The 144179-nt window shown below is 32.7% G+C and overlaps 9 protein-coding genes and 1 long non-coding RNA gene across 16 annotated transcripts; 5 read left to right on the top strand and 5 right to left on the bottom strand.

Annotated features, from left to right (window-relative positions):
* Positions 1-49681: 49681 nt before the first annotated feature.
* Positions 49682-65000, bottom strand: LOC135122830 (peroxisomal ATPase PEX1). Its single transcript, XM_064047277.1, has 14 exons — positions 64725-65000; positions 64454-64675; positions 64290-64404; positions 63332-64237; positions 63020-63284; positions 62809-62971; positions 62609-62759; positions 62139-62320; positions 61886-62085; positions 61769-61828; positions 56285-56471; positions 56064-56231; positions 49853-49962; positions 49682-49802 (listed from the first exon to the last, which is right to left on the bottom strand). The coding sequence occupies exons 1-14, from the start codon at positions 64812-64814 to the stop codon at positions 49736-49738; spliced, it is 2886 nt and encodes a 961-aa protein (XP_063903347.1). The 5' UTR covers positions 64815-65000; the 3' UTR covers positions 49682-49735.
* A 263-nt stretch (positions 65001-65263) lies between these two features.
* On the top strand, positions 65264-71209 carry LOC135119867 (G2/mitotic-specific cyclin-B3). 5 transcript variants are annotated; one of them, XM_064044259.1, is made up of 7 exons: positions 65264-65381; positions 65826-65894; positions 65944-66464; positions 66528-66759; positions 66812-67198; positions 67248-67422; positions 70714-71209. In XM_064044259.1, the coding sequence occupies exons 2-7, from the start codon at positions 65877-65879 to the stop codon at positions 70872-70874; spliced, it is 1494 nt and encodes a 497-aa protein (XP_063900329.1). In that variant the 5' UTR covers positions 65264-65381; positions 65826-65876; the 3' UTR covers positions 70875-71209. The 5 variants fall into 5 exon arrangements, with proteins under 5 accessions (XP_063900329.1, XP_063900321.1, XP_063900337.1 ...); XM_064044251.1 differs by having other exon boundaries at positions 66513-66759; XM_064044267.1 differs by lacking the exon at positions 65826-65894 and having other exon boundaries at positions 65265-65381; positions 65954-66464; positions 66513-66759.
* Positions 71210-76265: 5056 nt separating this feature from the next.
* Positions 76266-79745, bottom strand: LOC135122828 (translocation protein SEC63 homolog). Its single transcript, XM_064047276.1, has 6 exons — positions 79537-79745; positions 78886-79388; positions 78397-78829; positions 78050-78343; positions 76714-77378; positions 76266-76660 (listed from the first exon to the last, which is right to left on the bottom strand). The coding sequence occupies exons 1-6, from the start codon at positions 79655-79657 to the stop codon at positions 76427-76429; spliced, it is 2250 nt and encodes a 749-aa protein (XP_063903346.1). The 5' UTR covers positions 79658-79745; the 3' UTR covers positions 76266-76426.
* Positions 79746-90727: 10982 nt separating this feature from the next.
* Positions 90728-93724, top strand: LOC135122827 (large ribosomal subunit protein uL4). Its single transcript, XM_064047275.1, has 6 exons — positions 90728-90812; positions 91158-91338; positions 91585-91955; positions 92368-92738; positions 92918-93060; positions 93562-93724. Exons 1-6 carry the CDS (start codon positions 90810-90812, stop codon positions 93633-93635), a joined length of 1143 nt encoding a protein of 380 aa, XP_063903345.1. The 5' UTR covers positions 90728-90809; the 3' UTR covers positions 93636-93724.
* Positions 93725-96149: 2425 nt separating this feature from the next.
* Positions 96150-108855, bottom strand: LOC135122826 (dynein regulatory complex subunit 5-like). The gene is made up of 10 exons (XM_064047274.1): positions 108807-108855; positions 108543-108753; positions 108216-108493; positions 99590-99803; positions 99158-99534; positions 98956-99108; positions 98374-98477; positions 98131-98315; positions 97817-98073; positions 96150-96596 (listed from the first exon to the last, which is right to left on the bottom strand). Exons 4-10 carry the CDS (start codon positions 99759-99761, stop codon positions 96315-96317), a joined length of 1530 nt encoding a protein of 509 aa, XP_063903344.1. The 5' UTR covers positions 99762-99803; positions 108216-108493; positions 108543-108753; positions 108807-108855; the 3' UTR covers positions 96150-96314.
* On the top strand, positions 108842-114366 carry LOC135122825 (uncharacterized transmembrane protein DDB_G0289901-like). Of its 3 annotated transcripts, none has more exons than XM_064047272.1 (9): positions 108842-108961; positions 109020-109064; positions 109301-109330; positions 109383-109724; positions 109778-109921; positions 109971-110072; positions 110132-111586; positions 111641-114148; positions 114205-114366. In XM_064047272.1, the coding sequence occupies exons 1-9, from the start codon at positions 108907-108909 to the stop codon at positions 114246-114248; spliced, it is 4725 nt and encodes a 1574-aa protein (XP_063903342.1). In that variant the 5' UTR covers positions 108842-108906; the 3' UTR covers positions 114249-114366. The 3 variants fall into 3 exon arrangements, with proteins under 3 accessions (XP_063903342.1, XP_063903343.1, XP_063903341.1); XM_064047273.1 differs by having other exon boundaries at positions 110132-111877; positions 112016-114148; XM_064047271.1 differs by having other exon boundaries at positions 110132-114148.
* Positions 114367-118907: 4541 nt separating this feature from the next.
* LOC135119859 (uncharacterized) lies at positions 118908-119228 on the top strand. The gene is made up of 2 exons (XR_010278392.1): positions 118908-119017; positions 119077-119228. It is a non-coding gene; the product is annotated as an uncharacterized LOC135119859 (long non-coding RNA).
* Positions 119229-123401: 4173 nt separating this feature from the next.
* Positions 123402-125200, bottom strand: LOC135119850 (uncharacterized). The gene is made up of 4 exons (XM_064044235.1): positions 125152-125200; positions 125015-125063; positions 123612-124055; positions 123402-123556 (listed from the first exon to the last, which is right to left on the bottom strand). The coding sequence occupies exons 1-4, from the start codon at positions 125155-125157 to the stop codon at positions 123540-123542; spliced, it is 516 nt and encodes a 171-aa protein (XP_063900305.1). The 5' UTR covers positions 125158-125200; the 3' UTR covers positions 123402-123539.
* A 6411-nt stretch (positions 125201-131611) lies between these two features.
* On the top strand, positions 131612-132016 carry LOC135145725 (uncharacterized). Its single transcript, XM_064077867.1, has one exon. The coding sequence runs from the start codon at positions 131612-131614 to the stop codon at positions 132014-132016; it is 405 nt and encodes a 134-aa protein (XP_063933937.1).
* A 9867-nt stretch (positions 132017-141883) lies between these two features.
* Positions 141884-143549, bottom strand: LOC135119838 (neuropeptide-like protein 31). The gene is made up of 4 exons (XM_064044225.1): positions 142600-143549; positions 142449-142497; positions 142100-142390; positions 141884-142039 (listed from the first exon to the last, which is right to left on the bottom strand). The coding sequence occupies exons 1-4, from the start codon at positions 142603-142605 to the stop codon at positions 142029-142031; spliced, it is 357 nt and encodes a 118-aa protein (XP_063900295.1). The 5' UTR covers positions 142606-143549; the 3' UTR covers positions 141884-142028.
* Between the last annotated feature and the right edge of the window lie 630 nt (positions 143550-144179).

The raw sequence follows: 144179 nt of genomic DNA, 5'->3' as shown, positions 1-144179 counted from the left end.
AAAACATTAACAGTCTAGTACAATCGAAGAAGTACAAAATTAAATTTTTAAAAATTATTATTTTCAAATGGCATAAAGAAGAAGATAAATAAAAAATGGAAGTGGTTGTTTTGGTAGCTTTTATACCTCATTTTTGAATAATTCTCATAATAAAAAAATAGTAGTTTAGCGAAAATATTCAATAGTTCCAGTTTTAACGAATAACAAATTTATTTACGTACTTAAAAGTAAAAGACTAGAATATATTGAAATAAATCCAGTGACGAAATCTACAGGAAACTAAAGCGTTCGATCTAAATTAATAGATTTCTTTGGGTCATTTTGTTGGATAGGGTCTCGAAATAAATGGCGAGGGGTAAGTAAATAAAAGGAAGCAAGTGGTCAGCTATGACACTACGTCATGTGATAGTCATCTTGTATTTCCTGAAGTTGACCAAAAGACGCTCATATATTCGTGACCGCCAAATGTTTATCTAAATAGAAAGCCTCCCGAAATGTGTGGAAATATGTGTTCACCGATACCCACAAAGATATTTCAGAATAAATATTTTCGTCCTATTTTAAATATTATGGGTATACTTTGAATACGCTCGGGAGTGCTTTCCGATCGCAATTTTATTCTGTTCCCTTCGTATTGATTTTACGATTACAAAAATTCCTCAATTAAACTAAAAATATGAATGAATACAACGTTATCAATGTCGGGTCGAAATTATTAATGTATAGCTTCTGTCACTCCTTATCAATTCGGCCTTAACAATAAAACGATAAGTAGTAAATAAACTCAATAAATACAACGAATTACACTTTATCAACAAACAGATTTTTTCGAAGGGTGTCCATATGGTTTTATTGCACGGTTAAATAACCTCTATTTATTATTTGCGATGAAATAATCGCAACCGGTTATTTCGAAGACGCCGTTATCGCGTCGTGATGCCTGACGTCCACTTCCAGTCAGCGTTATTATCATCCATCTGTGGAGAAAACAAAATGAAGAATGTAATTTGAAATGAGTCGAAACTCTATTATATTTTCCCTTCAAAATGACTTTATCTCTAACAATGGAATATGGAAGCGAAGCTGTACACCGATTGTAAAGGGTTACAAGAAAAGCGGAAATCAGTGTAGAGACAGAAAAAATGCGACAAAGGAAAAGGCACTAGAGGAATGGAATAACGCAATAGCTGAGTGGTCTTTAGGGTGCATTCACTGGAGCTGCTAGCCAATTCGGGCACAATTCAACGAATCATGGCTGTTGTGTGAGGCTGTTGTCACGCTTTTATTCCAGGTTTCTCTCACGGACGGAATAACATGGTATAAATGGTGAAAAATAATGGATAAGAAACTGAACAGAGAAACCGCAAACAAAGTAATTAAACAAAAATGTACTCAGATTAACTAAAACCGAAATATGTAATATACTAATTTATTTTCTCTTGAATATCAGTTACATGGTTAAGTGTTTTCTAAATTATTTTTTAAATAAAATTACCTACTAAAGCTCATTTTAGAAACATCATAAACTGGATCATACCGCTTCTGATACTACTATCTAAATACGCTAACGATTTAAGCAGAGAAATAATATCTCAAATATTGAGCCAATTACTTGGATCTGTTTATATGTACTTAGTTTAATGTTCGTAATATAAAGTGTTTCTAAAGATATTTGGAAACTGAGTTAAATATTTTTAAATTCTTTTGACTTCTAGAAGTTGTTTTTTGTTATAGTAATCTTCGTAATAAGTATAAATCATTTTCTTCAAGAAGAATAATTTGTTTTGTCTCTGGAGGAAGAAAAAATCGTTTGGAGCAAGCCCCACGTTGCTAATTTCGAAATTCAGTTCATGATTATTCATTGCCCCACATTCAAAATCCACTGCTGCCTCGTCTTCGAAATTCATTTCTTCATTTTAAACATTCACGGCTCCTATTTCTTCAATACTTACTTCATTCCACGGTCTCCACATGTTTATTTATTTTCACCACCTTTGACAGATCACAGCGAAAGACTCCTATCAACTGAAAGCTACCGGGGTAGTAGCGATTCCCTTATTTGCAAATTTAGGGTGATTAGTAAGGTTTATCAATAAGTACATAATCTTTCTAACTAAATATATAAATACGGTTCTGGAAACCAACCCCGAAAAAGCAGGTTACTCTGGTACTTTTATGGAGAATAAGCTCAATAACAGGCAGTTGACGGTTGACACAAAGTGATTGACTCTGTTTCCAAATATCTTTAGAAATACTTTACATGAGAGTCATGCTCACATTAATCCCGTACAGACCACAATCTGAATTTGTATCCATGCTACTAATTTTATATTGATTTTGGCACACTGTCATGCATCCGCATGCAATCCGAGATAAAATTCCGCGGCCTTATATCAAAATTTTGTCTGGCACATCCTGTATATAAACTTCTCTTACAATGTGTGCTACAGAACTAAATTAAGTGTTATAATACAAATTTGCGCAACTATTTAACAAACTGTTTAAAATTTTGATAAGATACCATACTGATTTAGTGATTAGACAACATTAATTTAAACGTTTTCATTCATTCTTTCCAGAAACTTGGAAACGTTATTGCAAAATGTTAACAAATATTTATTTAAAAATACGTCCTGAAATGCGCTAATAATTTTGCTTTAAAAAAATGTTTCATTTTTACTTCCCGAGCGTAAGCAAAGGAAGTATTGTAATCGAGTCCGTCGGCCGACTCTCTACTTTTACGTTTTCTCGATCTTTCATGACCCCTAGAAGACGAAGAAATAGGTCTCCCATTTCCGTCTGTCTGTCCGTCTGTCCGTCTGTCCGTCCGTCTGTCCGTTCGTCTGTCCGTCCGTCTGTCCGACTGTCCGTCTGCCCCCGGATTTTTATTAGACAGATAATCTCCGAAAGTAGTCGACCGATTGTTGTGAAATTTTGTACTTATATTAAGAATATCATGTAGATGGTAAAACGCTAACCAAAATTTGTCTAATCATCCCCACCACTAATGCGATGACGTCACTTCAAAATTGTACATAGTAAATGGGTTTTCAATTGTATAAAATAACATAGTCCTACACATGTAGTTTACAACTCTGAATCGACTTTTCACCCGAAACGTCCAGATTTTTGGAAAAAAAATCAAAATTATAAAACAACATTTTGAAATTTAATTTTTAATCTGCTAACCAGAATGCTTTGAAATGTTGCAGATGTTTTAAGGCTATAAAGAGCATCATAAATCTTTAGTCAAAAAATATTTGCTTATCCCCTCCAAAAACTTGATGACGTCAGCTCAAAAGTTTGTGGAATAAATCATATCTAAAATGTACAAAATATGATGATGATGAGTCTGTACTTGTGATCTATCACTCCATTCATATTTTTTGGATTTGCATATACAGGGTGACTCAAAAAAATTAATGAATGCGTAAATATATTTTATTGATTTAATCAGGAACTACAAAACCGAATGCTCTGAAATCTTGCAGATGTTTTAAGGTCATAAAGAGCATAATAAATGTTTAGTCAAAATATATTTGGTTATCTTCTACAAAAAACTGATGACGTCAGCTCAAAAGTTTGCCGAATAAATCGTATCTAAAATGTACAAAATATGATGAGTCTGTACTTGTGATTTATCACTCCATTCATATTTTTTGGATTTGCATATACAGAGTGACTCAAAAAAATTAATGAATGCGTAAATATATTTTATTGATTTAATCAGGAACTACAAAACGGAATGCTCTGACATCTTGCAGATGTTTTAAGGTTATAAAGAGCATAATAAATGTTTAGTCAAAATATATTTGCTTATCCCCTCCAAAAACTTGATGACGTCAGCTCGAAAATTTGCCGAATAAATCATATCTAAAATGTACAAAATATGATCAGTCTGTACTTGTGATCTATCACTCCATTCATATTTTTTGGATTTGCATATACAGGGTGATTCAAGAAAATAAATGAAAGCGTAAATTTATTTTACTGATTTACTCAGGAACTACAAAACCGAATGCTTCGAAATCTTGAAAATATTTTAAAATTATCATAAGCATGGTAAATTTTTGATCAAAACATATTTGGTCGTCCCCCTAAAAAATTTATGACGTCACCACAAAATTTTGCTGAATAAATCCTATCTAAAATGTACAAAATATGGTGAGTGATTTATCATTCCATTCAAATTTTTTCGATTTGCATATACAGGGTGACTCAAAAAAATTTATGAATGCGTAAATTTATTTTATTGATTTAATCAGGAACTACAAAACCGAATGCTTTGAAATCTTGCAGATGTTTTAAGGTTATAAAGAGCATAATAAATTTTTAGTCAAAATATATTTGGTTATCTTCTACAAAAAACTGATGACGTCAGCTCAAAAGTTTGCCGAATAAATCGTATCTAAAATGTACAAAATATGATGAGTCTGTACTTGTGATTTATCATTCCATTCATATTTTTGAATTTGCATATGCAGGGTGACTCAAAAAAATTAAAGAAGGCGTGAATTTATTTTATCGATTTAATCAGGAATTACAAAACCGAATGCTTTGAAATCTTGGGAATATTTTAAAGTTATTATAAGCATGGTAAACTTTTATTCAAAATGTATTTGTTCATCCCTCCTAAAAAAATTGATGACGTCACCCTTAAATTTTGCTGAATAAATCCTATCTAAAATGCAAAAAATATGACGAGTTTGTACTTGTGATTTATCATTCCATTCATATTTTTTAGATTTTCTTAAGAGGTGGTTCAAAAAAATTAATGAAGTCAATTTATTTTATTGATTAAATTAAAGGCAACACTTATTATTAGTATTACACCCCAACCAACCCAATTTGGTAGACACAAAATTTGTTAAAGGAAAAACTCGGTTGAAACATAAGGGTAGCACGCTTATTTACATCGACTTTAACATTACAGACCTGCATTTGTTTTATGCGCTCACTTGGTTCCGCGAATGTGAAATAGACATGTTTATAATCAACCAATTGTGAATTTTACCGTCAAGAATTAAAATAAAACCCAATGTTTTATATAATAAGCGGAAGTCGAAGCAATAAAACCGATGGTCGTTTTGTTTACAGTGTCTCTGTTTGACTCTCACGTATGCTGTTACGCCTGTCATCTTAAATTAAGAATGTTTATACATACACGATTTTCAGTTGCCTCTGATACGTATACGTGAGTAAATTGTTTCGTTATTTTATTGATTATTACAAATCAATATTCAAAACGACCCAATTCATTTTCCCGAAAATTTGAGAATATAATAATTTTATTCTTAGTATTACACTACATCTATCCCAACTGATATACGTGTCCTTGCAAAAATGTTGATGACGTCATCGCAATTTTTTTTTAAATTCCCACTACAAAAATGTAATGAGAAAAAAACACAATAGGCATGCAGTCGTCAAGTTTCCGACAGCGAAGGAAGTACTGTCTAAACTCTTTAGACCAATTTTTTATGATTGATGGCAGAGGCTACATAAAAATGAATGTATATATTCGGTTAAGTGCTCGTAATATCTAATAGTGGTTAAAGCTTTGTTATAATTATTTTAGTTGTACTCACGTCTTCTCTGTTTGTCGTTAAGAATTTTTTTTTTTGTTAGAGTCCCGTAATTGGGTTCGATCCTGTTGGTGAATGTATACCTATTAGTTAAAAAACTGATTTATCTAAAGATTCTCAGATTATTTATTTTTTAAATCTATTGCGTAAAAGATTTTAGTTTCTCCATGTAAGTTCTATAAATACATAAATAAAATGTAAAATATGAAACAAAATTAGCGAAAATCTTCACAAAACAGCTATATAGCTTATGTTTCAGTGAAAATTATTGTTAAAAGTGATAGTTTCAACTGAAATTTTCCAGTGAATCAAAAACTAACAGATAAGAGAACGGAAAACTACAAAACTGACACATTTGACGAATAGTTGATAAGTTTTGTAAAATAAACAATAAATTTTACGACACTTATGCTAATATTATATATACCTACTGATAAATGTTTTGGCAAATCGAAGGAAAAACGCTATTATTGAAAACGCACCCTTTAAAAAGGGAATTAAAAATAGAGTCAAATATGACAAATAAAGGATAAATATAATAGGAGTAAGTATACATAGGTTCTCATATGTATTATTAAAATTATAGCAGCATCGTATTCGTATTCATGTTGAATCAATTTCAAATCCCGTAAACAAGATCATCAGTAAACCTCTTCCTCGTGCAGTTCCCTGCTTTAAAGTGATGGACAATGGAATATCTGTCACCGATCCCCAGTCTGTGTCAACATGAATTAAAGCCAACAAATACCGCAATAAAATGGATCTGAATTTAATCACATTTTTCCACCAACAATTACCGGTTGTAATCATGCAGAAGTAATTTCAAGTTTTAATTTAACCACACCATTGTCGAGAAATGAGGTTTTTAATTTGTTTGTTGTTAAGTAAATGGTTAAATATTTGGTCTATTTTAATCTATTTATTCCCAAGCCGTAAACTGAAAATTAAACCGTATCATCCACAATGGAGCGTGATGGATTTTTTTAACCAATGAAAGAGATGGAAGGTGATGTCATTAAGCATTCACGCCGTGTTCGTACACTTGGCATTGTATATAACCCAATTATCAAATAGATCTTCAATCTTCAAACAATGAATGTATGAATGCTAAACACCGAATATTCATGCTGAATACATTCGATTCGTGCGACATCTCGTGTTGTATTTGCCTCAGCCACTCTAGATCACGTGCAAATGCGAGCTTTTGTGCACTGATTGGACCAACACGTGACCTGAATGAGAGCTTTATGGTACGACGCGCCAATTCGCATCTTCATCCATATATTTTCCTCTATACATGATAGCTTGGGTTGCTGCAGTCTCCGCCAAAAGAATAAAAAAAAGTAAATTCAAATACACTAATTTCGAGCAATTGCAAACAAACATTTCCGAAGCTTTAGTAAATAATAATTGCTCGAAACGACGTCACTGTCCTAGTGGTGGTTACCAAATTTTAACCAGCATTATTCTTTAATACTAATTAAATTTAAAAAATGTTTATAAAGTTGTAGTTGGTGCCTCTTTATATCATTCAAAAGATGCATTTCTTTTGAAGCGCTATAATCTAAATTGAAACAGAAATGTGTAGGGGGTATATTTGATAAGAAATCTACTTCAGTTTAAAAAATAAATACTCAGTTGCAATGGACAAATATTACTAGAGGTGCGTCTCTGTTGATTCAGTTAGGCTTCAAACAATTACTTTTTATTATATGGCCCTCCGTCACAACGTCCCTTGCGAACTTAGTATGAAATCTTTGTCACTCCCTCCTCATCAGTTTATATACAAATGCAAGTCTACCCCTCATCGTTGGCTGTGACAACCCTCTGCTAGATGAAATTGATTTTTATGTGTGGGTACTTTCAATTAGAACCTACAACTGTAAAAAAGGAGTTTGTTTGCGTGCTGATTAAACAGACATTTATAAGGATTTGTTCAGTCCAATAAATGCAATATGGAAATAGGCATATCTATGAGATAGACAGACACTAAAGATAACTAAGCACTCCACTAAATCAAATAAAATCCACCAGGAACTATGTTGTAAATAAATAGAGTTTTATTTTAGAAACAATTTCTCTCATGTAATTAATTTTCAGTGTAGCATAGAAGCAGAATTATGATAAATGATTGATACATTTTTCACATGAATATGATTCCCGTTCAGTATAAATCTTAAACATCACATACCAGTAGTACAATTAGCAGTAATAATTACTAATTATTTACTTTGTAATCATAACCTTAAATTTTAACAAGAGTTAGAACACTCCTATATAGAACTTGTTCATTTTTTCTTAAGGGTGTTGTTACAATCAATATGATTTTAAGATATCAAACAACAAATAAATATTATAGATTTTGTTATGTATAAGTTTTGCATTCCCTTTTATTTATTCAGTAAAATACAAAGCAGTAAAATATTGATTATCAGAATTTCGTCGTTTTGGAATGTTGGTTAAAAACTGATAAATTTGTCAGTAATTTCTACCTTTTAAGTTTATAATCGTCAGCCTTCCTTTAAAAAATCTGTAGGAATATTTTTTCAAAACTTACTAAACAAAATTTTGAGATACATTTTTTTTGTGACATTAAAAACAACATGATTCTAAAATATGCTGCATCAAGTTGTGTTTGGAAAACCTGTCACATTTAATAAGTGAAAATCTATCATGCGGCCTAGATTATTGTTTACCCCCCTATCAGGCAGCAAATACACTGAAAAAGATCAAGAGAGTTATAATATGGATTATGATTGTTATTTGTGGCAGGCGGCTACTATAATCACCAATCATGACAATGAAGCGGCAAAATTCACGAAGTTCAAAGCCAACTTGATGTAGAATTTTTATATCTGCTTGAAGACAACTGATGCAACCATTTATTAGATAATCTATAAAATATCAATTGACATACATATTAATAACATCTTGTTTCCTAACTAATATCACTTCCCAAGTGTGTTATTATTAAAGATGTGTTTGATAATTTCTGCAGCAACGTCATCAACTTAACGTAGATAGTTTAAAATCATTTGTAGCATTACCGTGTTTCTTAAATTTGGGACAATTAAGAAATTATCGATAAAAGATTTTAGTTCTACAAACATTAATTTTTGAAACATATATTTTACTATACAATAACGCAATTTTATTGAGTAGGTACTTTTAAACAAATATTTATTATCTTTCTTTAATCACCTTATAAATTATATGTTGGGAAGAAACAAATAAAACAAATAAATTTTAGTTAATATTTTATACTTCCTGAATCAGTGTACATGTTTAATACAGAAGTCATTTTCGGTTTCATTTCGTCGAAAAATCCTACCAGTTTTCCAAAATTGCCAGTGAAATTGTGGTAAATTTTAGAATTTTTAAAAATTTTAAATTCAAACTGAATATTTGGAAAATTTTGATCAGGGTCATGTAAACACACTAGAACACGTCGCGATCTATATTCCAGAATTTTTTATGGATTTCAATATCTACGGGAAATTTCTGATAATTAGCTAGACATTTTTTTTTCAAGAATTCAACACCTAGGAATTATTTGAGGCTTTATTTGTTCGAAAATGCCTACCATTTTTGCGGCACCCCCATTGAAATATGTTGATTTTTAAGACTGTTAAAAAAGAATATTTCGAAAATCTGTTCTGTAACAATAAAAATCTTTTTCTACCGCCCACGTTTTTTGGTTTTCTAATAGAGCTATTAACGCACGCAAATGACGTCACAGCAGTTCGTTAATAGCGGAAAGGCGTTCTTTAATAGATCTGGTGTAATTTAGATCGGTAAGATTGGTAGCAATGACGAGAAATGTCAGGTGAATGTCAGTGGCAAATCTAAACTTAAAATTTCCCACTTTTCCGGACGCGTAACTTCTTCGCAAGACATTTTAACCAATTTTAAATTACGAAAACTCGAATTGATTCGAATTACAATTGTTGTTGTGAAAATTCGAACCTCAAATATTTCGTGGTTAGTGTCAGACCAATCCATCACCAACCACGACAAAAGTCCCCAGATTAAAAAAAGTGCAAATTTTAATTAAATTTTGTGAAAAAACGTGTGCGGTAGAAAAAATAGTATAAATAACTCGTTCATAAGGCCATTGAGGCACTCATCCTTTATATAACTCGCGGCTTCGCCGCTCGTTCTATAAACTTGGATTCGTGCCTCAATATTTGGCTTATGAAACTCGTTCTTTAATATACTATTTTCTACCGCCCACGTTTTTTGGTTTTCTAATAGAGCTATTAACGCACGCAAATGACGTCACAGCAGTTCGTTAATAGCGGAAAAGCGTTCTTTAATAGATCTGGTGTAATTTAGATCGGTAAGATTGGTAGCCATGACGAGAAATGTCAGGTGAATGTCAGTGGCAAATGTAAACTTAAAATTTCCCATGTTTCCGGACGCGTAACTTCTTCGCAAGACATTTTAACCAATTTTAAATTACAAAAACTCGAATTGATTCGAATTACAGTTGTTGTGAAAATTCGAACCTCAAATATTTCGTGGTTAGTGTCAGACCAACCCATCACCAACCACGACAAAAGTCCCCAGATTAAAAAAAATGGAAATTTCAATTAAATTTTGGGAAAAAACGTGTGCGGTAGAAAAAATAGTATAAATAACTCGTTCACAAGGCCATTGAGGCACTCATCCTTTACATAACTCGCGGCTTCGCCGCTCGTTCTATAAACTTGGATTCGTGCCTCAATATTTGCCTTATGAAACTCGTTCTTTAATATACTATTATATTTTTCGAATTAGCACGTCGAGATCTACATCTCAGGATTTTGTAGATTTTTTGTCAATTTTTCGATTTGAAATTTTTAATCATTTTTCAAGTACATACCTTCTAAAATTAGCCAAAGAGATTTTCACTAGATCTGGATTCCTATAAGTCATTTTCGGCTTCATTTCGTCGAAAAATCTTACTATTTTTCCAGAATTGCCAACTGAAATGTGGAAAATTTTAGAATTTTTAAAAAATCTTAAATTCAAACCGAATATTCGATTAGAAATCATAAACACTAGAGCACGTCGAAATCTATATTCCAGATTTTTTATAGATTTTTAGGCTATTTCAGAAGCTGAAATTTTAGTACCTACTGGGAAATTTTTGATCTTTTTTCAACTACCTTCAGAAATTAGCTAAAGACATTTTTTGAAGAATTCAACCCCTAGGAGTGCTTTTAGGCTTCATTTATTCGAAAATTCATACCATTTTTGAGCCAACTGAAAATTGATGATTTTTACGATTGTTAAAAAATTTGGTTTTCAAACCGAATATTCCGAAAATCTTTTTCTATAACAATAAAATCTTTATGTTTTTCGAATTAGCAGGTTGAGCTACATCTCAGGATTTTTTGTAGATTTTTTCTCAACTTTCCAAAAATGTGCGATGTTAACACCGTAGTAAACTGTAGTCTGAAAATACAAACTACTGTTTTGTAGATAGCTAGTGCGCGAAAATCTAAAAGGACAGATGGATTTGAAATCACGTCTAAGCCGGTTTTTTGGAGAAAACTAAGGGACATCTTTTTTTCCTCTAAACGATCACAAGTAAGGGGTGAAATTTTGGGATGGTGGTAGGTTATGGAAATATTTTTCGTTTCTTTAATTAAATAAACCCGTAGGCTTCAAAATTCAAACTGTCAGATTAAATTTCTAATAAGGTTATGTTTGTTTTTCGACCATAGTCTGTTTCCGACTTCTGCATGATCGGTTACCTAGAGTAAAGGGGCAAAAACTGAGAAGGATGATTCCATGACGACAAAAAGTTCATTTTCAATTTCCATTGTGATTTTAACATTTTCGATTTGTTGATATTGACATTTTATAAGGTTTACCGGTTTAATCAAAGAAACGAAAGATATTTCCACAGCCTACCCTAACCTGAAAACTTTTTGATCATCCGTAATAACTAAAGTTTCAAAATAATTAGCCATTAATAACTTTTGGTTTAAAATTCTGTCCTCAAGAGATAAAAGTTTCAGCATTTTAGTTTCACAAAAAAAATTAATAAATTAGACAAATAAAATGAAGTAGTTAGTACAATTTTTGTACATTTCAGTGCTTTTTTCAGAGTAGTTTTTGAATTTCCAGAGAAGTAAAAATTTTTCGATAAATCTTCTACACCACAAACATAATAAATTAAAACCACCTTAAAAATTTCGAAATATATATTTAGTTGAAGTTTTTGCGAAAGCTGTTTTGCAATGAGTTCTTACAAACACTTTATTTGGATATGCATAATGTACCTACATGTAAATTTCTCGATGTTATTGAGTTGATATAATGTAAAATGTCTTGAGAAAAATAATAAACAAATTTGATATGGCACGAGATCAAGTTCGAAAAACGAGCCGTAGCTATTGGGGTGTTTAACTTCTCTTTATTTCCAAGAAAAAAATTATGAAAAAAATATTGTTTTTGCTTAGATACCTGGCGTAAGCTAAAGAAGCATTGTAATAAGGTCCATCCGACGAATGGCTTGTTTCATGTTTTCTTGACGTTTTCTGACCCCTAGAGTGTGAAAAAATAGGTCTCCGGTTTACCTCTTTCTGTCTGTCTGTGTCGATTTTTATTAGACAGACAATCTCAGAAACTACTGGACCGATTTTTGTCTGTTGTATTTCTGTCGTCTGTCGGTCTGTCGTCTGTCTTATAACACAGTGCTACAAAAACATTGTTTTGGGATGAAAACGCGGCTGTAATACAGAGTTATTGTATCTAAATATGTTTTAATTTATTACATCGTAGTGGGTTATGGAATTTGCTATCTACAGTTTACTATTTTGTGAATTTGAATCGATGGTTATTTAGTTCTATTAAACAACAGGCACAACTAATGTTTATTCGTTGGCATAAAACAAAAGTTATTTAAATAATTTAAAAATTTGTCGTAGTCGGCGAACCCTTGGGCACGAACTACACAGGTCGAAGAAGTAATTAAATAATACTGTATTACGAAACAAATTTAATTAAGAAAAAATTATAAGCACAAAAATAAATTCAAACATTGTCAAATAAAAGATTCAAAGTGTTCCGTATTGTGCTCCATTTTTCTTTTCATATTTTCAAAAATATTCTGCAATATCCTTTGACTGATGTTATGGTTTAGTGATAGTTCTGCTTGTTAAAAACGTTTACGGATTTTATACACGCATTCTTTGAATTTGTCGTACTATTTTATCATAAATCGTCAATTCTTTTTTACTTCCTGAGCATGAGCTAAGGAAGTATTGTAATCGAGTCCATCGGTCGACTCTCTACTTTTATTTTTTCTCGATCTTTCATGATCGCTAGACTATGAAGAAATAGGTCTCTCATTTCCGTCTGTCTGTCTGTCGTCTGTATGGAATCTCCGAAACTACTTGACCAATTGTCGTCAAGTTTTGTACGTGTATTAGGAATATCATGTAGATGGTCAAACGGTAACCAAAATTTGGCAAATCATCCTCATCAACAATTTTATGACGTCATCTCCAAAATCTACAATAGTAAATTTGTTTTCATTTTTGTAAAAAAAGATATTCCTGCACTTGTGGTATATGAATCAGTCTTGAATCTTTACTCTAGATATCCAGATTTTTGGAAAAAAATCGGAACTTTATAACACACTTTTGCAATTTAGCTTTGAAACCGCTAAAGCGGATGCTCTGAAATCCTACAAACGTTTAAGGTCATGGCAAATCATAAATCATAAATCAAAATATATTCATTTATCCCCTCCCAAAAAACTGAGAACGTCATCTTAAAATTTTGCTGAATAAATTGTCCCTGAAATAAGCAAAATATTATGACTCTACACTTGTGGTTTATCAATGCATCCATAGTTTTTAGATTTACTTATACAGGGTGACTCAAAAAAATTAACGAATGAGGAAATTCATTGCAAGAACGACTCACTCCATTTTCCCGAGAATTCGGGTATACAATACTATTTATTTTTAGTATTACAGTGCATCTATCAAAATTGATATATGTGTCTTTGCAAAAATATTGATGGAATATCATAAAAAAATAAAATTCGCAAAATCAAATCTTCTAATTTTTCGAAATATGTGGTTTAATTGTTCTGTACTTCAGGACCGAGAGAAGTTCTTTCGAAATAACATTCGACCTTTTTCTTTTTATTTCAATACCATAAGGTGTTACAAAATAAATAAAAAGGCATTTACATTCAGTTTTTGATTCTCTACAATGTTTGTATTTAATATATTTAATGTTTGTATTTAATGTTTTGCTCTAAAATAATTAGATGAGCTTCAAATTTCTGTTTTTATATTTAAAATTCGTGGGTTCAAAAAACGATTCAGCACCAGGAATATCTATTACTTTATTTGTTAACTCTGTAGAAATTAAACAGGAATGGTGTTCACGATAAAAGAAAGACGAAAAATGCTGTATTTGCCTTTATCATGTCCAACTCTTTTGTGATCAAAGAACAACATAAATGCGGTTAATGATGTTAATTATGAAGTATTATATTTTATTATTATCATGTGGAAGTTCAAGTAGTGGTGGTAGTATTTAAATACCTTGTACTACATTCAATTGTTAAAAAAAATAACGGTTGAACCAGAAATGTGTGACGTAAGACAGTGTGAAAAATCTTTTTTTTTTCATAATTTTCTAATACATATCATAATTTCACTCGGTAATGTAGATAAATAAATTAATAAGAGATGTCAATTCGCATCCGTAGGATTCAAATCAATTAATAGCATATACAACAATCACAAATCAAGAAAGTACGAGTGCATGCTCAGCACAATTATCCCATAATAAAGAAGTCCGATATATCATCATTATGTATTATTTTTCTGTTCTAAACAGTGTCCCAAACTTAAGGTACACATAAAATTTAAATAATAGTGTTTATTCTCAATAAATTCGATGTCATAGGTACATAGGAAAAATATACAACAAAAGTAAAGTGTCTCTTAATTCCTCGCGTGATCCTTACCTTCCACTTCGCCTTGGGACCTAGTTCAGTCCACCGGTGTACTAATAGTCCTCGTATCATACCCTTCCATTGCTATTAAGGTGAAAAACGCCTTACGCTACACAATACAGCAGAACATCAGATAAATGTCGTCGATAAATCGGCATAATAAGCGCGAAAAGTTTAATAAGGCCGTTTACGAGCGCGGTCCTCAATTGAAAAGAACAAGTCGTCGGCAATAAATCGAAAATATAAAGTGAGTGTTGGAGTGACATTAGGATGTTTATGCGTTGGCGGTGGTGACGGCGGTGGCGGCGGCGTCGTCGTGCCCCCTTTGTGGGGCGCTAATTTCGGCAGTGTCTGCGCGCTATCTCCGGGAGCGGCGAAGAGCCGGCAATTTATAGCGGGCCGCGCACGTGCGAGAGATAGTGATAAAGTATACGGGTTGCCTCCCGTGATAACGCCCACTGTATAATAGGATTTACTATACGTAACATAATGGTCCATTCTGCGCCGTTTTCTTATTCTTTCTTGAGATAAAATGTTGGAATACTGGCGATATCTAGTTATCAGTGTTGCCGCAGCGAGCTCCCGGAAATGAACGAACCTGTGCGATATCAGCGCCACGACGCCACTCCACAATGCGAATATAATGTTATCTGGCGGGTTTTTATGCCTTTTGTGTTTAGACCGCGCTTCTTTCCAAGCCCTTTGTTTAACACAATCGACGCTGATTGTTAATTGAGTTTCGAGGATGTCGCTAAATGAATTTATGGAAGTTTTCTCTTCCAAACACTCTAACGATGGCGGCTTTTGAGGCATTTCAATCGCTGCCAACACCCAATTAGGGATTAGCCAAATGCCAATTCGTACTCAACTACAGGACTTCCCCGGAGATAAAGGAACGCATGGGCGCTCGTTTTCCCGAGAGAAATCAAACCGCTTTTCTTCTCTATAGACGTATACACAAAAAGAATGGCACGCCTTCTGATCGTTGGTACATGCTATATGCCTTCCCATTTTTAACTTAAGTCATTTAATTAATGTTACTTTTAAATGCCAAATTCTAATTTAGCTTGATATGTACAGTAAAAAGATTTTTCCAATTATTATCTCGAAACGGGTAATGTTATGAAGATTTCAAATTTAAAAGCAAATATATATTTATCCTACTCATAAGTGTTATCATAGTTTTCGCACAACTATACATACTCATATAATTCGTTTATTTTCGGAAGTCATTACTGCCTCAAAATATAAAAAATATGATAACGTAAACCCTACAATCGTGATCGCTTGGCTTCATAACCTTTCAACATCTTTAATCAAGATGTAACTTTGGTTTCTAAGAAAATTTAATTACCTCTTCGTGGTATAAAATCGGACTTTATCGGACTGAGGCCTATAATAAATAAAGCAACTCTTGGAAAATTTTAATAAAACACAACAGAAAATAATGATAAACCCTATAAAAATAACATAAACAATTATTACAATTTAACAAACGAATTTTAGTACATATTAATTAATTTGCACATTATTTTATAAGTTAAATAGGTTTTTCTTGCTCTTAGTGTTGTTGCTCGTGTAATACTATTGTACTTCCAACATTCACGTCGAACATCTGCCCGGAAGTCTACTAAGAATCATGTTAAATTTCAACAAAGGGGTGACAATTTTTGGAATATTTTCAAATATAATTTTAATAATAAGCCTAAGCTTTTGATAATTTACATATCAAACAAGATCATTTAGTTGTAAATGAGTTATTAAATGACACTATTTGACAATTCTGCAACTGTTCCTTCTCTTTTTGTATGGAGTTATTCTTCCTTCAAAACCACAAGACGTACTGGTACTACAAAAGTTCCGAATGAGATACTAGACATGTAGCAGAGGGCAAATTTATTTAATAATTTTGAAAAAGTTGTTGGCCTTGTGCTTCATCATTATATTTCGGATATGATTACAAATAACGAAAGTGGTTTCATGAAGAGTAGAGCAAATGTGATAATTTAGTGATAAAAGGCAATATTTATTTAACATTTTAAAGAAACAAGATTAAATGGATTGTATTTATACCTACTTTTCAATTGTCTTCTTTTCTTTCTACCTTTGACACTAAAAGATTTTGGTTTCTCATAGTTTTTGGTAACTTTAATACAATCTTATGTTTTGGGTAGAAATCAGACGTCTTTTTGAATGAAATGTGAAAAACATTTAGGCGTACCTCAAGGCTGGGTGCTTGAGCCTCCATTGTTCCATATCTTTGTTAATGATATAACTCTACACTAAAGTATGGGTCGATAATTTAAAAATCTTGTTGTAATTTTGAAACCATAGGTGACTCTGTCTATTTTGATTATTCTATTGTTGGTTGTATTTTGGAAAGATTTTAGTATACTAAACTTTAGGTGTTTTTTTTTTGACTTAAAGTCGAATTTCATGTCATATAGATAAACCTCGTGTTCTATTACTCATAAATCAAATGTTATAGGAGTGGTAGATTCATTGAAAACGTTATATTTTAGTAATGTCATATCTTTGCTTCAATATAGCTGTGTAGTTTGTAACCACATTTATTATATTCACATTAGAAATACAGAAAAAAAACAACTTTTTTTATTAAATTTATTTTATTTATTTTTACTTCCCGAGCATAAGCTAAGGAAGTATAGTAATAGATGGTAACAGAGTCCATCGGACGAATGGCCACTTTTATGTTTTCTCGACGTTTCATGACCCCTACAGTACGAAAAATCTTGTCTCCCGTTTCCATATGTCTGTCTGTTTGTCTGCCTGTCTGTCTGGTGTCTGCATCCATTTTTATTAGACCTGTAATCTCCGAAACTGCTGGACCGATTGTTATCAAATTTTGCATGTATAGTAGAAATATGATGTAGTTAGTTAAAGGCTAACCAAAATTTGGCTAATCATGCACACCAACAATTTGATGACGTCATTTCAATGAATTGTATTTTAAAATGATTTGAATGTCAAACAAAAATATACTCCTATACTTGTAGTATACGAATCCGCTTTCAATTTTTTCCCTAAACGTTCGCAAAACCTGCGTCGTGGGTTCGATGCCGAACTTGGTCTTTTTTTGCATTGGTAATACGCTGTGATTACTTTTGTGTTGTGGTATGACTAGTATTATCCATGTTGATGACGCATTCACAAATTTTTTATTGGTCAATTTAAGAACGAGTCCCCCCCATTTTCGCGAAAATGTGAAAAATACGCAAGTCTTTATATTAAAATAATAATAATATAAGAATTATAATATTCAGACAAACTCATTCAAATCAAACTAATTTCTACGTGACTTTCTTTCGATGTAATATTTGAGCTTCGAATTGCTATTATTACCTAGTGCTGAAGGACATTTTAATCATTTTATCAGGTTAGTTATGTGCTTTAAATATATTCTACATTATCGTACGACACAGGGTCTGTGGGGGTGTTATTTATACCGTTAATTTGTACTTTACAGCGATTATTAGAAAACGAAAATCGTAAAATCAAATTTTATAATGCTTTTTAAAGAGCTGGATTTGTCGGATTATACTTATAGCCTTCGACCAATTTTTTATTGGACAAATATCATTTTCTATCATTATCTTTATTTCATTATGATCAAATAAAAATAATAATCATATTTAAAACGTTTTGTTTCATTATGGTTTACAATTAATAATTTTTGTCTTCTATTTTGAGGAGACAACTCATTCTCTCATTTCTTCGTGACATTCTTTCGATGTATAAACATAAACAATCGAAGTTAAGCATGTACATTGATAATAATACACTCTTTTTCATTGGTTATTTGCTTAGAACATATATCATATTGTCCGTATGTCTGCGGTGTCATTTACACCACTTGTTTTTAATACATAAAAGTTATTAGAAAAGAAAAATGTTAGATAATTTTTCAAAGAAGCGGAATTTGTTAGAATGTACTTCAAGAGCGAGGGAAGTTCTGTCGAAGTAACCGTGGACCATTTTTTTATATTCGTGAAACTCAATAACTGGATTTTCATCTTACTTCCTGAATTACGTATTCTAATGATAATAATAATAAGTACTTCTTAAAAAGAGGGGGGCGTGGCTTAAGGATCGTGACACAAAAAATAGAGAACAAACGATTTCTTTCAATACAAAACATTCATAAGGTAAAATACTGTTTTAATTTCTTTTGCGAAAATCTGAACGCCTGAGGTAAAAACTCCAAGCGGATTCATACACCACAAGTACAAGAGTATGTTATTTTATAAAATTTAAATGGTGTTTACTAAGCACAACGTTGACGTCATCAAAATGTTGGTGAGGATGGTTAGATAAATTTTGGTGAAAAGTTTTACCACCTGCACAATAGTGATTACATTGATCCTGTAATTTCCGAGATTATCTGCCAATAAAAATCGAGACAGACAATAGATAGACAGACAGATGAAAACGGGAGACCTATCTTTCGTACTCTTGGCGTCATGAAATCTAAACATGAAAGTTCAGCTTACGCTTTTGAAAATTCTGGCACAGTGGAAAAAATTAGCATATTTTCAAAAAGTACACACGACAAACGTATGAGAGCAAAAGAAAAAAAATTGGTCTAAAGAGTTTAGACAGTACTTCCCTCGCTGTCGGAAACTTGACGACTGCATGCCTATTGTGTTTTTTCTCGTTACATTTTTGTAATGGGAATTTAAAAAAAAATTGCGATGACGTCATCAACATTTTTGCAAGGACACGTATATCAGTTTGGGATAGATGTAGTGTAATACTAAGAATAAAATTATTATATTCTCAAATTTTCGGGAAAATGAATTGGGTCGTTTTGAATATTGATTTGTAATAATCAATAAAATAACGAAACAATTTACTCACGTATACGTATCCCAGGCAGCTGAAAATCGTGTATGTATAAACATTCTTAATTTAAGATGACAGGCGTAACAGCATACTTGAGAGTCAAACAGAGAAACTGTAAACAAAACGACCATCAGTTTTATTGCTTCGACTTCCGCTTATTATATAAAACATTGGGTTTTATTTTAATTCTTGACGGTGAAATTCACAATTGGTTGATTATAAACATGTCTATTTCACATTCGCGGAACCAAGTGAACGCATAAAACAAATGCAGGTCTGTAATGTTAAAGTCGATGTAAGTAAGCATGCTACCCTTATGTTTCAACCGAGTTTTTCCTTTAACAAATTTTTTGTCTACCAAATTGGGTTGGTTGGGGTGTAATACTAATAATAAGTGTTGCCTTTAATTTAATCAATAAAATAAATTGACTTCATTAATTTTTTTGAACCACCTCTTAAGAAAATCTAAAAAATATGAATGGAATGATAAATCACAAGTACAAACTCATCATATTTTTTGCATTTTAGATAGGATTTATTCAGCAAAATTTAAGGGTGACGTCATCAATTTTTTTAGGAGGGATGAACAAATACATTTTGAACAAAAGTTTACCATGCTTATAATAACTTTAAAATATTCCCAAGATTTCAAAGCATTCGGTTTTGTAATTCCTGATTAAATCGATAAAATAAATTCACGCCTTCATTAATTTTTTTGAGTCACCCTGCATATGCAAATCCAAAAATATGAATGGAATGATAAATCACAAGTACAGACTCATCATATTTTGTACATTTTAGATACGATTTATTCGGCAAACTTTTGAGCTGACGTCATCAGTTTTTTGTAGAAGATAACCAAATATATTTTGACTAAAAATTTATTATGCTCTTTATAACCTTAAAACATCTGCAAGATTTCAAAGCATTCGGTGTTGTAGTTCCTGATTAAATCAATAAAATAAATTTACGCATTCATTAATTTTTTTGAGTCACCCTGTATAAGCAAGTTAAAAAATTTGAATGCAATGATTAGTTACAAATGTAGTCAGATCATATACTTTATTCAGTAAAATTGTGAGAAGACGTAATGAATTTTTTTTGGGGTTGATAAAGAGATACATTTTGATTAAACAGTTACCATGCTTACAATAACTTCAAAACGTCAAGATTTCTAAGTATTCAGTTTTGCAAAATCAATTCACTCCGTCATTAATTTTTTTCAGACACCCTGTATAAGCAAATATAAAAAATTTTACAAGTATAGTCAGATCATATACTTTATTCAGCAAAATTCTGAGAAGACGTAATGAATTTTTTTTGGGGTTGATGAAGAGATACATTTTGATTAAACAGTTACCATGCTTACAATAACTTCAAAACGTCAAGATTTCTAAGTATTCAGTTTTGCAAAATCAATTCACTCCGTCATTAATTTTTTTCAGACACCCTGTATAAGCAAATATTAAAAATTTTAAAAGTATAGTCAGATCATATACTTTATTCAGCAAAATTGTGAGAAGACGTAATGAATTTTTTTTGGGGTTGATAAAGAGATACATTTTGATTAAACAGTTACCACGCTTACAATAACTTCAAAACGTCAAGATTTCTAAGTATTCAGTTTTGCAAAATCAATTCACTCCGTCATTAATTTTTTTCAGACACCCTGTATAAGCAAATATTAAAAATTTTAATGCAGTGATAAATCACAAGTATGGACTCATCATACTTTACACATTGAAGATGGCATTTTTTCAGCAAAATTTTGGGGTGACGTCATAAATTTTTTAGGGGGGACGACCAAATACATTTTGATCAAAAATTTACCATGCTTATGATAATTTTAAAATATCTTCAAGATTTCGAAGCATTCGGTTTTGTAGTTCCTGAGTAAATCAGTAAAATAAATTTACGCTTTCATTTATTTTCTTGAATCACCCTGTATATGCAAATCCAAAAAATATGAATGGAGTGATAGATCACAAGTACAGACTGATCATATTTTGTGCATTTTAGATATGATTTATTCGGAAAATTTTCGAGCTGACGTCATCAAGTTTTTGGAGGGGATAAGCAAATATATTTTGACTAAACATTTATTATGCTCTTTATAACCTTAAAACATCTGCAAGATGTCAGAGCATTCCGTTTTGTAGTTCCTGATTAAATCAATAAAATATATTTACGCATTCATTAATTTTTTTGAGTCACTCTGTATATGCAAATTCAAAAAATATGAATGGAGTGATAAATGACAAGTACAGGCTCATCATATTTTGTACATTTTAGATATGATTTATTCGGCAAACTTTCGAGCTGACGTCATCAAGTTTTTGGAGGGGATAAGCAAATATATTTTGACTAAACATTTATTATGCTCTTTATAACCTTAAAACATCTGCAAGATGTCAGAGCATTCCGTTTTGTAGTTCCTGATTAAATCAATAAAATATATTTGCGCATTCATTAATTTTTTTGAGTCACTCTGTATATGCAAATCCAAAAAATATGAATGGAGTGATAAATGACAAGTACAGGCTCATCATATTTTGTACATTTTAGATATGATTTATTCGGCAAACTTTCGAGCTGACGTCATCAAGTTTTTAGAGGGGATAAGCAAATATATTTTGACTAAACATTTATTATGCTCTTTATGACCTTAAAACATCTGCAAGATTTCAGAGCATTCGGTTTTGTAGTTCCTGATTAAATCAATAAAATATATTTACGCATTCATTAATTTTTTTGAGTCACTCTGTATATGCAAATCCAAAAAATATGAATGGAGTGATAGATCACAAGTACAGACTCATCATATTTTGTACATTTTAGATATGATTTATTCCACAAACTTTTGAGCTGACGTCATCAAGTTTTTGGAGGGGATAAGCAAATATTTTTTGACTAAAGATTTATGATGCTCTTTATAGCCTTAAAACATCTGCAACATTTCAAAGCATTCCGGTTAGCAGATTAAAAATTAAATTTCAAAATGTTGTTTTATAATTTTGATTTTTTTTCCAAAAATCTGGACGTTTCGGGTGAAAAGTCGATTCAGAGTTGTAAACTACATGTGTAGGACTATGTTATTTTATACAATTGAAAACCCATTTACTATGTACAATTTTGAAGTGACGTCATCGCTTTAGTGGTGGGGATGATTAGACAAATTTTGGTTAGCGTTTTACCATCTACATGATATTCTTAATATAAGTACAAAATTTCACAACAATCGGTCGAGTACTTTCGGAGATTATCTGTCTAATAAAAATCCGGGACAACAGACGGACAGACGGACAGACGGACGGACAGACGGACAGACGGACAGACGGACAGACAGACGGAAATGGGAGACCTATTTCTTCGTCTTCTAGGGGTCATGAAAGATCGAGAAAACGTAAAAGTAGAGAGTCGGCCGACGGACTCGATTACAATACTTCCTTTGCTTACGCTCGGGAAGTAAAAAAAGCTTTTGTTGATAAGTGAATTCAAAACATTTCATAACAGATACAATACAACCACAGAATATTAAATATTTTATGTATATTGAATTTGACTTGCAATGTCACTTTTAATTATGTCATACTTGGTAAATATTGAAAACGCGTAACCAAAAATACTGTTTGAGTTGACAAATAATTCTGAGAAATTTTTCTTGCGTTGCTATTGCCGAACCTGATCCAAATTCTTGACGCTCTCATTTTTAAGCACTCAATAAAGTTAGGTTACGACATTTTAATAACTACAATCAATACCAAATTTGAATTAAATGTCACTGTCAACCATGTCACTTTTGACAGCAAAAAAGGTAGGATTGGCAGTTCTACCATTTTCAAGCTAAATTTGTTGATACTAGCTAAAACTGTAATCGTCGATCATGCTGTGTTTTACGTCTTTTGACTAAATTAATGTCCTTCACGCCACTTGTCTGATCCAATTTTTCCCCAAAAGAGTGGATAGTAAAACCAAAATACATGCAATGCTGGTACTGCTTGTTTTTCATATGTAAATAAGTAATTCTTTACAAAACAATAACTACCGATTTTCATTGCAAAAGTTAATTAACTTTACGAATACAAAATAAAATTGTTAACTTCTAATTTGTTTTTACGATATACTATTAATATTTATATTTGTGCAAGTAATTCCAGTTAACTGGCATTAGGTTCTTTTAACACAAATTACTATAATATCTGATTTAGACCAAAAATTCTTTTTAATATAAATAAAACTAAACTAAATAAAAACGGCAACGTCGCATCAGAATTTCAAAAATAAACTAAGTTTTGTGTTACTCCCAAAGTTGGGCAATTTACAGTAAACAACCTGTTGTCATGTAAACAACATATAAAAAGTAATAAACAACATAGGAAACGTAAACAAAACGATCTAATAATATTAATATTTTGGGGTTACTTTAAAAAACTTAACGATAGAATTCTATGAAGGCTTCTGTGGCCCATGGGGATATCTTATGAAATTTTAAATATAACCTATCTACCACACCTTTTGCTAACGCAAGCGCAGTTTTTTTCAAATAGTTTATCGTCATCTTCTTTTTAGCATTTTGGTGAAATTTTTCGTCATGTATATTTAAAAATCAAAATCTCTATTATTTATGGAATGAAATTTCGTAATGCAGTTTTCACTACTGTTTTCAACTTAGAGAACTCTATACGTTACCTGGAAAACATTGTCGATTTTTTTTTGCCAGATACCCTAAAAAGAAGCCTGTGTCGAAAAACCTGCTTCTGCTGTATTTCATTTTCAACAAAAGAAATTGACAATGTTTTCCACGTAGCGTATAGAACTTTGTAAACTGAGAGCAGAGGTGAAAACCGCGTTCCGAAAATTCCATAATAAATATCTGAGATATTGAATTTTAAAATACATAATGAAAAATTTCACTAAAACTTTAAAAAGAATGCTGACGTTAAACTATTTCAAAAAACTGCCGTTGTGTCATATAGAGTAACTTGTGGCAATTTATATTTAAAACTTTGTAGCAATAAGCCTGTTAATAATAGAGATTACATTCTGAAAATGTAATGAACATCCCGCAAGTAAACCTAAGTCACTGCAATATCTCCAAAGATGAGCTTTGATAATCTCCAAATCGAATTTTTTTAGTTTCATCCTCAGTTATCTCACTTTCCAAATGTTTTATAGGCTGGAGGAGTGCTCAGCACTATAGGTAATTACTAATTAAAATGTAATTATCCAATCAGCGCTCATAATATATTTGATTTCAGCGAAAATTGTTGGTCGGATTTGACATCCACGGTAGGAGTCCATTCTAAAACCTGGAAGGGCAGATATGAGGTTAATAAAAGTTGGAAATATCGATTTTGAACAGTCTCTTGAATCAAAGATGTTATATTTTGTTGTAACAATAATAATTTTTTAGAAATCGAAATTCTAAGAAAAAAATTATTTCCAAATCGGACACTTAATTTTGATCTTTGATTTTCTTTCTATCTCTAATAATTAACGAGAACGCTTGCATATGAATAATATATAATATAATAATCTGCATCGAACAAATTGCATCGTCAATATCCAATTCAAATAAAGAAATTATTATTGTCGCAATGCCCACAGATGGAAAGTCAGTTAAGTTTATGGAAGAATAGACAACTGTGGAAAAATTGAGAAGTAGATTTAATCCAAAAATAGACATACCTTACGTGAACTATTTATCTATTTCCTCTTTTATTTTAAAATTTTGAAAACATTATTTAACGGTTCATATTTAAATTATGGAAAACAAAAATTATATGCTGCAACCCGGCGCATCCACCAAACATACACATATCATTAATTTTCTAAAACTCACAATAAAATCGCTACTCCATTTCAAAAATAAAATTTGGCTCTTGCAACCTTCAATCCGACCGATATTGACTCATAAACAGTATCACACCTTAAAAGTTATTTTCGAACACAGGTTTATTTAATATATTTGAGATGTATAGGAAGATTTTGTCAAATGTTTACAATAATTTTTAAATACATCTAACACAAAAACGGTATATGTAGGCAAACAGAAGTAAGAAATATAGTTTTTTGTATTCTATAAACTGTGAAACAAAAAGAAGTTATGAAATTAGAGATTTTTGTCAAAATAAAAATTACATAAAATAATTTGATGTGTAAAATCGTCCTTTCATTCAAGTAATGAGTGTCTATACCTAATTATCCTATCAAAATAGACGCTAACTTTTGTAGCCTTGTCAGAGTATTAATTAAATCATCTAATCAATTCGTCAAACTAATGTTACGTGTCATTTTATGAATAACGGTCAATGCTGAAATTGATATGACTCTATACAATAAAATATTTTATTTTACCTTATGTACTCGTATATATAAGTGAGATCTAATTTAACTCAATCAAAGGTCGTTTCAGAGTTTCGAAAACAATATATTTAGATTCATGTTGTTGGTAAACAAACATGCAACTTCGTGAAATTATCATCCCAATTTACTGCAGTATGCATCGCCTGAATCAAGCTGCCTTAAACGACCAAATGGAATCATGTAATTAAATTTATGAATATTCATGACGTTAGTTATGCTGCATTCATCTAACTTTTTAAAGAAGTTTTAAAAAACTTAGCTTATAAAAGATTTTTCCCTTAAACTTTAATAAAGCGACGCGCGAGATTTGCAGACATTGAATTAGATGGTATTGAAGCAGCGCCCAATTGCCGCTTATATTTTTTCAGCCAACAATTTTTAAACTAATTGTGTTACAAGTGAATCTAAAACGGCGGCAACCCAATCCGGTATTCCAACAACACGAACCTCGAGAATTTCAAGCTCTCTGCGTAGATTTTATGCTTTAGTTTTACTACTTTGTGAATGAGAGTATTTACAAAGCGTTAATTTAACGCAGCAGTGCGAATTATCGGTCCTTACTTTGAAATACGTACGTCCGAACTTTTGGTAGTCGCTGCGTTGTAGCTTTATGAAGCTGCGTTAAAAATGTGTTTGCGAGAACATAAAACTTTTATAAATTCACTTTTAATTTTCTTATAACTGAGTTTGGGTATAATCGAGTTTGGCTTTTGAAGAAGTTTACAAGGAACGCTCATTCTTATTTGTGTTCATTTGTAACTGTGCATTTTTAAAAACGTATTCGTTAGCACCATTGTTCGCCTGAAAAAACATCTTGAAACGTTAACACAATATTACAGGACGACATCTGTATTAAAACAAAAACTGCTGACCTATAAAATGATTTTAATACTGCAAATATCGCCCGCGGCGCTGTTGAAGCATTGGCACCTAACATAAATTTCCATCAACGACAATTTTCAGGATAACAATGTTAAGTTACAGATGGCCGAGTTCTAATCGCCTGCATGAAACAATTTAAGGAGAGGCGAAACAATTTCCTACCTCCCACGTTGTTTCACGGATGGTGTTCATCGAAATACGATCATCCAAAGCGACAAAGCGTTAACCCCTAGGGATAAAAACAAAGATGTTGTGTCGTGTCTTCTAACATGTGTAGGTAGGTTCAATTTTTTGTAAAAAAACGTTAAATCGCTATAACTATCAAATATGTAAATTAAATAAATGCGTAAAGTTATTACTTTTTCTAGAAAGTTATACAGCAAAAATAAATTTCATTAAAAATGTACAATTATTTTACTTGACAAAATATATGCCTAAATCAGATATACAACTTACGAAAAACGCAAGTGGAAAATAAATTTCATTATCATCTTTAATTTTTTTTTAAAACTACAAGTTAATATAGATGAAAGTAGAGGAAAGTGAGCAGACGTTTAGTTTCCGCTACGCTCTTAACAATCAACTGGTGAGCATAGGAAAAATAGTAAAAAATTCCTTCTTACATTTTAGTAGGGTTATAATGATTTTAAAATTGGTTCTTCTGCTACGTTTAACAACTAAACAACATATTTATTGTCACAATAACTAAATATAAAACTTTTAGTTAATATTTCTCTTGCCGATGACCATGTTTAATTATCATTTCACTTAGAATGTACAAAGATATGGTTGTGTTGTTTTTGTAATAATTTGATAAAACTCCATTTGACAACAATTTTTACCAGATATAAAGCGAAGGTACAAATCAGAAAAAATCGAGTAAGGAGTTAAAAATGTTTGACGCATCACAAATTGTTTTCAAAAGTTTTCAAAACCCTATGTTTAAAATATTCGCAGTTAATTTTAGGTGCCCTGGTGTTTTATTGTCGGACAAATTTAAAGTAATCTAGTTGCTGGTTGAACTTGAAAAACTTTTGAGCTTGTAGTGTTTTATTTTTATGAATTTGAAAAAGTTTTGAGTATCGTAGTGTTTGGTGTATTATTTTGGGAGCCCATGCAGATTTTTTTGTAAATTATTTAAAAGGATTTTGGGTAACTTTCGTGTTCTATTTTTGGAGACACCACCCACCCGCCCTCTCTTTTCTTTGAGGGTGTGTTATTTGCCAAAAGCAGCCTTATCTTACCAAGTACTAGCCCCGCCCACCCACCCTCTCTTTCCTTAGAGGGTATGTCATTTGCCAAAAACAGTTTTACCTTAGCAGATAGTAGCCCTGCCCACTCGCCCTCTCTTTTCTTAGAAAGTATATCATGTGCTAAAATCAGTCTTATCTTAGCAGCTACTAGTAATGCCCACCCACCCTCTCTTTTCTTAGAGGGTATGTCATTTGCCAAAATCAGTTTTATCTTAGCAGGTACTGATGACTAACTTTTACAAAAAATCGCTCGTGCAGCACACACGTTCAAACAAGTGCAGTTTCTTTATTATAAAATTTGATTTCCGGAATTTAACTTTTGTTACCTGTACCTGGAAAAAATTGATCGAAGCTAATTATTTTAACAACACTTTTACCTTGATGCTAAAGAACAGCTTCTTTGAAAAATTATAAAATTTGATTTTCCACAATTTTATTTATGACAATTTCTCTACACAAAATGTAAAAAATGTAGATTACGTTTTGGAAGTAAAAAGTTGATTTCTATTTTTTTAGAAATTTTTTGAGAGGCAACCTCTGTAGACAATTCTAACAAATAGGAACGTATGGAGTAAATACATTCATTAATAAACTCATGTTATTTTATTAAGACCCACCACTGATCCGGAAATGACCGGCATTCAGGCAAGACTTCTATCATTACGGGTACTAAGACCAAGTAATGATATGCATTGATTAGATTAACAAAACAACTTTCGAGATTCTAGAATTACAGCATACAAATTAGTCTGCTATTATTCTCTAATCTCACCCCATCCCCAAAAGTCTAGCGTAACTACCGATCATTTATACGCGCATCATTTGGAAAGTGACCTACACTACTCTGACCTACTGGTGCTAATCTAATCTGACTGACATGATCAGACTGTTCGAGAAACTTACGAACAATATGACATGTTCCTAACAAAACAGATTTTTGAATTTTGACAATTATTGAATCATTCAAATGCAAAGTCTTTAAATTCTCAACTAAGCTATTTGGGACTACACCTACATTAGAGATAACTAAGGGTAGAATTGAATTTTTTTTAAGATTCAACATGGATTTCATTTCTATCGATAATTGTAGATATTTTGAAATCTTGGTGTGGTATGTTTGAATAATGTTGTTTGTGTTAGGAATAACAATGTAAATGAGAATGGCTTCGTTCGTGTGTTTTTTTATAAGTATGATGTCTGGTCTGTTAGCTGTAATGTTTAAGTCTGTAAGTATTGTGCGATCCCAGTATAATTTGTATTTGTTATTTTCAAGGAACGGAGATGGAATGTAAGTGTAATAGGGTGTCGTATCTTCGATTAAGTTCATAAGTGTTGCTAATTCTTTGTGAATGATTTTGGCTGCGTTGTCGTGTCTAGCTTTGTAGTCAGTTTGTGCCAGGATGCTGCAGGAGGAGATTATGTGCTGAATCGTTTCAGGTTTTGCTTTGCAGAGGCGACAGCAGTCGTCTCTTATATTCGGATCTTTGATGATGTATTTTCTGTAATTCTTGGTATTGATTACTTGGTCTTGAATAGCAAACACAAATCCTTCTGTTTCGGCATACAAACTTGATTTTTTTAACCAAATCAATGACATTTTCTTGTTGACATGAGTTTCTTCTAAGTTTTTGTAGAATTTTCCATGTTGTTGTTTTTGTTTTAGCCCACTTATTATTTTGTCTATTGTGTCGGGGGTGTGGATTTCTTCGATGTTCGACATATTTAAGGGTGTGTGGTTCAAATCTGCTCTTGTGATGGTGCAAAACATTTCATTTCTTTCTACTCGTTTTAAGAAATACTTCTTCAGATCTGATATTTGTCTCTGATATAAGTTTTCTAGGTTCTGGAAACCCCTTCCCCCATTCTGTCTTAGTAATGAGAATCTTTCAATGGACGATTTTGGATAATGCCTTCTATACTGTGTGAAGATTTTCCTTGTTGCGATGTTCAAATTTTCAAGATCAGTTTTGGACCATTTAATGACTCCAAAAGAATATGTTAGCAGTAGAACGCAGAATGTATTTACTGCTTTCATTAAATTTTTTCCATTTAACTGTGTCTTCAATATTAATTTTAATCTCGCTAGGTATTGATCTTTCAACTGTGTTTTCGTTTTGGTATGATTGATGTGGGAGGATTGACAGAAACCCAGATATTTGTATGTATCATTTCGTTCTTGGGCTTCGATTATTTCGTTATTCTGGGTTATATGTGGTACTTGGTGTTGGACGCCTTTTCTGATTGCTTGGGTCTTATATTTCTCAATACCAAAACACATACCAATATCACCGGAAAACTGTTCAGTCAGATTTAATAGGTTTGTTAACTGATTTTGTATACTTGCACATATTTTTATGTCATCCATATATAGCAAGTGACTTATTCTGTTTTCTCTTTATTTGTTAATTCTTACATTGAACCCATAATTGCAGCTGTTGAGGATATCGGAGAGGGGATTTATTGCTAAGCAGAACCATAACGGGCTAAGAGAATCGCCTTGAAAAATTCCTCTTCGGATCATTATTGGATCTGACTGAATTGTTTGTTCATTTAAGGTTATTTGGAGGGTGGTCTTCCAAAATTCCATGAAACATTTGAGAAAAGTGCAGATTTTAGTATCAATTTTGTATAATTCCAGAATTTTGCATAGCCAGGAATGAGGGACAGAATCGTAAGCTTTCTTATAATCAATAAAAGCAGTACATATGTTTCGGTTTTCTTTTCTAGCTTGTTCACAGATGATGGAATCTATGATTAATTGCTCTTTGCAACCAAAGGATCCTTTGATACATCCTTTCTGTTCTTCATTAATTATGTCAGAGTTAAAACAGTGTTGATAGATTTTTTGTGTAATGCATGAGGTTAATATTTTATAGATTGTCGGTAAACATGTGATAGGTCTGTATTTTGATGGATTTTTTGTGGCGTTATCTTTAGGTTTTAGGTATGTTACACCATGACATAAGAATGTTGGAAACGAGGATGAGTCAAGAAGGAACTGATTTAAGTGATGTAGTAAATGAATATGTACACAATTTAATTTTTTTATCCAAAAATTATGGATTTTGTCTGGTCCTGGTGATTTCCAGTTGTGTGTCTTATTGATGGTATTTATTAATTCGGCAAGTGTTATCTGATGATCATTCATTGGTGTAACTGTGGATAGTTTATGGGATATATGAGAAATCCATTTGGCAGATTGGTTAAATTCAAATTCTTGAGACTTATTATTATTATTATTATTATTATTATTAATATTATTATTATCTGACGTTGACCAACAGGCTAGCCCATTTACAGGTCAACGATACCGAATATACTAAAATAAAACAAGAAAGTCTTAGTTTATATTTATTTTGCACACTTGTCATAAGGTTTACTTAAAAATTTTGGAATGATGCCATTAAATACATATTTGAAAACAGACAAATTGTGAATAGTGACTTTCCATGTTCACAATAACCTTAAAGTGTGTGCAAAATTTTCGAGCCCTCGGCTTTGTAATTTCTAAAATACAAAATAGTGTAATTTAGAATTTTTACTTCCCAAGCATAAACCAAATGTTTTAGTAGGGTGCATCCGGCGAATGACTGCTTTCATGTTTTCTCGACGTTTCGTAGCCCCTAGAATGCGCAAAAATGAGTCTCCCGTTTCCGTCTGTCTAACGTTTATGTAAACAGATAACCTCGGAAATTACTGGATCACGATTGTTGTCAAATTTTGTATGGATTTTAGGAGTATCGTGAATATGGTAAAACGCTAACCAAAATTTATCTAATCATTCCAACCAACAATTTGATGCCATTGATTGATTATAATTGATATGAAATTAGATCCTAAGTACCCCAGAAACCAATATCACCAATTTGATGCCATTTAAACTTTGTAAAATAATTTGTGGTTTATGAATTTGCCTTGATCTTGTTTAATATTATTATATTTGTTAATTCTTTAATTTGACTTGTTCTTTACACATACTATACGAATATCCATAACCACAGTAGTAGTGTAGCGCAGCTGAGAGGTCCGCGGATGAATGCCGGGTTCGCAAAATTTGGAATCAAAGTCGTATTTTTGTAATGAGAATGAACAGAAAAATTTTGATTTGCGTTTTATCATTTGTGTAATAACATCGCCAACTGACGGAGAACGGCAGACAAACAGAAGTGAGCGACCTACATTTTCATATTCTAGAAGTTATGAAACGTCGACAAAACATTAAATTAGCGATTTCTAAAATAGACTCGTTTAGAATTAGCTTTGATTGCCTAGTAAAATTCATATTTGTAAGGTTCTTGGCACTTAAAATTATTTGTCAGTAAAAACAACCAATAACGTGTAGGCATTTTTAATTATTTTCTCTTGACATCGTTTAAAAAAATATAAATTAAATATTAAAAAGGTTTTCATTTTTTAGCGAAACTTACACAGGATGTGAAAACAAGATTTTGTGAACAGATTTGTTTTAATGACTACTTCAAAACAGTGATGTAGTTTTTCCGAAATTTCAGGAACAGAATAACTTTATAACATCCTAAAATCCAAATCAATTATGTACATATCTACAAAGAAGTTCATGACGCCCTTCTAGAAAATTATTGAACAAATCTTTGTTGAAATACCCACTCTAGTATCCAAGTTGTGTTCTCTGTGTTTTAAAGGCTAGGGAAATTTTATATAAAAAAAAAATATAAAAATAATTGTAAAAGGAGACTGCCTTATTATTTATTTGCAGCCCATTAGTTGCAGGACTCTATGAAACATTTTTTTTTTACCAAACAGTATCAACAAAGCAACGCAGTTATGCGCATTTCCAGTCTATATATCCATTTTTGGAAATTTTATGGTGTTATTTTTCGTACAAACATTATTTAATTACTACTTTATAATTATATTTAAATACTTACCTTCACAATGCACTAATTATGCTTACAATCTAAAGGATTATGTATACATACATAGGTAATTTTTTTTCAACAAGGTGGCAAAAATAAATAGTCAGTTTTACAATCTGGAAAAAGGAAGGAAAAAACAACTACGTATAGGATTTATTTAAATATATTTATTTGAGGCTTTTATTTGCGGAAAGTTAATTACAAAGTTCCCAAGTTAAATCGATACAATAAATTACACTCTAAATGTAGAGTATAAGAAGTCATTTATAGGTTTAATTGTATCGCATATTTTTTACGAACACATGAAATATGTTCTACTATATGTACTAAATTTTAATAATAATAATCAATAAAAGATAGTTCAGTACCAGACAGAATCCTAAATGTATATTCGTTGTATACTGGAGAAAGAAGTATACGAAAGTGAAGTTTTACAGAAAAACAATCATTCCAGCGCACTAAAACTATTGCAAGACATAATCTTCTTTATTATTTTATACTTCATAATTTCCTCTGATTGTGATTTGTAAATAAATATTGTTAATATTTTTGTTATTATGTGACAAGAAAGCAGAAAAAATAACTTTGGAATTTAAATTCTGTTATGACTCACTCACGCACCAATCTTAGACCCTACCGTGGTAGGTAAGTGGTTGATTAAACACACTGGCGTTCTATCGACTCAACATAGTGTTATCGCCGAAATTAGCAATTGTGATGAGAGCATTGGGAAACAGTCTAATTTCTGGTGGTAATGAACGATCACGCCAATTTAGTGGCAGATACCTCGTTTCAGTTTCAGCTGATACCTTTTTAGCCACCGCAAACGAGGTAAAACGAATTTTCTCGTCTCCGGGGTGCACCAGTTATGACGAATATTGCAAATGATGAGAGAGAGGATGGTCTGTATTTTCTGCCAATTTTCACTAATTTTGATGGCGTTGTGATGAGGAGTTTTTCTATTTTTCGTGTGATGATTGTAATTTGAAACGGTTGAGAGCGTTCGACGCGTCAACTCTGTATTACGTTATTACGTTATTACTTCCGCATGACATTTTTACTCCGCTTAACAAGAGGTATAAATCGTATCACTAAAATTTAGTGCATTATTATGTAAGTAAATAACAACAATTTTCACAATTCAGCTGGCAGAAAGACTAATATTAATTTATTAATAAATGCATCGCTCATTAGTCATTACATTAACATAACAACTTGCTAAAACATCTTTAAACAAATAATATTAATTCATGTTTCTCTTAATTCACTCATCGATTTCCTCTTGATGCTTTTTAACGATTACATACATACTTACCTATATACATTTAAAAAACGCGATTAAACAATTCAAAAAATAGTTTATATGCCAGAGTAATACCCAACTGAAAATTAATTATGCTAAAATTACTTCTTTAAGTTTATTCCCATCAATTACGGAAAAAAATGTGCATAACATTTTGTATTTGCGTCAAAAAAAAATTACAGAATTTAAATATTGAAAGACATCATAAAATATAATTTATGTAACAAAAATAAATTTTAAGACGGTAATGTAAAATATAGCAAGTGATACTTACGAGGCTACGAGTCACACCCTGTATAAAGAAACTCTTGTTGGTATGAAGTTTGCTTATCTACTACCTACAGGCCTACAAGCAGTATATTTATCCAATACACAAATATCCTGCCTGTATGTCTATAAATAGTAAATTTATCTTATACACCTATAACAAAAATTCCATTATTTCACTAAAGTAAAAATGTTAAGTTTTTAACTTCATCAGTACACTGATAAAATTTATGAACAGAAAGTAATATGACGCCACTCTTACAATACATCACATTTACAAAAACACATTCTTCTGTATACTTTGAAAATCATCTACTTTGCAATGACGTCACCGAATATTTGGTGGGGATAATCGGCAAATTTTAGTTAGCGCTTGTTTTATCACTTACAAGCTATTTTTAAAACATATTTTATAACAATCAGTCCAATTTCGATGATTAGGTGTCTAACAGAATCATCACTGACCCACACACGATAGAAACGGGAGACTTACTTTTTCATATTCCAGCAGTTCATCAAATGGACGCGGGCTTATTGTCAGTATAAATATAAAACTTCAACTTTGTGAACAAAAAATGTCATTACAAATTTAGACTGAGGACAGTGTTTTCTACAAATGAACGATTAAAAAAATATATGAAAGTGAAATTAAAATTATTTACAACAAATGCTGAAGTGGTGAATAAAATTTAAAATGTCCTATGGTAACTCACAGCCGAACTATTTATTATTTATATTTCCGTTTGCACTGGAAAATATGGATTGTTTAAGCTGGGGTTACAATGCCGACATACTTTTAACAACTTACATATCCGTATATGTTTACCTACAATTAATTAAGATAATAATTTATGAATAAAATTGAAACTTCAAAATACTTAAAATTTTTCAGAACCTCAAAAACAATGTAAAATTTTCTTTTTTCACAAGAAATTCATTTCTGCAAATTGTATTAACAAATTAGCAAAGAAAATAACAATAACTAAGAACGTATCTTTTTAATACATAGAATAATATACTTCGAAAGGCAGAGATGTTTCTTCTTGAAAATAAAACAACTTTTGAAATTTAATTTAACACTACACTCACACGCAAAATCATATTTTTCAAATCCGCCCAAAAAAGTTCAAAAATACGATTAGCGTTTTACGTGCATAAAGTTAGAGTACTTAAAATTCCAAAGTAATCTCTTGGGTATAAGATAAGATATCTCTAATAAGAACGATAGAGGACAAACAAGCCCAAGAAGAAAATCTGTAATTTCGTATTCTATGAGCTGTGATACGCCAAAAAAACTGGTACTGGGAGAATAACATTTTGTATAGAAAATAGATCAAAACAGCGTCCATTTTTTAATTTTACACGTAAATTAATTAATTTAAAAGTAAAAAATTGGTCGAAGGTTACTTCGACAGAACTTCCTTCGCCCCTAAAGTAGATCCAGCTTTTTTGAAAAATTATAAATTTTGATTTTGGGAATTTACTTTTTTTTTGAGAACCCCTAGAAGTTAAAATAAAGATATGTATTGTAACGTTAATGTTAAAGTAAAGTAAAATATATAAATATAAATAAAATTATCCCATTGTGTCGAAGTTAAGTTGTTTACAATAGAAAAGGTTTTAAGGTCGTAAATAACGTGTCCACTGCAGCTCGACCGGCTGCTGTTGGTTTGTTCAGGGGTGGCTTTCACTAAATATTTAACTACCTACTACTACTACCTGCAGCCACAAAGGGTTCTGAAATAACCTTATAGCTTTTGGGCTAATATAAGTGTAATGAAGCATATCTACGGGTATGTTTCAAATGACTTTTTACTTTACAAAATTTGTGATGACGTCATCAACATTTTTGCAAGGATGTGGATATCAATTTAGATAGGTGGAGTGTAATACTAATAATATCAGTATTGCATTCGCAAATTTTCGGGAAAATGGGGTCACTCGTTCCTGGTTTAATACATAAAATAAATTGACCCATTCATTATTTTTTAAGTCACACGGGATAAGTAATTCGAATAAATTTAAATTCAATGATAAATCACAGTATAGACTCATCATATTTGTCATATTTTGAGATGACGTATTCAATTTTTTGTGGTTCCCTACTTTCGTCATGTCCACGTAAAGCAAGTTCAAACACTCCACAAAATTTTATGCACATTATTAGTCGGCGTAATATATGGCAATTTTTGTCGACCCTTGCGTTATGTGCCCGAATATTATTTATTAATATAAGCGGTGTGTAGTTGTTTCCGAATGTCTGTATTACCGAGAAGATTATCCAAAAATATTTATCATACGTGTTCGCGTAGAATGAAAATTAAAACCCGCGATAGTAGTAATTTAATCCTGTCGAGCACTGTCAGAACGGGACCGCAGTCCAGATGAATCAGGCGGCTAGGACGTGAGGTTTCCATGGCAGCGGTGTAAACAAAACGTCTAAATCAGCCACGATTCGGTCTCTGTTCCCGGCTTTTATCAGCATTTCATCATCGCCTGTGTTTTGGTCATAATGGCCTCACCTTGAAACACAACAGTACATCGAGTTAACAATATTCTGTATTTGTAGAAAACAGCCATGCAAAATGCATATTTCTGTTTGGGAGAGTGTTTTTATTTCCACCAAAAAGGAGGAAGATGGGGTCGATCCGGCCTAACAACAGGCCATCGTTGATGTTCTAAAAAAATCTGGACACATCCTCATAGAGTACGTCTATGTACAAGGGACAGTTGAAAAACAGAGATACATATATTATTCGCTTTGGGCAGATTGAAAGAACCAGGTACCCCACCATTACCATGCTGGATCTGGATGACGGTGCAAAAATGACCTTCACATTTGGAACACAATTTACGAGAGAAGATTTTATCGAAGCTATAACCACAGTTAGGTAAAATCCTTATCAACAGTTACTAATTTTTTACAAGTGGCCAGAAAGAAAAATATACCTAAACTTTGAATGAAAATGAATTCATGAAATGTTTTTTTACAAATGTAATTTATTATTTTGTACTGTTTTTTTTCAGGTCCGATTCTGGAAACGAGGGAAGTTGAATTTCAATTATTTGTACGTGTTTGTTATATTAAGTATATAAATTTTCTTGAATTTATTGTTACTTATTATTTGTAACTATTTGTTATAATTAATAGATTATATAAAAAATACTTTTTTTTAACATCGTTGAAAATCGAAGCGATAGAAAAAGAAGGCAAAAAGGCGAATTTTAATTAACAAAATGATTTAAAAAAAACACATGTTCTGAAGGGGCCTTACTATTAGAAAACTTTCAAATGTCACTTTTAACCTTTTTTCGCCTTTAAAAAAAGTATAAAATCCTTAAAAAAAAGTGTTGTGTGCTGAAGGTTTTAAAAACAGGGTAAAATCCTTCACCTTTTGGAAAAACAGGATATTTTCCTTAAAATTTTGACTTCATTAAAAAAGGTTATCTTTGGAAAAATAGGATAGATTTAATAAAATTTGACTATTTTTAAAGGTAAAAACGGGCTAAAATCCTTAAAAAAAGTGTTGTGTTCTGAAGGGGCGTTACTAGTAGTAATTATATATAGAGATTATTATCAATTTTTACAATTTTTCTAAGAAAGTGGATTTGTATTATTGTACTTCAAGAGCGAAAGAAATTCTGTTTAAATAGCCTTAGTACATTTTTTTAATGTTCCGAAAAGTGTGTTGATTTTATTATTATTATTTTTGTTATTATTATTATTAGACAAATGGTCAACAGGTCAAACCCAGTTACAGACCAAGAGTGCGATAAGAATCAACGATCCGCAGCTGAAAATCACTACGTCTCCAATTTGGAGAAGGCATAATCCTTATCGAATAAAATAAGATAAAGATAAAGATAAAAAATTTAAATTAATGGAAAAATTTGGGAATAATCAACTCCTTTAACAGCACGTAAAGAGGTGGAGAAAAGGTCGATTTCATGGTGAACACAATTATCAATACGGCACATTGTAAGCAATGGCGAAAATTTGGCAACATTTGTCCTTGAAGCCGTTACATGAAAGATAGCAGAGTGACGAAATATTATACTCCTAGGGCCCACATTAAAATGTAGTTGCTCTAAAATTAGGGAGCAATCAATGCAATTGTGTAACAGTTTAAATAGGAAGACAGCATAGAATTTTTTACAAGTGTCCATAAAACTATAAATATTCAAACGGTTCAAAAGACTAGACTGTGAAAAACCAGTAGGGGGCTAAACACCATCCTTGCGATAAGTAAGATATTTAAGAAATTTTCTTATAATACCTTCCAGTTGAGCTCCATGGGTATTGTAGTGGGGACACCAAAAATCTCTAGAATTTCTGATAATAAAGCCTTAAGTTTTAGTGTAATCACTGACCACTTTATGTATATGGTCAACAAATGAGAGCTTGCAGTCAAACACAACTCCAAGATCTGTAACCGTCTGGGGTCTACCTAATACGACCGCATTGAGTTTATAATCAAAACTGATCGTTTCTTGTTTCAAGCCAAATGACATGACAAAAGATTGATTTATATGTAATAAAAGTCTGTTTAAAGAAGGCCATATTACAATTTTGTTTAAATTTTGTTGTAGTCTCTAGTTGCACTGATTCTATTATATATTTTGATGTCATCTGCATAAAGAGCGTATTCAATATCCAATTCATCAGTAATGTCATTAATGAGGAGTAATAAAAGAAGGGGGGCCAGGACAGAGCCTTGGGGTACTCCCGATGAAACATTAATATAACGAGAGTTATACCCAAAACAACAAACGTACTGTTGCCTGTTATACAGGTATGACATGAAGAAGCGAATGAGCTGGGGCCAAATCCTAAAACGCCAAATTTATGAAACAAAATACCATGGTCAAGTCTATCGAATGCCTTTGAGAAATCAAGGTATACGTATTACATCCGTCTACAACCCACTATCGATAGCGTTCGAAATAAACTGTCCAGAAAAGGTTAGTAACCGTAGAGCGTCTTTTTTGAGTCAAACCATGCTGGCGCTCAGAAATAACAGCCGTTACTTGCGAATAGAGCTGTTTGAAAATTATGGCTTTAAAAATTTTACCAAAATTATTGATGATGGATATTGGACGATACTTTTCAACAGCATTTCTACTTTTGCTTTTATAAACAGGGATCACTTTGGACAGTTTCCAGCAGTCTGGAAATGTACCCGTTCTAATGCAGACATTGAAAAGAAATGTAAATGGTTTCACAAAAACCTGAGCACAGTCTTTAACGATGACCGCTGGTGTCTTATCAGGACCCTGAACATAGTTAGTTTTGATTTTTTTAACAGCATCAAGTACTTCACACTCCATAATTCTTGATAGACTTATATTAACATTTGCGACGTTACATTTATCTTTGATGTAATTGCTAAAAGTAGAGCTATCAATATAAGTCGATTCATAAAATTCTGCAAATGCATTGACAATATTTACAGTCGTATCACCGAACGTCAACTGGGATGGAATCCCTGTGTGTCGTTTTTTGCAGTTTAAAAATATGTCTGATAAAAATTTAAAGGCAACGAAGGTGGAATATAGGCAACAATTATTATAAAAACGTGGAAGCAATTAACATTTTAATACATAGAAAATCAAGATATTGAAAATTATTCAGAGGTGTATTAGATAAGTTAATTTCAGTATACTAAAAGTCAGAACAAACAGCAATAAGCACTCCGCCACCTCTATATTTATTAGTATGTAAAAAATCTCTGTTCTTCCGTATAATTGTATAATTTTGGGTAGAAAATTCACTGTCATAGACACCAGGATGGACCCAAGTTTCAGTAAGAGCTACTCAGCTACGGCCATAGAATTATAAAAACTTGCCAGTTTGGAGTTCAAACCACAGGTTTTTTGATAATATAAAAAAAGATTTGCTTAATTTTCCATGTTGTTCTTAGTACCAACAATACCTGTTAGTTGCTGTTGACATCAGTGGCGGCTGGTGGGTCAAAATTTCGGGTCGGCCAAATATTTTGAGTCTACACCTTGGTGTTATATATTTTTGTAATGTATGGCTACTACTCATTAACCACTGACATTTTACGTGCCAGGATGTACAAAACATCTCAAATGTTTCGACCTGTTAAAATAATTTTTTATAGGAAATTGACAATGTCAGTTTGATTCCAAATACTATTAATCCTTAATTCTACTTGTTCTGCTTTATCATTAATTGAGAACCACCGAAACATTATTTTTACTGAGTTCCCCGTCGACCGGCGGCTATACGGCTTGCCGACCCCGGACATCCACAATTAAATAATAATAATTAAATAATGACATGCAGTTAAAAAATATAAAAAAAGTAATAATAAAAGTACCAACTGTTAACTATCTTCATTTACATCTATTTTTTTTAATGTATATGACAAATTGTCAAATAAATTAATTGAATAATTGAAAAATTAAAATGATTTAAAACTTTAAATTCGTTTCTGAAATATCTGAAAACGCTTAGATGCTAAAAATACAGAAAAAGCGCATTTATGTTGTAGCTAAGTTATGTACGAAAAATAAAATTTTAGATAATTTAATGTAATTTTTTTCGTTTGTTATTCATACACAGAAAAATGTATTAAATCGACAATTATTATTAAAAAAAAATAGTATGCACTGAAGAACATCGAAGCCATTATTGTTTTGTAATTTGGTTAGCTATCTTAAATATTAAGCGTTTTAAAAACTAAATTCGCGTTGCTGGGTACGGCGAAGGAGGATTTCGCCGGACCTGGCACAACATACGTTCCGCCAGGTCTTTGTCTACTACAGTGTACTAGACAAAGAGAACGATGAAACCGTAAGCTGCTACGAAGTCGAAACATCGAGCATAATGCATTCCTGGGTACGGCTTGCCGAAATCTCGCCGGCAAAGCGTGTTTATCAGCATTTAAAATTAGCAACAAATGCTTTATTTTGTACCTACAATATAATAAAATATATTTTTAATATATATGGTCTATCCTAACGTACATTCAAACTTTATTTCTTTTTTTATTTTCTAATTTCAACGCTTACTAAGTATTTTAAAATGACTGGTACGGCGTGGCCGACCCTGCCGCCCCTGACCAGCCGCCCCTGGTTGACATCTTTGTTTCTTTTCTGAAGAATCGCGAAATATAAATTCCTTGGAGCCATCTAGTGACCTCCATCACTTTTTCTTTGTTAACAAGATCAACAATAATTTTAAATGGCGAATAATATTCAGGATATTTCGATGGAACAGGCTCGCATTTGACCTCGGGGAAGTCAGTTTTTAAGAAATCGAATATGTTTTCAGATGTGCTATCCGTTCGCAAAAGGGATACATAAAGAAAAGCTTTTTTGAAAACTGTTTTTAAGTTGTGCTCTTGATTCGAACGACTCACACCGATAACAAACTTATTTTTATTAAAATGTTGTTTCGCAGTATCTACTAGTTTTCTTCTTTTTTGAAATAACAGGATGGAAACCGTCATACTCGTTAACATCAGCAGAGAATGGCTTTGGATGAATATCAGCCTCAACAACGTGTTTAGTTTTGGAAGCAGCATCTAATGTAATCTTCTCATCTGAACATATTGTTACGATTGACGGGCGAATAATAAATCGGGCGTTGGTAAAACTCAAAGATTTATTTCTTTAGCTCGAATTACAACACCATCTATTGCAACGAATATGTACAGAAATTATTCCGGCGCTTTTGACTGTCTTCACTGACTGAATAATCCATTACCTACGGTCGCCTCTATTTAAACCCATATTCTTTGATCGAGATCTTTCACGAACATCCATCGCGACTCCGCTTCGAGACTCCCCTGGACGCTGCCAGAAAGCTCTCGACGGCCATAGGCGTCGTACTGGGGCGGCGTAAGGGTGTATTTCGTAACAATATCTTAGTCTCAATCGGTATATTTACAATCTTATGAAGATCGGTAATTATTAGGTCGAATGCTAGATTCAGGCAAACGATCCAACAAAACATTATCTTTAAATAATGAAGCACTGTAATTACTTTCGTTGGTTTTTGTAGAATTTATTTGCAAACCAGATAACCTTCGATTTACGCGAATGTCGTCAATGAAACTCGATGAGTTGGAACCCCCTTGTGCTAATCCTTTAACTTGCATGATATCGGATTTTAAACTATCTACCTCATTTTGCAATAGGCGAATTACAGTAGTTTGTTCAATAATAAGAGACTTACAGTTGTTAATCTCTTCATGCATGGAGGAAACATTAATTGCACAGCCACAATTTACTAAATTCTGATCTAAAAGACAACCAGGCACTAACTGATATTTGCTGCTATGTTATCACTTTCAGCATTCACAGTTTTTTTAAATTTAGGTTCCATTTTGAACCAATAAATAAGTAAAAATTCCACACTCGCACTTTATAAACAGAAGCGACGACCGCTCTCGTACACGACCCGATGAAATATATTTTATTTAGTTCTCATTCGTATTTAGTGTTGCAGAATTTTAAAACTTACTATGAATTAAATTTTACATCTAGTTAATAGTTATTTATAAAAGTTTTAAAACAATCGCATTTTAATTGAAGCAAAATTGATTACAAATTGATTACTCAACGACAATGAACCCAAAAAGGTACATTTATATAAGCATGAACAAAAATTGTAGAAAAAACTTTGTATGCTCTTCAGGTAAAACTGGTTTTATCTTCGTTGCATTTTTGTAATGGTTGATATTGTCGATAAAAACGTGCTAGAACTATAAAAAAATCTACATTTATGACAAATCAAGTTATGAAAAATCTTAATTGTAAATTTGCTTTTCGTACAAAAATTTTGGTATTTTGACAATAAAGTGCTATTCTTGTAAGCGCATTTTTGGCATACATTTAGATGCAGCCATCCTCGGATCCGACGCCGGTTTATTTCAGCGACGGCAGTGATAAAGCGATTGTAAACGGGACGCGCCTTTCAATATGCTTCAATATACGCATTGGTTTACAAGTTAAATAAACCAAAAAATATCAAAACGGAAGAGCGCTACAGAAAAACGTCGTTTCTCCACAGCTTCGAATTTCTCAACAACGAAATTCATTCGTGAACATTTCCGACTCGGTTTCTCCAATGTCGCAATGAATAAGACGTATATAGACAAGATTATAATCCTTAATAACTTAAACAAATTACATTGCGGCACGGACGCATGGATAAATTACAAAGTGTGGATTAAATTTCAATAAATCTTCCGTCTGAAGTTCAATTTATGTTATGCGTTTACATTTTCCGCACCCCAGCTTTGAATGGATTCGAATAAACTATTATAAAAGATACACAAATACCCTTTGCCTGTACGCGCAAAGACTCACAGAGGGATTCTTTGAGGATCGCGAAACCATCCTGAATAGTTACAGCAAATTTAATGCCAATTTCTTCCAATAATTACAAAGAGAAACTCGGAAAAATTACTGCAAGTCGCAAAACCAATAATAAGTCTGCACAAGTCCTATTATGAAATGCTACTCGAGTGTTTGTAAACCAAATATAGCTTTGTAATGAAAAGAAAGCATCAGCTGAAAAGCGATAATTGAATTTGATGAATTGGACATTCTGGAGGACTTCAGTCAACAATGGACCGCAATGGCCTTTGTACAAAATAACGTAATTGTGTTTAGACATAAAGACTATTACCATGACATTCAAATAATGCAAATGAAGATGATTATTATTTATTAGTTAGCTGCTAAAGGTGTGAATATTAACTCTATTCTGCACCGTATGTTACATAATTTTTTATAGGTCACACCATAAACATTTCAAAAATTAATTGGATGAAATTTTTGAGCAGCTATGTCATTTGCATATTCACTAAGCAGGTACAGAGTGGGACAAAAGTAAAAGTCACTTCAAACCCTGTAGTAGTATGAGACTTCTTGACAAAATAACACGAATTTTTTGACACAGAGAAGAGTGTCAAACGTAAATATACTGCTAAAAACTATAAATAATTTGACAAATTTCAACAAAGTTGGCTTTTTTTTTAAATTACCAACTACGGCCAAAGTTTAGTAATACTAAACTTTTGTATAATATACAAAACGATAATCGCCAGTTTACCGTGTATCTACTATCTACACAGAAGAAGTGTTTAGTGGTTATGTTAGCTTAATATAAGTTTTAAATGTTTTATTTCATGTTTTAACATCTTGGTGAACCCCTAACATTAGTAAACCCTAAGCTAACTTCAGGAAATAGAATTTACGATATTTGTGAATACGATGCAAGAGAAAGTTATTAATATTTACTAAAAATATAAAATGCAACATCTGAATTTGGAAGCAAAGTATTTTTTTTAATATTGTACTTTGGGAGTTTTTTTAATTAAGTATTTACATTTACATAAAAACTGGAAATGAAAAAAATTAAATTCTACTCCATACAGTTGCTGAAAAACAAAAAAAAAATAAGAAAGAAACGGTGCAAAAAAGTGCGAAATCATAAGTTAAATAATTGATATAAAAAACTGGTCGAAATTTCGACAGAACTTCCCTCGCTTCTGAAGTACAGTGCAACAAATACTGCTTCTCTGAAAAATTATAAAATTTGATTTTGCGGAATTTTACTTTTTCGTGATAACCGACAGTTGGAACTACCCAGAAGGTTTCACATTCTTAAAAAATACACTTTGCACCCCCGAGAAAATTTTACATTTTTAAAAAAGATAGTTGGGATCCCCGAGAAGGTTTCGCATTAAAAGAAAAGACATTTGGGGCCTCCGAGAAAGTTCTACAATTTTAAAAAATACAGATGGTCGCCCAAGAAGGTTTCACATTAAAATAAAAGACATTTGAAGTCCCCGAGAAGGTTTTACATTTTTACAAAAGACAGCTGGGACCCCCTAGAAGGTTATACATTTTTAAAAAAGACAGTTGGATTCCCAAGAAGGTTTCACATTAAAAGAAAAGTCATTTGGAGCCCCCGAGAAGGTTTTGCATTTTTAAAAAAGGTAGATGAGACCTCCGAGAAGGTTTCACATTTGAAAAAAAAGACATTTGACGCTCCCGAGGTTTTACATTTTTAAAAAAGACAATTGGAACCCCCGAAAAGGTTCCACATTCTTAAAAAAATACATTTGGAGCCCCCGAGAAGGTTTTACATTTTTAAAAAAGATTGGTTGGAATCCCCGAGAAGGTTTGGCATTAAAAGAAAAGACATTTGGGGCTTCCGAGAAAGTTTTACAATTTTAAAAAAGACAGTTGGACGCCCAAGAAAGTTTCACAATAAAATAAAAGACATTTGAACTTCCCGAGAAGATTTTACATTTTTACAAAAGACAGTTGGATCCCCAAGAAGGTTTGACATTTTTTAATTGTTTTTTTTGAAAAGTCATTTGGAGCCCCCGAGAAGGTTTTACATTTTTAAAAAAGGTAGATGGGAGCTCCGAGAAGATTTCACATTTGAAAAAAAAAGACATTTGACGCTCCCGAAGTTTTACATTTTCAAAAAAGACAATTGGAACCCGCGAGGAGGTTTCACATTCTTAAAAAAATACATTTGAAGCCCCCGAGGAGGTTCTACATTTTTAAAAAAGACAGTTGGGACCTCCGAGAAGGTTTCACGTTTAAAAAAAAGACATTTGGCGACCCCGAGAAGGTTTTGCATTTTTAAAACAGTCATTTGGCACCACCGAGAAGATTTCATATTAATAAAAAAGACATTTGGCGCCCCCGAGATTTTACATTAAAAAAAAACCAGTTGGGACCCCCGAAATGGTTTTACATTCTTAAACAAACACATTTGAGGCACCCAAAAAGCTTTTGCATTTTTAAAAAAGACAGTTTGACGCCCAAGAAAGTTTCACATTAAAATAAAAGACATTTGAAGTCCCCGAGAAGGTTTTACATGTTTACAAAAGACAGTTGGGACCCCTAGAAGGTTATACATTTTTAAAAAAGACAGTTGGATCCCCAAGAAGGTTTCACATTAAAAGAAAAGTTATTTGGAGCCCCCCGAGAAGGTTTTGCATTTTTAAAAGAGGTAGATGGGACCTCCGAAAAGGTTTCACATTTGAAAAAAAGACATTTGACGCTCCCGAGGTTTTACATTTTTAAAAAAGACAATTGGAACCCCCGAAAAGGTTTCACATTCTTAAAAAAATACATTTGGAGTCCCCGAGAAGGTTTTACATTTTTAAAAAAGGTAGATGGGACCTCCGAGAAGATTTCACATTTGAAAAAAAAAGACATTTGACGCTCCCGAAGTTTTACATTTTTAAAAAAGACAATTGAAACCCCCGAGAAGGTTTCACATTCTTAAAAAAATACATTTGAAGCCCCCGAGGAGGTTAAACATGTTTAAAAAAGACAGTTGGGACCTCCGAGAAGGTTTCACGTTTAAAAAAAAAAGACATTTGGCGCCCCCGAGGTTTTGCATTTTTAAAAAAATCAGTTGGCACCACCGAGAAGATTTCACATTAATAAAAAAGACATTTGGTGCCCCCGAGGTTTTACAATAAAAAAAAATCAGTTGGGACCCCCGAAATGATTTTACATTCTTAAACAAACACATTTGAGGCACCCGAAAAGGTTTTGCATTTTTAAAAAAGACAGTTGGGACCCCCGAAAAGGTTTCACATTCTTAAAAAAATAGATTTTGGGCCTCCGAGAAGAAAAGACAGTTGGAGTCCCCGAGAAGGTTTCACATTAGAAGAAAAAACATTTAGAACCTCCGATAAAGTTTTATATTTTTAAAAAAGAAGTGGGGACCTCCGAGAAGGTTTCAGATTCTTAAAAAAGACATTTGGGGCCCCCAAGAAGGTTTTACATTTTTAAAAAAGACAATTGGAACCCCTGAGAAGGTTTCACATTCGTAAAAAAATACATTTGGGGCCCCCGACAAGTTAGACAAAAACTCAAAGCGGATTCGCACACCACACTTATAGAACTATATTGTTGTATTACAGTTAAATCAAATAAACATAAAGTTCTTTGAAATGACGTCATCAAATTGTTGGTGGAGATGATTAGTAAAATTTTCGTTAGCATTTAACCATCTACTAATATATTCATACATACAAAATGTGAGAACAATCGGTACAGCAGTTTCGGATATTAAATGTCTAATAAAAACGGATAGATACCAGACAGACAGACAGACAGACAGAAACGGGAGACTACTTTTTTGTACTCTAGGGGTCATGAAACGTCGAGAAAATATAAAAGTGGCCATTCGTCCGATGGACTCGATTACTATACTAGTATACTTCCTTAGCTTACAACAATAATCATTAAAAAATATATAGATATTCTTATTGGGTGATACCTTTTTTTAACCTCCTATCATGAAAAACATAAAGTACGTTTTCTTTTTGTTTTTAATTAAAAGCCCACCATCTATTTCTGTATGTTGGTGACATAAAATTTCCCCTATACATTTGGTAATTTTTGTATAGTGGTAGTGTCAGAATTAGACTGTTAATGACACACCTCTGTCAAGTCAAAACAGAATTTTATGTAACCGCCATCATGATTTAAAATTTAAACATGCCACGCAAAATAAAAATGGGTTAATGAAAATTTTCCAACTAGAGATTTTAAAGTAAGAAAGCCAGAAGTTACCACGTTTACAGATCTCACAAAACAGGTAATTTAACCTTAATTCGTTTTCGTTTTCCACCAAAAAAATCCTAACTATGTTGCCGCTTATGATATTGAGAGAAATTGCAACGGTGGTGACTTAAAAAAAACGTACCTACTTTATTTTCATTATTGAAAAAAAAAACTCAAAACTGCTCTACATTGCGCCATACACAACAATCTAAATCCTAAAGCAATGCTAACAATTACGAAAATAAAATCACTACTCGGAAAATATGCATACAAAATAACGTAAATAATGCCGGTAAAAATTATAACATAAAAAAACAATGAAATTTAAAAGTTTTCCGGTAAATTAATTAAAATCACTACTCGAAATACCTACCGTTCATCATTAGACAAAGCTAAAATTTCGAGTTTGAAACTCATGACATTGTTGAAATAAAACTTTTGAATAACACATTTTTCAAATGTTACCTATTCCATTACACACTAATGATATAATCTGCGTTATATTTTTCAAAATATTTCAAAAATAATGGATATTAATAATACAGTTACAAATAAATATACGTTCACTTTCAATTCTAGGAATAATTTTTAGTTTTTTCAGAAATGTAAAACCGTTACGGAATACTGGAATATTTGTTTTTTGTTCCAGTAATTCTTCAGATTACGATACAAGATAAATAAAAATATAGAATGTACACATTAAATATTTGCTACATTTTTGTTACAAAAACACACTTAAGACGTATTTGTGGTGATATTTTCAGTTATACTTCATTTGAAAACTTAACTTTGAAAAAATTTAAAGTATTTTTTTCCACAGCAATAACTCGCGAGTTCACCAACATCTTTGGTATACGTAGTTCACACACATTGTCTAGTATTGTTATGAGTGTTGCCTATACACGAGACGTATACATGGCGATGTATATTTTCTAAAGTGGTTTCATTAATTACCTAATTATGTCCATAAGCTTTAACAGTCTGATTATAACCATTATCTCTAGAGAGCGGCAAAAACCAACTCCCACTGGTATTCACAGACTCGCGGCGGAAAATCATCCAACGTTTTCAAGAACACCAAAAGCTGAACATATAAATTGACAATACATAGAAAGAAATAAAAAAAAAACACGTGGTTACGTGGCAAGAAGTGGTTTGTAATGGACACAAAATTAATATTTGTATGAATTTGTTAATTGGAAAACCCGAAATTTCAATTCTGGCATATAGCGTTTTTTGAGTAGTGGTTTGACTTGTCCTTGATTGATGTTGTGGAATTTACAAATCATTTTAAAAAAGTTGTTGCTTTGTTTCATTAATAGAGCTATAATTACTGTTTTAAAATTAAAAATTTGAGTGCAATATTAGTACAAAAATATACGCAAAATGAATGCGAATATAAAAAAAAAACAGAACAATTCATAGGATCATTAATTTTGAAAAAAAAAAGGTGGGGCATTAAATTTTGAATTTTATTTTCGAAAACGTGAATCTCTGAGCTCTTGATTTCTTTGAACGCTGCATATTTTTATCAAATCGGCAAAAACGCAACAAAAAAATAAAAACGGTATTAAATCGATGTCAAGCCCAACTACCAGGAAGTTTCAGTTGAACACCCGTTGTAATCAAGTCAAAGAAGCAATTATGGATTTGTACAATCTATCTTACCTTACCTTTGTGATACTATATTCAACACTGCCATATACAAAACGAAACAAAAGAAACACGTTTATTAACAACAAAAAACATTAAACAAATCTGGAAAGTATTTACGCTAAAGTAGCTCGGCTCCCGGGAGTAAAATCCTTGCTTCCGCCGCCTTCGAAATTGCGGTAACTACAAACCACAAACTACAATCAGTTCAAGAACAATAATCATTGCCTTACATTTGTTCATATTTCATTCGCTCTGCCCTCGTTAAGGAAGGCCTGGTGTTTTTCAAAGCTTCCATCAACTGTACCTGATGAATCTCCGTCTGAAATTCTTGCGTGTTCGCCTACAAAAGTGAAACAAATCCAACATAAATTACTTCTTCACAACGTGCTCCACAAACAGTACAAAACAGAAAATCATTAATTAGACTCATTGAAAATAATTCAAAGCAACAAATTCGATATGCCTCGAACAAAGTACCAACGAGGCTAAGTGAAGGTAAAATTAACAATCAAAGCCCATTCAATGCAAACACAAATTAAATTAAGCGAAATATAAGCATGTATTTAACACGCGTTAATTGCGATCCCATATTGAAATTAAAACAGCCGTGACAAACGAACTCAAATCAAATATTGTAATTATGGAGGGTGCGGAAGGCGTTCGTGGGATTCCCCTTTAAATGGTAGACCTGTCAAAATGCGAGGTGAAGAAACAATCACAAAGAACCACATCTATTAGAGGAATTAACTCAGTCGTTAGCTCTTTCAAGCAATTTGTGACCAAAACTGAAAGCCGTCAATGTAGTTGTTCGTCGAACAAGTATTATTACCGAGAGGAAAATTCAGACACATATTTTTTATTATAATAGCAGAAATACGTAAGATACCAATAAAAAAATAAAAAAATCAAAATTTGCTGTTTTTATTGTTCTTCAAAAAGGTGGTTTACACGTACATCTAAATCTGGCGTCGACGAAAGTCGAGCCTAAGCAATTCAACACATTTACATGATTTTAGTCAAAGTTAGTCAAAGGTCACGACAACGTTTTAGTTACGGCAAACAAACAACTTAGTGCTAGACGCAATTATTGTAACATACCCTTGTATTTTCATGTGCCACTTGACGTCACAATTTAAATGATCACCCGATGTCAAAGGCTCTAACGACACAGTATTTTTATACAAATTCTTTATGGAAATTGAAACGTCTAAGTTATCGGAAATTTCATTCACTAACTATAAAGCATTTTGCGATTGTCTCTTGTTACGAATGTTGGAAAATTTTTAACTTGCCTGGATTTATACAAGTGTTCCGAAAATGACGCGTAAAGTCGATGGTACGTTGATAAGAAGGCTCATAGAAAAAAATGGTTAAAAAACCTTCAGCCAAATTTATTAAACCTCAAAATTGCAGAATTTCATTCATAGTCTAAAATTCCAATCTAAATTGTCAAAAATGACATCTGTCAAGAATAAATAGTGACGTTGTGGATCGCAGTCCATCAAGTTATTATTAAATTATTAATCACTATTTATGTAACTGTCTATCAGACATACGATTCATTAAAAGAAACTAGAATTACGAAGCTAAGTCTTGAATTTTGAAGTTTAACCATTTTTTTCGAGTTCTTCAGAACCTTCTTAATAACGTATCACCGAGCTTATGCGTTCTTTTTGAAACCATATATATACAGGATGACTGAAAAAACTTTTGCGTTGTATGTTGCTGATTTTTTATCCATTTGAATAAACAATACACCAAATAGAATCATTATGAAAAGACTCTAATATGAGTCTATTTGATATTTTTTGCCGCCTGTTTCCCACAAATGAGATACATTTTTTTAAATGGCATTGTATATATTTGTATTCAATTTTACAGCATTTTTTTCTGAATATGAAAAATATAACAACTATAATCATACATTAAAAAACGATCGAGAATAAATAATTAAATTAAATCAAGTTGCCAAATATGACCGATGGGTATTTCTAGAAAGTGTCAACAATGTCTACGACAGCAGGAAGACAATTTTGAACAATTTCGACAAATGTTTCCTTCTTTTCTTACTTGTTTTTCTTTTATGAGTAAATAAAATTTCGTATTTTAAAAACAAATATTTACAAAAATAAACAAAAAATATTCCGGGTGTCTGGAAAATGGCGGATTAACTCTTCAGTACGTTATGTACGGGGGTTTCAAATATACATAAATAAAAAAACATTCAATAAGACATTTATACATTATAAAAAAAACAAAACCAACAAAACAAAAATCCATTAAAGCATAACCACCTAAACACTAGAGAAGATGTTCAAAATTCCTGCCTTGTGCCTTGTAAGCTCGTAATCTTTCCAAATTTTGATCATTTTTTGTAAACTTAGTCATCAGTAGTTGCTAAGATAAAGGTGATTTTGGCAATGACACACCCTGTAGGAAATGAAAGGAGGGTGGGCGGAGATAATACCTGCTAAAATAAGACCGATTTTGGCAAATGACACGCGCTCTAAGAAAAGAGAAGCCGGTTGGTTGAAGCTAGTACCTGTTAAGACTGATTTTGGCAAATGACATATCCTCTAAGAAATTTAATTAAATTATTATAAGAAAACATACTAGAGGCTCCAAAGCCCTTTCAAATTCTTTCCAAACCTAGAACCTCAAGATTGTTTTAAATTAAAAAAAAAAAAACAAAAACGTTTTCCCAAAATTAACTCAAAAACAGGTCAGGTCAGAATTTTCCAAAGACAGAACACAAAAGTCCCCCAAAATTGGTTTAAAATCTCCATGGGCTCCCAAACTAATACACCATGGGTACCCAAGAGTCTTCCGAATCTAAAAAAAAACTGCGGCACTCAAGACTTTTTGAAATTCATAAAAAATAAAACACTAAAAGCTCAAAAAATTTTTTCAAGTTCATCCCGCAACAAAACATCAGAGTCCTTTAAATTTATACGAAAATAAAACACCAGGGGACTTAAAATTAACTACGAACATTTTAAACGTAGAGTTTTGAAAACTTCGACAATTTTCGATACGTCAAACAATTTTTTAAAATCATAAAAAACTCCACCAAAATGTGAGAAGAAACTTTTTTAATACAAATTTTTACCAAACTCACCAGTATGCCACCCGGTAGGGTGCAATAAAAAAAACAATGCTGACTACTGTCAAAAACTAAACGTCATTTTTTTAGTAGATCACAACGAAGTATGTTTAAAACGATTTCAATTGATCTATCATTCGTTCGAATATGGCAAAAAATCAGCAACATATAGCGTCAAAGTTTTTTTATCAGTCACCCTGTATAATCACAAATTTTTTATCAACAAACGAAAGTGAGAAAAATTTTCTCTTTCAATCCAAATACTGAATTAGCATCTATTCACTTCTGGTTTCTCGGATAAACTTAACAAATAATAGTTAAAATTAAGCGTCCATAAAAAAAAACATGAATTTGTTTGAGACTAATCGAAAGTTATATTTCCTTTCTTTAACCCAACGATTTGGAATTTTTATCCCAAAACATATTGTCGGTTATTGCGACAACATTGTTATTAGTATCTTATAACATTTTTCGACAATATTTGTGAAAATTAAACATAAATCAAAAAGACTGAACATTAAGTTCCCACGATTACAACATATAGGACTGCACACAGCTGTGCATTACAAATTAGTGCGTATGCTCAAGACGTTTTCTAACTGTTCCGCTTATTACCTTAGAAAATTTAGTGCTTGTAGACCTTAAGTACGAATACACGCCTTATTTGTTAAATATAATTCAATTCTCACCATTTCTACGTGGTGACAGCTGTCAAATTTATAGCTATAATTACTGATTACAATTGATTAGAAACGAAATTTTAGGATATGTAAAAAATGATTGCTTAATACTTTATTATTTGTATCAGTAACGGTCAAATCGCACGTACAAACGACTGCACATCATAATCGAAATTAAGAAAAAATGGCTTAAACCTCGTCAACTATTGATGCTTATCATACAACAATTCTCACTTATGCCAATTACTTGTATAATAATAATTAGACAAACTGGAACACGAATCACATACAATCATTGTATGTACATTTGAACACATTGCTACAAATGGCATAACTTACATAAAACCTGGTCAAATAGCTCACAACCCAGACCATCGAAGAAAAATGAACAAAAATAAACTTACATTTATTAAAGATTCACCAACAATAAACTTACCAAAAAAATAAACGTGACAACTTTAAAGATGAATATTAGGTTAATTTGGCGACAAAAACGTTACAGTTTAATATTTTTGACAGGTAAAAACAAAAAACGGTCGCTGTTTTGCACCATTATACATATTAAATGTACATATCTCTTGATACGCATGCGTTACTTTAGAATTAAGTACCATTTCATTCTAGGGAATTTTACACCACCAACGTAAAAATGTTAACAACATAGACATCGTCTTTTAAACAATACGTTGCAAACTGACTTATTAAAGTTAAGTTTGCTTTTTAAAAATCTGAAATATTTTTTGGGGTTGCCTACATACAATTTCAAGACGCAACATAATACAAAACTTCGACTTTTCCAGTAAGCATACCGCCAGGTATTTAATCACTTTAGTTTTGATCACATTCCAGTAACAAACTTATTCCAAAGTGTTACAGAACAGTCGGATCTCGATAACTCGAACCCCGGGAACTCAAATTCCTTGATACAAATTGATGTCTCAAATTAATTTCATGATGTCACACTTCAATAGGTAGTTTTATGGACGCAGTACATACTATTATGTCTGGGTGTGGGTTCTAATAGACATCGCTTACTTTTCTATTCACATTTATTACTCATGATTCTACACATCGATCCACCATTACAATCTGACTATCTCTCTATCGATTCCGTCCTACGCATGCGCACCTCATCTAGACTTCAACCAAACCGGTTAAGGCCCTTTCATACGTACACAACACATACTATTAAAATTAATGGCTCACAATGCCCTGGAAACGTTAAGATATTCCATAAGAGATTTCTTATGGAATATCTTATGGAATAGATTTTAGTACAAACGAGGGAAAACAAACTATACTAGAATCGCCAAACAGATGAAATAATAATAAAGGCTAGTGATCAACGCGTTAATAACAAATCTAGTATTTCCATTGGTTAGACAAAGTGACTTGAAGCCTGATTATATTCAACAGGACTTTAGCATGGACTGTTCATGCATCTTCCACGTGATCACTGCGTCTGCTGAACGATTTAGTATAATAACTAAAATTGTATATGCATGTTTATATGTATTTCGAAAATGTACTTTATTAATAAACATTAATTTTGTTATATAATCGATTTTGTTTGTGGTTCTTGAAGTTCGACTGTAATTATTAGTTTCTTGAAGTCCTAACAGGTGTACAATAAAAAATATACTTGTAGTAGGCGTTGGATTTATGATTCGGAGACTAAGTAGGCAACCGAATATACTTTACAACATGGATTGTTTCATCATTAATATCTTAAGTGCAGTCGGGTTGATACATAATTTTCATTTGACTTTCAATAACCAGTTTTTAACGTGAAATATTTTGTAAAGATTAGGGTGCTGAATGATGTCTACTTTCAATATTTATTAGTTTCAAAACACTCTACAAATTCAAAATACCATATTACAAGATAAAAAAGTCATAAAGACGCGATTACATAAGCTTTATTACGTAAGTTAATAATAGCTAATAACATCACACCATTAAAAACATACCTTCTTTTTAAAAAAAATGTTAAAAACTCATCTTCAGTTATTTTTTAATTAACTCTTTTTACGATTCACCTAGTACAAGAATTGAGTCAGGCGAAGTTTATTCATCTTAAAATAGGACATTTAGTTGTGCATGCATTTACGTAAACTCCCCAAAATCCAGCTAAAATAGTCATTTAGGAAGACTGCAAAACGCACCCGCGGGATTCTCCCTTTAAAATGCGTATACTTGTCAGAATTCGTCGCTCTTAAAACAACGAGAGGGGGCGACATCTATTAGAGCAATAATTGCTTGAGTCATTAGCCGTCTCCATTAACGGAATTTAGTTTTGAGCCGCGAAATAGAAATACCCATTTTCTTTTGATTTTGCCGATATCGCTTTTATTGCTGCGAAGTTGTAGCGATACCTATTGTCGTTGATCGATTGATGACACGGTTTTTATGCGATACCTCTTCAGTACGAATCGACGGAAGTGACGTCAATAAGGAAACGACTGCGCCGGCAGGCTCAATACTTACTTCTCATTATAAAGCAATCAAGATACTACCTAGCGCTGTATAATCCGAATGATATTGTTATCGTGTAATGTGCCTAGAGTAGTTAGCGGCAAACCAAGACGCCTATCTCACTAACTTGTCCAATAAAGCCTAAGAAAACGGCTTAACGCGAAATTGCTTCACTTTACTCACCTCGTCTTCTAGGAGACCTTTAACAGATTCCAGCTGGGCACTGTAAAGTACGGCTTGGAGGTCCGCACCGGAAAAACCTTCGGTCGCTTGAGCCAGCAGGACTAGATTTGCGTCATCGGAAAACTTTAAGGGTTTGGATAGGGCTTCTAGGATTTCTAGTCGCGAGATCTACAATCAACACTAATACGGTATACTGAAAAACACAAGAATGAAATATGTACCTCGTCAGGTAATGAACATCTAATGTGAATGTCCAAACGACCTGGCCGCAAAAGAGCGGGATCGAGGAGGTCGGGACGAGAAGTTGCGGCTAGAACAAATACACCGGAAAGGGATTCGATGCCGTCTAGCTGAGTTAAGAGTTGATTCACAACGCGGTCAGTAACTCCGGTATTGTCATGACCCCTCCTGTTACACAATATCATGAAAGGTTTAGAATTTCCACGTTTTTTATTATAAAGCATTATTTTTCTAACTTATACATGTACAAGGGAAGGGTGTTCCTGTTGCTCCAACCGTAACCTACTTAATATTCGATCCACTTTTTTCGAACACCACAAAATTTAGTTGTATTCATGTCGTTTAAAAAACACACTATTCTTCGTTTCTACTAAATGATCAATTAACAACTGGGTTAAATTTGTTGAATTATCATTTATAAAAGAATTGTAGACCTATTACATAAGTGGACATGCACCAAAAGATAACTGAAATATAAACCTGCCAAATGTAAAGGACGGTTTATCATTTGATGAATGGAAGAAAATATGCCTTATTTAAATGCGATACAAAAAATAAAGTTCCTTCATATTTCCTGAAGGAGTTTGATGCAATCCTTTAAATCTAGAAAAGGTCAATTACATTGTGACCGTATATTTTAAACACTCACTTGGTGTACTCAAAATAAACCAAACTACTTACTAATTACTTTCTAATGTTTGGCTTAATGGAGAAAGCCGCCTATACGATATAGATTAGGAAGTAATTAAAAAGTTCCTTAGTTTAATCCTTGACGCTGCCGTTTTGGCCAGACACATCGGGTGTTCAATTGAAAAAGTCATCAAGCTGGTCAAATATGGCTACAATAAGCCTAAAATTTAATCAATGACATCTAAGAACACGGAAATGTCAATTATGCACAACAGTATAGATTATAAAACACGTGCATTTTTCGTTGCGTTTATCAAAAAAATAACGCCAACTTGATGACTTTTTCAATTGAACACCCGTTATATGATATACCCAATTACTAAAAAAGGTAATAAATTTACAGTGCAATGCATCACAAAAATTTGTTTGCAATAAATAAAAAAAAAGTTTACAAACATTTAAAATATTTCTAAAAAGTAGAATCGCCAACTTTTCATAAATTAATCTGGTCTGCAATTGATATTTTCCAAAATAATTTTTAGTTAATTGTTCACTAGATTGGAGATAACATCATTCCTTTCTTGGTAGGGATGAGCAGACAAATTTTGATTAGGGTTTTACCATCTACACGCCATTCCTATCATGCATCGGTCTGGTAGTTTCAGAATTAGCTGTCTAATAAAAATCCGGACAGACGGCAAACAGACGGAAACGGGTAACCTATTTTTTCGTACTCTAAGGCCATGACACGTCGAGAAAACATGAAAGTAGTCAGTCGCGCGATGGACTCGATTACAATGCTTCCTTAGCTTACGCTCGGGACGTGAAAAAAAATCAAAAGTCAAAGTTGACGGATCTTTGAATAAGATCAACTAAAATTATTTTCAAATATACAGAGTGTTCTATTTTTTGAGGAGCAGCATACACCTTGACCTTGGTATTTTTAAATGTAACACGTTATATACACTGCGTTTCATATAAAATGCACCACCTAGAAGGAGTAGGCGTAGAATGTAGAAATTTGGTGGAGAAGACTGTTGCATATAGACAAACAATTGATTAAAATTTGAAAGAAAAACTACTACTTGTTTAGATAATATACCGAGTGTTATTCGATTTTTATTAATTTTTTGATTATGTTTTAAAGATACTTGAGTAAGATTCTTTTGCAATTTTACTTGACATTTGTCATTATTGTGCTTGCAAAAATGCTACGAGTTCGCACACGAGGTAATTTTCAACAGATAACACCTATTGAAAGAGGGCGAATTATTGGGATGCATGAGGCTAGTTTACCATTTCGGGAAATCACCAGAAGACTCGGCCCAACGGATTCTACGATATTAAGAACAAGTCGAGAATGGAACAACGAAGAGCTACAAATGCGTCGCAGGGGTACCGACCGTTTCAGAGTCACCCAAGAACGCGAAGATCATTTGCTAAGAAGAAGTGTTATTCAGTACCCTTGGTAACCATAACGATCAGTCGGGATGGACTGGATGACAGCAATTGGGCACAGAATCCGAGGAGTACCATCTACAGCCAAATTCGTTCCTTTGGCTTGAGATCTTATCGTCCAAACTGCAAACTTCCCTTACCACAAGAACACAAAACTACCAGGCTTCACTGGTACCAAGACAGGCAGCAATGGCTGTAATAGTGGAATGTCATAATGTTTAGGAACAAGTCTAGGTCTTGTTTGTGGCACTCTGATGGACGCATACGTGTTCGAAGGCCTTGAGGCCAAAGGTAAAATCTGGAATTTGTACAGAGATGTCATATCGCTCTAACACCTGGAGTAATGATATGGGATGGTATACACATCTGTTGAAGTACTCCCTTAGTGTTCATTCCAGGCACGCTAAATGCCCGGCATTACATCGTTAACGTGTTAAATCAATTTCTTTTTCCTTATCTCTCGAACCGTCGAAGAACATCTTTTGAACAAGATAATGCGTGGCCTCATGTGGCCATATTAACTTAAAGAGTGTTTGACGAAAATAACGTCAACTTCTTACCCTGGCCTGCCCTATCACCAGATTTATCAACAATCGAAAATGTTTAGGATTTAATGCATAGAAGGCTGCGCAATTTACCACATCCTCCAAAGACTTTGGAAGAATGTCTACAACAAATTCAAAATGCCTGGAATGAGATACCCCAGCAGGCAATAGATCATCTCATTTTAAGCATGCCTAGAAGAATACAGTCTTGTATTCGTGCACGTGGAATTTTAACACATTATTAACATTTCTTGTGTTAGACATTTTATTTTTTCTTTGAAATTTTAATCAAATGTTTGTCTACGTGCAATAGTCTTCTCCACCAAATTTCAACATTCTACGCCTACTCCTTCTAGGTGGTGCATTTTATTTGAAACGCAGTGTATTTTACATGACCTGATTAGCGTCTCTTTAAGGTTTTATTTTGCTTTTGAAATTTTACTTCAACGTTGCCATTTTATTTTTTTACAGTTCAAAATGGTAATATAGTTATTTGTGTATCTAGGCCATAAAAGAACTTTTTCGGCCCATCTGAAGTTTAAGTATCCGAAAAGGTTCTGTTTGGCCGAGGTACACACAACGTTTTTCAGGCGACCATATAGAAAAATGATTGGTTATAAAAGTGGTTTGAGGTTAGAAAATCTTTTTCGGTCTGCAGATTTGATAAAAACCAAAGTGCTACTTTGTTGTTCTATTAACAAAAAAACAATTATGCCGTCAATAAAGGTAGAGTTCAAATAACAGTGCTTTTGGCGTTTTTATTTAAAAAGATGTTGGTCAAAAACACAAGAACAAGGACGTAAACGTAAGTTTTCGACATCTGAGTACAAGGGAGTGAAAAGTCAGTCTAAAAAAGTGACAAGTGAGTCCAAAAAACGTAATTTGGACATTTCAATACAACAAAATGACACTTCGTTGGACATTATTGTGGACGAGATGATTGTAATGGTCTCTTAAAAAAGTATATTTTTAACATCTGTGTTGCAATATTTTATAAACAGATAAATAAAGGTGCGTTCCGTTTGGTTGTATAAATAAAATTGAGTCTTGGTATGCAAAGTGTTTATAAACAAAATAATTATTATACAGAGTCATCAAAATTGATTGAGAGAGTTGGTAAACCTGAACTTGAATAATTTGGTTTATTAAGTTGTATAAAAATATTAGCTGTCAGATTTGAAGTTTCAATTTTCAAATTTCAAAACTCAGTGGCGTCTTTTTTCGTTTTTTTTTTTTTTATATTAGTTGTCAGATTTGAAGTTACGGATTTTAGATCCATTCATTTCTGGAATTTGTTCTCAAGGATGCAAGTACCAATAAGGCATAGGGTGCGCATCGACCAAGACGATTCGTACCAACGTTAAAACTGTTCGCAACTTTCCAAGAAGGTAACTTTCGTATTCGCAACTGATTCAGGTGAGTTCAACAATCAAACCCCAGTTCTTTTGTCACGCCACTGAGTTCATTGCCATATAACCCTAAAAAAATCTGTCATAAGGTTGACAAACTTCACGACAAAAACAGGGAGTACCAACTCTCTCAATCAATTGAGATGACTCTGTATGTGGGTTTTTTTTTAGAGCATGTATTTTATGATTGAGCCTTACTGTATTTTTTATTCTTTATTTTTTAATAAAAATCTCCTATATCTAAAGCTGATAGTTTCCGCAATTTTTCACATTTTTAATAGACTCACCACAAACCGTAAAAAAACAGTCTGCATAGTTGAAACTAAAACTTTAGTTTATGCGTTCAAAAAGCCGTACAACTGTGGTCTTTTTTTAACTCTAATAATCAATATCGAGAAACGTGAACTCATTGACTCAGGATGTATATTAGGGCTTATTCTGTATCATGTTTGTTAAAAATAGTGTTCTGCCAAAAACCCTTTTTTTTCGTAACGGCTCCTAATTTTTAACAGACTTTTCATCAAAACTTTTTTTTAACATGACATCATCAACTTTGGTAAATATAGACATATTAAACTTCAGATTTAAAATTACCACGGTTCATCAGAACATTTAGATGAAACACTGTTGAAATATTGAAATATGTAATACAATAAATTCGTTAAGTTTGTACGCTTCTAAAACAATTAATACAATTCCTACACACTTTATAGGATATTTTTCAATACAAAATTTATCAACTTAGTGTAAGACGTCATTAAGTTTTTAGTGGGGATAAACATATTAATTTTAACAGTATACTGAGCCAATAAACAAAACAATAAGTTCATACCCATTTTTGAACACACGGTATAAACAATAATAAGAAACTAGACGCATATTACTAAATCACGAATTTTTATGATGACGTCAATAATTTTCCGAAGAGGATGAATAAATAAAATTTAGTTTAATTAACACATCCTTCCGACTGTATCCAAGTTTCATAGCGCTGTGTCTTTCTTAATATGCATCTAAGATCAGATTTAAAACATGTTTTCTAGTTAATTTCATTTGTTTAATCATTACACGTGTAATTTCAATATTTCTACAATTGTACTTAGCATATCAAAGCGTTCGTAAATGTTGATAGTTTATACTTCAATTACCCTGTATAATTATATTAATTCAGACAGAGGCGATCCATCGTTTTCTGTTAAGTTAGTGTTAAATATTTAAACTCGTTATGGATAAAACGATACCAGAGAAGTTATAAGGTCGAGATCTTCAACCACATTCTACTGAATTTCCCCGTTCAACGACTGTCTGTCACGTCCCTAAATCCCTATTAATATTCAATGTCCAGTCAATCGCTACTCAATATTCAAAATCCCACTCCCATGTATAGCCCATCCGCAGGTTCACACACATGACACACACTCACCTGGGAGCCAAGCTGTCGAACTCGTCGAAGAACAATATGCATGGCTTGGCGCTTTGTGCTCTACAAACAGGAAGAAATAAATCGCCAATTACAAGCTCGCCGCATCTCAGTTCTCACCTTTGGAATACATCACGAACGGCTTGCTCGCTGGCTCCGATATACTTGGATAAAAGTTCCGGTCCCTTTATGGAAATTAACCTAAGGCCGCAATGTTTGGCAGCTGCTCCTGCCAATAAAGTTTTACCTGTACCTGGAGGTCCATAAAGGAGCAAACCAGACGGTAAACGAAGGGGTGCTTTCGTGAACAAATCAGGGTACTAAAAGAATTGTCATTTTTATTTCGAAAGCAGCCGAAAAGTCGACAACGCACTTTCGCCGGCCACAACATAGTCTCGAGTAAAATTTTTTTGGCATCGGCTAGGCCACCGATATCGTCCAAAGTTTTCTCTCCTAGCGGGTGCAAGTTAACGCCTGCTAAGGACGTTTCAGTTACTGTTTTTAGCGCCGTTTCGATATGGTCTGCGGTTATTTTCAGCACAGTTTGATCAGGATCTAGAAATCGAGGTGTCTCAACGAGATTTCGTACACCATAATAAAACCCTTAATTTTTCTAGACTGACGAGTTCTACACAACTTTTTTTCTGCTGAAGTTGTGATTTATTGATAATTGACAGTAATCGGTTACTAAGCATGCAAGCAAAATTTTGTTACATCAACACAACAAATTTTTACATAAATTGTAACCTCAGTACAGAACGTGTTGTATATAACTCGTACAAAACTCGTCAGTTTGCTCAATATATAATTTATTAAATTGAAACACCCTGTATATCATATTACCCTCTTGATAAGATTCAAACAATGTTTTGTTAGCCAAGTCGACCATATCCTGCATCACGAAACTTTCTGTTTTCTCCACATACTTTCTCAAATCGACATTTTCAAGTTCATTATTTGTGAAAAAAAAATCAAATAACTTTAATCGATCATTCTAAAAACAAAATTTCAGTACTTACAAAACATGCAAATGATTCACTCACTCTTTGTAACTGATCAATATTGTAAACATTTTTAAATAAATGATTACCCCGTGTCGCATATATGTGTTTATTTAATTTGGAAGTGGACTCCGTAGTTGCCAAAATTCCGACAGCGTTATGTTCACAAAATTGGTTAAATAATCCTTCCAACATTTCACTTACCCTGGTAATATATTAGAGATATTAAGTTACACGAAAAAATGTATCTTACCTGTTAAAATACACGGCCTGTTGAGCAAGTCCATCACCTTCATTTACATTTTCACATAAAATGTGAATATCATCCAAAATTAGAACCGAGGGTTGATGATGAATTAAATCAAAAAATGTTGTTGAAAATAACTTATGCAAAGACTCGACAGTCTTTCCTTTAATAGCTTTGCAATTAATTTTTTTCGTGAAAATAAAATAAGGAAACGAATTTATAATGTTTGTTATAGTTTTTAACAGCGTCGTCTTGCCGGTACCTGACTTCCCTACAATTATAATTTTATCAAGAGTTCTTCGTTCTCTAATCAAGTACCTGTTATTAGGACGTTGTACATTTTACTGAAAACCTTTGTGTTGTAAGCAAACAAAAATAAACATTTATCAATTATATCTTGATAATTCGCCACAGCAGTCGTGTATTTGCTCATAGTAAATTCATTTTGTTCAAGAACCTCTCTTTCAGGTAAAATTTCGTTAACAACAACCAATTTACAATTCCTCACAAAATCTGGATTTACAACACAAAACCTGAACTTGCAGGGCTGACATCTTATAAAGCACCTTAACTTATTAGTAACGTCTATCACAACATCTGAATTCAACACAAATTCTTGTTCTCTACAACTATCAGCTAGATATTGCTGGAAAGTCTGAACAATATCAATAGAACAATTCTTCTTAGTATAAATTTCTAAATCTTTAACATCTGGCGTAGGCCCTTGGTAAGGTTCTAGCATTACTCTACATCCAATATCACAACTAAGATACTCTTGAAGAACATCGCTAACAAATATATTTTCTGAACAAATTTTATTTAACTTGAAATCTTGAAGAAAATCTTCAAAAATAATTAATCTTACATGAACTGACTTTTCACTTTCACTACTTAAAAGTTTCAACATGAAAATGTTTAGATTAGTAGTTGTGTCTCCTTCAATTTGTGGAATGACACTTCTTGATACAAAAACATTAAAGGGGAAGCACAGTTTCCCAATTTTTTGAGCTAAATCTTTAAAAGGCACTACTCTTAAAATCAAAGTTTCTGTCTTATTCATATATTCCGCCAAAAAATCAAATGGCGCTTTTTTAGTACAAGTATTTTGTGTCTGTTTATCTTCAACAGGTTCATTCTGAATAGGTTTGAACTCTTTCTCTGGCGGTTTAATCACCACTTCTGTTAAATTATCAATTTTACCCGGCGAAATCGGTTTTATACTACCTAAAACAAGCACTTGGAAGCTAAATCAACATACGATATTTTTATCACATACAAACAGATACTGTGACATGGATTGTTTTTCCAATCCATACTATAAACTTTTGACCTTCATTAAGAACACGTATCTGTTCGAGTAAAGTTGACTGAACATTTTCAGCTAATGACTCCTAAATGACACACAATTAACCCAACATAACTTACAAACAAATTAAATACCAAAACACTATAGTCATCATCATCAAGTGTAGTAACTGTCACACTCTGAATCGTTGGAGCCTGCACGATTTCTCTAACAGCAACTAATGAATTTTCGTCAACACCCAACGTTTTCGCAAACAACGAATTTATACCAATACTTTGATCGTCAAACGGTGCCGACGAGGGGGCGACCGAAACATGTGCCGTAGCGTTATCATTATAATGCAATTCGAGAACATTCTTTAAACAAAAACAAGTCATTCAAGAGCAACAATAAATCAATACTCACATTTTGCAAGTGCTTAAAATTGTTAACTGAGAGTGTACAAAAACAATTTTTTGAGGTTAGGTATCTGACAGTCAGTAAACCATCGAACATTTTGATACTTCCACGTATGACAGCGAATACAGAACATGCAAAAACTTAGCCAGTACTGAAGGTGGTCATGTGGTGGGTCGGTTTTCTTATTTTCATTTAACACTGAGAAAATAAACTCAAATCCAAAATCCAAAGTACGAAACGGTGACGATTGACAAGTGGTTGAAATACTTCCACAGATTGTGTTTTTACCGGCTGAAATATGTACCATTTGGAAACCAGTAGATGTCGCCTTCGCGATTATATTTCCAGATTTTTGTTTTGTTGCTGTAAATTAATAATTTGTCGACTTTTGGCGCAATATATACCTTTGTATTGTTTCTGATAACGAAAATATATTTTTCAGAAATATGTTGCAATTTCGGTTAACGAAAAAAATTTGATTTAAAAGTTGCCGCTTTGTTGACATCCCCTCCACAAATGATAACGACCAATGAACTTGCCCCAGTTAAAAACGTTTCAAAACAACTGCAAGCCGACAAGCTTTAAACATCAACGAACTTCACATGTGAATTTTACACAAATTTCTACAAATTTCTACCAAAAATTTTGAATCACTTTTAGAAGGTATGTACTCTTTAACTGTTATTCTAGTGAGTATTAGTAGTGGCTACCATTTTTTGAACAACTTTAATTCAAGATCTAACGTTTTTCTAATGTAGCGACATTTAACGGATTTTTTGCCCCTAATGTTTTTGTGGCATTTTTTCCATATTCATCGTAATTCGTTAAATATAAAGTAATCTGAAAAGTGTATTACTGCTTTATTCTTCAATTTAACAGTGTTGAAAGCGAAGTTGTGCAAAAACGCGGTAAACTGTAGATAACATTTAGAAGGGTGTAGTTTAGTGTTATCTAGTTTCCATCAAGTTTTGGTGATTAAAAGCTACTAACATTAAAACAAATTTACTAAACAAACCTCTGTGGTCATTAATCTGCATAGTTTACTGCACAAACGTGAAATAAATGTTACTCATTGCCAAAATTTCTTGCTTTATATTTATTTAATAGACGGTCCATCATCATTTTTCGCACACGCACTCTATAACCCCTTCATAAATAATGAAAGTTGTGAATGAGGTATGTTTACAAAACTCTAATCAAACCCTTTCAAATGATAAGCTTCCAGGCTTTTTCAGGAATGGCTCCCCTAAAACAAATAAGCAAAGCTATCTTAACTAGTCGAACGACTCAAAAGACCCAAGCCGCCGCAGTCTCCACAAGAAGTCGGTCGACAACTTTCATGCAGCAAAACGACAAGCGAGCTAAACGGAAAGCCGATTTTTCCCCCGTGAAAGAAAAAGTCAAGAGGAGTGCACTCGGCGATCTCAATACCAACGCAAAAGCGGAAGATGATAAAAAAGTGACTGTCAAACAGCCCATCAAGAAAGCAATTGTACAAACGAAAACACTGCCATCTGTAAAGACTGTTGTTAAAACAAAACAAAACGAAAATGCGCCACCCCCTTGCATTAAAGGGGTTGTTACTAGAGCTGCCGCTGTTAAAAGTGTGGGCACTAATCAGACGGCTGTGAAACCCAAGGACCCCCTTAAAGAGGTTTTGGCAAACGCGAATAGAATCAAAACAAGACTGAGCAATGAATTTGAGAAAACTTCAGAGTCTTTGTATTCATCAGCACTTGAAGAACTGTAAGTCACGTGATAGAAATTTTTAATTAATAAGTTGGTGGTTTTTAGCAATGATTCCGTTAGTTCCAGTGGGAGTAAAGTGAAGGAAGAAACAACTAAAACTGAAGCAAAGAATAAAGAAGTCATTAATTCGCCGGCGGTTTCTCTGGTGGCAGAACAGCTTCAAACAAAGTTAAACTTGGGAAACCATGAAGTTCCTGAGGGTGTCGCCGACTTTGATAAAGAGAACTGGGATGATACAGTCCAAGTTTCTCATTATGCGATGGATATTTTTAACTATATGAAAAATAGAGAAGTGAGGAAGTAGATATTCGTGATTTTACATTACAACTCATAAAAAATTTTAGGCGATGTTTGAAATTCCGGATTACATGGACAGACAAGTATGTTTAACAAATTGGATGCGATCTTTATTGGTGGATTGGATGGTTGAAGTACAAGAGAGTTTTGAACTAAACCATGAAACCCTCTACTTGGGCGTGAAATTGGTTGATTTATATCTAAGTCGGATGACTGTGGGCAAAGAGACTTTGCAGTTAGTCGGTGCTACTGCCATGTTCATTGCTAGTAAATATGATGAGAGAGCCCCTCCAGCAATTGCTGATTTCCTATATATTTGTGATGGGGCGTACACCCGTGAGGAACTCATCCGCATGGAAATCAATTTATTGAAAGTCTGTGATTTTAACTTGGGTATACCACTCAGCTACAGATTTCTCAGGAGATATGCTAGAGTAGTAATTTTACATACATTATGAATTCTTTTTTCACTGTATTTTTTAGTGTGCCAAAATAACAATGCCTCTGCTCACTTTAGCCAGGTTCATTTTAGAACATTCTTTGATGGAATATGCCACAGTTACTGTTCGTGATTCAAAATTAGCGGCGGCGGCGTTGTATTTAGCTCTAAAAATGAAGAAAACCGGCGGATGGTCAGCAGCTTTAGAATTTTATTCAGGTAAATTTTGAAACACAAAATCATACCATAAAAAAATTGTATAGTTTAATGATTGTGTTCCCCCAATTTCCAATTATATAGCGATACAGAAAACGTTACAGAAAAAAAAACATACACCTAATTTATAGCACAGTTGCAGTAAATTTTTAGTGTTACATTACTCCACGTGTTTTTGACACTCCTTGGAAAATTTAATAATGGATACACGATTTTTGTACGGAATTAACGATTTCCTAAACAATCGTGCTGAATATTAGAACAAGATTTTGTTACATTTTCATTTTAACAACTGGTTAAATGTTTATTAAGTTTTACTGTAACCCGGGGCGTTAATCATCACGTTTGAATATTGACGGACACTGCTTATGTAATGTGTTTGACGTTTCTGCAGATTGCCAACCTTACAAAATTCTTCGCTCAAACGCTAGTTACGCAATTGTTTTAATAAAAGATTTCGCGTGTATCCTGCCTAAAGTGTTTTTTTACTGCGAATTTCTAAATTCTTTTTGATACACGCTTAGTTCATATCAGTTTTTACAAATTCTGATCATTTTTAGAACCAAAGAAATAAAAATAATGCAATTAAAATCATTCCATCATTTTAATCATTTAACATTTTTCATAATTTGAGTCACCTGACATTAAAAATGGTCCATTTATACAACTCAAGAAAAAATTCAAATGGTTGCGGCCCGTCATTATCATTTTATTGTGACAATCTTTGGTGACAATTAAGTAGAAGTATTAAGTTAAGTTAAAATAGGTTCCTGCTTCTGTTTGTCTCAGGATTTTATTAGACAAATAATCTCCGAAACTACCGGACCGATTGTTGTCAAATTTTGTATGTATGTTAGATGTTGTGTAAAAGGCTAACCAAAATTTGTCTGTTCATCGCCACCAATGACGTCATCTCCAAATTTTGCAATAGCAAATGTTATTTAAATTTTATAAAATAACGTATTCCTCCATTTGTGGAATATAAATCTGTGTTGAGTTTTCACCTCGGGCATTTAGATTTTTATAACATTTTACAAATTTTAGATTTTTCAGTTTCTCGATTTCTCTTTTTTCAGATTTTCGGTAGCTCAATTTTTCAATTTTTCGATATCTTATATTTTACATTTTTAGATTTTTCAAATTTTTGACGTTTAGATTGTTCGATTTTTCGACTTCGGATGTCAATTTTTTTATTTTTTGATTATTCGGTTTTAGGTTTTTCAATTTTTCGATTTTTTCACGTTTCCATTTCTCGATTTTTAATTTTTCAATTCTAGAAATTGTAGATTTTTCGGTTTCTAGATTTTTTTGTTCAGTTTTTCGGTAGTTCTATTTTCGATATTTTATATCTGTTAGATTTTTCAAATTTTTGACGTTTACATTGTTCGATTTTTCAACTCCAGATTTCAATTTTTTGGTTATTCGGTTTTTGGTTTTTCAATTTTTTGATATTTTAATTTTTCAGTTTTTGAAATTTTAGATTTTTCAGTTTCTCGATTTCCCTTTTTTTTCAATTTTTCAGTAGTTCTATGTTTCGAATTATTGGCGTTTAGATTGTTCGATTTTTCAACTTCGGATATCATTTTTTTAATTATTCGGTTTTAGGTTTTTCAATTTTTCGATTTTTTCATGTTTTAATTTTTCAGTTTTTGAAATTTTAGATTTTTCAATTTTTCGACTGCGGATATCAATTTTTTTAATTTTTTGATTATTCGGTTTTAGTTTTTCAATTTTTCGAATTTTTCATGTTTCCATTTCTCGATTTTTAATTTTTCGATGGCTTAAATTTTAAGTTTCTTAAATTTTAGATATTTCGGTTTCGTGGTACTCAATTTTTTTCCAGTTAGACGATATTTTGTCTTTCAATTTTTCGATATTTTAAATTTTACATGTTTCAATTTTTCGATATTTTAATTTTTCAGTTTTTGAAATTTTTGATTTTTCAGTTTCTCGATTTCTCGATTTTTTTCAGTTTTTCGATAGTTCTATTTTTAAATTTATCGATATTTTAGATTTTTCAAATTTTTGACGTTTGAATGTTCGAGTTTTCGACTTCGGATTTCAATTTTTTGATTATTCGGTTTTAGGTTTTTCAATTTTTCGATTTTTTTCATCTTTCCATTTCTCGATTTTTTGATGTTTCGACTACTCGATTTTTAGACTTCGAATTTTCCAATTTTTTCGATTTTTAAAATTTCTGATTTTTCGAAAAATATTTTTTCCCGTTGGTTATCTACCTTAAATATATTTCATATTGTTCACACTTTTTCGGACCGCGTCCTCTTGCAATTTGCTGTGGGAGTTTTATTAACGTCACTGGTTTTGCAACATTTGTTGGGCTGCCCTTCAAGGGCGAGGAAAGTTCTGTCGAAATAACCTTCGACCAATTTTTTTTAGAAAACTTACTTCTTGAGCTTCAAAAACTGTCAAAATCTGTAAAAACTTATGTAAACTAAACTTGTATCGAAAATAATTTGGAAATTCGCAGTAAAAAAAAAACATTAACACGACTTAAAAGTTTACACACAGTAATTTTTTAATTTTAACGAAGCAAGAAGGGAATCAAAAACAGGAAATAATAAAATCATGAATCAGTTTGCAGCAGTAGATCAGTTAAGATATTCAATACAAGAGCAGTATCAGTTCATACCAAGATCCTGTTATAAAATTCATTTGTACAGCAGCCGGATTTTTTCTATTGTTTCATTATTTAGCTTTTTTTACTATTAGCACGTGGTGAAAAGTACATTTATTTTAGAACCTCACAGATTACATACCACCCGACTTTTACAAACCAAATTAGTCCAAAAATGGAAAAACCATTTGTTCACGTAGTTCCACTAACTACCTTTCTAATGACAAGTCTTCAGCATAGCGGAAGTGATGTTTATTGCCATCCGATCGCCAGCGCTATTGCAGTCGTGGCCTACAACTTCGGGAATTTCGAATAAGAATGACTACTTTTTCTAGGTTTCCCCAGTTATACGAGTTCTCCTAGATGTTAAAATTCCTTTAAAAATTAAAAATGACTGTTCAATATCATGATCTTCGTGATGATCTTGATCAAATAAACCCTGAATTGCATCAAACGCCACTGAGGATGAGAATGCACAATCGGTCAGCCAAATTTATCGCCTGACGTCGCGCCATGATATTCAATATTTGCCTGATTAATTCCCCATCACTTCAGCTATGCCTAACTCTGCTAATAACCAACAGTTTACGTCCTATGCGATCTGCGATTGCTAAATCAGCCATTTGATTTCTTGAAGTTATTAAATATTTCATTTGTAGGATACAAACTAGAAGAATTCAAGAACGTGGTCGTTTTGTTGAACGATGCTTTACACAAGAAGCCGAAAAATCCTCTGATAACTGTGCGAAACAAGTATTCACATAAGATATTCTTTGAAGTAGCGAAGACACCTCTTTTAAGGAACGAAGAGCTCTTTTAATTAGTGAATTACCAAATTTTAATTTTATTAGGCCATTTCTAAGACAAACATATTGTGTGTAATTATTTTATACTTTACAATTTTTTATTTGGAGAAAGGTCCTTTGGATGTTTTCTGTATATAAGCCGTGTTTTCAATCCTCCATATCTGTTCTTATTTTATATTGTTTTAAATTATATTAATTTTTTTAAGTCTCTGTTGCCATGTGGTGTAATTGTTCTAAGAGTGTATATTGGATTACTGTAATTTGTCGATGAAAACGTATCAACATCAGTGAAATAACTGTACTTGTTGTTTTATGTTGAAATAATAAGTAATTTAAGTTACATAAGAAATTAGTATGGTTATTGATTATCCAATTCAGGGTACCAGGACACTTTTTAACTCTGAAGATAGTCGACGCTCAATTTTGAGAAACAGGTGAATGCATTGGAACTATACAACCAATATTACGTCAAAAATACATACATGATTTTAAATAATAGTTGGTCATTTTGAATGAAGACGTTGGGTTTTCTTATCTTCAATCAAAACATAATTTATTCTATTTCTTTTGTGGTGTTTGCACTTAACACATCTGTACATTTTTGTAATTTGTTTTATGGGCAATTCCTTCAGCATACGACACTTTTTTAAGGATTTTGCTCTATTTTTAAAGGTATATTTTAAACAAATAATTCAAAGATTTAAAAAATAATAAATTTTCGCCCTGTTTTTAAGACACCTTTTTTTAAATTTGTAGTATGTGGGCCTGTTTTTAAGTTTGCATTGTAAGGTAGGGTTACCAGACGTCCTCTTTTCCCCGGACAAGTCCTGTATTTAAGTGAAAAATGCGTCATCACTGCCATACATACCAAAATAAACACATACATACTAGAAAACCCATAGGCGGCGTATGGGTTTCTTTTGTAATTTAATCGCAGATTTTAATGGTAGAGAGGTATGAATGATGGTGAGGGGATGGTGGTCATGATGATCATTACCAACCCAACCTTGAAACAAGGACGAATGAATACATAGTTTTTCAAACTAAGTTTTATAAGTAATCATTAAATTTACGAATTCTTTAAATTATAACCAAAATTATTTGATCATTCAGAAAAGCAAAAAAAATGATGATCAAATCAACAAGGAAGTTAAGCAACGAAATAATTCTATTTATTATTGTATATCATTTATAATTTAAGTATTTAAGCCCATTAGCTGTGGGTAGGTTCGCTTTCGTTATCACTTATCAGCGATGCTTGTATTTTCTACCCTCTCATCATCGGTAGATGCACTGCAAAAAATACCATTTATTATTAATTACATGGGATAGTAGATAACTATTAATAATAAAACTATTGAAAATGGGTTAGAATATTTCCTTACCTCAATAACGGGCTAACAGCATTTTCAGATTTTTAGCCCTCTTCATATCCATCCGTTTTTTGAATATTTACCTTATTTTGCATGGAGATTTATTTTTAGCTTTAAAATTCAGTTGATTTCCTAATAAAGTAATAGAGTAGAAATCTTTTGAAAACAGCACGATGAGTAATCGAAAGCTGCGCGGAGAAAATTGACCAGTGGCGTCGAGATTTTTGTTCTTTTAGGGGTCAATGAAAAATGTTGCGGACGTAAATATTGAAGACTGCAAAAAAAATGTTCCAGTAATTATTCACTTCACCTGCAAGTACAGTTCTTAAAGTGAACTATTTCTTTGTTGACATTGTTTGACAGCAAAAACTGAAAAATGCACACTGAAAATATACCAATTATTATTTTTATATTTACCTATTTATTAGTTTACCTTAAACTCTCCAAAAGCAACTATAGTTCTGAAAAGAACTGATTTTATAAACGAAATTATACGATAATAATAAAACACCGTACACGGACGAAATCGAAAACATCAACTCAGGTATACTGGGTGTTTGAAGCAATGTACGTCCATTAAGGCGAGATTCAGTAAGACAAAGGCACGCTATGGTATCATAATATAGAATACAGAGGCGGCTCATGAGTTGAGAAGTTGATGAGGCGAGGGACAGGATGCCCCAATACATATCTAAATGTCAAAAAAATTATATTGTGGTGCTTGCGTTTTTAGTTGACATGAAAATTTTTTCGGAAAAAATGAAATTTTAGAAACATTAAGCACGTCAAAAATGGATAATTCTAATTCGTACTTGATTAATTTTAATATCAAGAATTTCGGAAAAAAATTGCCTTAATTTCTGTTTGTGATTCATTTCACTTCGTTTATAACGTCTCAACGGTAAAATATCAAGTTTTCCATAAATTTTAGTACCAATATGTTGAAAAATTAATGCGAAAGTTTCTAGAAAAAATACACTTTGTTACACATTTTCTTCTATTCTTTCAGATTCTCTCAATATCCCTGAAGATATCCTCAGAATTTTTCAAGATCGCTTTGGATCCTTTCAGATCCCTGCGGACTGTTCCAGATTATTCCAGTTTTTTCTATATTCTCTCAAATTTTTCAGAATATGCCAGGTTTACTTAGATTTGTCTACTCTAGATTTCCTGAAATTCTTTCCGATCCCCTCTGATTCCTTCTAATTCTTTCCGATTCTTAGTTTCATATTCCCTCAGATTTTCTTGGAATCTCTCAGATTCTCCCCATTCTTTCGGATTGTTTCACATTCTTTCAAGTTTTTGAATTCTATTCAGGTCGTTTTAAAACCGTGCAGATATTTTCAGATCCCTGCAGACTTTTCCAAATTCTTCCAGATTTTTCTAGATTCTTCGAGATTCCCATAGGTTTCCTTAGATTCCTTCAAATACTTTCCGAATCTCTCAGATTCTTTCCGATCTCGCAATTTCTCTCAGATTCCTCCATATTCTTACAAATGCTTTCAGGTTATTTCATTTTCTTTCTGATTCTCTCTTTCAGACTCTTCCGATTTTTTTTTATTTTTTCTGGGCATTCCGGATGCTTTTCGATGCTTCCGGTTTGTTTTCTATTCAGATCGTTTCAGATATCTGTAGATTCTTCCAGATTCCTCCAGTTTTTTTAGATTCTGTTTGAGGAATCTGAAACGATTTGTAAGGATCTAAAACAATTTGAACAGAACTAAAAAAAATTTTAAACAATCTTGAGGATTTCTGATGGTGCCTTTGAAAGAATCTGAAAAGTTCGAAGGAATTTGAAAAAATCTTAAATTCTCTTAGATTTTTTCGATACTCTCAGAATTTTTCACCTTTCATATCGTTTCAGATTCTTTCAAATTTTCCCAGATAATTTCAGATCCCTGCACTCTTTCAGATTGTTCAGATTCTTCTGAATTCTTCGAAACAGCTAATATCCGTCTACCAAGATAAGAATACCAATAATTTTTCACGTTTATTTTTAAAATATTAGAAAAAAAAACATTTTGTTGGCCAGAAATAATAAAAATAATTATACGGAGCAAATTCATTGCTGAGGCATTGCCTCACCTGCCTCACGGGACAAGCCGCCCCTGATAGAATAATTGAAATATAGGTAGTCTACATCGGTTTTGAATGTTTCATAAAAATCTTGATTAGGTATTGCAAATTACTCTTCAACATTGAAGTTCACCATCTTCTTGGTTGTAGTGCTTACACTGCCGGCCGCATTTCTGGCCAATTTATCAGTAGCATGTCAACCTTATCAAAAAATACAGGATGAACAGTTGTTTTTTTTTTTTTTTACTTAGGTCAATAGTATGCGTACCTTCGCCCGTATTCTTTGCCATATTCTGTAGAAAACCCTACTAATCTTAGATCAGTTTGTACGTGTGTAATTGCAATAAGGTTCATATTAATTGTGTGTTTAATAAAAAATGGCCTTATAAGACAGTCAAATACCAGAGGTCAATATTGTTCAAAACCGAGGAACGGGAAGTGAATTTTGAAGTTTTAATTATAACATTTTTTTTTTAAATCTGTAATATTAACAAATAGGTGCTATATTACTATTTAATTAGATATTTTATTACATTTCCATGTTATTACTTTTAAGTTTATTTAGCTATTTCTTTTTCATTTCAAGGTCTAACTCCAAAATTTGCTTCCGTAGCAAAAATTCCATATTTTTTCTTGCTCCTCTTTGACACTTTTTATTATTCATCTGAAAAAAACACGTTATTCTTTACAACAAAACGTGGTAATTGGTACATACCTTCTTTATATTAATTTTTATATTGTAAGAACTTTATTTTTTACTTCATATACACTTTTCAGCACTGATAAAATTTGAAATTTTCGATTTCGTATAATAACCAAATTTATTGTCCAATAGCTCAGAGCAGGAGACTCCGTGTCCAATAGAAACAAATTATTGTGTTGTTACCGTGGTCACCGTACATGCGTTGTATCTGTCTCGTTAACCATTGCTTACAAATTTTAGCCTCAGGGAAATAGGAAGTTAAACCAAAGATTCCATAGAATCCTTTAAGAAAAAGTTAAACGTTCGTGCAACACATTGTTTTAAGAAATGCTTCAATTTTAAGTAGCTTGCTTAAACGTCGGTGCAAATGAACATAATTTAAACGTTCGTGCAAATGAGCATAAGAATTTTTATTAAAATTGTCTACATCTTTATTGTTATTGCTCTGATAACACGAGCCTTCGTAGATCATTTATTGAAACAAAATTTGTTTCGTTGGTTTCCAATACATCGAGCTGATGTTTTTTATTTATTTATTTTTTGTGGCGACGGTTGTGTTACAACATTCAATTTCTTCAATGATTTCGGCAAATCCTGCTAACTTTATTTTTTTAATGGTAACCCCTATTAAGTTAAATAAAAATTATGTGGGCTGTTAAAGTGCAGATAAAGAAGGATGCTATGCGTATGTTTCGGGTGAGTTTTTCCATAACAAAGTTTTATGATGACGTCATCAACGTTTTAGCAATGACACGTATATCATCAAGAAACCGGGGTTCTTCCACGAATTATTTTATACTTTACAATTTTTTATTTTGAGAAAAGTCCTTTGAATGTTTTCTGTGTATAAGTCGTGTTTCAGTCCTCCATATCTCTTCTTCTTTTATATTGTTTTACATTATATTAATTTTTTTAAGTCTCTGTTGCCAGGTGGTGTAATTGTTCTAAGAGTGTATATTGGATTACTGTAATTTGTCGATGAAAACGTATCAATGTCATTGAAAATAACTGTACTTGTTTTATGTTGAAATAATAAGTAATTTAAGTTACATGAGAAATTAGTATGGTTATTGATTATCCAGTTCTATATATATACACATCCTTGTTAAATCACACATGAATTTACACAATGAAAATACAATGCAAATTTGATGTTATCCCCTGTAAAGTCGTGGTGGTACAAAAATATCCCCATTACTCTGGTTGAATGCAGTTACGTGTGCACAGGTTCAGAAAGGTGGTCAAACACCATCAAAGTTAAAACTTTTTCATACAAATATAAATACAAGTGACCTTAACCCAGTACCAATTTTTATAATTGTGAAAATAATGTTGAGTCCGATTAAAGACTGATCACAATTATTCACAACATAAATGCTATCTCTAAGTCTTTCTTTGATTGCATTGTAGTAAATCAGTCATCGCCCTCTGATAAATCTTCATCTGTGGTGTACTCAGACTCGTGGGCATCTTCCTTAGCTGAACCTTCTTCTTCTTCTAGGTCTTCCCATTGAGGATGTTCGGTAATTTCAGCAGGAGCCGCTTTCACATCTAATTTGATGTCTTTCTGTTGGTCAAATCCGAGATACGAATCTGATCTTAAACATACCGTGAAAGTGTAAACTCCCAGCCAATTTGGCGCTGTGAACTACAAAACAACCAATTAAATAACACGAATATTTTTAAAAGTATCACATTTACCTTTAAATGTACCATTTCTTGGTCTACTAAACTGGTGACATAATGAGGCACTGTTAAAAGCGTCTTTGACTTTCTATCGCAAATGTATGTCCACCAGTACTCCTGTTTATCTTGAGGGAAGAAAGGACAATGCACGGGATGCGAAGTTTTTGATTTCCCTTGTAAAGACTTCTCTCTTTCATGCAACTTTTTAAACTTTTCCCACTCCTGATCCTCATCTTCGTTATTCGACTTCTGAGCGCTATCTTCTTCTGATGACTTATCGTTAGTTTCGGCGTCGCTCACTTCGGATTCTTCGCTTTCCTCTTCTTTGTTGTTCTCTTCTTTGGCTTTTTTCTTCTCAGTAGAAGGTACAGGCGATTCTTCTACTTTAGGTTTGGTTCCGACTATGGCTTTCGGTTGTTGTTTAGTGGGTTTCTTGTTCTTTCTCCCGCCTCCGCGTTTCTGTTTCAACCAAGCTGGACGTTTTATCGCCGGTACTTGATTTTCCGCGTCGCCACCACCTTCTTTAGGAGTTTCACCATCGATGCCGTTTTCGGTACTTAAGTTGTTATCAACAACCGTTTCATTACCGAAAAGACTGCTCATATTTCTGCGCGTTAACGTGACTATAACCGTTACGATTGCGCCGGTTGTTACTTCCGTTGGATTTTCGTCATCCATTACTACAGAAATGTAAAAAATATATTTTTTTTATCCTCATTACCTTATTATTTAAGTAATGTAACGTTAAATTTCCACTAAATTAAAATCGCATTATATAAAAAATTACCTCCCGGTTCTTTACTTTACAATGTTTTCAAAATGTTTTAGTTTTTATAAATTTTAGCGCTATTTTAAAAATTCTGGTGTTTTTTTTTCAAAATTTTCTCTTAAGATTACGCTAATCTTTTGCTCTATTAACTGAGTTCAGTTTAGTGCGACAATGTAACAAGCAAATTGAAAATATATACATATGTATAAAGATATCTAATTAACATTTTTGTAAAAAAAATATGTTTTAATAATATTTTCACCTTATACCACGCGTTTCTATTATTTGATACAACTCCTGCAATTTTTCTATTTTTAAAGATGAACTACATATAGTTCTTTGAGCAAATTTGTATAATTTTAAAGGATCACTTATGTGAATAAACGTCGTCGTAATTAAACGTAATCAAAGTTAACGTCATTTCCGGTTCTACCGGAAGTGATAATAAAAACTAGAACTACAGGTTTATCTTCTAAAATAAAAAGTTACACAGGTTGTATCAAATAAAAAAGACACCCTGTATAAGCAAAGATATGACTTTAACTATTCTCAAAATTACCCAATAAAAATATTTTTTCTCACCCTCATATTTCACTTGAAAGTCAATGTAAGGCATATTTGCCAAAACCTTTGTAACATCTTCAAATTCATTGTCACTCAGATTTTTCAAAATATTTCTTCGTTCTTCCTTTTTCAATTGTGCGTATTGTTGTAAAGATTTGATTGGCTTCTTCTTATTTGAAAAATATTTAAGATTATCCTCAGTTACATATGGTAATTGGAGTAGAGGAGACTTGAACTCCCACAGAGCTTGAACAATCATAGGACACAACTTCATACAATTTTCGATTGTATCAATAGTTGGTAGTCTTTGTACTGGAAATAAATATATTAAAAAAATATATAGAGAGAAATAAATAAATTCTCACTTCTGCGATTATACGCTAGTACTATAAGTTGATTGACACAATTGACCTGTTCTTGAATTAAATATGGACACTTGGATATTAGGTACCTCCTATCTAATTCTAATGTATTGGGGTTTAAAGGGATGCGAGATAAATGAGCGTGAATTATAGCACGAGCCTTAATACTGTATGTGTAACATAATGGTGGTTCCTTATTTTTTTCACTTAAATTTGGCAATTTTTTAATCAGTTGTGGGACTTCTTCATTATCTGATAACCTTTCCACAATTTCTGAATTATGCTTTTTATTAAACTCCAAACTAGCTGCCAGAATCATGATGACACGTTTCAGCGCCATACTAGGAGTTTTATGGAAAAAGAAATAATACATTTGTGTTGTGTCTAACAAAACTTGGTCTGTGAATTTAATACTGCGATACCACCACGTTCCAACCTTAAAAAAAAACAGCGTGACTATTTTCTTTTTCTTAGTATTTAACATCAACTTACAACAATAGGAAGCGCAACCATGAAGACAAGAGCATAAAGACCCAACACCCACACACTGTTTTCTTTCTCAACAATCCACGATGGTAACGCTATTCCAAAACTCATTGCACCAGGCCCATCTGGATTACCATATTTCTCCCAATTTCGCCGTGCTTCATCATCAGTTAATGCCTGATATGCTTTCGACAACTTCATAAACTCCTTTTCATTGCCTGTATCCTTATCTGGATGAAGTATCAGCGACAATCTTCTGTACGCTTTTTTAATTTCACCTTGACTTGCACCTAAAGGTATTCCCAAAATCTCATAGGGGTCAAAGTTAGCCATTTCATAGTCAAACTGGGACACTTTGTACGCTAACAACAATAATAAAATCCAGCCAATTACAATTACTAGTTTGATTAAAAAATTTTTGGTAGCTTTCCAAGGATCTGCATGTTTTTGGTACTCCCTTTTCTTGACGCAGTTGGGGCAGTGGCATTTTTTGCTTTCTTCGTCTGGATCTAAAAAGCGAGAGTAATTTTAAATTAAGAAAAACTCGTGAGAGTTTTTCCTAATTTCACTGTCCACATCCACTTGAACTTTTTCCACAAAAAGTTCAAGTGGATGTGAACTGTGGGGTTTTAATAAAATTTTGAAATATGCCCTAACCTCTCTTTTTTTCCCTTGGCCAGTAGTATATCGTAGCTGGAATGAGTATTAATGCTAAAAAGGATAATAAAAAATAAAAAAACGTGGAGCCACTTTCATCATATTGGAACTTTTGCCCCATTTTATCTGTATTTATTAAAAATCAGACGACGTGTAATAATTTGACTTCTTGGCCACTTCGTTCACTTTATTTGCGTAGAGATGTGTCGTTCAGTCGTTTGTGAACGAACGAATCAAATTGAACGGGTCGTTCAAAGGAACGAGTGACCGAAATCGTTCCCTACGGAAACTAGTCGTTCTTTCGTTCACACGATCTAACTGGATCTTGACTCCGTTGGATCCTTGCATCCATGACTCCAGCACAGTTCTATGTTCTGTATCAAACACTAGTATCACATGTTATTCAATATTCACGGAGTTAACCAAGAACATAAGTTTTCCAGCCTATTTTGATAGATTAATTCCAGCAGTATTTTATTTTTTACAAAAGAAAAAGAAGGTCCCACTAAAACATGAAGAATCTTTTTACGATGGTTTTGTGTAAATTACTTGTAAATAACTCAAACGATAACGGAAAGAAATGAACTGTTTAGTATGTACAGAACATATAAATTTGATCCACTTTTCGAATATTCAATAGTTCCGAGACTGTTATTCATGGCCACATGACGTTCCCTATAACGTAATCGGATCCAAGCAAAAGGGAAACTAAGGCCGTTGACCGAAGAGCCGAAAGACCGAATGATTCATCAATCCTTGAGCCTTGAAGCCTTGAATGACCAAGAACGAAGTGAACGAAATGAATGACATTTGAGGACCGGGTCTTCGTAGGGACCGAACGATGAACGATCCGTTCGTAGTTATGAACGAATCTGCCCAAACTGCCCATCACTAGCGCGTGCGCCTGTTTTGTATGGACGTTATGTGGCGCAGACATATCATAAATTAACAGTTATTTGAGGCCTTCTACCTTTGTTATTTAAATATAGCCTAGTAGTAATGAGAGCATAGTAACGTAATTTTTACAATGAAAAACATTTTTGACTCGCATCTGGTAACACACGTTCTGTTAAATATGTTAAATATATCAAAAAAGATGAACTGAGGCACGCTTTTTTTTAACTTTAAAGTATTTGATGAATATGTAGTCTGTTGAAGTAAGTATGGGATTGCAAATACCGAATAACTATTTTAAAATTTGCGATTTTTTTGTTAGGTTGGCGACATATTTAAAATTTTATGATGGCATACCTGATTTTAAATTCAAATTTGCCTCAATCATCAATAGTCAGCCGGTATTTGTCCAAATATAGAAGGTGATTCACAAATAATAGCATAGTTTGTCCGACAGAATTGAGAACGTAACCCAAAATGCATTTCAAAAAGGCTTAATAGACCAATATTTGCTTACTTATCAAAACATTAGACATAGTAATAATAATAATAATTTATTAACGGAAATCCATTAACAAAATACACATAAATATGTAAATAATAAGATTAGAGCAAATAAATAATTCATAATAAATAAATAGTTGGCACAAGCATAATAAAAAAAAATAATTTTTACTTAACACTTAAAATTATTATATTCATTACGAAAGACTAAATTAAAAACTTTACTATTTCAAAATTAATCTTAAATTCTTCTTAAACACTTGTTTTGAACTATCAAATAAATTAAATGTTTCATGCTTACAAAGATCATTTACAACTAACATCATTCTCCTCAAGGGGTGATTACGAGCTAAATTTGTGGCGAAATAACTAATTCTAAAAATTTGCTTGCTTCTGATGGTGTGTCTAATTTCCGGAGGACTAATAAGGAAGGATAATTTTTCCAGAATGGAGCTACTATCAATGGAACTATTTATGACCCCATGGAGAAATGTTAAGTCACTAGTTAGACTACGTGTATGTAAAGTTTACATGTTGAGGAAATTAAGAATAGTTGAGTATTCTCCCTTCTGATGTTGCTGGCCAAGTTTAAACTCCATACATCTTAAAAACTTTTTTGGACTTTTTCGACGTCGTATATTGGATACCAAACGGATGAAGTATATTCTAAATGAGGTCGAACTAAGGAGCAATAGAGGATCTTCAATACAGCAGGAGATAAATCTTTACAGTTTCTCCATAAAAATCCCCACAGTTTGAAAGCTTTGGTTATAACAGTAAGGTAATGATTCTTGAAAGATAACGACGAGTCGAATAATACACCAAGATCTTTAACTTCATTAACGTGATCGATAACAGTATTATCCAGTACATAATCGAAATGTATTATAGTCTTCTTATTACAAAATGTAATAGAATGGCATTTGGTAGTATTTAAATGTAATTCATTAAGTGTACACCATGAACAAAAAGCATCCAAATCAGATTGAACAAGAAATGTATCTTGAATAGATCTAATGTAATCTGGCATCAGAGCTGTTCAGTACTTGAAGTAATACTTCAAGTACTTTAAGTATGTACTTCAAGTACTTTACTCGAAGTACTTTTATATTTAGGTATAGTTTCCTCAAACCTATAAGGCGTCTATGGCTTTGACGTTTAAAGTACTTTACAGCCGATCCTTCATAAAGCTTAGTAAATGTAAACCATGCCACGTGCCAGGGACGGCCGAGACGCAAAGGACCGGACTAAGAGTAATTTTGTTTTCAACGTTTCTTCCGTACCTTAATTATTTAATCATTATTCTGCACATTTGAAAATATTATTAAGATACTGAAAGCAAAAAACATAAAATCTTTAATAAGTACGATCGCAATCATAGAAAACTGGTCCACTAAATTTTTTGATAAATCAAATAATTTTGACGATGTCACCCTCCTTTGTTTCAAATCCAGAGGGTACATTCATATTGCTGTTATATTAAAAATAATACATGACTAGAGAGCGAAAAGTATGCAGCAAAATTTTGAGAAATATGATCATGTAATATGCATGAAATTTATGCAAATATGTTGTAACTTTATTAATATATGCAGAGATATGCAGTTGCATATCCTCCAAAAATTGAAAAGAAGTGTAATAACACAACTAAATTTATTTACAAATTATAAAAACAGCTTAATTTTTTTAATAAAAAATACATAGATAAATAAAATTTTTAAAAATTATTGTCCTACACTAAATAGTGACAAATAAATAAAAATTAATAATAATAGGCCATTTAATTAGTATTTTTGTAGCAATTTATTTTTAAATACTTTTCGAAATATTGTAGCAAAAAATTTTGTCGATGATCCGAAAACATATATTTGTAAATAGAAATGCAGTTTGTAGCAGAAGCTACAAAACACAGTGCCTTCTTGAAGAATAAATTCAGGAAAAGACCAGTACAGGGCACGGTTGATAAAACCGTTAATTGTTAATTTAGAAGAGTCGAGTGATGATGACAGTGACTATTTCGATCAATAAATAAGCAGTAGTAGTTAATAAGTAAATAGTTGTGCATGCCAAAATTCTCACTAATTTGCTGTAATAAAAAATGATTGAGTACAAAGTTACTGTGTTTTTACTTAAAATAAAAAAATCGAAAGGCGCAGTTGTCGGTAAATGCAAAACTCAGTCCTGCCTTGTGCTTTTACCAGAAAAGGTCTTTTCAGGTAGGTATCGGTGAGCGGGTTTAAGACATCCGGTTGTGACGGCCTATTGAATTATAATGGGAGTCAAATTGGTGTGAAGTCATAAACGCCTTATATGTTTGAGGGAACTCTACTTGGTACTTGGTACGTGGAGTATTTCTAAAATGTACTTGAGTTTAGTACTTGATTTTGTCAAGTACCTACTTTACTTCAAATACTTCACTCAGTACCTATTTTAAATACATACTCTTGAAGTACTTGAAGTATGAAAGTGGAAACTTCAAATACTTTAGTCTCTATTTTACGAAGTTTTCACATCTCAAAATAGAGTCTATTAAACACTTGAAGTTATTAATTCAATTATTTGCTTAGATGTATCTTTATAGTAAAATCGTGTTTGTTTCCTGTGAGGTTATATTTTGATGTGTGATTGTGGATATCTTATCCACAATACGACGTATATTTTGTAGGTACTTGCATAACGCAGATAGATAGGTAAGAAAATTAATAATAATAATAATAATGATTCTGTAGGGTAAGCGATGAAAAATGTTGCCTCTCCGGTGGGAATCGAACCGCACGTTTACCGTTTGCCGGGTGGGTGCCCTTACCACTAGACTACGGAGGAGCTTATCTTTTTTCGCTTACCACTACGTATTATTGTGTCGCCACAATTTATTTACCCAACAGAAAATCCACTTATAGGGTAAAACAATAAACAAAAAGGATGTGCGTGTGCTACAACCACGAATGTTAAATCATAAGTAATAAAAAAAAAAACAAGATAATTTCACAAAATGAAATAAATTGAATTGAACTAAACAACCGAAGTAGGACTTAAACTAAATGTTGCTAACCACTTAGGTAATATATCTTGAAATAAATCACAATCCGCCGACAAAGTATTTCCAATTGCACTCAACCTATAGACAGGAGACTTTAACTCCAGATTTGTCTTACAACGTGGGTAACAAAATACAGTCATATTCCTTGTCCCAGTTGAAGGTATACGAAAACTTAGGGATCCTAACAGAAAACTGCTGTCACATATATGTTATGTAAAAGTTGATACAATAATTTCAGATCTACGATCTTACGCCTATACTTAGTTCAATGATTCTATTTCGTACATAAATAAAAGTTCACATTGATTGAAACCCCTCGCAGGGAAAACCCCTGCTGTTAACTTGTACAAATACTTCAAGAATCGTCTTGTACAGGCGTAATTCACTTCATCCAGTATAAGTATAAAAAAGACCAATCGTCCAATCGATTTCATCAAGAAGTTGATATAGAAGCGGGAAATTAGCTTTTCTAAAATTATAAAGCATAGAGTGCCCAGACGGTTCAAAATTTCTGTATCGAGTATCAGAAACTGGAATTAGAATATTTAGAGCAAGATGAAATTTATCTTCGCGTACAATGGGGTTAATATCCTGTGTCACCACAGTATTAGTTATTTTTGAATAAACTAAATCTAAACAACCTACCCCGTGAGTTTAATATTTTATTATATTGAATAATTTTTAAGAATTCAGAAAACAGTCTACTAAATTGACTACCTAATTTTATAGGTTCCACACAGTGGCGGCTCGTGACCTAAAATTTTGGTGAGGCCACACCTTATGACGTAAAAATAGTTAAATACATATATATATATTTTATATCTGTAAATTACTCTACCCTGTCAGTTGAAAGTGATACCTGAGATTAAAAAAATTTCCACTTCCATTTTTCCCACACTTGGCGACTTACTTAAGAAATTTGGAATTGTAAGTTGGTTTTATACGTCAATACTAGAGGAAAATTTATTTTACCACGAATTCGGCGGTTTTTGATCACAGGAAATTTGAACATGAAAAAATATTAACAAAAATGCACCACATAATCAACTGTCCGGCAAGAACCGACGTGGAGGTGTAGAGTTTTCTTGCCAAGAAAGAAGGATAGGGCAGAATAGGAAACAAGAATGATAGCAAGTGGAAGGTTTAAAACAAAGGTAAATAAAAAATGTGGCAAAACAATAGTAATATAAGTAAAATGAAAACTTAATAAAAATTGTAGTTTTCGAACAACCGCTTCAAAACCGTGGTAAATAACAAAAAAAGATTTATAAATAATATAAACAATAACAATACTTATGGATTAATTTATCTTGTAGGTTGTATTTACTGAAATTATGTAGCAATTGAAATAAACCTTCAGAAGTTCGTCCAGAACTAACATCGGAAAACCCCATGAATCTTTCGACAATTTTACCGGAGATAACGTAACGAAAAATAACTGATAATTGCGATTTACAACTTATGTCAGTCGTTTCATCAATCTGCCAGGAAAAAAAAGAAGCTTCAAAAATTTGTTTGGTAATGTTCTTGTTTATGACAAAAGAAATTGATTCAGCTAACTCGTTCTAAATCATTTTTGAAGTACCGGAAAACACGGATTTATTCTCAGAATCTTTTTCCAAAAAATTTCCCATATAAGTGTCATATCTATTCAACAATGAAATTAATTCTTTGAAATTTCCGCGATTGAAAGACGTTTCTGACTCGTCATGTCCTCTAAAGGTAAGCTCTTGTGTGCATAAAAAAATAGCAACATCAATTAACCTTTTAATAATTTTCCTATTTTCGCGAACTTTGACATTAAAATTTTCTATTTCAATTTTGCGAGCAGAATCTAGAGTACTGGCAATATTCTGTTGGCCGAGAAGAACAAACCTGGAAGTAGATGATATGTGATCTTTACTTTTGGAATATTTTTCACTGGAACCTGGAACGCGACAAATTTTTCAAATCTGCATATCAAGTTTCTCACCAAACCGATTCTCCACTATTCGAGAATAAAATACATGGCCAACAGAAAAGTTTATTCACAGTTGTACTCCCAGCAAGCCAATCATATTTTGTATACCAATTGAGACTGAACACCCTGTTTTTTTGTTTTTCTCTTTGAATTAATGTTAAGTTTAGATCTGGACATGGACGTTTGCTTTACTTTACAAACAGTTTATCTTCGTATGTTAACTTATTGGAGAGACATTTATTCACGAGAAAGTTAATAACATTTGTATTTCGAACAGTGGAGATTACCTGAGGACCAGATGGGCCTGCGTCCATGTTCATTATTATTTAATTACAAATAAAATTAATCGGAGTATCCACAATCCACTCCTTAACCAAGTACCGAACTCTTTAACGACAACGACTGAAATTTAAAATTTATGCACTCTGCAAAATGCAAAACGCACGTGCATGTTGACCTATGATGTGGACTGAGCTGAGAAGGAGAACCAATCGGATAAGAGCTGCGGCCGGCCTCAAAACTATCTGTCCTAAAGCATTTGATTCCCATAATAAACGGAACCGCTAATACTGTGCGTTGTAAAAACATCGAGCCTCCTATTCCCACATTTTAATCAACCCGTGAGGCCGGCCTAAACGCATGAAAATACATGATTGGTTAGAATAACGCTGCGCCTTTATTTTGTGGTTGGCATAGAAAGTTCAGTTGTCGCGCTAATTTTAAATTACCCCGTACAAAAAAATCCATTTTTCATACCAGTGGAAGAAAAACATTTTTTATGATTATGTATGGTGAGGCCCTGCCTCACCTGCCTCACCTGACAAGCCGCCACTGGTTCCACACAAAACCTGGAAAATTAAAATCCCCAATTTTCAGAATTCTAGTAAAATGTACACATAATTCGCTAAATGAGTCCAAAAATACTTCATAATTAAAATAAGAAATATTAGGTGGAATGTACAAACAAAAAATATTAATTCTACCTCTATCTAAAATTAGGCCACAACCTACCACATCAATGCAAGGTACAATATGTGAAATAGAAGAAATATCAATTGGAACACTATACTGAAGTGATTTTTTATGACCAAAAGTACACCCCCACCTTTAGATAGACCAATTTCTGAAAACTTACGGTCGGATAACGAATATTTCCAAAATAGTGCTCCGTGACCATAAACAGGCTATATTTTTGGAACCACCACGTCGAGGTCTATATCCCTGAATTTTTTGAGAATTTTTAAACAACTTTTTCATAAATGAAATTTTTCACTACCTATGTATGCCAATTTCGGCCCATTTTTGACCATCTTCGAAATTAAACTAAATACATTTTCTCGTAGATTTTGGGCCGTAGAATTCACTTCAGGCCTCATTTCATCGATTACTTAAACCGTTTTTCTAAAATCAATCACCAATAATTGAACTATGCAAATTTTTAGAAATTTAAAAAAAATCGAATTTCACTCCGAATATCTCGAAAATATTGCTCGGTGACCCTAAACACGCTATATTTTTGGAATCATCACGTGAAGATCTACATCCCTGTCAGATCAGTCTTATTTTATCAATAAACTAGCCCCGCCCACCTACCCTCTATTTTCTTAGACAGGCGCGGATCCAGGGGGGGGGCAATGGGTGTAATTGCCCCCCCCTGACGCACGACCGAGGTACTTTATTTTGACCAATTTCAAAATTTTGAAATCGCATTTCATTTTGTAATTACAGTACAATCTCTATAATCCGAACTACGATTACCTGAACATCCAGTAATCCGAACAGAGGCTATTTGAAGTCGATGCCTCTTTAATCCGAATAAAAACTGTGCAATCCGAACTGAACTTGAAAACATGCACCTACTTGCAAAAATGACGCAAGATCTTTCTGCACATGTTGTATGGAATATTTTGAAATTTTTTAAAATTACGATATTTCAATGCACGGAATTAATTAACTAATTCTGGAAAAAAGGTTGAAGTTATCGAAGAAATGAGACCCGAAATCTATAAGAGAAAATATTTAGTTAAGTTTCGAAAATCGTCGAAAATGGGTCGAAATTTGTATGAGGAAAATTTCATTTTTGAAAAAGTTTCCTTAAAATTCTGAAAAAATTCAGGGATATATATCCCGACGTGCTGATTCCAAAAATATACCATGTTTATGGTAACGGAGCAATATTTTCAGAAAATTCGCTTTAAAATTCGACTTTTTCGAAATTTTTAAAAATTGCAATATTTCAACTGGACGATTCTGGAAAAATGGTTTAAGTTATTGAAGAAATGAAGCCAAAAGTGACTTCTGAGGCCCAAAATCTACAAGAAAACGTATTTAGTTAAATTTCCAAAATCTTCGAGAATGGGTCGAAATTTGCATCATGGAGGTAATACGAATACATAATGGAAAATGTCCTTTTTGAAAAATTCATCTAAAAATTCTGAAAAAATTCAGGGTATACATAGATCCCGTCGTGTTTATTCCAAAAAAATTGCGTGTTTATGGTCACGGAGTAATATTTTTTTAGAAAGTATCTATTATTATCCATTGTTGCTTAAGAATTCTTTAATTTTGTTTTATAAAATTTAGGTTTATTTCTTGAAATTTGTTTTCAGTTGTGTATGAAGTTGTTATTTCCCTTTCAGATTTTTGGGAAAATCGCTGATCCGAACAAATCGTTAATCCGAACACACCTTTTTCCCAATTAATTAGGATTATCGAGGTTTTACTGTACACTTATACGTGTAACGAAAACAACCAAATGTCACACATGTTATGTGAAAAAGAGTATACTAGCTAAAATTTTATAATTTTTTTTTGTTTAGAACGAATTTCTGGGAGGTAGGTAAAATCGCACAAAAATTGCCCCCCCCTAAACGAAATCCTGTATCCGCGCCTGTTCTTAGAGGGTATGCGATTTTCCAGAATCAGTCATATCAGTGACTATGTATTTAAACATCCATACTTACTGGTCTTATCTTAGCAAATACTAGTCCCGCCCACCAACAAACTAAAAAAAAGATGAGACAACATATTATCTGAATCGTTGACCGTTGAAAGTAAATAATATTCACTTGAAATGAAATATAGATGTAGAAAATAAATTAAATGAATGAATCAGCAAAAAATAACACATCGACGTTATATGTATTCTAACACTGTCAGTTATATCGGAAATGAAAACAACTCTTCTTTTTAATAAGTAAGTGTTCTATCCATTGAACAACAATTTAACAAAATAATGACAGCTTAGATTTTATCAGTGATTATATATAGTCACTGATTTTATGTTCAGTTTTTAAAAGTCCAAGTGGATCCATTACAAGTAGGTATGCAACCAACTTAATATTAATTATCCTATGTTCAGAGAAAAACAACCTCACGGTATATGTACTTATGTAAAAATTCGGACCCATTTTCGAAACAGAACTAAAAACATTTTCTTGTAGATTTCGGGCCGCATAAGTAGCGTTGCCCAATATCTGTTTTACGTTTTCATGTTTTTTCACAACTTATAGAATACAAAAATGCAGCTTTTTGTATCCGTCCATCGTATACATTATACAGGATGAATTACTAAGCACGCGTTCCTCGATATATTTCATCAGTTATTAGAAATATAAAAAAAATTAAAAGTAAAAGTTGTACGGTTCTTTGTGAACCATTCACTAACATTATTTTTAACTGTACCTACAGATCCGTGTCACAATATTTTGTGGAACGATAAATACAGGTATATACGCTGATATTTCATTTTTTTCAAACAGAACACTAAATCTTACTCTGTTTTTTGTTTTTTTGTTTATACATACATATGGACAAAATATAATTTCAAGCAAATAGGTCGATAACTTTGGAGATAATCTGTTTAATAAAATAGTCAACGAAGCAGACAGATAAAAGACAACGCACAACTTGCATCTTCGTTGTCTATGAGCTGTGATGTTATTACAATGCTTTCCTTAGTTATTCCAGGAGAAGTAAAAATCATTTGCCTTGGCAGACTTTTTTAGGAACTAATTTTTTAAAATACGTTTAGTTTCATTAAAACGAAAATAAGCTCTAATTTAATTTAATTTTATACGTATTTTCAGCTATTTTTTTCCTTTTTTAAATTCGCCTGAGTATTAGAAACCTTCAACTAGTTACATTGATGACAGAATTTAACACAAAAATTTTGTAGAAAAATGGATTTTAAAATTATGTGTGGCAAATTATTGTAATACGGTTAATGTCAAAACTTTACATAATAGGATAATTTAACCACATTTCCTGTAACAGTTTTATAGCATGTCCGGTACTAATACAGCATTCGAAATCTTACATTTGAAACTTAAACTGGTAGTTTCGTTGAAAATTATGTTCAAAAACTTCATAATCAAATTACAATCATATGATCATAAAATTAAAAATCATAATCAACTTCTGAAAGTTTTGCTTGTGTATTACTGAAACAGTAAATAATGTAAAAACTATAGCCCTTTTTTGTTAGATTTTCAAATTTATTTTTCAATTTGAATTTTGAATTATAGTTACAATGCAATGAATAGAATAAAATAAACAATAACCTGAATTTGCAGTTTTAAGTTACTGTATTCTAAATTGTCATAATATAAATATATTATTAACTTACGTTGTACTTGCTTGGTCAGTTTAACAATATGCGAACAAGAACAAACTGACAAAAAGAGAAAGTTTATTCGTAAACTTTCGTAGCTTCGTAAGCAGTTTCAATTTTCAAATTTACCGCCCGGTCCAGGAAGTCACAGCACGTCAAACCTTCTTTATCGACCGAGCACCATGAACTTCCTTTTTATATGGCGGACGTTGCGTTCGCTTGATGTGTGGGATAGGTGAAGAGTAGTTTAAGTTTTTAAGAAAATGGTAAGTGTTAATTTAAATTTTCAGTAACGAGTTTTGAAAACATTCATTACTCTACTTTCTCGTACATTTGTACTTGTAAAAAGAACGTACTTTTGTTAATTTTTGTGTAAATATGCTGTGACCACGTGTGCACAATTTCACATTTACTAAGTTATCGTAGTATTTAATTATTCGAAGTACGTTTTTCGAATTTCAAATGAGAATAAAGCGCGTTATGATGATTTGCTTTTGGTCCGTGTTTCTGAATACTACTGATTATGCCTATCAAAAGCTCTGACTTTCACATCTCCATTACTCAAAATATTGACATAGGCTTGTTCATTTTACAACGAAAGTGTTTTCCAGTCGTTAGCTACCGCACGCCCCTTGGTGAGCGTGTACAATGAGAAATCCGAAGAGATTAAAGAATATCCCATTGCTTTGCCCGCCGTCTTCAAAGCCCCAATCAGGCCCGATGTAGTCAACTTCGTGCACCAACAACTCTCCATGAACCATCGTCAAGCCTACTGCGTCAGCGACAAAGCTGGTAATTTTTAACACGTTGCATGGTGGCCCAACAACCTAAAATTGGAAACAAAAATGTTTCGTGAAACTAAAATCTTGAGTCAAAAAGAATTTGTTCACAGACACTTTCCATTTGACAGCGTTTTTATTTCATTTGATGAGAAAATGACCCAAGGGAGGGTAAATTCAAACAATATTTCACATTTTCAATCAATTTGGGTCATTGTGCGTTTTGAATAGTAAAGATTCTCATCGAAAACTTTTACAGGTCACCAGACTTCAGCTGAGTCCTGGGGTACAGGCCGTGCTGTGGCACGTATCCCACGTGTTCGCGGCGGCGGTACTCACCGCTCTGGCCAGGGTGCTTTTGGCAACATGTGTCGTGGGGGGCGCATGTTTGCTCCAACTAAACCATGGCGCCGTTGGCACAGACGGGTGAATGTCAACCAACGTCGGTACGCGCTGGCTTCGGCTGTGGCTGCTAGTGGAATACCCGCTTTGGTCTTGAGCAAGGGGCATGTTATCGATCAGGTGCCTGAGCTGCCTTTGGTTGTCTCAGACAAGGTCCAGGAGTTGACCAAAACCAAGCAAGCCGTGCAGTTTTTGAGACGCGTTAAGGCCTGGTCTGATATTCAAAAGGTAGGACAGTCTGAGTAAATTAAGACTTTGAAGAGAATTTTTATTTCCTGGACTTACGCTAACGCTAACTAAAATTTGATGCCTTCATCGCAAAAAGTTTGCCTAGTAAATGCGATTTAAAATATATAAAATAACATTTCAATACCTGTGGATTATGAATCTGTTTTGAATTTTTACCCTGAATTCGCAAAATCAATACCATGATGCTATATACAAAAATAGATTGTGACTGAGAGTTTAAGCTGATGCAGCTTCTTTTTTTTTAATGACGTTAAAATTTTGTGATGATATTCTACGTCCCAGCGTGCTGAATGCATTGATTGAACTTAACATAACATTCCTGATGGCATTATTTCACCAATATGTTGCTCAATTATGGAACGCATGCTATAATTTCTTCTGTTTTTAATAGGTTTACAAGAGTCAGCGTTTCCGTGCTGGCAAAGGTAAAATGCGTAACCGAAGACGCATCCAACGCCGAGGTCCTCTGGTGGTTTACCACAAGGACCAAGGATTACGTCGTGCATTCCGTAACATCCCAGGAATTGATTTAATTAGCGTCGAAAAATTAAATCTCTTGAAATTGGCCCCTGGCGGTCACGTTGGACGTTTCGTTATCTGGACTGAGACTGCTTTCCAGAGACTAGATAGATTGTTTGGAAGTTGGAAAGTTCCATCAGCTGAAAAGAAGGGTTATAATTTACCTCAACCCAAGATGTCTAATACTGATCTGGCGCGTCTTCTCAAAGCTGATGAAATTAAGAAAGTTCTGCGTGTACCACAGTATGTTTTATTTTTATTATTTTTAATTAGTCGTTTAAAAAATTTAATGATGATAACCCTTTAGAGCACTGGGTTATGATAATCAATGATTACCTGTTGACACCTGAGTATTACATGTTTTATTTAAAGTATGAGTTTGTTAGAATTTTGTTTCTAATTTGTTTGTATTATTTTTACAGAAAGAAGGTTGTTCGTCGTGTACGTCGTTTGAATCCATTGAGCAACACTAGAGCTATGTTGCGGCTTAATCCATATGCTGCCGTATTGAAGCGTAAGGCGATTCTTCAAACAAGAAAGCGTCTTCAGAAGAAGCCAGTTGCAAGTGAGTTGAGTACTAAGTTTTTGATTTAGCTGACTACATGTTAGTACGTTTGATATGAAATCTCGGGGGACCACCAGTTCAGTTCAATAAAGGGTTAAAGATATGTAGAATTTTATAACAAAAAAAAATTGAACTTAATTTAATGGCGGAAAAAGTTATATTTGTTTTTTAGTTGAGCGCATTGTGAATTTCTAGCAAGATTTAGGTGGTTGCAGTGAAGCAATTCTATATCATGCTTATCACCACGTTTGGTTATATTTTTGGTTTATTTTTTTCCAGTTAAATGCTAAAAATATGTGGTAAAAATCTACATAGTGTTAAATAAAATTGTCCTCTGAAACATTTGTAGTAAAAAAAGTTGGTATTAATGATGACTTGCTTTTGGTCCGTGTTTATGATACAGTAGTGATTTTGTTTCAAAAGCTCTGATCATCTTAACTAAAAGCACATGTTTTTTCGTGCAATGAAAATTTACTAATGTCTATGTGTTTTTTTTTTAAGAGGTGGCAGCAGAGAAGGCCAAGGCTCCTGAAAAAAAGAAGACCCCAACAAAGAAGACGCCAACAAAGAAATAAAGGGATTAGTTTAAGTTCTTATGTAATTTTATATATGGACTAAATAATCCTTGTTTATTTGTAATTAAAAAATAAATAAGTTGTGAAAAGATTTGATTTTTTTGTTACACATGCGTCCTTCATAAACCACTATTTAAATTTAATCTGTCCACCACAAAGATTTTTTAAATTGGTGGCAATGACCATTTACGTCATCGTTAAAGTGTGAACAGTTGAATTCACGGCTTCCACAGACTCACTTTTTTTACAATTTTTTTTAAATCACTTGTCACTTTTTCTCTGGAAAATCTTTTTGGTTATCGATTTACAAATGTATTTATTTTTTCTCGTTTAACGAAGACGTATTTTAAATCCATTGATCCCCAATTAATAAAAAAAAATACGCTTTGGAATATTTTTGTAAACTGTGAGACATTAAATGGATATTATCTCAGGTAACGCTGTAGACGAGTACAGGTTATTAAAATATACCAACATTAGAAAAGATTGATAGAATTGACGATTATTGGCGACCATTTTTTGAAAAGGCGGAGAAGAATATCGAGAAATACAAAAATGTAAAAAGCATTTTTTTAGCAGCATGTTGCTTAAGTCATGAGAATGCTTCCGTGGAAAGGGAATTTAGCCGTTCGAAATTAATAAATATTAACTGAAGAAAAAACCAATATGTTGGTGATCACTTTAAATGCGAGGCTAACTATCGCAGATGCTTTAAAGTATTTCGACAATAGGCCAGAGACTATAACAAACGAACTCCTAACAGGTCAAACTGGAAGGCATTATCAAGATTATTTGGACGCGGAAAAACTGAAAAAAAAAAGGAGCGGATCCAGCAAAAAGAAAAAGCCGAAAAAAAATAGCTGCCGAATTACAAGCGCTTGCAAAAGAATCGAAAAAGACTGCAAGAAATAGATGAAACGATGGTTCAGGAAAAAGAAATTAAAACTCAAAAGGAAAAATGTACCGATAAGAGGGTAATATTAGACTAAGAGCTGCCTTGGCGGCAAATAACACCTTGGAAGCACGAATTGCGCAGGCCCTTATTGACGGAGCCTTGATTTTTAGAACATTTAAAAATTGTCATATTTCATATTGCCGATTTTGAAAAAACATTTTTTCGAAGAAATAAAGCTTTTAAAACTTCTTCAGGTCGAAATCAATACAAAGAGATTCTAAAAGTTCTGGAGGTTTAAATCAACAAAAAAATATTCTTTTAGTAATTTTCGACGGCGTTTAGAGAAAAGTCAAACATGTCAGACATACATGAGAAGTTATCAAAATTGAGGAATTAAAAATTGAAGGATTACAAAAATTGAAGGATTACAAACTGAATGATTAAAAATTCAAAGATTAATCATTGAAGAATTAAAAATTGAAAACTCGAAAAATTGTACTTAAATCAAAAAATTGCAAAATCTAAAAATGGAAAAATGACATAAATGAAAAAGTTCTAAAATCAAATGATTAAAAGATTAAAAACTCCAAAGTCGTAGAATCGAAAAAGTGAAAATTTTAAAAAATTATAGTCATTACTTCTATTAGATACATATTTGAAATGAAAACAAAAAAAAGTGCGAATGAAAAATTACAAATTGAAAACTCGAAATATTTAAAATTCAAAAATGTTTCCAAATTCAAAGAAATCAACAAAACACGTAATTATAGTTTATAAATCTCTATGAACCTGACTAAGATTTTCGAAATTAGACGGTTTGAAAATTTGGTTCTTAAAACATTTCAAAAATTGACACTATTGTCGATTTTGAAAAAAAGGTAAAATTTTCGAAGAAGTGAAGCCTTTTTAAAAGTTCTGGAGGCTTAAATCAACAAAAAAATATTCTTTTGGTAATTTTGACGGTGTTTGGAGAAAACACAAAAATTTCATGCTAACTTGAGGTTCTCGAATAATTAAGCTTTTAGAAAAGTTGCCAAAAATGCACAAAATAATTCTGAGTTATAAATCTCTAGAGTTGACTAAGATTTTCTAAAAATTCGGTTTCAAAATTTGTTTTTTAGAACAGGAAGAACGCGAAAGTGAAAAAAGACTCAATTTTAGAAAAAAGGAACAGTACAGTCGCTTTCAACTGTTTTAATAAAGAAATCAAACCGCCTCCTTGAAAGAAAAAAATAATGTTTTTTTTAAATCAAAAAACTTTTTGTTTTGATAATAAAATAATCAAAACTTCATATTTTTAATTTTTGTTCTATTTGTGAGAAGATTTACGTTTTGCTTGTTTTATATATGTAACAAAATTTTTATCTGAATTGTAACACTCACTTTTTTTACTATTTTCCCAGCGGAACTCACTTTTTTCACTTTTATTAACACAAAATCTGTGTGCAAGCTCTGGTTGTATTATTGGCTGTGAATTGTCACAGCGTTGGTATGCCATTTTTACAGCACCCTGTGTATATGTATCTACTATATATCTACTACTTCACAAAAAAAAAAAAACTGAAAAATAGCGGGCCAAAGTTGTTTTATGTGATATATTTGTGAAATATACAGGCTGATTACTTTAAAGGTTACAAGACACATTTGACTGCCTTACTAGTGAATGTTTTTTTTAATTATGTAAAACCTTTCAGTAAATGAGTTTTATTAACTATTAAAGCACTTCATAATTCAAAAAATAAAAAACGATGGCGTTTGTGGTCTATTATTTCGTTTTTCTTTGTTTACGTCTGTTCGACTTCGTCCACTGCCTCTTCATTTTCGTCGATTTTTTCAAAAGCGCTCTCAATTTCATTTAATAACTCTTCTGAAATGTAGAAATTATACTGCGGTTCGATGATTATAGGTTTTTTCATAGTTCTTGGACATCTCTTCGCTAATTTGTTATTATTAATTCGTCGAAGAATTTCGAATTCGTCCATAGACAAGAGTTTACACATTCGGACGTCCAATTTCGTCAGTGATGTATTGTACCTTAGACCTTGTAAAAGAATTTTCCCCATTTCCTGAAACCAATCACATTTGATTTTAATCTGAATATTCAGGAGCAAGAAGATTTAAAGTTCTTGTATGGCAAGTTGTTGTGTTTGTGGTTATGTCTATACCTAAGACTGAATACAATTAATGTTCAAATAAAAAAACTCAACATTGTTCAACAAAAACAAACACTTGTATATTCGTTTACATTTCTAAATGTTGATAGATCACTACACAAAGTATAAATTTATTCGCAACCAACTACAAAAAAAAAGGAAAAATGAACCACAATTATTTTTTTTTCATGAAGTATTTTTGCTTTTAACTAGTTGGATATAACTTCTTTTCTTATTATAATTTTTTATTTGTTTAGACATACCCACTGTATTTAGCAGACAGTTTCTAATCAAGAAACAAGAAAAACAAGCCAATATTACAAAAAACTCATTTTTGCATTATTTTAATGTAGGTATAACTTTCTGAATAAAATGGAGCGTACATATTTGTGTGCAAAATGGAGTTAATATAGTATAATTTTAGAAACTTTAGTAAATAACAAATCTGTTTTTGTAAATGCCCTTTAGTCCCTAAATGAATGTAGGAGTCTATCTCAGTTTTAAAAAAAAGTTCCAAACTTAATTTTCTTTTGCAAATATTGAACTAACCAGCTTGGTAGTTTCGGCAGAAGATCTGTTGAAGAAAACATGAAATCGGACTTCAACATATATAGAGATAAAAATTGTATAAAATTAGCAGAACTATTTAAATTCACGTTTTAATTTAAATTAAACATGATTGGCACACATTTTATATCCTTTATGTTTTATAGTAAAAATGAACGAGCAACAAACATTTTGTTTACAGTTGATTACATAGTTAATATGACATTAATGGTAGTATTTTATTTAGATTTAGATATATAAATTAGAACAGTGGAGCTGGGGTTCGCTTATCATGCTTTGAATTATTGACAAATTCTTAAAAATTAACAAGTTGTGACGCTTAATACTTACGTAAAACAAAGAAAAAGTAAAGAGATCTGCGGTATAAAAATATCATGAAGAAATTTATTGCATCTCCCAGCTGTTATAATAAATATCATTACGGTCACTCTTAATTACAGTGCCTCTCCTAATAATTGATTTACATAAACAGTTACAATATGAATTCCATTTGGAAAGTCCTATCCTGCTCAAGGAATTTCTTATATCCGCTTATGCATTCTTTATTTACTTAGGAAAAAACCTACCTCTCCTAGCGAATTATTACTAAGATTTAGCTGCTCTAGACTAGAATTATGTTCAATCATTTCACCCAAGGAAGGAAGATGCCTAATTCCACAGCCACTTAAATATAAATTTTTAATATTCCTTACTCCAATCGTTAACGGTTTCATTAAATGATTGGCACCTTCGTTTCCAATTGGATTTAGTTTGAGGTCCAGAGTCGACAGACGACAAGCACTTTGGCAAATAACGTAAGATAAAGCTTCCATTCCCTTCGTCCCTGTATAAACAATTGGTATTTTATAAATTTGAATAATGTGGACAAGTACATGCATACCTATCTGATTATTTGCTAAAACTAAAGTATTTACTGAGTTAAGTAAACAAAATTTACTTAAAGCTACACCACCTTCGTCAGAAATTTTGCAGTGAGAAAAGTCGAGAGTGTGAAGTTCGTCATGCTTCAGTAATGATTTTAATATCCTGATCATTTTTTCGTCGTCTATATCGGAGTTTCTTAGTCTACAATTAAATAATAAGGGTGTAGGTAAATGACACGTTTTTTGCATTTTCTTCGTACCTAAATATTTTAAGATGAATTTTTTCCAAACCCTTCGCAAGCAGTTTTATATCTTGCAGTGTTATTTTCAAAATGTTCCACGAAAATTTTTCTCCTACATATGTCTGTTGGAAAAAAGTTAATTTATATTGATGGAATATCGTATTTATTATTACAAATAAATTAATAAATAACAAAATAATAACATAGTTTGTTTTTGAAATAAATAGTGTGTCGGTTTGGTTACGACTTTTTAAAGAATTCCAAAGTGTACGATGAACAGGCTACTATGAATTATTTAATTGTTGGCTGATTTATTTTTCTGTGAGAGCTAATTATGATCTTAAATTACTTCATCCTTGATTTTTTGCATTTTTTTAAATATTTATGCTTTGTTTACTTATTGAGTGTACTACGCATACATCAGACTAATTTACCTTTCAATCTACGTAGAAAAATTCAGATACGTTACATTAACACAATGAAATAATTATTGAATAATGAAGCACCACATTAAATATCCTCCAGGTTTTTTGTTGCTTAACAACAAAAACTTAATGAACACCTTGAATCCAAATGAGCCAATTTTGTTAAACTTTTTACCTGTTTAAAGCAAATAGACAGTTCGGTCAAATTTTCAAGTCCCGTTACAATTGCGTTCAAAGGAATACGACTAGGGGAATTTTCTGAGGACTGTAATTCCCGCAGTTCCAAAATTTTTACATATATTCCGCACAAGTCAGACAGCTCTTTTATCTAAAATTTATGGTTAATTAAAAGCAACCACAGCTAAGTAATTTTATACTTTTTCAGCGTCGTAATCTTCAGGTTTTAGCTTCTCCAGGTATTCGCGGAGATGCATTTCGAGAAAACATTCTTTCCACGTTCTTTTATTGGATTTTTGTTGTTCTTGACTAGACTTTCGCGATCTTTGGCTGCTAGCGCTATTGGTGGTGCTACTTTTTCTACTACCATTATTAACTTTAACTATTTCACTTATTTGGATATCCAGAGACACGTTTTCGGGTATCAGTTTAGGCCATCTTTGTAGATAACATCGTTTCCAGTAAATATCGTCGTTTATTTTTGGAATAGTTAACCCGAGGGGTAATTCCGTTGGTAAAATATCTAGTAAAAGGCATTGATCGATGGTCAACGGAATTTCATCAAGAAGTGGTTTTGCTGGAAAAATATAACTATAAAACATATAATTTAGTACCATTCAAGACATTATTACCTTCCCAGTTTTTAGCTATTGTTTCTAAACATATTTCCTGCAAATTTTTCGGAATTTCCTTATCCCACTCTTCGAGATTATTACTTTGCAGTGTGTTAATTATTTTTTTATTAGTGTCATAATCGTTGTACGTTTTTAGTGTATTTTTATTTATCGTAATCGGAATACGCATTTTGCCGACGGTGACTTCTTACCTATGCATCGACCAAACAAACTTTCGCTGCTATTGTCGATTTATTTACTTTATTACTTGTCAGAGAAACAAGACAAACACAATTTTTTTACGATAATTTTTCTCTATGACACCCACCATTTCTGCTTAATTAGTGCTATGATGCAAATGAAGTAAAATAACCAAATTTAAATAATCAACTACATCCGTGACTGAAATTTATTCAGTTATAAGAAATTCTAAATTGGTTTATTTTTCTAAATAAAGATAACTGATGCAAACCAATTCATTAATAACGTCTGTTTAGTCATGTTGCTCCTAATGTGATACACATTCTCAGACTTACTATAGGATATACCAGCCTTCACCTTAAATTTATTCTTATTGTTTGGTAAATTATTAATTTGTTGACCTAACACGGACTTTCCTGATGACTAATGTGATAAATAAAATCAGAATACTCGCTGCTATTATCTGTACTTGCAAGACCCGTTTCCAAATAGAGAAAAGTCTATTAAAAGGTCATTGCTAATGTAAAATCACGCTTACATGCAAGCAAAGCGCAATGGTGCAGGAGATCAATAAATATGCGCTTTGATAGTCAAGGAGTGGGCTTTAATAATTTGCAGAATTTTCAAAAACGGAGCTGAATTTAAAACAAAAAAAGTGTTACTAATTTTGCTTTGGCAACCTTAATGAGACTCATTTCGCTCACATTTTTTTTTTAATTACATGAATTACACATAAATAATTTAGTCCCAAGATTGGTTTTTCTCTGTAGGTACATCAATGTAGAATATATTAAATGTTGGACATTTTTATGTTTTACAGAAAAATACTTACTACATTAATTAAAGCGTCTGCTGCGTTCGATCGTAAACAAAAGAGATAGAAATGGAATGTTTATGTACTATCTTTATAAAATAATAAGCTAGTCCAGGCTCGGGTAAGGTAGGATAAAATTGTTCAGTAATTTTGAAAAAATGTTTTATTTCGGTTATTTTACCTGATGTAAATATATTATTTAAAAATTTTGTTTTTTTTCATGATTATAAACTTTAAAAATATTAAAGTGGCTAAAACAGTTGCTATTAAGTCTGGCCTTTACTATTGATCTTATGACCCTATCTTCACTAATAAATCTGGAATATCCAATTTTTCTCCTTGTTTGAAACAGCTTTAAAAATATGTCAGAAGCACGTGATGATGTCAGACATCTAAAAATACAGCGAATGTGGTGAGTTACTGTGAGATCAGGCTTTTAGAAAAATTAACAATTTCTAGGTCTACACATGGAATCCAGAGCTTCAGGTAAAAGATTACCGAAATAATAAACGACTTTTGCATGATGATTATAGCAATTATGTTCTCATCTGTCGGAAACACAAACAAAAACTTAAAAGTCATTCCAAGTAGCACAATACGTAAGAAGATGAAAAACCTCTCAGTTATATATTAAGTATAATTACTACATAATATACACATTATCAACAAATCTATTGTATGTTTGTTTATGTTTATATTCACGAATACTTCTAAACATTGTATTACGGTTTGTTTACAGTGAGAAAACAATAAAGTAGTTTCAGTTTTACAGCATGTACTTGCCAAATTTAGGTTACTACTTAGTGATTGTTTTCTTTTCTGTTGTAGTGTTGCAGTAAATGAGTTACAATAAGAATGCTATTTTTGTATACTAATAAAATTTTACAACCCAAGCAGCGTAAGATCATAACCGTAAAACTATAAATTACAGAACTGCGTACAGTAACGGAACTGTTTTTTATTGGTAGGTTAGTAGGTGGTTGAATTTCAATATAGTGAACTTACTACTTTGTTTAACAATGTGAATCGTAGATGAGCTGCAAATAGAGAAAGATCCCGACTGGGAAGTTTGTTCAATACTGGTCCAGTATGACACTAGTAATGCCATAGAATTATATTAGTACAAAAAAATAGTACTTTTAAACTTAATTTTTACTAAAAATAAATTGTATGTAGTTTTCTGTGTTGTCTTATTAGTCTTAATAATATTTTTCCTTAAGTGCTTACGTTAGAAGTTCTAAACAATATATGTAACAATCTGTACTGAAGGTGACACATTACAATTTTATAAAGATATTTTTTATATATATATATTTTTGATAATGATATGAACTAAAATAACCTCACCGATTACCGAGAAGTGTATCCGGTTACAAATACAGCTGTTTTCTGAATCAGATGTTCTTTGAAATACTTAAATTAATATATGTTATTTATTTCAGGGCCATGTAAAGTTGTGAACTTTGCTGTTATATGTATTTGTGAAAGTTAAAAATGCATTCTTTTCAGCGCCTTAATGTTTATCGCTTTAGTCAACTGCTTTCCACGTAATTTTGTTCTTTGTAGAACCTTGAAGACTTATTTAAAAATGATAAACCTAAATTTTAGCACCGATTTTACCGTGTGTATACTAAAGAAGTCGGATGAAAAAAAAAAGTTGGTGTTTTGTATTTTTTTTTTTTTTTTGAAAAATTTTGCACCAAATTTGTTTCATCTTCTATGAACCCAATGCCTAAGTAGTTTTATGCAACCGAAATCGTGGTAAGAAAATTTATATGTGTAATTACTAGTACTATCTGTATATTAAAATAGAGATCAAAATACAAATTTCGAATCCTAAATAACGGATTAACTTAGGTAACAAATAGTAAAATAATATATAAAGGAATTAAATATTTTTTTAATACTTAATTTCTTGATTTAGATTCATGTTCGCCTTTAATCAAAAATTTTTATGAGAATACATTTGAAAGTATAATTTTTTAGGATAACAAATTGGATCACTAATCAACGAGTAACAAGATAGTCAGAATGCGTATTGTGACCGAGATTTGCTTTATAAAATTTTGACGTCATCATTTTTTTGAAGAGCAGAATTTTGGAATGTATGTTCTATAGACAGACTGATGTGGGATTTACTCGGCTATATAGGTTAACACTTTGCTTGAAAGTGTATAATGGGCTTGTTTTCTATGTCTTTGATTTATCTTATTATCGTGATTGAATTCATTTATCACTGATAGAAATATCGATGTTTACACACACAAGAAGAATGTGTTTTTTTTTAAACGAGATATATCTGGCCAGAAAACACCTTTACTAAAAATAATTTTTACAAGAAAAATTTTTGATCGCTTGCCACATATTAATATAGACATTATCAGGATTTAATAATTGTAAACTAGAAATAAATAATAGTAGAAGCCAATTCATACTTGACAGTTCAATCATCACAGAATTTGAGTTATTTTAAATCTATGATACAGAAAGCTTGTAAAAGAAATTTTTAAAGAACTATAAAAAGAGACTAGGTGAGAGCGTGAGACAAAGGGCACGGTCACAGTTTTGGTGTTAAGTCTGAATACATAAAAATAATAACTTATATAAAAGATTATTTACAAAAATATTGAACTGACAATAAAAATAATGAACTTGATCAGTTTATTAAAAATGAAGAAAAAACTTGGTCTAAAGTTATTTAGACATAACTTCCCTCGTCCCTGAATTACAGGCGAACAGATTCAGACTCTTTGAAAGAAGAACACTTATGAATTTGGATAAGTGTAGTTTAATACTAAACAGTATTGCATATTTAAATTTTCGGGAAAATGGGGTGAGAAATCCTTGATTTGACCAAAAGGTTGCTTCATTTATTAATTTTTTTGAGTCACCCTGTATAAATAATTAAAAAAACATATATTTTAAACCACAAGTTGATTTATAATATTTTGGATTTCAATTCAATTGCAAAATGTTATGCAATTTTAATTTTTTTTTTCAAAAATCTGGATGTCTGGGGCAAAAACTCGACACAAATTCATAAACCACAAGTACAGAAGTATCTTCTTTGATAAAATTTAATAACATTTACATTGTAAATTTTTTCATTTTAGGTTTACCCATCTGCACGATATTTCTAACATACAAGTAAAATTTGACAATAATCGGATCAGTAGTTTCGGAGATTATCTATCTAATAAAAGTCGACAGAGACATTTAGACGACATACGACAGACGACAAAAGACTATAGAGTATAGACTGATGAAAACTCGAAATCACTTTTTGGATTTTTTGATTTTCCAATTTTTCAACATTTCAATTTTGGGATTTATGTATTTAAATTTTTCGATTTTTCAATTTTTGGCATTTCTAAATTTTTGAATTTTCCGAGTTCTCACTTCCTCGATTAATGCGATTCATTTTTAATTTTTCGAGTTTTCGATTTTTTGTCTTTCCGATTTCTCGATTTCTCAATTTTTCGGTTTTCAGATTTCCAATGTTTAAGTTTTGGGATTTTTCAATATGTATTTCGATTTTAAAATTTTTCGATTTTTCCACTTTTAGTGTTTTTGATTTTTTATTTATTCGATTTTTCAAAATATGTGTTGTGACGTTTTAAATCTTACATTTTTCGATTTTTCATTTTTTTGATTTTTCAATTTGTTGATGTTTTGATTCCTCCATTTTCTAGGTTTTCAATTTTTCGAATTTTTAAATTTTAGATTTTTCACTTTTTTGTTGTTTCGATCTTTCAACAAAAGGGCCTTCTCGTTTTTAGATTTTTCGATTTTTCAATTTTTCGGAATTAATTTTTTAGTTTTTCGATATTTCGATTTTTCAGTTTTCGATTTAATGGCTTTCTTTCGATTTTTCGCCTTCTCGTTTTTAGGTTTGTCAATTTTTCGAAATTATTAGTTTTTCAGGTTTTCGACGTTTCGATTTTTCACTTTTTTGTTTATCCGTTTTTTTATGTTAAAATTTTTCAATTTAAAATTTTCCCATTTTTCGATTTTTAGCCACTTTCATTTCTCAATTTTCCGATTTGTCAACTTCTTGTACTTTTGATATCTTGATTTCGCGATTTTTCAATTTTTCGATTTTCTAGTTTTTCAAAGTTTCAGTTTTGGGATTTATGTATTTAAATTTTTAAATTTTTCAATTTTTCAATTTTTGGGGTTTCTAAATTTTTGCATTTCCGAGTTCTCAATTTCTCGATTAATGGATTTTTTAATTTTTCGACTTTTCGTCTTTCCGATTTCTCGATTTCTCAATTTATTAGTTTTCAAATTTTCAATGTTTAAGTTTTGGTATTTTTCAATATACATTATGTCCCCGGATTGAGTTCACAACAGGAAAAAAACTGTATTTTATATTTTACAATAAAATGGCATAGGAATAAAATTTTTTGCTTAATTCAAAACGAATAAATCTGCAACTAAAATTTTAATATTATCAGGCTGTGTCCTTAAAATCGAAAAAAACTATTAATAACGAAAAACTTAGAAATATGAAAAAATTATTTTTATTTTTTTTTTCCTCTTGTGAACTCAATCCGGGGACATACTGGATATTTTGATTGTCAAATTTTTAGATTTTTCGACTTTCTGTTTTTTTTTATTTTTTACTTAATCGATTTTTCAAAAAATTACGCTTTTTTAAATGTTACATTTTTTGATTCTTTAATTCGTTCATGTTTTGATTTCTCAATTTTGTAAATTTTCAATTTTTCGAATTTTTAAATTTTAAATTTTTCACTTTTTTGTTGTTTCGATTTCCTAGTCTTTCGATTTTTTGCCTTCTCATTTTTAGATTTTTCGATTTTTCAATTTTTCGAAATTAATTTTTCAGTTTTTACATATTTCGATTTTTCAATTTTTCGATTTATCAGGTTTTTCAAGTTTCAATTTTTCAATTTTGAATTTTCCCATTTTTTGATCTCTAGCTATTTCGGTACTTAAATTTTTCAATATTTCAATTTTTCGACTTCTCGACTTATCAATCTTTGGATGTTTCGATTTCGGGTTTTTTCATTTTTTCGATTTCGATTTCTGGGTTTTTTAGTTTTTCGATTATTCTAGTTTCCAATTTTTCGATGTTTCAGTTTTGGAATTTTTCAATTAATTAATCAATAATAAAATAAAAATAAAATAATTTGGATTTTTTGGATTTTTAAAATTCTTTTTTTTTCTTCTTCAAAAACGAAGCATCACATATTTAAAAAAAAAGACGCTAGGAACCCCGAAGATTCTGTAACATTCTCTCGAAATAAAGAACTCCACGGATTCTCGAGATTTTTTAAAAATATTTTAAAAACAAAACACAAGAGGCCCCGAAGATTTTTTATATTAACAAAAACACTAGGCGCCTGCAAAACTTTCTATTTTAAATACAAAAAATTGATCTAAAGTTATTCAGACAGATCTTCCCTCGCCTCTGAAGTAAAAATATATTTAACTTCAATTTATACATCGCAAGAATGCGACAATTAAGCACGCAGCAAATTGTCTCCCCAAGACACAGGAAGCGATTGAAATTATTAATTAAGCTACAATGCAGCAAAACGTTCTTAATATTATTTTGGGTAAGTCGATGTTATTACGAGAATTTTTATTTTATCATTATTAACTATAGGAGGCGTCCTCCACTGTTAAATCGAAAATTGAAAAATCGAAAAATTTAAACAATCGAAAAATTGAAAATTTAAAAAATCGAGCAATCAAGGCCCGCCCAACTGTGTTTTGGCATTTTTGCGATAAATAATTTCAATGGAGGGATATTTTAACTACTCGTTTTACATGTTTCCATTAAAGTATCAAAATTAATATGGATGATAATTACTTGGTGTGATTAAGCATTTAACAATGGAAACTTGTCCTGATTTTAAATTAAAATTTTCACATAATTAATTTTTTTTTTTGAAATGTTATGGGTATATGTGATTAGTAAAGACCGGATTACATCTTAAATGCATATTGCATACATATTTCGCATATTTTATAACTTTTTAAATTGTTTCATATTTTAATGAAACTGTGCATACCGTCCATATTTTGGTAATTTCCGCTCTTCAGTCAAGTGTTACAAAATTACCATAATTTAAAAATCTGGTAAATAAAACGGTAATTCCACATGTCATAGGTGTGACAAAATGACGAATACTAATTAATTTTTTTTCACATTAAAGAAACATTAATTTGTGTTGTCTAACCATATAAGAATGCAAATTTAAAAAAAAATCGCCTTTCCAATAACGACTGTCACCAAACTTTTTGCGTACCCTGTATAAGAAAAATTTTGTTTTAAAAAGGATTAATTTTACTGATAACTCTAAATAGAAAAATAGATGTGTCATTAAAACAAAAGAGTTTATTACTATTTACATATATTATTTAAATATACTGCATAATTAAGATATCCAATATTGTATTCACAAATGAATTATTCGACATATAAATCCTTCCGTTCCTGTCATATTAAATTTTTATTGTTTCATGCTGTTACTAGGACATTAAATTAAAATCTTCGAGATCACGTTTTGATACACGATTTACCATTTCATTAACAAAAACATCATTAAACCACATCGTTAACCTTTGCGACACCATAACATTATAGGTTTCCCACAAAAATGTACTTTTTGGATATAACATAATGCTTGTTTTTACAAAATTATTACCTAAGTGGGAAATTTGTACATTAAATAAAATATCCTTCATCCGGGAAAGCTTTTGGTGTCCAATCTATACAGATATCGATCAGTAATTAATAATCCTATTATCAGATGAAAAATTCCACAGCTTGTGTCACTAGTCATTACGTAATATGATGTGCAATATTGTAAACAACTTGTTTTTTTTGCGGCAAGCCATCCAATTAATCATAGGAATGCCATTTTAGCAAAAAATGACTTAATACTATTTTTAGATTAAGATTTAATGTATGGGTAGGAACGGTGGACATTGATTGCCAGGATAATAACGCGGTTGGGTGCATTAGTCATTTTCGTGTGGGTATCTAATCATTGCAAATTTATGTAAAATTATTGATCAAATAGGAGAATTATTTAGCGCATACTGATATAACGTTACGTATAAGTAAATCTGACCAAGTTTGGTTGTTTTGGATTGTGCACCAAATAAATATTTAAATAAATAAATAAACCGGTGTGAAATATTTCTAAATATAACTAATACACGATAAGGATAAATTAGGTACTTTGCATACAGGAACAAAAAACTAGACATTCTTAAAGAAAAATATTTACCTCCTAGTGAAAATTTTGTGTTTACAATTAAACAGATCTAGACATTGATGCATAAAATAATAGTAACATCGTGACTTGTTGATATGATTGATCTAATTAAGTTCCTTCAACCGTGTCAGTTAAGAGGTGTAATACCTGTTGACACGACTTTATAAAAAAAGGGATGTGGAGTTTCCATCACACGCAGCCGTTATTTTTAAAAGTCAATTAGTATAATGACAGCACGATTTCGTGTCTACTTAATATGGTAATTACAAACATTACAACTTCTATACCATACCATAACACCAGCACTAGGAAAATTAATGGGTAGTGCAAAATCATAAATATTTTTGAATAATGGGTGTCGACTAGAATAACTCACTGAATGATGTACATCCTATTGTTGTGGAGTTGAAGTAACTTCTGTATGAAAACACGTAATAAATTCGTGCGATACCGATCAATCGATTACAATTCAGGAGTCTCGTTGTGGCACTACCCAGAAAGTAAATTATTTCAGTAGCTACTAGTCGAATCACATCTTAACTTATTGCCCAATTGAAATTTTTAAGAGTGGAAGGTTAAGGTGTGGGTTTCTTGGTATTGTCCTCTACACAGTAAGCTTCACCTTGTCCTAATGACGGTCGTGTTTCAGAGAATCTGTAGTAATTTTAGCCATGATCGAATAATAACACGTACCGGTACTTACTCTTATTTCATCCTTTTAAAAGTCCTGTAATAATAATCCGAAAGGTTGTCAAACTTCATTTGAATTAATGAAATTTCTCGATTAATGGATAACGTCAATGTGTGGACGCTGATGGAAATCACAAATTATTCTGAACTTTGCGGTACTGAGAAAAACCGACTGCTAAAATGTAATCGCACAGAACTATTTGATGATACGCGGAGATGATTTGCTGGAACGATTTTTTTTGTCATCACGGATTATGCTCGTAAAGTTTTTACCTACACAAACTCGTTATAATATAAATAAGCGCCGGACGCCTTCAGGATCGTAGTCTTCTCGAACCTGTAGATCTGTTTTGTTGCCGACTACACCGCTGTTGACCATGAAGCATAAATTTCATACGTTATTGTTCTTTGCGCTAGTGTCAATTAAATTGTGTAAGTGAAATGTGAAAATTTGAGTTAATTATTACGTTCAATTTGAATATTCTTCCAGCGCACCAACATGGAGCTAAAGGGGGTAGTTTCAGTGGAAGTTTCAGTAAGTACCAAATTTTTCAAAAATTATCACTTCTTTGAAAACACCAAAAATTGTATTCATTGTTACTCGATTATTAGGGAAATTTTAGTGCATTCTTTCAGGATACAATTACCTCATATGATTCATTGCCGTTTCCAAATCTGGCAATGAAACCTTTCTTAATTACCATAAATCCGCTTTAGACTATTTCTTTTTTTTTTGTATCGCCCGTATTTAATCCAATTTCTATTCAACAGGTTCATCATCGTCCTCCTCCCAATCATCATGTGAGTATTCATCCCTTTTTTGAAAACAGTTGTGCATATTTTGTCTTTTTAGCTCACAGTAGTTCAAGTTCTGGGTCGTTCACGGCTACTGGTAATTTGAACGAAGTCGGTACTGGATTCAAGGACCTTCTTGGAAATTTGGCCCATTCTGGAGCGAATGCGGGCTCTTTTTCCGGTTCTTTGGGTAACACTGGGGGTGGAGCAGGTCTTGGAGGTGTAGCCGGTCTTGGAGGTGGTTCTAAAAGTGGCAGTTTTGCAAATTCTGGAAGTTTCTCTTCGAGCGGAGCCGGACTTGTTGGAGGTGTAGGTGCGGTTAAAGGTGGCGGTGTGGGAGGCAATGCTGGTATAAGTGGAAGCGGTGCCTTTGGGGGATCTGGAGGAAGTGCCACGTCTGGTAAATTGTAACATAAAAATTATTCCGGTTTTATTGTTTAATTTTTCTTTTAGGAGTTGGGGGAATCTCTTGTGGCTTTGGAAATAAAAATTGTGGGGGTGGTTCCACCATTAAAACTGATGGTGTGAGTGGAAGTGGAAGCGGAAGTTATGGAGGCAGTACATCCAGTGCTGGAGCAGGTTCCGTTAGTGGAACTGGTAAACAGATTAATCACACCAGTGGCAATATCTTAAGCGTTATTTTTAGGATCTGGAAATGACGCTTTTTCTGTAGGAGGTACCGGTTCGACGGGAACCAGTGGTTCAGGTCTTGGTGTTGGTGGAGGTATTGGCATTACAGGATCAGTTGGTAATTACTATAATGGTAGAGAAAATGATCATCCAAATAACTTTTTTATTTATATTTAGGTCCAAATGGTCCGGACTCTGGCAGCAATAACCCAGCTATATCTTCTTCGGGATCACAGAGTGGAAGCACAATTAAAGAAATACCAGTTCAAGAAAATGAAGATGGCACAACTGGAACTTCATCTGGAAATACCATTAGTGGATCTTCTGGAAGTGGTAGCAGCGGAGGAACTGGAAATATTCAACTACTACCCTTATTTCCATCAGTAGGAAGCCAAACAATACCATCGCAAACTCTGAAACCTACAGGAAGCGGCACTGGAAGTTTTGGAGGAACCTTTCCCGGAGGTTCAACTGGAACGGGATCTTCGAGTAGCTACCCCGGAGGAATAACGACTGGAGGAGTTGGACAACCCACTAAGGGTGGAAAAAGACCCGGTTCCGTTTATCCTTCAGGCTTTCCAAGTCATGTGAAACCATCAGATTCTGGACACTACACTCCTTCTGGCAGTTTTGGCCACGTCAAACCTTCGTCACCTGGCGGTTTTGGTACCACTGGTACGGTATTTCAAACTGGATCAACACATGGCACCGCGGGATCGGGCAACTTCGGATCTCATGGAATAAGTGGAAATGGTCACCCAAAAAAACCCTGCTGTAACGGCCCATTCCCCGGTCCTTCTGGTACTATCCACGACAGCAAACCTGCATCTTCAGTACCCCCAGTTCCTAGTCCCGGAGGTTCTTTCCCAACAACAGGAGTGTTTACTCAGGGTACTGGTTCTGCTTCTGGTCCAGTTTCTGGCGCTTCTGGTTCGTACCCTGGCTCTCCTGGACCATTCCCTGGCCCTTCTGGAAGCATTCATGAGAGTAAACCTGCGTTCCCAGTTCCTAGTGGTGGAGGTTCTGTACCAACATCAGGAGTGTTTACCCAGGGTACTGGTTCTGCTTCTCGTCCAGTCTCAGGCCCTTCTGGGTCATACCCTGGCTCACCTGGACCATTCCCTGGCTCTTCTGGAAGCATTCATGAAAGTAAACCTGCATTCCCAGTTCCTAGTGGTGGAGGTTCTGTACCAACATCAGGAGTGTTTACCCAGGGTACTGGTTCTGCTTCTGGTCCAGTCTCAGGCCCTTCTGGTTCATACCCTGGCTCTCCTGGACCATTCCCTGGACCTTCGGGAAGCATTCACGAAAGTAAACCTGCATTCCCAGTTCCTAGTGGTGGAGGTTCTGTACCAACATCAGGAATTAATACTGGCGTTTCTACTCAAGGTTCTACATCTAGTTCGAAGGGCCCTTGTTGCAAAGGACCATTCCCTGGACCAAATGGAAGCATTCATGATTATAAACCAGCATCTTCTGTTCCGTTAGTTCCTGGAGTTACTGGAACTGGATCGCATGTAACCGGAACTGGAGTTTATGGCACTCATGGAACTGGTGCAACAGGAAGTGGTGTAACAGGAACTGGAGTTTATGGAACTCATGGAACTGGTGCAACAGGAACTGGAGTTTATGGTACTCACGGAAATGCCCTCTTGAAACCATCATGTTGTAAACCTATTCCACCAGGTCCAATTGGCAGTATTCACCAAAGTAAACCCGCATCATCAGTTTTACCAGTTGGATCGACTGGAAATAAATATACCGGTCCATTCCCAGGCCCCACCGGTAGTATCTCTGCTGGCGTCCCAGTGACTGGAGGTATAACATCTTCTAACATTGGATCACAATCAACAACACAATCTGGAACGCAACACACTGGATCATATACGGGAAATTCTGGATGGAATAAACAAGTTACATCAGGTAATAACTATGGAACTCATTATTATCTTGTGCCAAAGCCAGCTATAACTTTACATCCACCAGTTGCAAGTGGACCATATCAGACAAAAGTCATTTTTAGTGGTTACAAACCTTTAAATCCCGATTTTATATCCGTAGGAGGAACAACTGGACAGATCAGCAGCGATAAACTAGGAGGACAAACAGGAACAAATTCTGGATATGCAACTGGTGGAGTGACCGTACAAAAATCTGATGCCAATCAAGTACGGACAGATGGTTCTGGAATCAGCGGAACCTATGTACCTACTGGTACATTTAGTCCTGGATTGATTAGTGGCAGCACATTTGGGGAAAAATCTGACACTAATCAAGTAATAAACAATGACAAATCTTCATCTGGAACAGGTCCAGGATTTGCAACTGGTAACGTAATTGTAGAAAAACCAGGCAGTATTCAAAGTACCGGAAAGGTTACACCTGTCGGTTCATTTGGAACATCTTTTGGTGGATCTTTTACAACTGGAAGTGGTATTGGTAACACCGGTAGTACCCCAAGTATACTTTTCCATCCTGAATTACGACCGGGTAGTACCTCTGGAACCTTTGGAACTTCAGGTTCTGGAAGCGGAAGTAGTTCTAACAATGGCTTTGCTACAGGAAATGTTCAAATTCAAAAACCAGGAGGTGTTAAAGACGTAACAACCGGAATTTCTACAATCGGCTCTGGTACTCCTGGAAGCGGAACCTTTGGAACTTCAGGTACTGGAAGCGGAAGCTTTGGAACTTCAGGTTCCGGAAGCGGAACTTTTGGAACTTCAGGCTCTGGAAGCGGAAGTAGTTCCGACAATGGCTTTGCTACAGGAAATGTTCAAGTTCAAAAACCAGGCGGTGTAATTACTAGTGGAAAAGACGTGCCCGCTGGAATTTCTACAATCGGCTCTGGTACTTCTGGAAGCGGAACTTTTGGAACTTCAGGTTCTGGAAGCGGAACGTTTGGAACTTCTGGTTCCGGAAGCGGAACTTTTGGAACTTCAGGCTCTGGAATCGGAAGTAGTTCCGATAATGGTTTCGCTACAGGAAATATTCAAATTCAAAAACCAGGCGGTGTAATTACTAGTGGAAAAGACATACCAACTGGAACTTCTACAATCGGCTCCGGTACTTCTGGAAGCGGAACCTTTGGAACTTCAGGCTCTGGAAGCGGAAGCTTTGGAACTTCAGGTTCCGGAAGCGGAACTTTTGGAACTTCAGGCTCTGGAACTGGAGGTAGTTACGACAATGGCTTTGCTACAGGAAATGTTCAAATTAAAAAACCAGGTGGAGTAGTTACTAGTGGAAAAGACACAACCGGTTCTGGTAATTTTGGAAGTGGTTCAAGTGGATCTTTTGGTAGTGGAACTGGTAATGGCAATGGCTTCTCTACAGGAAATGTTGCCATTCAAAGGCCTGACGGATCAGTTAGCAGTGGAAAAGATTCAGCAACTAGTGGCTCATTTGGAGGGTCCTACGGCGGATCGCCTGACAGCGGTTCACTGAAAACTACGCCAGGATTATCAACTTCCGGAACATTTGGAACTTCGGGTTCTGGATCTAATTACAACAATGGTTTTGCAACCGGAAATGTTGCTATTCAAAAACCCGACGGATCGGTAACAAGTGGAAAAGATTTGCCTTCTAGCGGCCCATCTGGCGGTATTGTGGGATCAGGATCCTTTGGCACTTCTGGAAGTGGTTCTTTAGCAACTACAGGTGGTCAGTCAGGTGGTTTACAAGGTAGCGGTACTTTTGGACCTTCCGGTAGTAACACTGGGTATGCCACAGGAAACGTCCTTGTTCAAAAACCTGACGGATCCGTAACCACCGGAAAAGATTTACCCTCAGGGGCGTCCACGGGAATAAATGGAGTAGGTGGAAGCGGTAGCCACGCATTTGGTGCTTCGGGTAGCGGCAGCTTTGGAGGAAGCGGTTTGTTTGGAATTGGAAACGGTTTTGAATTCGGGCATGGTCATGGAACTAATGCCATTAAAGGTTCAAGTGGGGGGGCGTCGTCTGGTAGTTACGCTGGATCTCAAAGCAGCGCTGGGTCTTATAGTGGTGGCGGCGGCTTTTCTTCCTTTGGTGGAAGTAAAAGTGGAAGTTATGCCGGAGCGCAGAGTGGTGCCGAAGCTGGTTATACCGGACTTTTAAAGAATTTGTTTGGTAAACATGGTCTAGGAGGAAATTTAGGTTTAGGAGCGGCAGGATCTGGATCTTTTGCCAAATCTCAGTCATTTGCTGGTGGTAGTTCGAGTGAGTTTTAACATTGTAGTAGTATGCGGAAATATTTATTTTTAATTTCGTTGCAGGTTATGCAGGAGCCAGCGCAAGTTCATTTTCGGGACACTATTAGCGAATTAAATTAATTTGATAGCAATAATTTCGTATCTGTGAATATTTCCATACTTATGTACTCATAATGTATCGTATGTGATTTTTTATAATTAAACGTTTATTACTTAAGAATTAAATCGTTTAATTTGTATTTATAGTGAAAATGAAATGAAAAATTTTAACACCGAACACCGCATTTACTTCTTAATGTTGGTAACGCGATAAATATTCCCACCGGTTCACAAATTAATTTTCATTTAGACTAAATTTAATAGTGTTGAAAGAAATTATAAGATTTATTTGTTCTCTTAATTGCATTGAAGTGACTCCTCTGTGTGCAAGAAAAGGATAAATTACGTTGTAACTTTAACTTGGAGATGCTTCACAGCGAAACCTACCAACTTTAAATTTACATTCAGCTCTCACGATTCAGAGATTATCTTAATTGCTCCTTTTAACGACTATTTAATTTGTAATTTTATTTAAATACAGATGAAACTTATAAATTAATAACATAAATATACGAATTATATGAAACAAAATTTAAAATTAACAAATTTAAACAACGAGAGGCAAAATCACAAAACTAGCCGGTGATTTCAATGCTCGATAGACAGCGAAAGAAACAAAAATTTTCTTTCGTAATAAGTAGGTAGTTAATTTATTTAACGCTAAATTCGAATTTGATTTTTTACAACGAAAAATTTTTTAGGAAGTCAGTAATGGTGAGTTATTCTAAAAATCTATGTTAACTTTCGGAAGCCAACCGACAGGTAGGTGAAACCATTGTGTGAAACTTAATAGAAATTACAAGTAAATTCGTCATTGAAAAAACGAGAGTTCCGGTCGTTTATGGCGTCATAAGGTACGTCAACTCTCAGTTTTGAAACGCTAGATATGGATAAGTTATTCATTATGAATTGTAGGCATATTTTCATGTTTTTAGGATTATTTGAATGTACCTCTAAGAACGTTTAAACTTTTTTTTAACATAAAGATCTCAAATTTTTGGGATTTTTGAATTGTTGTCATTTCTGAATTTCACAAACGTAGGTAACAAGTAAATTCATTAATTCAATAGATACTTGTAATATGAAACTTCGAACGCTTTTTTGGCCACAATCTCGTTAGTATCTTGTGTTAAATTTTTCAATCACGTATTAAGTTGTTGTTGCTAACGTATTGCTACGTATCAAGTAAAAAATTTCTTAGAAAAAAGCTGCTTTACTTACTAATTCGACTTCGATACTCCATATTAAAAAAACTCTTTTATCCGGCAACGGGATATCAGAATGCATAATTAATTTTGAAACCTAAGTTACAAGTAAATTACTTACCGGATGGGGATTATGTTTTATAAAAGGCGGCAAGATTGATTACTGCACCTCAAAACGCGTATTTATAGTTATTAATCAAATCTTTATCCCTACTATTAACAATCTGTGAATGACAATTTCGCAATAAAAAGTTGTTTTGAATACTGTTAGTTCTAAAATTAGTTATTCATTACAAGAGAGGTCGGCAAACTATGGCCTAGGGCTACATGCTACATGTTTATTTTTTACAGCAAATTAGTGCCATTGGCACAATAAAAATTTAGACTAGGTATAGATAATAATCTAAATAAAAAATACATAAATCTCCCAGAACTAAATTTTAAATAACTCAAAAATCCGGACTTTGGTGAAACTCTGAAACACCACAACACAAATTTGGAAGTAGAATTTTTTTAAGTTTAAGAAATGTTTAGAAAAGTCAGTTAAATTAAGTATTTCAGTGAGTGTACAGTAAGCATCAAAACTCCCTTGTTTGTGCCTATTTTAAATCGGTTGGGAAATGATCTATTTATGCATACTTATGAGGAGAATGTAACATTAGGTATCTCTCTACTCTTATGTAAAAAATATAGAATTCTATAAAACGTCAAAAAATTTATAACACGATTTGATTTTATTTTGGTTATGTTTACAGGTTGAGTCACTGAGCGTGTGGTCCTCGATATCTCATTAATTTAGAGATGGAAAAAAGTCAGAGACTGAAGTTGTACGGCTCTTTGAATGGCAGAAATTATAATTATTTTTGACTTTACAGAGTGTTTTTTGTTTTCGGGTCATAGAATACATATATTTTTACATATTCTTATTAACAGTGATTTGAACAAATTACTTTTAAAAAGTAATGCATTACAATTACTCATTATTCAGTAACAATAGTAATTCATTACAATGACAAGTTACGTTTTTTTAAAGGAATTCATATCATTTATTGAGTATTTGGCTTAAAAGTAATTGTAAAAGTGACTAAAATACATTTTTTGGACAATAATACATTACAATTACTCATTACTTGAAAAGAAATTGAATTGCAGTAATGAATTACTTGTAATTGAATTACTTCCAACCACTGCTTATTAGTAACCCGTAACTATACTTTATTTTTGAAATTGACACATTGCCACATTTTTCTCATTTTTAAAAATTATCTTTTATCAACGCGAAAGTAATTTTTAGGATTTGCTTTGCAATAGAGAGATAAAATAGGAGAAATAGTTTTAATATTTTAAATAAGTAAAAACATTCCTTTCCATTTTTTTAAACTTTATTTTTAATTTTGTATTCAGCTAAATTTATGTGTATTTTTGCCTCTCTATAATAAATTCGGTAGAATTAGAAGTAGACTGTAAAAAATTTCACAGTGTCACAAGAATTCTAGAATGCCTACATCATATCGAAACTTGTAAAGTTCTAAACCATTATAAAACACAAAATGGTTTATTGAAGAAAAAGAGGAAAATAATTAGGAGTAATATTTTTAATGATTTCGTGTCGACAAATTTCATCTTTTAACCAGTTTTTTTGCTAGAACAAGATAATTTTGTATTTTGAAACCTTCAGCTCTGAATAGACCTTAGTAGAGAATTTACATTGTGTTTTGTTTCTGACCTACTCATACACACCACTGTGAACATTCCTTTAAAATAATTAGATTTATATAGAATTTCCTCTGTTATTTATGACTCCGAACCTTTCAAACTATTACTTGGAAAGTATGTCAAAAGTAAATTATAACTTTAAGTTCCTGAATTACATTTTATAAAAATTTCTATTAAACACGGAATGAAAATATTTTTATAGAATTTAATAAAATCTTCTGCTTCTTTGTTTTGCGTTTAAATAATTTTTCATCAAACTATGTAACCATACCTACTTTTAGGATTCCTAAAAATATTTTTGAAGGTTATTTCTGTTTGCAAATTTTGATTTCACAAGAAAAATTAAATTATGGCACAAGGATACATCTAATGCAGTAATAAAACTTAATATATTAGTAATTGTTGTTTAAGGTCTTTTTCATCAAAAATGAAAGGCACGCTTTTGTTTGCATTATTTACAACCAGCGTTTATTTTTTATTAATGTATCTTTGCTATGTCATCAATGGGTCCCATTCAACATCGAAGAAATCAATCACACTTGATAAGTTACTCATTGCCAATATTATCGACCTCCTTGCTAAATCGCCTTCAAAAATGAGTACACATCTCTTTTCTTGTATTGCGAATTCATCGTAAAACTTCCTTAAAGGTGTCATAAATTTACGTAAACTACAATGGTTCTCGTGAGGATAAACGTTTTACTTCACTGTTATAATGTTCATTTTGATTGCTCCAGTCAACAGTCCGGAAGTAACTTTCATGTAATCCTTGATGCAACAATTTTTTTTACAAGTGGGCAACAAAAAACAAACATAATTGCATAGAATATTGTTATTGTGTTTGTGCAAATAGAGGGGCCAAAGTGTTAAAATCAATTAAAGGAAGAGGGGACTAACTCTTCTACTATATAAATTCTGGCTGAAGGGGTTTCTAGTCAGTTACCTTTTGATAGCAATCATGAAGGTAAAAAAAAAAACAAACTAAAGAAAATTTTGTTTCAATAATTTTTTCTTGTTTACAGGTATTCGTTTGCGTGCTAGTTGTGGCGGTGGCTGCCAACGTTGTTCAAGGTATGATTTATTTTTCTTAATGAATTTTATAAACGTGAAGAAAAATTTTTTTCCCTCTAGTATATCTACATTTTATTATTTTTTAATTTTCATAGTATATTTTTTTGTTTTTTTTTTTCGGAAATACGACTCATTACAATAAAATTTATAATAGGTATCTTAAATACGTCTTTTTTGTTCATTTTTATTTTATTTAATTTTTGTTTACGTAAATATGTTACTACTACTCTCTTTAGTAGCTGCTGTCAAGGTGAAGACGACATTTAACAAAAGTCTATATTTATAGAATGTGTGCTTAATGAAACTATTAGCATCTCCTCGTGTACGCAAATATTAAATTAGTGAAAGTCCATGTCAATGAAATGATAGAAAGAAATAGATAAACAGTTGAACTCGCAACAAAATAAACATTGAACATTTGAAAATTTACCTTTTTGTTTCAGGAGGGTTTAGCAGTGGCGGCGGTGGTGGTGGCTGGCAAGGCGGCGGCGGAGGTGGTGGCTGGCAAAGCGGCGGAGGAGGTGGTGGCTGGCAAGGAGGCGGCGGCGGCGGTGGTTGGCAAGGAGGAGGCGGCGGCGGTGGCTGGCAAGGAGGCGGCGGTGGAGGTGGATGGAAGTCCGGAGGAGGTGGTGGCGGCGGCGGCGGCGGCCAAACCATAAAGATTATCAAGATTATTGTCCCTAACGGTGGAGGAGGCGGTGGACACGGAGGCGGCGGTGGTGGCGGATATGGAGGTGGCGGAGGCGGTGGCCACGGAGGCGGCGGTGGTGGAGGATGGAAATCCGGTGAGTGTTAAAGACAGTGAGTTTTAGATTATATCGAAGTAATAATAATTTTGTTGTAGGTGGTGGCGGTGGATGGGGCAAATAATCCATTGGGGAAATCGCAGCACCTTTCGTTCATGAATTTAATTCGGTTTCATTTTGTATTTAGTTCATCACTGAATTTGTAAATATTTTTTGTACTATGTGCTGTAAATAAATGCTCTTTTGCTAAGTTATGTTTTTTTTTTGTTGAAATTATAAATACTTTATTGTTAAATGTTTTTGTTCACAATGAACGAAATTTTTGGTCCGAAAGAACTCAAAGTTCTACCATCGCCATATCATAGGCAGTTTCATCACAGTATTTCATTTTACAGAAAACTTATATATGTTGCATGAAAGCATTGTTGTATATTAAGTTGCATATAACAAATTGCTATATTTTGTAAGCTCACTGACATTTCTTGAATTCTTAAATATTATTAAGATTTTTAACTAAAATATATTGAAGAAGTGTACTTTTAAAATCAAAATTTACGTTTTTATACAATTGGAGGTGTTAAAACTTTATACTGTATATATATTTTTTTAAGTGCAAAACACAAAAATTTTTAAGCGAATTTTAAAATAATTTGTATTTAACCTATTTCGCATTTGAAACATTTACCGCATACACTTCAGTGATTTCAAGACATTACACTGTAATATTTAGTATCTATGCCTTTAATTTTGGATTTTACTACCTATGCAAAATATAGTTAGTATTTAGGAGTATTTGTTTTTGAAATAATAAACGTTAGCCAAATAACATACATTTTTTTTCTTTAAGGATTTTGTTTTTTTCAAAATAACAACAATATATTTTACAAAATGATACATACTTATTAATAGTAATATATAGTAAAAATTAACGATGAATTAATGATACTCTATTTTCTTCTTCAGGACATTCTACTCAAATTTTCTTTAAGTTCTTTAAGATTGTTATAACAATGGAAAAAATTTGCCTGTCTCTGAATATAATTAATTTGGTCATTTCACAATTTTGTTTTTAACGGAGCATATACTTCAGTAATAATAAAAAATTGGTCGAAAGTTATTTTGACAGAATTTCCCTCGCTTTTGGTTTCACTTTCTTTAATAAATTGATGGTTCATTAATTTTTTTTGGTCACCCTGTATAAGCAAATCTAAAACATATGAATGCAATGATAAGTTACAAGTATAGTCTGATCATATTTTGCACATTTCCGAAAGAATTTTTTCAGCAAAATTTTGGGACGGCGTCATCAAATTTTCAGGAGCGATGAGCAAATACATTTTGATTTAAAAATTTAGCATGCCTATGATAACTTTAAAACATCTCCAAGATTTTAAAGCATTCGGTTTTCTAGTTCCTGATTAAATCAATAAAATAAATTTACGCATTCATTTATTTTTTGGGTCACCCTGTATATGCAAATCCAAAAAATATTAATAGAATGTACATTCTAGTTTGGATTTATTCAACAAACTTTTGAGCTGACATCATTAATTTTTTGGAGGGGATAAGTAAATAAATTTTGATTAAAAATATATCGTTCTTATCATAACTGTAAACCATCTGCAAGATTTCAAAGCATTCGGTTTTGCAGATTCCAAAATTAAATTGCAAAATGTTGTTTCAAAATTTTGTTTTTTTTTCTAAAAATCTGGACGTTTCGGGTAAAAATTCCATTCGGAGTCATAAACTAAATGTGTAGGACTATGTTATTTTATACGTTTTAAAACGCATTTACTATGTACGATTTTGAAGTGACGTCATCACATTAGTAGTGGGGATGATTAGACAAATTTTGGTTAGCTTTTTACAATCGGCCCAGTACTTTCGGAGATTATCTGTCTAATAAAAATCTGGGATGGCAGACAGACGGACAGACAGGCGGACAGACAGACGGACAGACAGACGGAAACGGGCGACCTAGTTCTTCGTACTCTAGGTGTCATGAAAGGTCGAGAAAACGTAAAAGTAGAGAGTCGGTCGACGGATTCGATTACAATACTTCCTTTGCTTACGCTCGGGAAGTAAAAATAAATTTGTGAAGCAAATTTGAAAATTTGCTGCTAAATGTCATGAAAATTGACATTTGAATTTTAAAACACCATAGACAAGAATTATTTCGTCGCCAACAGTTTGGGTTAATCACCGTAAGTTAGAATTGTGTAGTAAGTGAGCTTGTATTTAATACCTTGTTTTCTGAGTTCTTGAAAACAATCTTAACAGATTTTATTGAAATTTTGAAAAAACATTGATATTAATTTCGTTTTTGGAGAATGTTGGACGAATATTATATAAGTACATTGACATGAAACGCAATATTTTTTCCGATACATATAGTTTACCAATTTCCTCAAAAACTGTTATATTATGAACCTATTTACTTCGTGATCAACATTATTTTGTACATATCAGAAACCACATATTCATCTCCACCAAAATGGGATGACTTAATCTCAGAAGGATTTTTAAACAAATCATTATTGAATGTTACATGCTTGCGATATTGTGTGGATGTTACTAGTGTTTATTACTTCTCCCGAATAAGCTAAGAAGATACGGTAATAGGGTCCATCGGTCGACTGGTTACTTTCATGTTTTCTCGAGGTTTCGTAACCCCTCGAGTACGAAAAAATAGATCTACGGTTTCCTTTTGTCTGCCTTTCTGACGACTTGGGGGTCGTAAATATGTTGAACATTGTTAAAGCAAAGATCGCTAGTTCTATTGACGTATGTGTCGCATTTTTTTTATGGATCACATCAAGAACGATTCACCCCATTTTCTCGAAATTTTGAGAATACAGTACTGTTGCGCCCGCTATATTTAACAATAATAAAATAAGGATTATCATAACAACAGTTATTTATCCAAAATAATACTTAGATCTTAGATCATTTTACCCCATTGTAGCTGAACTATTAAATTTAGCTCTTCTTCTCTTTAAGGAGACAAAATCATTCAAATCGGCAGCTTACTACGTACTTAATGGTCGCATTTTTTCGATGTACAATTATAAACAATCGAAGTGTATCCGTTAGTTATTTGCGGCGCAGGGGCTGCGGGGGTGTTATTTACGCCTCTACATAGCATGTTTCTGTATCTGTACTTTAACAGTCCATACATATATTTACTTTAACTTATAGGGGTTACCATAATAAATAAAACAACTTTTTTATTATTTTTGAAGACGCTATATTTTTTCGAATGTACTTCAGGGGCGGGAGAAGTTTTGTCTAAATAACTTTAGGCCAATTTTTTCAAATTGGTTAGAAAGAACAAGTATGTTATGGTTACTATTATTGCACAAAATTAAGATATTTAAATCCTCATCAAAAAATCGAAAATATCATTTCAGATATTTTTTTTTTTGAGATAAATGTCCATAAAAAACAAAATAATGAACCGCTTTACTTTATAAAATTTCTCAGAAAAACCACATTTAATTTTTCTGAAATCTTTCCAACACAAAAATGTTGTGATTCTCTTAGAACCATGATGACTAAGGTACTATATACATATACATTAGGGTGATTCAAAAAAAAAAAAAAAATTTTTTTTTTCGTGTCAAAGAGGTTCAAAAGTTTCTTTTCAACGTAAAAAAATACCAGTTAAAAGTTGAGCTCTTAATATTAATATTAAGACCGTCCGCATCGCGTTTTTCTATTTCCCATAAGAATAACATGGGAAAATTTTTGTTTGCACCTTCTGATTTTTATTGCTAGCCCGTCGTGTGTCGTGAAAAAAATTCAATCACATATTTTTATAGAGAATTGAACGCTCTACAAAAAGTGTCTCCTATGATTTTGCGAGAAACCTGACTATGATTTTTTAACCCACTGATGCTGAAAATGTTCGGAAAGAGTTTTACTGGCCTTATTATAGCATAAAATTATAAACAATTACTGTTTAAAAAACTAAATTTAAAATGTGTATAAATTTTTGTGGTGATTTATTCCAATAAGACCATCAAATTTATTGTAATGCATCAAAAACGTCAAAATTTGGATAAATTTAACTTTAGCCTAAAATAATTCTTCAACTATCAGGTTTCTCGCAAAATCATAGGAGACACTTTTTGTAGAGCGTTCAATTCTCTATAAAAATATGTGATTGAATTTTTTTCACGACACACGACGGGCTAGCAATAAAAATCAGAAGGTGCAAACAAAAATTTTCCCATGTTATTCTTATGGGAAATAGAAAAACGCGATGCGGACGGTCTTAATATTAATATTAAGAGCTCAAATTTTAACTGGTATTTTTTTACGTTGAAAAGAAACTTTTGAACCTCTTTGCACGAAAAAAAAAAATATTTTTTTTTTTTGAATCACCCTAATATACATATATGAACCATAAATAAAAAAAATATTAATTTTTATAAAAATATATTTACATGATTTTAACTTAAAACTTACAAAAATATATACAGTGTTTTGGATGTAAAATTGTGAGTAAAATCACTGCCTGAGCAGACGTTTTCCACTGAACACAGAAGATGTGCGGCTTTTACCACCAGCCACCACCTATAACAGAAAAAATTATGAGAAACCCGTCAATAAACCACCTGGGTGATCTTACCTCCGCCGCCACTGCTCCATCCACCTCCTCCGGATTTCCATCCGCCGCCTCCTCCACCAATCCATCCACCTCCTCCTCCGCCGCCGGATTTCCAGCCGCCGCCGCCGCCACCACCTCCGTAGCCGCCGCCTCCTCCGTAACCACCGCCGCCTCCGCTAGGCACAATGATTTTAATGATCTTTACGGTGCTTCCGCCACCTCCGAAGCCACCGCCTCCTCCGTAACCGCCGCCGCCTCCTCCGAATCCACCGCCGCTAGACTTCCAGCCCCCGCCTCCTCCGTAACCTCCGCCGCCTCCGCCGAATCCACCGCCACCGGATTTCCAGCCACCGCTGCTTATCCAGCCGGAGGAGCCGCCTCCATATCCGCCGCCACCTCCGCTGCTTAGCCAGCCAGAGGAGCCGCCTCCATAGCCACCGCCGCCGCCGCTGCTAATGTAACCAGCTGGAAAAAAAGGAGACTGTTAAACGACTGCAATTTTCTCCCAACGGATGGAATGTCAAAGGGCAGACTTTTTTTTTTGTTGAGTGAATGTTGCACTTTCTCTTGCATTTGTGGGTAATTGTAGTCTATAAAAATCAGATCCGTCTTCTGGTATTTTCACCTGGCTAATGGGTAATGTCATCGGATTTAATTAATGTGGATTGTATTAGGTTATAGTGAGATTGTATAATGGGAACCTGTCATTTGTAGACTGCATAATCACAATGCATTATCTGATTGCTTTTAAAAATGGAATAAAAAGAGAAGTTTTTGTTTTTAAGATTAAAAGATTCAACATTCACAAGTTTAATCTGATATTCAGTTATTAAATTTTCGTTTTGTTGATGCTATCAGATCATATTATTATTACGATTAAGAGAAAGCCTAAATGTTTCAAATTTAAATAGTAACAATGTATTATAAAAACGCTACAATCAATAAATTAATTTTTTAACTGTTTTTATTTGTTTTGTGATTTAATATTTTACCTATTATGTTGCAAGTGGAATAAAAACGTTATTACTTACGAGTGTGGAAAGAGGCGTAAGCGGAGATGTGTAATCACACGAGTATGCTAATAAGATTCTAGTTTATGTGTGTGATACAAAAAAATTTGCAAACAAATTGTGCTAAAAATGCTTATGGCAATCTAATATTATCATATTGACTTGGAAATATAGATTATTACGCCATTTAAATGACTGGGGTAAATGATTATTATCCCACGTGTTGTCGATATACAGACAACCAAAGAATAAAATAAAAAAATGAAATAATATTCAAGTTGTATATTTTTTAACATTGAATTAAATTATCATTTTTGCAATTTCTAAATCTGAGTAAAATAATAAAAAAAAATATATTTTTAATACATAATACGCAAAATTTGTAAAAAAGATAATAATAATAATAAAACATACCTTGAGCAAAATTAGTGGCTGCGGCCACCGCCAGTAAACAAACGAACACCTGAAAAATTACCAAAAGTTAGTACTAATAAGCACACAAATTAAACACTACTGCATTAGTATAAATTGAAGTGTGATTTCTTAGTTACCTTCATGATAAACCCAAAAAAGGTGACTGACTTTAGACCCCAATGTTCGTGTTTATATAGGTATAGTTGGAGCCTTGGACCCCCCTTTCTAATCCCTCAACTCATCTTGGTTTCAGCCCCTCTCATTTACCACACAACAATACTATATCGTAATTGCACCATTTTCATTCATTTAAAAAAAATCTCACCTCCGCTTCTTGGCCATGTAATAGGTGCACGAAAATGATTTCCTGCTTTGTGCCACTTCTTGATAATCGCCGGTTCAGTAGGCCTCCAGGCTTTGACGAAGAAATATTGCGGATCCACATGAGAATTTCATTACATTATGACATCACTGTGGATTAAAATTACATGCGTGCAGTGCGAGATTTATTGTAGTGACTAGAGCTTTAATTAACGGAGTTTGAGTAAAGGAGTTAATTGATGATATATTTTTTTCTTAAATTAATAACTGTTCTAATGATGAATCGGAAGAAGTGCAGCTGTGATGTAAGAATTGGTGATAGTATATGGGAAGAAAAAGAGTTATTATGTCAGCACGGAATAATTTACCTATAATTCTGACGGATACATTTTAATTACAGAAATCTTTCCAGAATTAAGTGGATCTAGATGTGTTAAGAACATGCATAATGCTGGAGAAAGTTGTCAAAGTGGTACCGCCAAAACAATTAAAAAATGATACATATTTTGTAACTTTCATATTCTGTTCATAGTGTAAATATTGCGTCTTTATCACTTAATTACTTAAAGTTGACTGACTGCCGAAATTATCTAACACCGTGTTAGTGGCAATGCAAAATTTAAAAACGTCCTGTAAGTTTGTTTACCGTTGAAATATTGTTTCCTAATTTATGTCGGACATGTATATATGATGTACTTGCAAAAACAGTCATTTTCGTCAGTTCTAAATCCTGGACGAGTAATCAAAACATCATTTCTTCAGAATGTGTGTAAAAAATTAGGTTTGCGACTGCTTGCGGCTTAACGTCTTTTTGAAAAAAATTAATAGAATTGTAAACATTTTGATTATCTTTTTTTGTGATCAAATTAGCTATAAATTCTCATTTAAAAGACACAATGTGTTAAGTAGCTTTTTATGTTATTGAAATGAATTGAAAAACGAATTTTATTAGTTTTGTGTTATAATTTTATTAAAATATTTACGTTTATGTTCATTTCGCAATCAAATAATCACGTTTTCAATATGAAATATTGTGAGCGTAATTTAAACGCATTCTTGAGTAAAAAAAAATTAAAGTGCTTTTGTGCGTATACGTTAAATGCATTTATCATATGGTTTCTAATAATGAAGTTGCATGTATCGAAACTAGGTTGAGTGAAATTTGAGACGAACTTTAATGAGATGTACTTAGAGAAGAATTCTATTTTATTTAAATTTTTTATTCTTACACTTGGATGGTTATTATGTTGATGACACAGAAATAGTGGAACAGTCACTTTTACATCTAAATACCCACATTACAAATTCAGCAAGGACGCTTAATTTTTACCAACTTTCGTAAGATTTTTTCGTAAAATTTCGTGATTTTGTTAAAAAATTAAAATTTTACAAACACATATAACTTCATGTCGAATATAATTCTTTTGTGTTATATAAGCATTTAATGGAATTGACCGTGATATTCGCTGACAGTGAAGTTCGTTAAATGATCTATGAAATTATTGCTTTGTTGTATACTACGAGCAGCATGCTACATTAGTGACTTAAGTACAAGCCACAACAGTAAAAGTGAAGAAGCGAATCGGTTCCAATCTGTAAAACGCCTCTAATATCTTTTGTACGTATGGAATGTTATCATCAATATGCCTTTGTAGGTTATGCAAATACATACAGTTGTAGTTATTAATACCAAATGTGTATACCAATATGTGTTAAAATCATATGCTGGAGTTCTAAAAAGCAGAAATGTTGATTACCACAGGGGAAAGCTTAAGTATTTGTATCTTCGTATTAGAAATTGTTATATATAAAATAAATTTATAAGAAAAATTCCGGAAAACTCATTATTTCATTTGTTATTTTTAGCAATTAGTTTAATTAACCATTCTTCATTGGAAATATATGTGTACATACATGTAATAACTGTTTTTATGCCCTTCCGCTAAATTCTAAAAAGCTAGTCTATAAAACAGTCGTTCATAAGAAACTAGATAACATGAAATGATTTCCTTCATTTTCACAGTAGGTCAAAAACTTACAACCAGAAGTGCAGCTTGTGTGATAATTGCATTAGATAACTATATTAATTTTTAGCAATGAATATAAAATAAGTATAATATAAATTTCGACGTATTTTATAAAAATTTCGTGCTAGAATCATTCTCACTTATAATAGCCCGAGTGGAACACGAGGGTTATTTAATACGTTTTTGAAATGCATGAGAATAAAATTTCAGGATATTAATCAAAGCACGAGGGCGTATTCGCTAAGAAAATCGTACAAGACACAAACGGCCCTAATTTGAGTCATTTTATTCAAATCCATGTGCCTAACCGATCTAGACCCAAAATATAATAATCTTAGTAACTACAATAATTGTGTACTTTATTTAAATTAACAATAAATTTTATCCAGAAAATTTTTTGGTTGCTGCGGTAACCGTCCTAAATTCTATTCTGTTATTGGCCTGTATTTATGTCGTACGATTTTCAAAAAAATTAAAAATAAGTTGCATACATACGAACATAACGTGCCGTACAAACAATATATGTATGCATAAAACGAATTTTATTATTCTGTCAGATGACGTCATTAACTTTTCTACGAGGATGAATACTGTTATTAGTTAGTTAGTTTGTGATCTCTAAATTAATCGCTGTAATGGACCCACTGTATATTTAACGGGCGTCCAGAATGTACTTTATATATTTTCCATATAGATATTTCGATAATATTGTTTGTTGTCATATTTTCTTACCATTTTAAGGTTAAAATGTTCATTACTCAAATAATTTTTCTTAACTTTTCAAAATTTTTAATCAGTACCAGACATTGCAACATAATACTGTTGAACTCAAGCTTTCACCAGAGTATTTTGCGATATAATAGTAAAATTCTATTGAACGACGGAAATACGTGGAAGGATATGGATACTAAAACTGCAAAGTTATTGTTCCGACTATTTCAAAACCTATTTAGCATGATGGACCTTCAGGCAACACAACTACCATTACGAGTGCTAAGTCATGACTTGTATTAATTTGATATTGTTGTTGTCAAATTAGGGTCACCTCTGTGAACATTATGTATTTACCAATCATTAATCTGTGACTTTGCTTAGAAGAAACCTATAGTAGTCTGATTTAACCTAATTCGAGCTAAACTTTCCCAAGCAACACGATGAGACTGTTCGAGGAACTTACAATGAACGTGCGATATGTTCTCAACTATACTGTTTGTTTTTGTTTTGGTAGAATAGTGACCGAGTGTAGGTATAGCAGGAGTTATTATTAAAGTTCACATGTAAAAATTTGGAATTGTATGCAAAAATGGCTAAAATATCCAAGAAATATATGCAAAATATGCAAGAAAAATTACTTTTTTTTACACATTAATATTTTATTTCATGATTATTTACAACACTTATAACTTAGATAATACATATTTGGGCTTAAACTACACATTTACAAATTAAGTATGTCGGTGTATTCTATTACGCTATTAAGTAGCTATTTTATTGACTAACTAGTTACTCTCTTGAAAAATATTATTATTTACATTTATTATAATATGTTTTTCGAGATTTTCCATTTTAAATGAATGTCTTCGATCACTTAAAATATATAATAGAGAGATAGAGAGAATGAATGGTGAGAGGTGACGAGTGTGTTTCTTACTGCCCCGCAACTTTTGCTGATTTATGGTGAGATTTATCCTCTTTAATTTGGAAAATTGGCGGCATTGCGTTACTTATCTGTTGCGCCTTTGTTGACTTTGTTGATTTTAGTTTCTCAACTAACAACGATTTCCCTCGGTTTTTCTTTGCTGTTATCGTCGTTATCGGGTGATAAGTTTCTTTAAATTCTGGAGGCGAATGACTGCGGTATATCGTATCGTAGTCTTCGCCTCAAACTATTTTGGCGCGTACACGGTTAATTTGATCGTGCATTAAATAAATTGAAAGGATGGAGGATCATACTTCCATCTTTCCTTTCAAGGAACAATCGGTAGTTCTTAACACTACTGAGAATTTAGAATTAATGGACTATGTTAAAGCTATTGGAAACACAGTAACACCGAAAAATGTTTTGTTTGCGTCGAAAATCTCGAAACAACGAATTTGTATTTATTTAAGTGCTACATCTTGGGTTGATGAAGTAGTTTCTAATCACTCGTCGGTTACATTAAAGACCAAGTCGTGGTCGTGCACCGTTTAATTAATCCTGCGCGTTGCATTATTTTGTCTAACGTCTGTCCGTCCATTCCCCATACTGTATTTGAGAACCAGATTAAAACCTTAGGATTTGCGGCAATTTCAAAGATGGTTTTTATTAAGGCTACAGTAGGTGATGAGTATGCACACTTCCTAAGTTTTCGAAGACAGATTTAGGTTCAACCTAATGACACGATTGAATTGCCCTCTTCTCTCGTTTTAAAGTACGATATAATACCAACTACCGTATTTTCTTAACGTTTGACGATGTTTGTTTTAAATGCAAAGTGGTCGGTCACTATGCAGGTGACTGCCCAAAAGTTGTTGAATCTACTTCACCAGTTCATTCTAAACCTGTTGCCACATTAGCTGGAAAAAGGCAAACCACAGATGACGATACATCTATGTTAAATCCACTTGACCTTTCAAATAATACTGGTGATAGTGATAGCAAGTCAAAAAAATTAAAGAAAAGTGCTTCTACTGAGAGTCTAACGCCCACGACAGAGCTGCTTTTACCAGCAAAAGACTTAATCACTAACACAAATGAATATCCTTTAGATTATGACCAGACTATTGAATTCATGACAAAGGTTAATGAAGTTAGTGATATATTAGTACTGGTTGCAACTTACACTAACGATATTCAGGGAGTACTTAATTAAATGTTTGATATTTGTAAAGTAGTCACACACAAAAGGATTAAGAACGAATGTGGAAGGGTTCAAAGAAGAATTAAGTAGTAAAGTTAGTAAAGTTTCCAAGCCTAAAGCAAGTCCAACTTTTGAGTTTAGCAACGATCTTAATCTGGCTAACTTAATGCATGAACCAAGTGGTGATAATTATTATGGTAACATTCACTCTTTATTCAAACTATTTTGTTCGCTCAATAGCTTATTCTAAGCTGCTTCTTTAATTGCAAAGTTTACCGATTTTTGTGTATTTGTGGAACATGCCAAACCTTCCATAATTTTATTGACTGAGACGTGGCTGACTCCGGTATTACCTGACGGACTGATCAATTTAAGAGATTATAAGTTGTTTAGAAAAGACCGACCTAGTAAAAAAGGTGGTGGTGCGATATACGAAAAATTGAAAAAGTTAGACGTGTCAAAATCTCCTGGTCCTCATTTTGTTACCACTAAGGTTCTTAAGTGTTGTGAGGATGTGCTTAGCGAACCTATCGGAAGGCAATCGTTTGATACAGCTTCCCTGCCACCGGACTGGCGTACAGCAATAATTCGTCCTATTTTTAAGAAAGGAGATAAATTTAATGCCGGTAATTATAGACCAATTAGTCTTACTTCCGTAGTTGTCAAAATTATGGAATCAATTTATTTATGAGCAGCTGATCCAATTTTTAATAGATTATTCTTTAGTACGAACACAGCAGCATGGTTTTTTACCTGGTAAGTCAATTCAGTCCAATCTTGTATGTTGTTTGTCAGACTGGACCAGAGAATTTGATTCTGGGAACACTATAGATGTTTTGTATGTATTTGCATTTCTCCAAAGCTTTTGATCCCGTTCCTAAACGTCGACTGTTAGTTAAACGCTAGCATTCTGGAAAATCAGGTAAGCTTTGGCGTTGGATTCTTTTCTCAGCAATCGTACATTTCGTGTTAAAGTGGGCAGTTCTTCCAGTCGACCAGTGGAAGTGTTGAGTGGGGTCCCGCAGGGTTCTGTCTTAGGTCCTTTGCTTTTTGCAACATATACAGCAAATTTAAAGAATACAATTAAATCGCAGTTTGTAATGTATGCAGACGACATTAAGTTATACAATAATAATTCTAATGCTGTGCTTTTCAAAAAGGATCTTCTTGCAGTATACAAATGGTCCACTGATTGGCTGCTTCCACTTAACATAAATAAATGTGAAGTTCTTTACATTGGTAAGAAGAACCCAAAGGTTTCATACTATATTGATGGTAATGGATTGACCAAATCTGGGAGTATTAGTGAGTTTTCACCTGTCGTGGTCAAATCAGGTTGTTCATGTTACTAAAAGAGCCAGCTCCATGTTGTTTCTTCTAAGTAAAGTTTTTTGTGAAACTAATCCCATATGTTGGAATTTGCAAACTTCGCATGGACTCCTGTTCTCCAACGGGACATCTTACTCCTAGAGTCGGTGCAGCGTAGGGCGACTAGGATATCTTACGGTAGAGTACGACCAAATTATTGTGAAAGGCTTGCGGTAATGAATTTGACAACCCTGACTGAAAGGCGAAAAAGGGGTGACTTAGTGACAACTTTCCAATCTTTGTCCAATTCACAGTCGCCTATTCATCATTTGTTTACTTTGAGCACGGATCAGCGAATCTGGGGACATCGTTTTAAGTTGGCAAAAGGTCAATTTATAACAACCGTTCGACAGTTTTTTATCATCAACAGGGTTTTCCACGACTGGAACTCGCTACCCCAAGAAATTGTTGACAGTCAGTCAACTGCGAGTTTTAAAGTTAGATAGGATGCCCACTCCTGTAGATTGCACAACAACTAATAACTTGTATATCGCTAATCAATAGCGCGGGCATAACAGGCCTCGGCCTCTGCCCGGTCGCATTAACTAATAATAATAATATTTATACACTGAAAAACTACGCTCTACATCAACAGATTTTATTGGGGCATGTTTAAGAGTCGACACAAATTGAGAGTCTATATTTACCTCCTCTGAAAACTGTCCATCTAAAACTTTTGCGACATTAGTTAGTCTAGTAAAACCCCCATTTTTACTAAGGACTTCGTCTACTTTTTTTGACACTGTTTGACAGTGGCGGCTCGTGACCTTTTGAAATGGGGGGACACAATTTGATTGATGACTTAAATGAAGATATACAACAGGTTGTTATTACCAATTAATAGACGAAATTGTATGACGGAAATAAGTACAAAAATTGGTCTAAAGAGTTTAGACAGTACTTCCCTCGCTGTCGGAAACTTGACGACTGCATGCCTATTGTGTTTTTTTTTCTCATTACAATTTTGTAGTGGGAATTTAAAAAAAAATTGTGATGACGTCATCAACATTTTTGCAAGGACACGTATATCAGTTGGGATAGATGTAGTGTAATACTAAGAATAAAATTATTGTATTCCCAAATTTTCGGGAAAATGAATTGGGTCGTTTTGAATATTGATTTCTTATAATCAATAAAATAACGAAATAATTTACTCACGTATACGGCGCCGGTGTATAATATCTAGAGAGCGGATTTCTGTCGGGCTAGGCAAGGCCAAACTCGGTACGGCTCGTACGGGATGCGAATTCATTGCGGTTGCGGACTGCACTTCGTTTATTTGAGATTAGAATAACGCTGTTTCGTTGCACTCTGCTGTTAATTCCCGTTCTCATTTACTTAGCCGTTTGATTAATAAATCGTTAATTATATTTATGGAATTAGTACCGATTAAATTTAGTGATTATCTATCACCCGGCGATCCAGCACGTCCCCCCATATAATCGTGACGTAGCCCGACACAAATCCACTGTCTAGTAATATGAGGGGCAACTGAAAATCGTTTATGTATAAACATTCTTAATTTAAGATGACAAGCGTAACAGCATACGTGAGAGTCAAACAGAGAAACTGTAAACAAAACGACCATCGGTTTTATTGCTTCAACTTCCGCTTATTATATAAAACATTGGGTTTTATTTTAATTCTTGACGGTGAAATTCACAATTGGTTGATTATAAACATGTCTATTCTACATTCGCGGAACCAAGTGAGCGCATAAAACAAATGCAGGTCTGTAATGTTAAAGTCGATGTAAATAAGCGTGCTACCCTTATGTTTCAACCGAGTTTTTCCTTTAACAAATTTTGTGTCTACCAAATTGGGTTGGTTGGGGTGTAATACTAATAATAAGTGTTGCCTTTAATTTAATCAATAAAATAAATTGACTTCATTAATTTTTTTGAACCACCTCTTAAGAAAATCTAAAAAATATGAATGGAATGATAAATCACAAGTACAAACTTTGTTTGCATTTTAGATAGGATTTATTCAGCAAAATTTAAGGGTGACGTCATCAATTTTTTTAGGAGGGATGAACAAATACATTTTGAACAAAAGTTTACCATGCTTATAATAATTTTAAAATATTCCCAAGATTTCAAAGCATTCGGTTTTGTAATTCCTGATTAAATCGATAAAATAAATTCACGCATTCATTAATTTTTTTGAGTCACCCTGCATCTGCAAATCCAAAAATATGAATGGAATGATAAATCACAAGTACAGACTCATCATATTTTGTACATTTTAGATACGATTTATTCGGCAAACTTTTGAGCTGACGTCATCAGTTTTTTGTAGAAGATAACCAAATATATTTTGACTAAACATTTATTATGCTCTTTATGACCTTAAAACATCTGCAAGATTTCAGAGCATTCGGATTAAATCAATAAAATATATTTACGCATTCATTAATTTTTTTGAGTCACCCTGTATATGCAAATCCAAAAAATATGAATGGAGTGATAAATTACAAGTACAGACTCATCATATTTTTACAGTTTAGATAGGATTTATTCGGCAAACTTTCGAGCTGTCGTCATCAATTTTTTGGAGGGGATAAGCAAATATATTTTGACTAAACATTTATTATGCTCTTTATAACCTTAAAACATCTGCAAGATTTCAAAGCATTCGGTTTTGTAGTTTCTGAGTAAATCAGTAAAATAAATTTACGCATTCATTAATTTTTTTGAGTCACCCTGTATATGCAAATCCAAAAAATATGAATGGAGTGATAGATCACAAGTACAGACTCATCATATTTTGTACATTTTAGATATGATTTATTCCACAAACTTTTGAGCTGACGTCATCAAGTTTTTGGAGGGGATAAGCAAATATTTTTTGACTAAAGATTTATGATGCTCTTTATAGCCTTAAAACATCTGCAACATTTCAAAGCATTCTGGTTAGCAGATTAAAAATTAAATTTCAAAATGTTGTTTTATAATTTTGATTTTTTTTCCAAAAATCTGGACGTTTCGGGTGAAAAGTCGATTCAGAGTTGTAAACTACATGTGTAGGACTATGTTATTTTATACAATTGAAAACCCATTTACTATGTACAATTTTGAAGTGACGTCATCGCATTAGTGGTGGGGATGATTAGACAAATTTTGGTTAGCGTTTTACCATCTGCATGATATTCTTAATATAAGTACAAAATTTCACAACAATCGGTCGAGTACTTTCGGAGATTATCTGTCTAATAAAAATCCGGGACGGCAGACGGACAGACGGACAGACGGACAGACGGACAGACGGACAGACGGACAGACAGACGGACAGACGGACAGACAGACGGAAATGGGAGACCTATTTCTTCGTCTTCTAGGGGTCATGAAAGATCGAGAAAACGTAAAAGTAGAGAGTCGGCCGACGGACTCGATTACAATACTTCCTTTGCTTACGCTCGGGAAGTAAAAAGGATTTCTCCACATATCTTTTCGCCTTCGTTTAAAATTTTACGTTCATGGCACTTAAAAGTTCATTTTGGATAGTTTTAGACGTTCCTTTAAAAACCGTTGCTTCTTTGAAATGATCTGATAAAGTACAATTCAGCCATAAAATCTATCAGACCTCGAAATATACCTGGATTTTGTGATTCCCTACTTTCGCCATGTCTACGTACAGCAAATTCAAACAGTCCACAAAATTTTAGGCACATTATCAGTCGACGTAATATATGGCGATTTTTGTCGACTCTTGCGTCATGTGTCCGAATATTATTAATATAAGCGGTGTGTAGTTGTTTCTGAATGTCTGTATTACCGAGAAGATTATCCAAGAATATTAATCATACGTGTTCGCGCAGAATGAAAATTAAAACTCCCGATTGTAATCGCCGAGCACTATCGGAACGGGACCGCAGTCCAGGTGAATCAGGCGGCTAGGACGTGAGGTTTTCATGGCAGCGGTGTAAGCAAAACGTGTAAACCAGCCATGATTCGGTCTCTGTTCCCGACTTTTAAATATCAGCATTTCATCAGAAATAACATATCATGTATCCAAGACACATTTTATACAAGTGGAGCGAGATAAAAAAATTAGTTTTGATAATTATAACACAAATTTCCGGATAATTTTTTAAATATTGAAGATTACTATTTTGCTATGTCCAGTGTGTTTGCAGACGTTGTAATTTTGGGGGGGCACGTGCTCTTGTGCACCCCGGCACCAGCCGCCCCTGCTGTTTGAGCAATGGGACCTTCTGCTTTATTGATATATTTTTTTTAATTTTCTATTAGCTGTACGGATTTATTTAGGGGTACCTTTTGTTTTTCTAATTTTGTTAATGTTACACCAATAAATCGTAGTATTATTTATGAAACTTACGTTCTGATTTAATTTAGGACTATTTAAAATCTTTTTAGCTTCCTTGATTGCTTCAGATGAACTATCAGCAAATTTTGACATGATTGCTTTCATCTCACAGGAACATTTGAAATAAAATAAAGCTGCGTCAAACCATGTACCCCATCGTTTAGGAGGCAATGGTACATCTGGTAGTGTATCTTTATATACTTGTACTCTTAAAGGAGCCTTAACAAAAACCTTTTTCATGTTATTAATTAATTCATTTACCAATGGAAATTGCTTTCGTACTTCTTCCGCCATTCTGTTTACACCATGGTCGAGACAAATTCAATGAATCAAATTTCTTTTAAGTGGGTTCCACTTTCGACCATATATGACGCAGCATCAGAAATACGATTTTATTAAATGGTATAGCATTGGGTAAAAATGTGCTGTTAAACTTTCTTGGACAAATCTACTTATAGTTACATTATTCGCCTTTTCTAACTCTTTAACAGCAATTAAATAAAAATTTGACAAAGTTTGCAGATAAAGTACCATAGTACCAACTAATAAATTTGCTATGTATCTGTCGCATACATCTGTTGTTTCGTCAAGAACAAAGTAAATTTTGCAAACGTGACTTAATTTTAGCAACAGTATCGGTATAACATTTATCTACATTTGTTTTCCTGAGAGTGCTTTCATCTGGAATGGTCCTTTTACAGTATTTTTCCAAAAATGAATTAATGTCAGATTCCTTGAATGTTTCCTCTTCATTTTTGGCTGTTAGTAGATAAAGTACTGATGTTTGAGTTACATTGGTTGCGTTTCTTTTTTCACAGTTTCTTTTGTGATGAACTGATGAGGCGTTCTGCAGTGTTGGTCTATAAGAAGTTTCTTTGTGTTCGAAATCTATAAAAAAAATTGAAAACAAATAATTATTATTAATGTAAGAGATACCTATTATCGACATTGAATAACATGCATAACATTTTTTTTTTTTGGTTCTCTTAGACTTTAGTTTAAGGACTGAAAATGTATTTTAAAAAACTTACTGCTTTGCCGCAAGGTTTGCAAAAAACATCATCTCCATCTAGAACCACCTCTGAGTAGGGCCGAATCCATATTCGTAATATCACTGTTCTGTCGCCAAGTTCGTAGATGAATGATGAATCAATTTGGAAAACGAAGAATGAAACACCATTCTAGGTTTTCCATCTCTTTCAACCCCTCGTTAAATACATTGGCAAAACTATCTATATTTACAACATCCGTCTTAGAGGGCGTTAAGTAAAGAATTCCAGTAATACGCTTAATTGGAGGTGTCCAAAAATGATGTCTTGGAAAAACCTGTCCGTATTACTGGAAAAGGTCGGTACTTATTTACCTGCGTACTGCGAATAACCAACTGTATTAAAATTGTATTAAAATTAATATTTTCACCAATTCAGTCAGTTTAACTTAACATTAAAATATGCAATAAATGTAAAAAAATATTTAAATATGCAGATTGCAGACTATGCAAAAATATGCATTTTGCATATTATCCGAGCCTTATTATTATCATCTTAAATTTTATTTAATTTCGTTGCTAGCTGTTGCAATACGATTGCGTTAATCCATTTAATTTGATTGATCAGGAAATTATGAAACGAAATGATGTGGAGCAGTTTTTGGTATTTCTAATGCAATCGGAAATAACCATACTGATCTTTGTGGACACTTTCTGTAATTCTTGGTGTGGAATTCATAATTTGTCCCCTCTTCAATTTACAACCAGAACTTGGTTCAGTATTCGAGAAAATGAAAATCCAGACACTTCTAGCTATCCTCAGATTGAACATTCCTTGTTAGTTTTGTAATGTGATTTATAGTGTGTCTTCTGAAAATTATTATTAAACACTTATATACAAGATTATACTGAGTGATTACGCAACCAAATTACACAGGTCGTCTCTTAAAATGTGCAACTTGTATTGTGGTGGGTTACTTACGCTGTCTTGTTTTAACATAATCTACATGTGCTTTGTTTTCACTTTCCGAAGTCAAGTTAGTAGCCGAATTTGTTTTGTTAACAAAATCACACGGTACCACATGATAAAAAAAAGATCTTTTAGTGACTACTGAATTTTAATGCTAAAAAAATTATGTTGGCAACACCAATACGTTGCTGGTGCGGTATGATAGATGCGGTCAAATAAATATCAAATAAACTATCAAATAATTGTACTGCTAATATCATTATTTTAAAACTAAATTTCATGGCCCCCTAGACGACTTTTTTTCGATCATACGGTAGTATTATTAAGACTTACCACGAGGTCAGACATGAACGGATTTACTGCGATAAAACCGAGCTGACGCATTGATGAACTGAAGATGTTTCGACCAAGTTTACGAAAACCTTAACGGAATTACAGGACTTATTTTCAAGTTTTCAAGATTTCTTGTCAAATTTTGATTTTTTTTTAATCTAGACGTCTGTGGTAAACAGTAAGGTCGGTAATAAATTACAGGCTTATCTAGTAGCACAAGGTTTTATAAAATTTTAATATGATTTACTTCTCAAAATTTTGAGAAAACGGCAGCAAATTGTTCCTAGCGATGAACAATCCAATTTTAACAATAATGTTGCTTAGGGTTTAACTATCTACATGATAATAGAAACAATTTTGGTAATAGACCACATTAAAAAAAATGCAAGACTAATACTCCCTTCTGTTTGAACGACGAAGGGAAAGAAAACTGGAAAAATGCTTTAGCTTAATTAACTAAAACAAAAAAATAAATCATATTCCTAAGTCATAGTCTTATGTGAAACTTAGTATTTTTTCTGAATTCGTAATATAATTAATTAATAATAATTGATAAATATTAGGAGTATTAATTTTACAAATTTTAATTTTGTTTTAATTTTTAGAAAAATAAAGTCTTTTAAAACTGATAAACAAACGAAAAATAATGACATCACATCACGCTCGTAACTTTCTCTGGTCTTTATAAATAACAAAATTTTCGTCAAGTTACGTCAGGTTAGGTTAGGTCAGGTCATGTCAGGTCATATCAGTACAGGTACTTTTAGTTAACCCGTTCAAGTTACGTAAATTTAACAAAATGATGTGAATTAATTGGTCTGAAGTGGAGTTTTTTATTCCATTTTCTGAAGTGGATGTTGATTTAAAAAAAAAAAGATGTCTAAATATCTCTGCTGATGATATTTCAAATGTACAGTTACATTAGAAACGTGGTCATCGTTGATGACTTTATCCTCCATTTGTTTACGTTTTTTTTAAGCTTATATGGTTGCTTCAGATGGTAATTGAACACGAGACATTTTTATTTTATTAGGTATTTTTTCAATTTAATGACCTGAATATAAAAATATTACTCCTACAATTTATTTTCAATCTTAAGTAAAATGTGTAAAATAAACTCCCGTTTGCCTTTATCTGCCTGTTTGTCATCTATCATCTATGTTGGTATTTAATAGACTGATAATCTCCTTAATTAATGGAGTAATTGTTGTTAAATTTTGTGTATTTTACGTATATGGTATAGAAGTTAAAACGATAACTATAATTTGTCTAATCATCCCTACCAACAATGTAATGACGTCACCTCAAAATTTTGCGTAGTAAGTAGGATTTAAATTTTATAAAATAACATGCTGTTGTACTTTTGGTTTATGAATCCGCCTTGAGGTTTTCCCGGAGATATCCAAATTTTATATTTTTATTTAAATTTTATAAAATAGCAATTTTTTTAAAAAACATCAGAATTGCACAATAACATTTTACTAATTTTGAAATGGAAATGAATGCTCTGGCATCTTGAACACGTTTTAAGTTTATCGTAAGCATAGTAAATGGTTAATCAAAATTTATCTGTTTATTCCGTCCAAAAAATTGTCGTTTATAAATTTTGCCGAATAAATCATATCTAGAACGTGCAAAATATTATGAGACTGTAACAATGCGTTCAAATTTTTTAAAAATTCTTACACAGCGTGACTCAAAAAAATTAATGATTGAGAGAATATGATTTGACTCAAGTCAAGAACGACTCACCCCAGATATGCATAGTAAACTTTTTTATTTTCATTTTAACACTGCATACATATTTTTATTGTGAATATAGGGGTTATCAACGAAAATTTAAAATTCGCAGAATCAAATTTTTAATTTTTCGAAAAAGCTGGATATGTTGTACTGTGCTTTAGGGCCGAGGGAAGTTCTGTCTAAATAATATTAGACCATTTTTTTAAGTTACAATATTTATTAATAGGTATTACGATAACTTATCTTTCATGATACTGTTACGAAAGAAACTCATACACCGCCCTGACTCATTGTCGATGACGGCGGCCGGAGAAAACCTGGAAGCGGAAGTCACGATAAGCAATCCATTCGACTGCGGAGGCCACCTTCGGGAACGATTATTATTCAGTCAACGAGTCGAGTCCAGTGAGTGTCGCGAAAATCCAGACAGGTTGCACCGGAATTATTTTGTACATAATCGCTGTGTAATTAGTCGTGTAGATTTGAGTTACTAAGATATAAATTGTTGAGTTTAACCCACGCTGATTTTAAATACCCGTATAACGTAACTATACGTACTGATCATTATCTTCCCGAATAAAAAAAAAAGTCATTACCATGCTATTAATATTATCCAAAAGAAGTAAACTTAATGATCACTTTTTCTTATTAGAATATTTATTTTGATAGAAAATGTCCTCGACATGGTTCAAATATTTTGCTTTTTGATTAATTAAATTACTCAAAGTCTAGTTTGTTTTCTATTTACTATCACAACGATGTTACAAATCGCTACAACTTTATCTATAAAAACCTTGGAATGAGTACAGTGCTTTCGTATACGTGATATTTCGTTGCAAAAAGACGTAGAATTTTTCAACATGGGTCTCTTGGACGTCAAATTTTTAAATGATCATTCATACCGAGAAAGTAATGAAAAACACGATCAAAGATAGCCATAGATTTTTAAAAATTTATCTTTGATAGAGTCTTTCAGGATTATCGTCCACTTATAACCATGAGTTGAAAATGTAGCGATCAAAGACAAACATTCAAAAATTCATGGCTGTATTTGTTTATAATTTTTAATGCTGTCTCGATATAATAACACGACTACACTCATTGAGTGGTTAATAGTCTTTTTTGCCACTATCTAAGTAACTCTCGTTAAATTATTGAGCATTTTTATATGTTTAAATGGGGTATGTGAAGCCTACAGAAATATAAATAAGGAAACCAAACTTTTCCAAGATGAAGAATAATCACATGCAGATTTGTGCGTCATGCAGTATCTAGTTTTTTAAGTTTAAGTTCAAATAATAAAAAAGTTTTTAGCATGAATTAGTAATACAATGCCCGACAAAAAAAACCGGATACTTGAATATTTGTAAATTTATGCTAATGTTTAGTGTTATAACTTTTTTGCTTTTTTCTGTTTCCATATGTTCTAGAATAAAATTATGTTTTCTATTAATGAATAAAATAATATTTGCTTTTTAAAATATTTTTTCCAAAAGTTCGACCAGTCGTAGGTAATCACAAAAAATTCAAGTGCCCGAGTTTTTTTTTTTGTTTGGCAGTGTATATTAATTTTTTGTTTGCAGTCAAATTATTTTTATGTCTTTTATGCAATATTAAAGCTTAATAATTTATCTATTTCTGAAATAATTTTGGTTTCGTTTTAATTTGTAAAATAGCATTTTGTGCAAAATTCTTAAAATGGGAGATAATATCCATCCACTTAATTATTCTTATATGACACTCAAATTTTACCCAAAACAATATAAATTTTTAACACCAATAATAATATATTTTTACTTTATTTGTATATACAATTGAAATAGAAAAATATAACATTACAATTAAAAAGAACGTTGCATGTATAAGCAACAGTTTTCTAAGCCTTTTTTTTTTAATTTTAGAACATTTTTCACTAAATATTGGGACACCAAAAAATAAACGGACAAAAAATTCGTTTTTGTATTTTTTATTGCAAAATTTTTGTTTAATGTACAGTTATTTACAAATTTAATACTTGATACATTGTAAACTTATCGACAGTTTTATACTCTCTTGTGTATGAGAGACGCAATACTTTTTAAAAACCACGTAGTAATTACCACCAGCCTAAAACAAGTTTCAAAGAATTTTTTAACCTGAAAATTATTAAAATAAATTTTTACTTACCGCTAGATTTCCATCCTCCATAACCGCCGTTATAACCACCATAGCCGCTTCTGTATCCACTATAACCCCCGTATCCACCATAACCATGACCGCCGTATCCTCCATATCCTCCTCCATATCCGCCTCCATATCCGCCACTTCCAATCACTTTAATCACCCTGACTGAATTTCCTCCGTAACCCCCGTATCCACCATAACCCCCGTATCCTCCATATCCTCTGCTGTAACCACCCCCGTATCCACCATAACCACCGTAACCGCCGTAGCCACTGTAGCCGCCTAGATATCCAGCTACAAATACATCACAGTCACTAGGTGTCCAGACTTCCCAAAAATAAACAATAAATACCTTTAGCAAAGCTAACAATGGCGGCTAGAGCCAACAGAGCGATGAATACCTGAAACGAAATGACAACAAAATTGTTTGAAAACAGCACACCCACTATTAAATTATGCACACAACTGTTTCAGCTGCCAGTTTGTACTTGCTTTGTTATTACCTTCATAATTGTTTTAGTTCACGTAACTGATACCGAACCCTACGACGAATGAGTTTATATAGGTACCAACCAGCGTAAAAAAGCCTTGGTCGAAATCATCCCCTCTATCCACTTTTAAAGCCGGATTGATTATTTCCATAAATCCATTAACATAAAAAAACCACGAACAAGACAAAGATTGTCGTCGGTGGCCTGACCCTGTACTTTTGAAATAACAACATTCAAGAAATCGAGTATTCACATTGTTGCTTCACTTTATTTGTCAAAGAGTGAAACCGAAACTGTATCCGTCCCGACACGAGTTGTGTAACTTTTTTATGTGGTGTTGGTAAACTTGGAGGTGTTATGTATTTTTTGCAACTATGCTTACACGTAGGTAAAAAGACATTTTTAATATGTAATCAAATAATGCAAAGTGTGTAATTTTTGTAATTACTCCGATTACAGTGGTGGTACGAATTGGTAAATATCGGTTTTAGTAATTAGAACATTGCACAAGGGGGTGCAATTTGATTAATTTGCTAATTGGAATCGTTAAATAAATTGTTCGAAATCAATGCAACTGTATCCGTGCTCATATGTCACAATCTTTAATTAGCATAAAATATTGAATTTTATTCCATTAGTGCATATTTATAATAAGTCTGATTATAGATGCAAGTGTTACAATATGGGATGTGCTTAATTACCCATTTCCTGTAATAAAATTTTTGTTTTACGTGATTTTTTATTTAATTGCTTAATTATCTACAAATTATTCAGCTTGTTAATATGGCAGATGCTTTGATTAGGCTCGGCAATGAAATTATGTGCGTAAAGATTCTGATAAATTTTAGTGGAACTTTAAAGACATGACCATTTTTTACAATTGTGCAAAAAAATAATTTTCAAGTAACAGGCGAATCATTCAGTATCGTTATGGGGTGTCAACTTGTTTTTTTTTTTGAATTGTAAAATACTTATCTGGGTATAAAATAAGGATTTTTCTTGACACGGATGCACTTTTATACCGAATTTGGAATATTTACACCACATTTAAAATAAAACATTATTAAGTTGCATTTTTGAATCATCACTATCACAAATATGACTGAAGAATGTATTTACGGTCTTGGTTTAAGAACTGTCATTAAGCTCGAAATGGAAATGTCAAATGCGTATTCCTACATGCCATTACTAAATCCTTCCATAAGGAAGTGTTTGACGAATTAGTACTTGGGTACTTTAGAAGATACAAATCGATTGAGATCAACTTCATTATCTGTTAAATGTAGTAAAAAATGTGTACACTATGTTTCAAAGCAAAAGTATTAGCGTATGTTCGTAGAATGTTTTGTACAGACACATAACAACAACTATACTCTTTAAGGATGTCCGTTCCTTGCATACTAATTCCTACAGTTGTTTATAAATACATTTAAGCAGACCTTTTCGAGATTCTGATTTTCTGCGAAGAATAAAGTAAGTTGTTCCCATTGCTTATTTTAAGCAAACATTGACGCAAACGTTCAGACGTAAAAATTATGTTTCTTAAAGTTATTTATTTTTCCCACATAGGATTCTATAGTAGATACAGCTGG

The sequence above is a fragment of the Zophobas morio genome, unplaced genomic scaffold (assembly GCF_036711695.1).
Source record: "Zophobas morio isolate AGI-343-1 ecotype UQ-CSIRO unplaced genomic scaffold, CSIRO_AGI_Zmor_V1 ptg000005l, whole genome shotgun sequence".
NCBI classification, from domain to species: Eukaryota; Metazoa; Arthropoda; class Insecta; order Coleoptera; family Tenebrionidae; genus Zophobas; species Zophobas morio.
The sequence above is the reverse complement of the archived record's forward strand: the minus strand, read 5'-3'. Positions and strand labels throughout refer to the sequence as shown.

What these genes read in the sequence shown, in the direction of transcription:
- LOC135122830 (XM_064047277.1), bottom strand. Translation starts at nt 64,814, where the DNA reads ATGTTCGATGGTTTACTGACTGTCAGATACCTAACCTCAAAAAATTGT. An exon ending in ATGATGACTATAGTGTTTTG is followed by an intron (nt 64,405 to 64,453) that starts GTATTTAATTTG and finishes TGTGTCATTTAG; the next exon opens with GAGTCATTAGCTGAAAATGT. An exon ending in CGAATGAAATATGAACAAAT is followed by an intron (nt 49,803 to 49,852) that starts GTAAGGCAATGA and finishes TGTGGTTTGTAG; the next exon opens with TTACCGCAATTTCGAAGGCG.
- LOC135119867 (XM_064044251.1), top strand. An exon ending in TCATCAGCACTTGAAGAACT is followed by an intron (nt 66,465 to 66,512) that starts GTAAGTCACGTG and finishes GGTGGTTTTTAG; the next exon opens with CAATGATTCCGTTAGTTCCA. An exon ending in AGCTTTAGAATTTTATTCAG is followed by an intron (nt 67,423 to 70,713) that starts GTAAATTTTGAA and finishes TTTCATTTGTAG; the next exon opens with GATACAAACTAGAAGAATTC.
- LOC135122828 (XM_064047276.1), bottom strand. Translation starts at nt 79,657, where the DNA reads ATGGGGCAAAAGTTCCAATATGATGAAAGTGGCTCCACGTTTTTTTAT. An exon ending in TGGTTGCGCTTCCTATTGTT is followed by an intron (nt 78,830 to 78,885) that starts GTAAGTTGATGT and finishes TTTTTTTTTAAG; the next exon opens with GTTGGAACGTGGTGGTATCG. An exon ending in ACTAGCGTATAATCGCAGAA is followed by an intron (nt 78,344 to 78,396) that starts GTGAGAATTTAT and finishes ATTTATTTCCAG; the next exon opens with TACAAAGACTACCAACTATT.
- LOC135122827 (XM_064047275.1), top strand. An exon ending in CCTGGTCTGATATTCAAAAG is followed by an intron (nt 91,956 to 92,367) that starts GTAGGACAGTCT and finishes TGTTTTTAATAG; the next exon opens with GTTTACAAGAGTCAGCGTTT. An exon ending in TCAGAAGAAGCCAGTTGCAA is followed by an intron (nt 93,061 to 93,561) that starts GTGAGTTGAGTA and finishes TTTTTTTTTAAG; the next exon opens with AGGTGGCAGCAGAGAAGGCC.
- LOC135122826 (XM_064047274.1), bottom strand. Translation starts at nt 99,761, where the DNA reads ATGCGTATTCCGATTACGATAAATAAAAATACACTAAAAACGTACAAC. An exon ending in ATTCATCTTAAAATATTTAG is followed by an intron (nt 98,316 to 98,373) that starts GTACGAAGAAAA and finishes ATTTAATTGTAG; the next exon opens with ACTAAGAAACTCCGATATAG. An exon ending in GTAATAATTCGCTAGGAGAG is followed by an intron (nt 96,597 to 97,816) that starts GTAGGTTTTTTC and finishes GATTGGTTTCAG; the next exon opens with GAAATGGGGAAAATTCTTTT.
- LOC135122825 (XM_064047271.1), top strand. Translation starts at nt 108,907, where the DNA reads ATGAAGCATAAATTTCATACGTTATTGTTCTTTGCGCTAGTGTCAATT. An exon ending in GCTAGTGTCAATTAAATTGT is followed by an intron (nt 108,962 to 109,019) that starts GTAAGTGAAATG and finishes ATATTCTTCCAG; the next exon opens with CGCACCAACATGGAGCTAAA. An exon ending in TGGAGGAAGTGCCACGTCTG is followed by an intron (nt 109,725 to 109,777) that starts GTAAATTGTAAC and finishes TTTTTCTTTTAG; the next exon opens with GAGTTGGGGGAATCTCTTGT.
- LOC135119850 (XM_064044235.1), bottom strand. An exon ending in AGCCACTAATTTTGCTCAAG is followed by an intron (nt 124,056 to 125,014) that starts GTATGTTTTATT and finishes CTTTTTTTCCAG; the next exon opens with CTGGTTACATTAGCAGCGGC.
- LOC135145725 (XM_064077867.1), top strand. Translation starts at nt 131,612, where the DNA reads ATGTTGGAATTTGCAAACTTCGCATGGACTCCTGTTCTCCAACGGGAC.
- LOC135119838 (XM_064044225.1), bottom strand. An exon ending in CATTGTTAGCTTTGCTAAAG is followed by an intron (nt 142,391 to 142,448) that starts GTATTTATTGTT and finishes ATGTATTTGTAG; the next exon opens with CTGGATATCTAGGCGGCTAC.